This window comes from Ascaphus truei, unplaced genomic scaffold (genome assembly GCF_040206685.1).
Source record: "Ascaphus truei isolate aAscTru1 unplaced genomic scaffold, aAscTru1.hap1 HAP1_SCAFFOLD_741, whole genome shotgun sequence".
Taxonomy (NCBI): domain Eukaryota; kingdom Metazoa; phylum Chordata; class Amphibia; order Anura; family Ascaphidae; genus Ascaphus; species Ascaphus truei.
This window is the reverse complement of record NW_027457076.1, coordinates 2,344-146,522: the sequence shown is the minus strand read 5'-3', so window position 1 is coordinate 146,522 and position 144,179 is coordinate 2,344. Positions and strand designations below refer to the sequence as shown.

The following is a 144,179-nucleotide window of genomic DNA, read 5'->3' as shown; positions in this document are numbered from 1 at the left end:
TAAAGGAGATGTTGCGTTTTGTATATTTTATGAATAAAGAATTTTTTTTATAACATTTGACTGTAAACCATACTGACTGACTGTAAATGTTTTTACTTTCTGTACATAAATGTTTTCACTTGCAGTAAATCATACACCTATTGATGTTTTGAATTGCTGTGCACTTTAAATGTTTTTACATTGTACAGTATTTGTAAAAAAATGTTTTTGTACTTACTCCACCAATAAAAGAATATGTTGATTTGTTTTAAATTGTTCCATTGGCTCCTTTGATACTGTAACAAAATACAGTGTTTCTAGAATGTACACTACTGTCCAGGCATACTGAACTGTATACTCTAGGCATGCTCAGTACTGCACAACACAAGAATATTAAAAAAAAAAATAGAAGACAGTATGTACTGGTACTGTATAGAAGACACATTCTTTATGTACACTAATACATGTAGAATAAATGCATACTTTTTATTTTTTCGGGTTTATTACACAGTATACTGTATATAAAAATGTATTGTATACTGTACGGTCGGAAAACATCAGCATACTGTTTCAGGTATTGATTATCCCAATCAATAACAACGGCCACTAAACTCTATGTGTTTTTTTAAATCCGATTCAGCAATGTGCAGGCATTGTTACACAAAGCGATATTATCCATCGAAATCCCTCCATTAGCCGTTTTCTTTTCTGAGGAAAAACAAAAAAAAAAGTTTAACTGTAATGGTGAGTCCACTAAAGAAATTCCCAGTCAGTCCCACCAGTAATTTTCTCGGGGGGCGTCTCCTGGTCTCATGCGCATGCGCCTACCGTCGATGTGATAACACACATATGCGTTTCAAGAAGGTTCCAATGCGCATGCGCCTAGCATGCCACCAATTGTTCAGTATCTGCAGTACAGTACTGTAGAAGCCGCTCAGCCAATGATATTGCTTACAGGAGAATCGCTTGACTTTTGAATCGCACCGAAATTGATATTGTCAAAATAAAAATAAATAAATAATACGGCAACAATACTTACCATAGAATTTTCCCTTCAGCTGGCGCCGGCGCAGGGCCACTGCCAGTCCAGTATTCTTAATCATACACGTTGACAGTTGGCAGCGGGACTACTACACTTGTAGTCAGCTGATGAGGCTGGAAATCGCTTAGGTATTTAGCCGGGATCCCCTTGTTCACCTTGGTAATGGGGAAGGGAGGGGAGCGCATACTGCACCGACACACTTTATTCGAGCAAATACCCAGTATGTACCTGGCAGATACCTGGAATGCGCCGCTCCTCACCTCTGACAAGCCCCGTTGCATTTGCCTTCCCAGCCTGGGTTCATGCCTGGCTGATGGGCGGCTGATCTGTTAAATGATAATGATTAGGATTTAATAGGCTGCAATGCTTCGCGTGTCTACCAGATGGCATAAATTCATGAATTGTAATGCAGTATATATATATATATACTGTGCAGTATTGCAGCCAGCTGGAATAAAATGCTTCAATCCCTGCCTGGAAAATAACTCAATGCACTCGGGCAGAAAACAGTCACAAACCTCAATACACCCGGGTATACCTGAATTCGTGGGACTAGCCGAGCTCGAATAAAGTGTGTCGCCAGTGTAGTTAGAGTACTCCAGTAGGGAGGCTCCACGTCATGCAAGACGTCATGTTCTTATTGGCATCCGTAAGGTCTGACCTAGCCAGAGGTTGCGATTGCGCAGACTTGTTTCTCCAAAGCCCGCGAAGGAGGAGAGTTCTAATTTGAGGGAAGTAGCGAGATACTTGTCCCAGTAGCACCCGCGAGTCCCCGTGTTAGGATTGAGCCAATGGGTAGAGTTCTGGAGAAGAAAAAGGAGGTGGTTGCGCGCACGTTGTGTCAGAGCTGGGAGGAGAGGAGATGGAGCTTCTGTGCAGGGGAGGTTAACCGCCCCTGCGTAGGTCACATTGCCCCAGGCCCAGTTAGGCCCTGAGTCCCCGTAGAGACAAGCCGAGCTAGCGAGGTTCCAGATTCCCAGTTAGTATCATACGATCGGTGCTGGACTGTGCTAGTTGCCGGAAGGTCTGGGCTCAGTCCCGTCTATCTACCATGAGTGTCCGGGTGGGATCGCCCTGGACACCCACATGGCTGTGTGGACGACATCTACTTCGGACGGAGCCTTTGTGTCTGTCCGTCGTGCAGTAGCAGTGACCAGAGTACCCATGGCCCTACCCCTAGAGACTTTGCAAACGGCCTTACGACAACTCCCGGGTTTTGTCAAAGCCCGCCTAATAGATGTACGCATAGACCAAGACTCTAAATGGAACACCTTGCTTGTGGACTGTCGACGAGACCTGGTAGTACTTGAGCCCGCCGTTCCCCAATATTTACCGCTACCCGATGCACCGCCTGACGGCAGCCCCCTTATATACCCTGGTCGAGACACTCCCGTAAGAGAGCTAGATGAGGACGACCCTACTCTTCCCTTCGCTCACTACCCCGAGAGCGAGGCAGCTAGTTGGCAGTCAGAATCCAGTTCCCCCGGATCGAGCTCCTCTGCCGAAGCAGGGGTGCGCAGTGATATGCTGCAGAAACTCAATGACAAGATAGACCAGTTAACCACTCCCACCAGTTTACCGCCACTAGTGGAAGCCCTTACCTTAGCCACCCATGATAAAGCTACCGGAAGTTAAAGCTTTATCGGGGATACTCCCTGTGCCTACCGGGAAGGATGGGATAGAGACATGGAAGGAACACGGGGAGTAATGGTCGAGTGGTCGTGCACTGACGTGGTGAAACGGCAACGGCTCATGGAATGCCTGCGCCCCCCAACGTCTACCCTGATCAGTATTCATCGAGAACAATGCCCCAAATTAACCTCTCGCATGATGATCAAGTTCCTAGTGGAAGCTTATAGCGCCAAAGAGGATGATGGTGCCCTGTGGGCCAAATACTATACCATAAATCAAAAGGAGGGGGAAGATCTGTCTGCTTATATACACCGAGTACAAATCTCGCTCGGGCCGTTGCTGCATCATAAATATGTGACGCCTTCTCAGATGGATGAATATCTTCGTAGACAATACCTCAGGGGGTCCAGCCCTACTCACCCTATCGCTAGCATGATTCGTGATCACCTCACGCGGGGACCCCCTCCTTCGTTCATCCAACTCCTGCAGCAGGTCAAAGAGCACGAGACCCATCTGATGTTGCACTCCCCTCAGAAGGCAAAGACCAGCAGTAGCAATAAACCCAAAGGGAGCGCTGAAAAGAAGGAGGAGCCCCTGATAAAACCGCCACCGACAAAACAAAGTACGCGGGCCGGACCTCACCCCCGTACGACCGCCGTGCTACCACTAGGGATATCTCCTGCTACAAATGTGGAAAGAAGGGGCACATATCATATGACTGCCGGATGGGCGAATCTCGCCACAGAAGCCCCTCCCCCAAGAAGTTCTCTCCCCAGGCTATGGTTTGCGGGGTGTATGCGGCCAACACCAACACGCCCGGGACCCCTCCCAGTGGAGAATATCCGGCGAAGGATGGTAACCGTGTGGGACCGGTGGCGTTGATCCGGGTACTAGTGGACGCAATCTACTCCTCCGCTCTACTAGACACAGGGTCCCAAGTCACCATCATATATCGGGGGTTCTACGATCGTCATCTCCAAAAGCGGCCTCTGAGACAAGCCAAACATATCAAGGTACGCGAACTAAGTAATGACGACTACCCCATCGATGGCCTGGTGACCTTGGACCTAGAAATACAACGCTCGGGAAAATCTCACCCCATGAGGGTGGACGCCTTGGTGTGTCCGGAACCCAAAGACGCCCAAGTACCCAATCATCCTCGATACGCATGCTGATATTGTGCAGGCCGTCATCCGGGCCTACTTACATGAAGCTAATGAGCTCCCGATGTCCAGCCTGCAGTTACAGCTGGTACATGCCGATCCAGCTCCTCCCAAAACCCCCTCAGAAGAATACGGACTGTTATTATGCGGACGGGGCGGGTTGACCCAGCTTTTTCCAGGCAAAACTCAGAGGGACCTTGCTTGGTGTGCCTACGCGGATCGACTAGATGAGGAGCACCAGTTCTCTCTAGAGAGCACCCCCGAAGAGGATGTACGCAGGGGATATCACCTTGTACCCGAATTCTGAAGTTGGCTTATCGCCATTCCCCATCGGATTTTTGTGATGGTACAGAATCTGTCGCCCTTCCCCATGGCCATCGATGTGGGTCAACGTATTGGGAGGATATATCCTGTCAGCTCTGTGGAGAGAGCCGTACAAGTGAATACGACCAGAGTGGAAGATCCCGGTACCCCACTGGATTTTGAATTTGGCTCCTCCGAACTGTCGGGAGCCTGGAAGGAGCGATTACGAGTGCAACTGGAGAAAAGACGAGCTGTGTTCTCTACCAGTGGGATGGATTTGGGGTGTAGTCGCAATGCCCAACACACCATACGGATGCCGGATGAGAAACCTTTCCGGGAACGTTCCCGTCGGCTCGCTCCCAGAGACGTAGAGGATGTGAGGGCGGTAATCAAAGAGATGAAATCAGCCGGGATTGTCATGGAGTCACGAAGCCCTTACGCCTCCCCCAGAGTAGTCGTGAGGAAGAAGAATGGGACGTGAGACTATGTGTAGATTACCGGACGCTGAACAATCGGACGGTACCGGACCAGTATAACCTTCCCCGAATAGAAGAAATCCTAGATACTTTACACGGGAGTCAGTGGTTCAGTGTACTGGATCTTCGGTCCGGCTACTACCAAGTCCACAAGTCCCCATGAGCCCTAAGGATCAAGAGAAGACAGCCTTCGTCTGCCCCCTAGGGTTTTACCAATTCACCCGTATGCCCCAAGGCATATGTGGGGCATCTGCCACCTTCCAGCGGCTAATGGAGAAGACTCTAGGGGACTTAATCCCCCGAGAATGCCTGGTGTATTTAGATGACATCATCGTCTTCGGGAAAACCCTGGAAGAGCACAAGTCTCGGCTCTTGAAAGTGCTGGATAGACTACATCAGGAAGGCCTCAAACTCTCCCTAGATAAATGCAGGTTCTGCCAAACCTCCATAACGTACGTAGGACATATCATGTCCGGTGCGGGAATTGCCACTTACCCCGCCAAAATAGAAGCTGTCGCACCTGGCCCCGCCCTGAGAATGTGGGGGAGTTGCGCTCGTTTTTGGGGTTTTGCGGTTACTATCGCAGATTTGTGGAGGGGTACTCCAGTAGGGCTAAAGCCCTCAACAGCCTACTAAAAATGTATCCGCTGGACGTGGGCCAAAAGGCCAACCCTGCTAGACAGGCTTTCAGGGACAAATGGACGCCTGAGTGCGAACAAGCCTTTAAGGACTTAAAACAGAGCCTGACAGTGGCTCCAGTACTGGCCTACGTCAACCCCGAACAGCCCTACATCCTACATGTGGACGCTGGTCTGAGTGGCCTAGGGGCCGTGCTACATCAAAAATACCCCGAGGGGTTACGGCCCGTTGCATACATCAGCCGCAGTCTCACTGCCAGTGAGCAGAATTATCCGGTGCACAAACTCGAGTTCCTGGCCCTTAAGTGGGCCATTGTAGACAAACTTCGGGACTATCTGTACGGGGTGTCGTTCGAGGTACGGACCGACAATAATCCGATCACCTACATCATGACCTATGCCAAACTCGACGCGGCTGGGCATCGCTGGCTAGCTGCTCGCTATAATTACAACTTCACCTTGAAATACAAACCAGGCCCCTTGAACATTGGAGCAGACGCCCTGTCTAGGAGACCGGGTTTGGATACTACCCCTGACGAGGATCAGTGGGAAGAAATCCCAGGGCCAGGGATAAGAGCTCTCTGTTGCAAAGCCACCATCATAAATGACCAAGTAGCATTCTCGGAACTGAGAGTAGCCGACTCCCTAGGGTGCGCCTCCAACGCTATTCCCGAAGCCTATCGTGATCCTAGTGGAATGCATATTACTCCCGATAAGATAATCGCATGGAAGTATATGGTACGATATCAAGAACAAGACCCGGTCGCAGGGGCCATTCGTTATGCTATCCGACACAATCGTAGGGCTCTCCTTCGCCAGACTCCGGGAGATGCGGGAGGTATACTGATGCGGGAAGTGGATAAATTCAAGATACAAGAAAATCTATTATACCGAGTTGTGGAGTATAATAATCACCCGAATTGACGACAACTAGTGTTGCCAAAACGATTACAGTATCTGTTATTGAAAGCGCTCCATGACGAACATGGTCACTTGGGGGTAGATAAAACTTTTGGCCTTGTGAGAGATAGATTTTTATGGCCCAAAATGCGAGAAGCCGTGGAGCATCACTGTCGTAGGTGTGTGCGGTGCATTCAACGCAAGACGTTACCCACTAGAGTTGCCCCAATGGGTCACCTGAAAAGTACGGGCCCCATGGACTTAGTCTGTATGGACTTCTTGTGCATCGAACCCGATAATCATGGCATAGGAAACGTGCTGGTCATCACCGATCATTACACCCGCTACGCTCAGGCCTTCCCGACCAAAGACCAAAAAGCCATTACGGTGGCTAAGGTGCTCTGGGAGAAGTACTTCATGAACTATGGGCTCCCTCAACGCCTACACTCTGACCAAGGATGGGACTTCAAAAGCCGATTGATAAAAGAATTGCTGAACCTCCTCCACATCAAAATGTCCCGTACTACGCCTTACCACCCTGAAGGGGATGCATTGCCTGAACGGTTCAATCGCACTCTACTAGACATGTTCGGCACGTTGACTGGAGTGGAAAACACTAATTGGAGTCGTCATGTGGAAGCCCTAGTCCATGCCTATAATTGTACCCGACACTACTCTACTGGGTTCTCGCCATATTTCCTCATGTTCAGCCGTGAAGCCAGATTACCTGTGGACATCCAGTTGAGAGTCTCCACGGATGGGGTACCCAATACTACCCATTTCCGCTATGTACAAAGATTACAAGAAAACCTACAGCGGGCCTATGTACAAGCAGAGAAATCTGCTAAGAAATTGAATGCCAGAAATAAGAGGCGGTATGATCATAAGGTGAAACACAGAGACATTAAACCTGGCGATGCCGTACTTCTCCGTAACCTGGGAGTACCAGGAAAGCATAAATTGGCCGACAGATGGCTGGAGGGAGTGTATGAGGTGGCCTCCCAATTGTCCGGTCTTCTGGTCTACCGTATCAAATACTCAGAGGGCCGGGTGAAAACTTGGCATCAAAATCATCTGCTCCCTATTCCCCAAATAGAGGAAGGAGATTTAGAATGGCCTGCATCAACCCTAGATGGAGAAATGTCACCAGAAAAGGGATTCAAAGACGTTGATATTCTGGAAGATTCACAAGAGGAAACCTCTCAAAGTGGCCCTCCGCAGGGAGCATCTCCCGGTGGAGCTTCGGGTAAAGAGCTCCGGGAGCGATCACCCCAATGGGTGGTTCCGGAAAATTCAGAGTTAGATCCACGAAGTCCATGCTTCACCCCTAGCCAAGACCAGTCTGAAAACACAAGCCCCTCAAGAAGTTAGCGCATCCGACCCCGATAGTCCCTCTCCCATGGGAGTGACCGAACAGTTGTTAAGAATGAGTCAGAGAAATGGGCACCCTCCAATGAGGATGGCCTACGATCAGTTTGGGGCACCCCATTATGAGGCTCAGCAGTGGCCTCGCAATCGAGTTCAATCGGTTATTGTGATGTTCAGTGAGATATACAAGTTGACTTAGGAGAAACGTTTAGCTCTTTTTCATTATATAATGTTGTGTTTGGTTAACGTTGTCCAAGCGTTGGGGGGAGGATATAGCCAGGATCCCCTTGTTTGCCTTGGTAATGGGGAAGGGAGGGGAGCGCATAGAGTACTCCAGTAGAGAGGCTCCGCGTCATGCAAGATGTCATGTTCTGATTGGCATCAGTAAGGTCTGACCTAGCCAGAGGTTGCGATTGCGCAGACTTGTTTCTCCAAAGCCCCGGAGGAGGAGAGATCTAATTGGAGGGAAGTAGTGAGATACTTGTCCCAGTAGCACCCGCGAGACCCCGTGTTAGGATTGAGCCAATGGGCAGAGTTCTGGAGAAGAAAAGGGAGGTGGTTGCGCGCACGTTGTGTCAGAGCTGGGAGGAGAGGAGACGGAGCTTTTGTGCAGGGGAGGTTAACCGCCCCTGCGTAGGTCACATTGCCCCAGGCCCAGTTAGGCCCTAAGTCCCCGTAGAGACAAGCCAAGCTAGGGACGCCATAGCGAGGTTCTAGATTCCCAGTTAGTATCATACGATCGGTGCTGGACTGTGCTAGTTGCCAGAAGGTCTGGGCACAGACCCGTTTATCTACCACAAGTGTCCGGGTGGGATCGTCCTGGACACCCACGTGGCTGTGCAGACAACATCTACTTCGGACAGAGCCTTTGTGAAGATTGTAGCGGTACCGGGTACCGGAGTACCCGGCAGGTATTTCTACAAGTGCACCAACGATACTCTCCATTTCATTCGGGACACAGTGGCTGCGCAGTCACACTCTTATATACACGTACACCTGACTCCTTGTAGGGGGGGAGGACTTATCCCTTGGGGATGGGACATGGGGTGGGATCACCCGGTGGCAGGATACGGGAGGGTTGGCGTCCACCGTGACGCGAGTAGAGTGTCTCCGCTAGGGAGGGCCGCTGATCCGTGTATGTCTAGGAATATTCCTGCAAGTAAAGTCTATTGGTTAAGTTGTTCAGCCGTGTGTAGGCTATTTACTGTGTATGCATCCTGCGAAGACCCACTCCCCCTTTGGTTGGAGCTGTCGCAGGTGGAGGAGCTGCACCCTTTATAATTCTTTTGTGCGTACCCAAGGCTCTCCATGGCAGAGACTCAGGCCCTGCGAGCATATAGGTGACACAGCATATCATAGCGGCCTGCGTTCTACAGGAAGCAGGTATACAAGTACATGCAAGCTTGCTCGAAACTGCACGCGAAATCCGGCTCAGGCTGCAGGTATCCATGCGTGGACAGACAGCAAGGGTTGTCACTGATGGTCGGACCATTATTGGAAGCTGTCGCATTGCTTGCCAGCGACTGACGTTTCTTAGTTGGTTATAACACGACCTTTCGCCTTTTGCCGTATCTCCATGATCATAGATACGGGAAAACCCGGTGATACACACCAATTCCCTCCAATATAATCGGGATCAATATGAAAAAAACATGGATCGCTACATAACTTTTTCCTTATTGCACGCTTCCACACATGAGCATCTGGCGAAAATTTGTAAAAGTCATAGTTTTCGATAAAATACAGATAAATTTGAACAACTGTTGCCATCTTATCATCTGTTGCATTAATCGCGGCCCATATTAAATAAGCATACGTTCTGTCGGGTTTTTGTAACACGGACTGCATTTGTGCACTCATGGCGGGACTCTCAGGACAATAACAAGACAAGAAACTGTGCTTGTCTTTTTTTAATATGAAAAGCCTAAATTGATACATTATTGTAACTTCTTCCTTCAGTCCCAAGGCCAATTTACAATAGACCACTGTGGTATTTTTTTTAAACACCTGCAAGTCGACACATTACTGAAGCTCATGCGCATTACAATTCATGAATATCTGCCATCTGGCGGATACGTGAAGAATTTCAACCAATTACATTCGAACCGTTATCAATAAACACATCAACCGCGTATCAACCGGGGGTGTGAATGCAACATGAATGCGGTATAAATGCGGTCAGAATGCGGCATGAACTTGGTGAAGTGCGGTGAAGTGCGTGGCATTGGGAAAATATCCCGGAAAAATTCGGAGATGTTGGAGAATTAAAGGGGCCGCGGCTGTAGACCCCAAGTGTAAAAGAAATGACAGATACTGTATCTCCAACTCACACAAATTCTAGTAGCTGGATCTGAATCTGTGTCTATACCTGACAGTTGTTGTGAGTTTCTGTGTATATCCATAAATACTAGTGTAGTAGGGGTTCCCCACTAGAGCAGAGCTACCCAGATACAGGCCCAGGTAACCTGAACCTAGTGTAGAGGTTCAGGGGATGCTCTAGCTAAGTGATAAAGCTGAGCATGTTTGTAGTGTGTAAAAGTTATTTTTCTAATGTGTGCCAAGAATGAGGCTAGTGAGGGTAGGTGATTTATACTCTCACTCCATCCCTGAGACCAGAATAAGGACTTACATCTTTTTACACACAGAAGACAGGACACGATATATTTTATTAAATGATTATACTTTTAAGAGGTAAATATATTGATGACCTGTAAATGAACTGTGGGATTTACAAGTCATAGAATCCGGGAAGACCAGATGGCTACCCCAGCTTGGTGCCTCTGAATCTGTGCGGAGTCATGACTTGAAAGCCTCAGGGATTCCTAGGTGTTAGACCAGGAGGGGTACTGCAGTTCTGCCTGAGTTCCCACATCCTGGGCTATTGTTAGCTCTGATGCATCAATACATTTTAAATCATTTGATTCCACTACAATTTGTGTGCCTCTTCCTTTCTCCTATCTTGCTATTACTTTGGATCCAGCTTTGGGACACCAGGATCAACGGAAGGTGAGCACCAAATGTAAACTCCTTAAATTTTTTTCTTTAAAACAGTGGTGTGCCACCTATAATCTCCTTTGTAATCCTGGGCTAACACAAGGCTATCCGGGTTGGCGCATGCCCCTTTGCAGACTGAAAAAAGGTGCCCTCTCGGCTTTACAATTCCGGCAAATCGGTGATTGTCAGGCAGGGAAATTCCCACGCTCTGATAGGCTGTAGAGGTTGGTGAATGAGAGCCTGAAAGCCTTTAGAGGTTTTGCATTTATCAGGAGCGCATATTTCAAGGAACAAACAAACAGCAGCAAATTCAAAGATGCTCTGGACTAAAAAGACTTATGCCAGCTTCAAGGATTTTGAACTCAGAAGGATGCTGGATATTCAGGGAGCAGCCCCTTCACTGGCAGCTGAGGCTCCCCTGGTGACATCAGCGTGCCCTCTCGACGTGACGCGATGACGTCAGACGTCCGGGGGGGGCACATCACGTCGTGAGGGCACGCTGACGTCACCGGGGGAGCCTCGGCTGCCAGTGAAGGGGCTTCTCCCTGAATATCCAGCATCCTGCAGGACCGCCATCTTTTCCTGTTACAGACAGCAGGGAGGCTGTCTCTTCATGGAGGCCCGAGCTCCTCCCCTGGTGACGCATGACATCATCACGCCACGTCGCACTGGCGCTCTGACGTCACGTTGGGGGCGTTGACATCCAGGAGCAGGGCAACTGCTGAGCGTGGAGGGGTGAGTACCCATTTGTGTATAAATAGCTGTCTGTTTAGTATGTTCTGTAGCCCTCTCCTTGATAAAGGCAATTTATTTCCGAAACGTTGGACCTTTGGTGGCACAATAAATTGCACCTTTAGAAAGACTGTGTGCCTGCTTCCATTTCCTTACTGACTTTACTGACCTTCAAACACTCAGACAACTATTTGGTTTTTAAAAATCAATTCTACCTCCATGGGGTTGACATGTGCGCTATCGTATGCGAACCTCTTCCTGGGATGGTGGGAACATGAAGTTGTCTTTGATGAGAATAATTCTGCCGCTACAGCGTATGTTTTGTTGTGGTTGAGGTACATCGACAACATCCTCATACTGTGCAAGGGCAGTGCCATGGAATTTGAGGGTTTCGTCGATGGGTGACAATGACGAATAGATGGTCACCAAATCTTCGAGACAAACTCGTCTGAAGTCACTATACCCAACATGTCAATCCTCACTTCATGACTACTTTTGCAAAAAAAGGTTTCTATACGGCATGTGTAACAATTGCTTAACATGCCTGTCATGGGAGACCAGGTCTCATCAACACATTAATACCGGGATTCTGGATTGCGCACAACGATCCTTGGTTACTATGTTGTGAATCCCTCACATTCCGGAACCGCTGTCGCTGTAACTTGGATGTAGCTTGGTGAATCTTAGATTAATCTAACTGGGACTGGGCTGCAGGCATCTTTATAGGGTTAAGGGTCCTATTCCTAAAATCATCCAATCCCCCCCATGGGAACAACTTTTCCCACCTATCCCTGACATGCCAGGAGTTTCAAGAATGGGCAGAAGTTTCTTCCCGGTCTGCTAAAAGCACATGCTAGAATGACACCTAAGGTGCTTAGCATACCAATCCCAACCTCTTACCTGGCAACAGTAAGTCTGGGGTTTGGCTACCAAGTGTGAATGACCCTTACTTTGCACTGGTATCTGGTACTTTGCAATAATCCAGCCACCCTAACACCTAGGGTCTCTGAGGCTTTTCAACACTGGACTTCTCTAGAAACTGGGGCACCATCTTAGCAGGGTGCCCTTTGAAGTACGGAGATGAAAAATCCTTCAGCTCACCCACCCTTAACACATTGACATGCTAATGGTTTCATTGCCGGACTGGCAGGAAATGGTTCCTGCCTTTACATTTTAAAACATACCTGAAACACATTTTATTTTTATATGTACTTTCTATATGTGTGGGGGACATAAAAACAAGATGTATGTGCATGTTACATTTTCAACTAACAGTATTCCAAAAATTAGAGTGCTAGCTCCTTCCTAGCACAAGTTGGCCACTTCATTGAATGGGCTCTATGATGTGGGTTGCGGTTTGACCTATAACAATTTTGGGTTACAAGCCGGCATACAATGTATCTGTGCTGGCTTTGATCGGTAACTGCAGACGCACTTCACCAATTCATATTAATTGGATAAAAAGATGGCTGGATACATTGTGGCGCTCAGGCTCTTCAGCTAGACCAAAGACCACTTATCCTATTGACTTTGCAGTTCAGCTATCTGCGGTTTAGGAAGTGAAACCCATCTTCAATGCAGCTGCTTATTCGCAGGAATACTTATGCAATTAACGCTTGGCCCAACGCTAGAAGCTCCCCCTTGTTTCGCGAATACAGTTTGCTCATTTCCCATTGATTCATAAAACTGCAGCTAGGTTCTGAGCTGCATAACAGGGACAGTTGAGATAGTGTATAAGGTAAACATGGCATTGTGGTGGCCAGACAATTAACCCCTTCAATCCCAACAAGGTTTAGGGTTAACCAACTGGGCAAAATGCCTTTATTATTGTCCTGGTTAACTTTCAGTGCCACACCTCCCCACCTCAAAGTGCAGGCTCTGCCCCGACCACCTCGTCCGGTTGTTGGGCTGGCATTGCACCTCTTGAGGCTATCAGTTCACAAGGTTTGTCCTGGCGGGAAAGGCCATCTGCATTGCCATGTTCACTGCTTTTCTTGTGCTGGATGGTAAAGTCAAATTCCTGCAAAGCAAGACTCCAGCGCAGCAATGACATTTTCCCCGACACCCTTTGAAGCCAACTTAACGGGTTGTGGTCTTTGATCATAGTTAAAGGGCAACTGTAAAGATAAGGCTGCAGCTTTCGCAAAGCCCAGACAATCGCCAAACACTCTTTCTCAATTGTGGCATAAGCCACTTCTCTGGGTAGCAGTTTTCTACTCAGGTAAACCACTGGATGTTCACTGCCCTCCTCCCCCACTTGGCTGAGTACAACGCCGATGCCATAATCCGAGGCATCAGTCTGCACCAAAAACATTTTGGAGTAGTCTGGTGCAGCTAAGATAGGGGCACTGGCCAGTGCAGTCTTCAGTGCCTGGAATGAGACTTCACAGGTGGGAGACCAGACAACCATCACAGACAGTCGCTTTCAGGTCAAGTCAGTCAGGGGCTTAGCAACGGTGCTTTACTGAGGAACCAACTTTCTGTAGTAGGCTGCGGTGCCTAGGAAAGCCATAACCTGTTTCTTGGTCTTGGGAGTGTGCCACTGCTTCTACCTTAGCTGGTTCTGGCTTGAGGTGCCCTCCACCCACCCTATGCACAAGGTATAAGACTTCTGCCATCCCTACTAAGCAATTGGTAGGTTTCAAGGTGAGACCTGCCTCCCTAATCCTAGCTAGCACTGCAGCTACATGAAGTAAGTGTGATTCCCAAGAGTTGCTGAACACAGAAATGTCATCCAGATAAGCCCTTGCATATCCTTGCATACCCTCTAGCAAACGATTGACCAGGCATTGGAAGGAAGCCTTTGCATTCTTCATCCCAAATGGCATCACTAAAAACTCATAGAGGCCACTTGGGGTAATGAAAGCTGACTTCTCCCTAGCCTCCTGGGTCAACGGGATCTCCCAGTACACTTTACTGAGATCCATGGTGGTCAGCTACCTTGCCCCCGCGAGTTCATCCAGCAACTCATCGATGTGGGGCATGGGGTAGGCATCTGAAACCGTCCCTGCGTAGAGCTGCCGGTAGTCCACACAGAACCGGGTGGTCCCATCTTCTTAAGTACTAGGACTACCGGCAAGCCTAAGGGCTCTGAGACGGTACAATTACCCCTAGGACCAGTATCTCCTCTACCACCCTCTCTATGCTGCCCTTGGCTGAGACCCGGTAAGCATGCTTTTGTATGGGTCTCAAATCCCCTGTAAGCACTGGGTGATCATCAGTAAGGTGTGCCCTTCCTGGCTTGTCGGTGAACAGAGCCCTATTCTGTTCTAGCATAGCCCTGGCCTCTGCTCTCTGCCTGACACTCAGATGTGCCCCTATCTCTACCTACTCTACGGTACCCTCCTGCCTAGCTTCCCCTTGGACAGGGTTTCCCAAACTTTTTTTTTCCATGGCCCGGCTATTTTTATACTTCTCCTTCATGACCCACTAAAAAATATATTGCCTATACTGGCCTATAGGTAAAATAAAACAGGTATGAATGTCCATACAGAAAGACCAGGGGCGGGCAGAGAGAGACCAGGGATGGGGCAGAGAGAGACCAGGGATGGGCAGGGAGAGACCAGGGATGGGGCAGAGAGAGGCCAGGTAGGGAGCAGTGAGAGACCAGGGAGGGGGCAGAGAGAAACCAGGGATGGGCAGAGAAAGGCAAGGGAGGGGGCAGAGAGAGGCAAGGGAGGGGGCAGAGAGAGGCAAGGGAGGGGGCAGAGAAAGGCCACGGAGGGGGCAGAGATTGGCCAGGGAGGGGGCAGAGAGAGGCCAGGGGGGGCAGAGAGAAACCAGGGAGGGGGCAGAGAGAGGCGAGGGAGGGGGCAGAGAGAGACCAGGGAGGGGGCAGAGAGAGACCAGGAAGGGGGCAGAGAGAGACCAGGGAAGGGACAGAGAGAGGCAAGGGAGGGGGCAGAGAGACACCAGAGGGGGGGGCAGAGAGAGAAATGTGGGGGCAGAGAGAGAACAGGGAGGGCAGAGATAGAGAGAGACCAGGGGGACCCAGTTCCAGCAGTCCCAGTGCAATATAATGTCCAAAAGTGCTTGCAGTGCAAATGTTAGTTCTGAAAGTTAAGCTTTTTTCTGCCTGCCAGACCAAACCCAGCCCCTGCGTGAGAGATCGGGGCAGAAGATGGAGCCTGAAAATCTCCGACGTTCACTGGGGAATTTTTTCATGGAGGGGGGGGGGATGCTGCACTTACCTTGTAGTCGAAAACTTGTAGTCGAAAACTCAATGCAGCAGGCAGGTTCTCTCCTTCTTCAAGGCTTGCTGGAGAGAAGCCAGGATTCCACAGCTTGTGCATGGTCTGGGCTTCCATAGCCACCCCCCTGATCTGGCACTGTGAAGATGCAGGAAGTGTTGGAGGCAGAGCTACTGCTGATTGCTTCTCTGCATGGGGTCCAGCACAAGTGCACAGGTACCTGTAAGCAGCAGAAGATTTTTAGTTTTGTTCTTTCGCAGAGCCTAGCAGATGTGCGACCGCTCTGCCCTGTGTCCTGGCCACTACCCCCCGACAAGAGTTTTTTTTAGGTGACCCGGCATTTTTCTTTCGTGGCCCGGTGCCGGGTCGCGACCAACCATTTGGGAAACGCTGTTCTTAGGAATCCTGACTTTCCTCAGAGGAAGGATCCGGTATACCATTTGACTTTTCTTCTTGACTTGCCGGTGAAGGTTCAGCTTTCAGTTCCCCACTTGAGGAATGGGTAACAGGTGATTGTGATGCAAGACTTTCACCCTGTGAATTGGAAAGAATTGTGGGCGCTAATCTATATTTCCTACGATGTTATGGTGGTTAGACATGTCACAAGTTAATTTTGTAAATTTCTGCCACCTGGGTGAAAATTAGGGGATCTCAACTCCTTAAAACATATGCAAATGGTAGAAGGAAATTGTCAGGAATCGGCGTTCTCCTCGCTCCCCATACAGAGCACTCCCTCCCCGCAGTGAGCCCCTGGACACACAAAACAATCCTGCCTTACAGGCCTCCACGGCTCCTTGCCCCTGCCGCCGCCGCCGCAGGATCACTCCCCTCGGCGATTCCTCTGCTCGGCGCCGGGCGTGCCCACGCCATCCTGCACGCACACCTGCACCATCCACTGGCTCGGTTCACACGCGTACACGAGTTATGGAGCACGAGCACGCTCAGTCTGCACACTCTTATTCCGTCCCCCCGGACCTCAGGCTCCGTCCCCGCACTCTGCACGGGCATACTCAGGTTACTAACAAGACTCACCTGGCCTGTTATGCCTGCACCAATCTGCAGTGTCTCCCTGTAGCTCTTCCTGTCCCGCCTCCGTTCCTAATTGGACCTTCCTGCTTTATCTAGCTCCTCTCTGCTCTCAGTCTTTGCTCGACATAGTCTCTGTATGGAAGTACTTCTGGATTCTCTCAGTGTTTTCACAGGTTCTGACGCAGCTCGTACGACTACCCCCTCTGGCTCTCGATCTCGGCACTCCTTGGACAACGCTCACTATGGTAACCCCTTGAACACGGCTTGGACTACGACCTATCTCCACTTTCCACTCCCTGACTTCGGCAAGGCATCATTCACTCTAACTCTACAACCGGTACCGGCAAGTATTGTCTACCTTACTACACCTGGCCTGGAAATGCTTCATACCACACTCCGGACACACTCCCTTTGCTGCGGGTGCGTGTATTACCACTTCCCCCTTCAGCTCAGGGGATGGGTCTGGTCTGCGGGCAGCACCGGCGTAACATTATGTCGAGCCCACAAGACGCAGACCAGACCGAACTTCAGCAGTTTCTCTCCAATCTGCTTCAGCAAAACCAGGCCATGGTGGATCAAATTGTGGCACTTACACGCCAGGTCGCAGTACTCTCAGACAGGGTACTGATCGCGACCCCGCCAGATGTAAGCCCCCACTCCGCAAGCACAGTTAGCAGCTCAGATGTAAGGATTCCTCCCCCCAAGCCTTATGCAGGTGAACCGCAAGATTGTAGGGGTTTCCTAAACCAGTGTGAGGTGCAGTTTGAAATGGCCCCCCATCTCTACAATACTGATCGCAAGAAGGTAGCCTACATTTATAACCTCCTCACTGGCAGCGCCCTGGCTTGGGCTTCACCGGTTTGGGAGCGACGTACTGACCTTACCCAAGATTACCCGGCATTTAAAGCCGAGTTTCAACAAGTATTCGATTCTCCTGCTCGTCGGGAGATGGCATCTGTTTCTCTCCTCCAGATCACTCAGGGACGGCGAATGGTGACGCAGTATGCTGTGGAGTTCCGGACTCTAGCAGCCGAGAGTAACTGGGGACAAGAGGCTCTCGTCTCCGTGTTCTGGCAAGGCCTGGCAGATCCCATCAAGGATGAACTCTCTGGCCAATCCAGGCCGGATCAATTGGAGGTCCTCATTGATTTGGCTGTCCAAGTGGATCAACGTATCCAGGTACGCCGCTCAGAGCGTCAGCACAGTCGCGTTCATAACCTTCATGTTCCATTCTCCAGTACTCCCAGCAACACTCCTGCTCCCCCAAGTGCTACCTTTCCTCTTCGTCCTGCACTGGAGTTGCCAGAGCCAATGCAATTGGGATTACAACGCATCCGCACACCGATACGGCAGTTCCGCCACGCCGGGGAAATGTGTTTCTACTGCGGATCCATGGAACATCTGGTTCGGGAGTGTCCACTGCGTCCGGGAAACGGGAGCATCCAGTGAGTACAGAGGGGCTCTCTCTGGGTGTAATGTCTCCACGTCCCCTTTCTAAAGGTGAACTCCCTAAGAAACTTACATTTCCAGTCTCCCTTCAGGCGATAAGTTCAAGACTTCTACTGCCGCTTTCATTGACTCAGGAGCTGGAGGAAACTTCGTGGATCTTGAATTCGCCAGGTTAAACCGCATACCACTCGTGAGAAAGAAGGTTCCCATCGCACTCGTCGGTATTGATGGACGTCCTCTTACCCCGGCCCACATCTCCTTAGAGACGGCTCCCTGGCTTCTGTCCTCACATCTGCATAAGGAGATCGTAGTTCTCGATGCCATTCACGCTCCTGGGATACCCATCACCCTTGGTCTTCCTTGGCTACAGCTTAACAATCCTCTCATTGACTGGACTTCCTCTGCTCCCATTTCCTGGAGGCTGAGGTCAGGCGAGACTCATCAACTGCTGGCCAATACCTCTGTTCCCGAAGTTATTCTACCTTCCGTTTACCATCAATTCCGGGACGTTTTCAATAAGGTACAGTCAGACATATTGCCGCCACACAGGACTTACGATTGTCTGATCGATCTAGTTCCAGGTTACTCCCTACCCAAGTCCAAGACCTACCCCTTGTCGTTACCAGAATCTCACGCTATGGATGAATATATCCAGGAGAATCTCAAGAAAGGCTTTATTAGTCACTCCAATTCCCCAGCAGGTGCTGGGTTTTTCTTCGTCAAGAAAAAGGACGGGTCGTTGAGGCCTTGCATCGACTACAGGCATATTCCGGTTTAAGGACACTCACTTTAAGTACACTCTTAAGGACATATCGTCTAATAGGCAAACGGCAGCTCATGCATGCGCCTGTCGTCACGTCCTGAACAGCAATATTGGCTCCCTACCTGTACTGAAGCTGTGCGCAAGCGGGAAGACTATAGAGCCCGTTGTTACAAATGTGTTATTTACATCAGTTATGCACGTATATGATGATTGCCGTACAGTACATGCATCAATAAGTGGAAAAAAGGTTGTGCTTCACTTTAAGTACATTTTCGCTTTACATACATGCTCTGGTCCCATTGCGTACGTTAAAGCGGGGTATGCCTGTACAGGGGTTTAAACCACATCACGATTAAAAATCGTTACCCCCTTCCCCTTATTACCGAATTGTTCGTTAAATTACAGGGGTCCAAGATTTTTTCCAAGTTGGATCTACGAGGTGCCTATAATCTGGTGCGCATCAGGAAGGGGGATGAATGGAAGACGGCCTTCAACACACGTAGTGGACACTACGAATATCTGGTAATGCCTTTCGGCTTATGTTATGCTCCCGCTGTCTTCCAGGATTTCATCCATGACGTCTTTCGTAAGGTACTCAATATTTTTGTTATTGTATACTTGGATGATATCCTGATTTTTTCCAAAGATCTCCAGGACCATATACGCCACACCTCCAACGTCCTTTCCCATCTCCGTGAACACCATTTGTACGCCAAACTGGAGAAGTGCACCTTTCATATGACCTCTACTCTGTTCCTGGGATATATCTTTTCCGATGAGGGGTTTATGATGGACTCCGGTAAACTTCAAGCAGTCACTGAATGGCCAAGACCCAACTCTCTCAAGGCCATACAACGTTTTTTAGGGTTCGCTAATTACTATCGTAAGTTTATACAGAGTTTTTCCACCATTGTGGCACCCATCACTGTGCTCACCAAAAAAGGAGATGATTCTTCTGCTTGGTCATCCGAGGCCATCTCCGCCTTCGAAACACTGAAGGAAGCCTTTATATCCGCACCTATTCTCCGTCATCCCAACATTGAACTTCGCTTCGTCCTGGAGGTCGACGCTTCTGATTGTGGCGCTGGTGCCGTTCTTTCCCAGAGACCCACGCCCCAAGATAAGTTATATCCCTGTGCATATTTTTCCAAGAAATTCTCGTCTGCCGAGAGGAACTATGACCTGGGTAACAGGGAACATCTGGCCGTGAAGATGGCTCTTCAAGAGTGGAGACACCTGCTGGAGGGGTCAAAAGAGCCGTTTACTATTGTCACGGACCACAAGAACCTTCTTTACATAGAGAACGCTCGACTCCTTGGTCCACGACAGGCTCGTTGGGCTCTTTTTTTTTCTCGATTCAATTTTCACCTTTCCTATATTCCCGGGACCAAGAACGTAAAGGCAGACGCACTCTCCCGAATACATTCTTCTGAAGAGATGCCAGAGGAATCTTTGGAGACTATCCTTCCACAAGAGAGGATTCTCGTCACGTCTTCTTTCAAGAATCTTGACAAGATTTTGCACTCCCAGAGACGCATTCCCAAGGACTTGGTAGTTCCCGACAACAAACTCTTCGTACTTTCCAACTTTGTTCCAGAGGTCCTGTCTTGGGGTCACTCCTCTAAATCTGCAGATCATCCAGGTTTTAAGAAGACTACTGATCTCATTCGTCGGAATTTCTGGTGGCCAAGGATGTCTCAAGATATTTTGGAGTTCACCCGCGCCTGCACAACGTGCGCTCAAATCAAGACTCTCCGTCAAAAACCTCAGGGTTTTCTGTTACCCCTTCCAGTTCCCGACCGCCCCTGGTCCCACATTTCTATGGACTTCATCGTGGAGTTGCCCAGGTCCAGAGGAATGAACACTATCTTGGTGGTCGTGGACAGGTTCTCGAAGATGTCCCATTTCATTCCACTTAATGGATTACCCACCTCCCCCGCCCTTGCTGATATCTTTATGGAACAGATTTTACGGATTCATGGGATCCCTTCGTCCATTGTTTCTGACAGAGGTTCTCAGTTCATATAGAAATTTTGGAGAGCTGTCATGAAGAGATTGGGCATCTCTTCTTCTTTCTCTTCCGCCTATCATCCTCAGTCCAATGGACAAACGGAGAGAATCAATCAATCCCTGGAGAAGTACCTGAGATGTTTTATATCCGATTTCCAGGATGATTGGGCTCAACTCCTCTCTTGGGCAGGGTATGCCGTCAATTCTGCCAAAAACGAGTCCACCCGGGAGTCGCCCTTCTTTATAAATTATGGGTTCCATCCTCCCTGTCTTCCCATCCCCAACATTCCTTCTGGAGTACCAGCCGTAGATGAACGCATTTCTTCCCTCCAAACCGCATGGTCCAGGATTCAGTCTATAGGAAAAATAAGGGATGTCCCCATGGGACTGATGCTACAACTTTGTAGGTATAGTGTGGACACGTGGAGAGAGTCAGTAAGAAACCACCGCAGCAACAAGATAAACAATAAGTCCATAAACATATGATTGTAGACCTCTATCACTGATGGGGGGCGTATGAAGCACGGCTGGTAGAGATACCCCGGAGCCCTATCTGGACAGAACCCAGGAGTAAATCACAATTCCAGCTACTGCTAGCCTCACCTGCATCTTGTGATCGAGAGGTAAATCCTGCCGGTAAACATCATTCTATGAACTGAAGAACTGCCGGGTGCTGCTGTGAAGAGGCGTTGCTTGTTGCTGTGTGATGCGGTGGTGTGCTCCTGCTCGCAAGTGGTGTAGAAAGGTAAGCAAATGGTGAACAGACGGCGGTCACTGCTCCACTGAAAAAACTCTCCAACCAGGCGTGTAAAACAAAAAAACTTTAATGAATCAAAACGTACAACCTCATGTCAGTAACACTCTGACGCGTTTCGTTCTGGGAACAGAACTTTATCAAAGAGTGTCTTCTACTCCGTACTCCCCCCTGTATATAGACCGTAAATGATCCTCACTGGCTGAACAACGTCACGTGTAAACACTCCCACCAGTGAATTAAGTGCCACTTAGATTTAAGACACATCCGCAATCCTAGGGGGGGCGCAAGGATACTAACAATATACAAATAGTGCAACAATGTAAACTTATTGCTGATACAACATATTGAAAAATAGAAACATACTGATACATGACAAACGGAGTTAAAAACAAGAAGACATGTGGGTCTTAAAGGGCAGTTGACACAATGTATATCCTGCCTGGGCACCAATATCTTAATACTAAATATACAGCTATAACTACATATATAGAAAGCTATTAAAGCTACCAATATCATAATCATTAATTAGAGGAGTCAAAACTACTCTTGATTCTGTAAGTGCACAGGACTAACATATGCGTCCTGTCCATGGTTCAACCTGTTTTTAAAAACGTGATTTAGAGGTTCATTAGTCCATTATGTATTTGGGGTATATGTTACTTTGTATGTTAGTCCTGTGCACTTACAGAATCAAGAGTAGTTTTGACTCCTCTAATTAATGATTATGATATTGGTAGCTTTAATAGCTTTCTATATATGTAGTTATAGCTGTATATTTAGTATTAAGATATTGGTGCCCAGGCAGGATATACATTGTGTCAACTGCCCTTTAAGACCCACATGTCTTCTTGTTTTTAACTCCGTTTGTCATGTATCAGTATGTTTCTATTTTTCAATATGTTGTATCAGCAATAAGTTTACATTGTTGCACTATTTGTATATTGTTAGTATCCTTGCGCCCCCCCTAGGATTGCGGATGTGTCTTAAATCTAAGTGGCACTTAATTCACTGGTGGGAGTGTTTACACGTGACGTTGTTCAGCCAGTGAGGATCATTTACGGTCTATATACAGGGGGGAGTACGGAGTAGAAGACACTCTTTGATAAAGTTCTGTTCCCAGAACGAAACGCGTCAGAGTGTTACTGACATGAGGTTGTACGTTTTGATTCATTAAAGTTTTTTTGTTTTACACGCCTGGTTGGAGAGTTTTTTCAGTGGAGCAGTGACCGCCGTCTGTTCACCATTTGCTTACCAGGATTCAGTCTACCCTTCTCAACTCCTCCCGCAGATCGAAACTACAGGCTGATCGTCGTCGTCGTTCGGCGCCCAGTTACAAACCAGGGGATTTGTTATGGCTCTCCTCTAAGAATATCCACCTCAAGGTACCATCTCCTAAACTGACACCTAAGTTCCTGGGTCCCTTCCCTATTTGTGAACAAATCAATCCCGTGGCATTCCGGCTCCAACAACACCCAGTATGAAGATTCCCAATGTCTTTCATGTGTCCCTCTTAAAACCATTTATCCCCAGTCACTTCTTTCCGGATCAGACTCGTAAACCGGATCCCATTACAGTACAAAATAACGAGGAATACGTAGTTCACTCTCTTTTGGATTCTCGCCTATCCAGGGGTCAGCTCCAGTTCTTGGTGCAGTGGAAGGCTTTGGCTCCTTAAAACATATGCAAATGGTAGAAGGAAATTGTCAGGAATCGGCGTTCTCCTCGCTCCCCACACAGAGCACTCCCTCCCAACAGTGAGCCCCTGGACACACAAAACAATCCTGCCTTACCGGCCTCCACGGCTCCTCGCCCCTGCCACCGCCACGGGATCACTCCCTTCGGAGATTCCTCTGCTCGGCGCCGGGCGAGCCCACGCCCTCCTGCACGCACACCTGCACCATCCACTGGCTCAGTTCACACGCGTACACGAGTTACGGAGCACACTCAGTCTGCACACTCTTATTCCCATCCCCCGGACCTCATGCTCCGCCCCCGCACTCTGCACGGGCATACTCAGGTTAATAACAAGACTTACCTGGCCTGTTATGCCTGCACCAATCTGCAGTGTCTCCCTGTAGCTCTTCCTGTCCCGCCTCCGTTCCTAATTGGACCTTTCTGCTTTATCTAGCGCCTCTCTGCTCTCAGTCTTTGCTCGACATAGTCTCTGTATGGAAGTACTTCTGGATTCTCTCAGTGTTTTCACAGGTTCTGACGCAGCTCGTACGACTACCCCCTCTGGCTCTCGATCTCGGCACTACTTGGACAACGCTCACTCTGGTAACCCCTTGAACACGGCTTGGACTACGACCTATCTCCACTCTCCACTCCCTGACTTCGGCAAGGCATCATTCACTCTACCTCTACAACTGGTACCGGCAAGTATTGTCTACCTTACTACACCTGGCCTGGCAACGCTTCATACCACACTCCGGACATGCTCCCTTTGCTGCGGGTGCGTGTATTACCACTTCCCCCTTCAGCTCAGGGGACGGGTCTGGTCTGCGAGCAGCACCGGCATAACAGAAATCACCCTAGCGCAAAAAATCTAACAATTAATGAAACGTTAAGTTTCTATGATGCAAGTGGTACCAAAATTCCTAGATATATTGAAATATGCAGTTTAAAGCATAAAAAAAGTCATATATAAAAAAATTATAACAGTTACAGATAATAATGACAAATACCAAACTTTAAGTTCAGTATACCTAAAACCTTAGAACACACCAAGTGTTCCCCGCACTCCAAAAGAATACAAGAAAATTAATTATGCTTAAAATACTATTGTGTATTGATGAGCAAAAGAGAATACATAACAACAATGTGCTGTCATGATGTGGCGGGAGGGGGTTAACCAGGCCAATAATAAAGGTATTATGCCAGGCTGGTTAACCCTAATCCCTGTTGGGACTGAAGGGGTTAAACTATATGGTCCCTGTCACGGTAGCTAGTACAGGGTTATATAATACACACCAAAATATCTGGGTTGAATTGAATGCGACTATTATATGATAAATAGAGTTTATTCCTTAACGAAGGTGAACACACAAGATTGCACAAATAACAGACAAAATATAGCACTTACTTAGGGGTTGGACAATGAAACAATCAGGTACAGGATTGGCAATTCATTCAGGCATCAGGTGTCAAGTAGTTGTAGAAACGAAGACTGAAACGAAGACACTGGGCATAGAGCTAACCCTGGTTTAAATTGGATTCCAGCCCTATACCCTGGCATTGGGTGCTAACAATTGGGTGACAATTATCTGCACCCAATCCCCCTTTGCCTGCTAACGTGGGAAGCATTGTTGGATCATGCCCCCAGTTAGTTGGCACATGCGCACATCTGGCCCTTGGGGTCTCATTTCTCTAGCCCCACACTAAAGTCAGGGCACCTGAAAGTCTACCAGACGTGGATCTGGTCAGGAAATCCTTTGTCTGTAAGTGTGAACTATAGCACTTACAGACCACTCAAGCTCTGCGTTACTCCACCCTATTGTACACAATCGGAGTGATGAATCATTTGATCAGGGGGTCTGTTGTAGACAAAGGGTCACCCCCTGTGCATTAACATTTAGCAGAGCCAGTATTATTTGCGGGCTTCTATACCAGACCCAAAATACAATACATTCCTTAATATATAAATATATTAAAATACTCCGTTCGGCTGGGCCGAGCGGGCTGCAACTTGCCAGACCCTCATGCCGGAGGGGACTCTCCTTGGTGGCCAAGTTTCAACTCGCTGCGACCCACCGGACCGGAGTTAAAAAAACACAGTTTAAAAGCACATTACAAAAGTGGCTTTTTTCGGCCATGCAAGTCAATGGCAGAAACCCAAATTTTACACTTACCCTGACTCCATTCTGTTGCCCCGAGAGGGTCGGTATTTCCCATGCAAGCATGCCTGAACGATGACTACCTGGTATCCAAATCCCAGCCCTCTAGGTTGAACAGAACCAGAGTTATGGGTTTCAGATTTCTGCACATTCTGACAGCCGTTTTTACTCACGGCTTTTACCTCCGCCATTGAAGTCAATGGCACGAGCCTTGTTGCGAGCGCGACCCCTTACTGGGGTCATTGATTGCCGGACCCGGTCGGGGTCGAGTGAGGGTGTTCCTAGGGTCTAGGGGAAAAAAGAACTTTATTCCGGGTTGCCCTAGAACCTATGTTTCCCACGCCAATTACACCTGAACTTGACCGGGTAATGATCAAAGTTCTCTTTTAGACATTGTTTCCGCGTTTGCGGTCTGTGGCTTGGATGGCTGCCAACCCGTTCCTGAAGGTCTGAGTCGAGGAATCCCCATTGAAATGAATGGCTCCATTGACTTTCAATGGGGAACCGCCGCTCCTCCTCTCGGGCACCACCTGCAGGTCTTCTATGATAATGGGGCCAAATCGCGGAATCTCCATACGGTTACATGGGGCTGTAATGGCGACCTATGGAGAGACTGCAAAATGGAGCCTGCAAAGGCGGGAAAAGGGACAAAGGGCCATAAACACAAAATTAATATTAACCCTTTCCCTCACGTCTGGATCCCTGTGTATGTGGTTCCTGCATACACTGCAAAGGTACAAACTCCAATAATTGTACCAAGATACACATCTAGCAAATAAAACAGTTTGCCATGAGGCAGGGGAATAAAAATACATTAATTCCCTCTAAATGTGGGAATAGGATAAACAAGGGACATACCTTTTGGTTATGAAGCAGGGAACATATGTATTATACGTACATTTCTGGTTAACCCCTTACTTCCCAGTCGGTGGAAGGGGATGCCCAGTGGGGGTGACCCCTTTATTCCTCGCTTGGCACCCCTCCCCCGTCACAATCCCCATCATAACATGTTTTCCCCTAGACTATCGTTATTGTCCCTATTTTGCAGCTTAGCCGCTAGCTGCTGTAGCATGAATGAATGAAAATGTGCTTACAATGTTTGTGACACAAGTGGAAGCCTCTAGCGCTGAACCAAGCACCAAGTGAAGAACTGTGCCTAAGAATGGTTGGTCGCTTTGAAGTATACTGTAGATATCACTTCCTAAGCCTTAGACCTTTAAACCGCAAAGTCAATTGGATACGTTTTTTGCGGTATAGCTGAAGTGCTTTTCTGTCAGAATGTATCCACCGGTCTCGTTAGCCACTTAAGCTGAACGAATTGTCGTGGGAACCAGGTCAAACCACATACCACATTAAAAGCTGTTCAATTAAGTGGATATCTCTCGGGAGGAAAAAGCTAGCACTCTACTTTTTTGAGTGCAGCTAGGTAAAAAGAAACCATCAACATACATTTACGATTTATAATTCTTGCACAAGCAACAATCTATTGCATGGTGTTTTAAAATGTACAGGCAGGAAACCTTTCCTGTCCTGAATCCTATAACATATAAATATGTTAAGGTTGAATAAGCTGAGGGATTTTTCAACTCCTGGCTTCAGAGGCACCCTGCAGAGTTGGTGCCTCAGTGTCTATGAGAAGCCCGGAGTTAAAAAGCCTCAGAGATCCTAGGCGTTAGGATAGCCGGATATTGTAAGTACCAGATACCGGTGTGAAGTATGGGCGCTTCACACTTGGTAACCAAATCCCAGACTTACTGTCGCCAGGTAAGGGGTTGGACCCGGTATGCTAAGGAGCTCAGGTGTGAGGTTAGCACATGCTCCGTACAAACTGGGAAGACTTCTGCCCTATTTGCAAGGTACTGACAAGTCGGGGATTGGTGGGAGAAATGTTCCCATGGGCTGGGATTTGTTGTGCATGTTAGGTATAGGATCCTTAACCATATAAAAATGCCTGCTGGCCAGTCCCTTGCAGATTCATGTAAGATTTTACAAAGAAACGTCCAATGTTTAGCGTCAGCGGTTTCAGAGTGTGAAGGCTTAACCTACATCACAACGAAGATTTACATCCTCTTCTGGAATTCGCTAGAGCTAAGGGTTCCCGAACGAACCCTGTAAGGACTGAACAAACTTTGTCCTTTTGGCGGAGATTTAGAGGTGGCAACTTGTGCCCCTAGCCAGGAACTCTTTCCCGGATCAATTTGCGCACCCACTTGCATGCGTGCAGGGGTGCCCAGAGACTTTGTTTCGCTCCAAGGATATTTGATTTCGTTCCCTGTACCCAATAAGCGTTTTATTAAATGTAATTGTGGAAGATTTGTGTGTTTGTCTGAAAATAAATAAATAACAATTTATTTTACTCATCTTGTGTGCTTAGTCCAGAATCCCGGTATTAATTTGTTTATAACTCTTGGTCTCCCGTGATACTCAGAAGAACACATTAATACCGGGATTCTGGATTGAGCACAACAAGGAGAGAAAATCAAATTGTAATTTATTTCCTTTTCAGACAAACACAATTACACTGGATAAACACTTACTGGGTTGGGGAAACAAAATCAAATGTCCACGGAATGAATGACTTGAAAATGAAGTCTCTGGGCACCCCTGCATACATGCAAGTGGGTACGCGATTTGAGCCCCTCGGCTAGTGGCACAAGTTGCCACCCCTGTATCTCCGCCGGAGGAAAGATGTTCGTTCAGTCCTTTTAGGATTCTTTCGTGAGTCCTTAGATCAAACGAATTTGGAAGAGGAGTTCAAATCTTCATTACAATGTAGTTAACCCCTCACACTCCCGGTGTATCTTGGTAAAGCTGAGATGAATCTGACTAGGACTGGGCTGAAGACATTTATATAGGGTTAAGAGCCCTATCCCTAACATACACTGCCAATCCTCCCATGGGAACAACTTTTCCCACCTATCCAAGACTTGCCAGTAGCTTACAAAGAGGGCAGAAGTTGCTTCCCGGTTAGCATAGAGCATGTGCTAACTTGACACCTAAGCTGCTTAGCATACCGGGCCCAACCTCTTACCTGGCGACAGCAAGTCTGGGGTTTGGCTACCAAGTGTGAATTGCTATACTTAGCACCGTATCTGATACTTGGAAATATTCCGGCTACCCTAACACCTTGGGTCTGTGAAGCTTTTCAACTCCGGACTTCTCTCAGACACTGGGGCACCACTCAGCAGCGGGCCCTGTGAAGCACGGAGATGAAAAATCCCTCAGCTCATTCATCCATAACATATGGGCATGTTAATGGATTCATTGCTGGGCTGGCAGGAAAGGGTTCCTGCCTGTACATTTAAAACACCAGTGAAATACATATTATTTTCATATGTATGTTCTGTTTATGCAACAAATATAAAACTCATATGTATATTCATGGTACTTTATTAACTAGCTGCACTCCAAAAATTAGAGTGCTAGTCCTTTCCTAGCACAAGTTATCCACTTAATTGAAGGGGCTCTGTGATGTGGGTTGCGGTTTGACCTACAGTATAATCGGTCTGGGTTACAAGCCGGCATACATTGTATCCGTCCTGGCTTTGATCGGTAACCGCAGACGCGCGCCACCAATTCAGCTAAAGTGGATAACGAGACAGCCGGATATATTTGTAGCAAGATGGTACTTCAGCTAAACCGCAGACAACTTAGTCAATTGAGTTTGCGGTTTCGACGTCTGTGGTCTGAAAACTGATACCTATCTTTAATACAGCTATTTATTCATTCATTTAACTGCAGCTAGCGTCTGAGATGCAACACAAGGACAATAAATGCAGTGTAGGGGTAAACCTGGTATTATGGGGTCAATACATTTTAACCCCTTCTGTCCCAACACGGTTTAGGGTTAACCAGGGCATAATACCTTTATTATTGGCCTGGTTACCCCTTTCACCTCCACATGTGCAAAACACAATTTACAGATAATAATAGCAGGAAGGAGAGGGAGAGGGGTGGGGTGGGAAGAGGGGATATGATATCACTAGTAAAGTGGGGATAGAGTAAAGAGACCCCTAACAGGGAAGATGTTAGTGCGGGAAGAAGCAGGGGGCAACATTTCGGGGTTGTGTACACCTTCTACAGGCCCATTCCCATAGCCTCAACAAAGTGGGGCTGCGGTACTTCCCAACTCCCTCACAATGAATCCTCCCAGAGATGCAATCCTCCCAGAGACCCAGAGACAGAGAGACGCAATCTGGAAGTGCAGGATCACCGGCAATATCAAGATAGTCTCAGCGCGCAGGACTTGAAGCCGCTAATAGCACACTTCCTTGGCATTTTGAATGGTTGAAAGTGCAGTGTATTGTGACTCACTCACTACATTTTACATAATTGTAAGTTGCTACTTACTTATTTTACCAGTTTAAATATTCAATTTACTTACCTCTTGTGAGCTCTGTGTGCTTCTTTTTCCTGTTTTACATATTCTGTTTATATACAGTAATATATATTTTTCTTACTATTGTGATACCATCACTTGCCTCTAGGTGCTGGAATAGGGCAGCTATGGGACTTTTCCTGCTCACAGAGAGTTAATTCTTCCTGAATGGCTAATGCAGCTGCTGCCTAATGAATCAGGTTGGGATCCTCAGTGAATACGGAAGTGTTTAAGGCAGATACAGTGCTGCCATGCCAGAGAGATGCCTTGTGTGAGAGACACATGCTGAGAGATACAGAGTGAGAGATTTCTGTCCAAGAGAGATTTACAGAGAAGTGAAGAAAAGTTAGGTTAATTTCCCTAACAGGAATAGGTATTTTATTTTATGATTTTTTTTTACTTAAAGGGACGGTGGGCCTGTTAGTATGATTTAATCCCTGTACATAAACCCCATTTAAAAAATACAGTGTTTCCAGCCTTGAATTGGGACTAAAAGAGACTGCAACGTGGTGTGGGCATCACACTACATAGTGTAGTACTGTATAACATTATAATAATCCCTTATTTTATAATGTATTATTTTAATGTTCTGTATGTTAAATGGTATAACAGTTGTATACAGTAATTCCTTTTTTTTCAGGGTTCCTCAACAAATTGGGAGATAATCAGGCAGTTACAGTGTTTCCAGCCTTGAATTGGGACTAAAAGAGACTGCAACGTGGTGTGGGCATCACACTACATAGTGTAGTACTGTATACCATTATAATAATCCCTTATTTTATAATGTATTATTTTAATGTTCTGTATGTTAAATGGTATAACAGTTGTATACAGTAATTCCTTTTTTTTTCAGGGTTCCTCAACAAATTGGGAGATAATCAGGCAGTAAAGTGTTTATGTCAAATAGTTTAACAGTTTATGATCCCTTTTATTCTTTTTCCAAGTATCTTTAAAAAAGTTGAGACACTGAGGCTCAGGCTGTAAAGTGTTTTCATGAAATAGTCCTCTATATATATCACCTCATGGTTTTCATCGCTCGTAGAATACTCCCCATATAGTTGCTGCTAAAATAAAGGGATTATGTGTATCCTCTGATCTCCTATCTCAAGCAGACTAGGAGTCTTCTAACTTGTTTTATAAACATCAGTGGCGACAGGAATACCCTGCACCACTTGTATTTACAGCAATTAGAGCTCTCTCCATAGTTCTCTCAATAGGATCTTTGCTGCGTCCATGTTGTTAGTTAATTTATTTTTAATACCCATTATTTCATATTTCAATGTTATAATAAATAGTTTTAATTACTACACATATCACCCAGATCAGCGGTTGAGCACCCAAACTGGGTTCTTATTCTCTCTCTGTTAGTAGTCAAATAGTTTAACAGTTTTATAATTCCCACACATTCAGTCGATAGTGTGCTCAAATCCCCCTTAAATACTGTCATATTACAGAAAATACGAGTCACTTTGCAATAGTAATGTTTTGCAGTTACAATGTTTTTATTTCAGTGAAATACCCACACTCAGTAGTATAAAAGTATACAGTATACAGTATCTATACAGTATAATAATGTATACAGTATATCTCTATGTGCCCACTACAATTAAAATTAAAAAATAAATAAATAAATAAAAACAGCAGAAACCCCTGTATTACAAGGAGTCAAAGTAATGTATATGTCTCTTATAATGTACAAAGTATATCTCTGTGTCCACTACGATTACATAAAGTCTCTCATAGCCCCGCCGGGTAGACCAATAATCTTGGCGCGGTCATCACTATGCCATCCATTGTCTGTTGTTGTTTTTTTTTTTATTTTCACCTACAGCCTATGGTCCTACAGATGTCATCATATATTAAAGATACTACGGACTTCATAACTAAACTGTCAGCACTATCATTGGATTTAACAGATGTCTTGCTTGTGACACTTGACGTGTCAAGCTTGTACACTAACATCCCCCACCAGGAGGGGATGGAAGCTGTCAGGAGCTATCTACACTGTACCGGCCGAGGAGATGGTCCTCCATCAGAGTTCCTTATGACTCTGATAGATCTTATATTACATAAGAATTACTTTAGATTCGAACGGACGAACTATCTCCAACTCATGGGAACTGCTATGGGGTCTAATATGGCCCCATCTTATGCGAATATCTATATGGACACATATGAGCAGACACACCTTCTACATGATGCTCCACTTGCTGTCTATTTTATATTATGCTAGATTCATCGATGATGTGTTCCTCCTGTGGGGTGGGGGCAAACATGATCTATTGGAATTTATTCATTATGTGAATCTCATACCATCAAACATACGCTTCACGTACCAGTAGAGTGCCACTAATATAGTGTTCCTGGATACCATGGTATATAAGGAAAATAATGTATTGTGTACTAGAATACATACCAAGGACACAGATAAGAATATTCTCTTAGACACTCAGAGTCATCATCCTCCCCCTCTCAAGAGGGGACTCCCCTTTTCACAAATTCTCCGGGTACGGAGAATTACAAGCGATCCTACGCATGTTGAAGCAGCTTTACAGAAAATGGCAGAACGCTTCAGAGAGACGGGCTACGATCGGACAGAAATTGATCAAGCATTAGCCAAAGCACGTTTACCGGCAAGGGGTGATCTACTGGAACCTACGGTGACAACCAAGGAACATTATCGGTTTCACATAGTAACAACATATAGTACTGCCTCAAGCCAGATACAACGCAGTATAAAGCAAAACTGGCACATTTTGGCGAACGATAAACGTATCGGAAAACATTTTGAGTCCCCACCCCTCTTTTGCTATCGGCGGGGTCGGAATGTGGGGAATTACCTCATAAAGGCGGACCCAGTGGATAAATATGCAGCGAAAACGACCTGGCTCTCAAAGGCTCTGGGGGTGCACAAGTGCAGAGGTTGTGTAAATTGCCAGTATTTAATGCTGGGAACACTTTTATGCATCCGCATAAAGGTTATCCAATTAAAATTGTGGATTTTCTCAATTGTGACTCGAAATTTGTAGTCTACATTATAAAATGCCCTTGTGGGCTTGTTTAGTGGGCAAGACATCGTGTATGCTTAAGGAACGAATAGCAATGCATCGTTCCACAATACGCAAGGCCCTTGCTGACCCCACCAATTCTGATGATCTTAAATTGTTACCAGTGGCAAGGCACTATAAGCTTAAACAGCACAGCTTGGCCACCTTTCAATGTATGCCCGTTGTACAAGCCCATACTCCAGCCAGGGGAGGAAATAGACACAGGCTTTTGCTCCAGCTTGAGTCGAGAATGATTCACAGACTGGATTCTATGGCCCCCAAAGGCCTGAATGAGGACATGAACTTGGGTTGTTTCTTGTAATTTTTTGTAATTATTACTGTTCAACATCAACTTTATGTATACATGGATCAGCGTAGTTCAAAATGATTAGTTTAAAATGCATTTATTATACAGTATAATTTATTACAGCTTGCATATTCTTGTCGTTCAGCTTCTTCCATTGATTTTATTTCCCCCTCCCGGTTCTCTTCACTTTACCCTCGCTGTGCATTTTGTGTTCTTTATTCCACATTTTTGCAGGTCCATATACTGTATATTTATATAGTCCTACAAACAGCATGTTCCTTTATTTGACCGCACTTTGTGCCTTCAGCAGTACTGGTACACTAGGGGTTAACTAGCAACCTATGCATATCCATGCCGCATGTGACGCCGACAGGTGTATTATGGGTTACCCGACTGGGATTACAGCGGGTTCCATCTGCCATAGGTTTCTACAGATATACGCATGCCAGTACCTGTTATTCTTAGGTACTGTTTAGGACCAAATTCATCCCTGATACAGTACATACACATTTGCAGTGGTGTATCTGTACACGTTCAGTACACATGACAACCACTGGTGTCTGCTGCCTTTAAAAAGTTGAGCACACATGTGGTTGCATTGACAACCGGGCCTGCTGATGCAGCATCAGTTTGTTTACATGCAATCACACTGACAGCTTGGGTTTGATCATGTGACTTTGATTCCACAATAGGAGTACAGACATGGAGTTGGAGCATGATCTAATTAGATTGTATTATGCACAGCTATTTTGTCGCCTGATGATGATGCTTTTTGATGATGTGGAGATGTTTATGTCACTTGGGTGTTGGGGTATATAAGTCACTCACTGTCCTGTGTCTGTTGCACCACCCTGAGGAAGATCCCCCTGTGGGATCGAAACATTGCAGTTATGTGCTGTATTTAATACATTCATTTTCATTCACCTGAGTGCTGTCTCCTTTTTGCTGCTATGCGGTAATGTATACTTTTATTATTTATATGGGACATGCACCTATTCATTATTGAATTTCTATTGAAGTACCAGTGATTTTTTATCACATATATATATATATATATATATATATATATATATTTATATATATATATATATATATATATATATATACCCCGTGGCGACACACTTTATTCTAACACGGCTAGCTCCGCGAATTTCAGATTATCCCGGTTACCTGCGGTTTTGTGTATTGCGTTATTTTCGCGCCCGTGATTTAAGCATTTTATTCCCGCTGTCTGCAATTCTGCAATGCCGTGTATAAACTCATGGGGGTGTTTGCGAGCTGTTGTCTTTGAGTCTAATACCTTCGCGGTTCAACCTACGTCAGTACACAGTCTGTGCGTGCGCGCGCAGTAATAGTAAAATTGCATATTTATTTTATTTTAAAGTACAGTACTGTACATGCTCGGACCCTGTTGGGGTCAAGTGAGAGGGTTCCTAACATCTGGGGGCAAAATTAATTTTATTTCTAGGTGCCCTAGAACAGAAGTTCCCACGCCAATTGGCTGTGAACTTGACCGAGGCCCTAAGTAGATCCCACGCCAATTGCGCGAATAGAATTTAAAATAATCCGTTCTGTGGGTCTGAGTGGGTTGAAATTTGCCTGGTCCTCATGCGGAAGGACCCTTGCCATAGTGGCAAAATATCAGCCTTCCACGACCCCCGGAACCGGAGATAGCAAAAGACAGTTTAAAAGCACATGACCAAAGTGGCTTTTTTTTCTGCCATGCAAGTCAATGGCAGAAACCTAAACTTTAACATCATCCTGACTCCGTTCTGTTGCCACGAGAGGGTCGCAAATTGCCATGCAATCCTGCCGCAATTAGGACTACATGGTGACCAAATCTGAGCCCTCTAGCTTGAACAGAACCGGAGTTGTGGGTCCCGGTTTCTGCTCATTCTGACTTAGCCGTTTCAAAGCTTTCTCCGCCATTACGCTCAATGGTAGGACCCTCCTCACCGGCGTGAACCTTTCTCACCGCCATTACTGGTCGGACCCTGTTGGGATGAAGTGAGGGGGTTCCTAACATGTAGGTGCAAAAATAATTTTATCTCTAGGTGCCCTAGAACAGAAGTTCCCACGCCAATTGCCCTAGTTCCCACGCCAATTGCGCGAATATAATTTAAAATAATCCGTTCTGTGTGTCTGAGCGGGTTGAAATTTACCTGGTCCTCATGCGGAAGGACACTTGCCATAGAGGCAAAACATCAGCCTTCCACGACTCCCGGAACTGGAGATAGCAAAAGACAGTTTAAAAGCATATTACCAAAGTGACTTTTTTTTCTGCCATGCAAGTCAATGGCAGAAACCTAAATTTTAACATCATCCTGACTCCGTTGTGTTGCCACGAGGGGGTCGCAATTTGCCATGCAATCCTGCCGCAACTAGGACTACATGGTGACCGGATCTGAGCCCTCTACCTTGAAAAGAACCGGCGTTGTGGGTTCCAGGTTTCTGGCAGATTGAAATCGGAGAAACATTTACAAAACATTTGTAAAACATGGAGATACATGAAAAATGGATGTTTATACTGTATGAATATTAATTTATAATATATATACAGTATATACAGTGTATACAGTATATAGAAAATCTACTGTTTGTTTTTGGTGCATGGGGCACAAGGAGTAAAAGTGACTTGCTTTTTATGTACTGTATTTGGGGGTTTATTCATCACATTATTATGATGAACTGCCTTTTGAAATTACAGTGCTGTTAACTATTTCAGCCACACACCTCCAGAGTCATTCATTTTCTGCAGTTGCAGTACTTTTGTCATTGTGTTTTTAATCCCTCCCTAGCCAAGCGTCAATCGGCTGAGTCACCCTATCCTACCTACCCCCTCTCTCCACTGGGTCGTTAATCTTCTGCATATTGTCAGTGTGTTCTTAATCCGCCCATAGCCGAGCTACAAACACTCAGTACGCCTGCGTCTAATCACACCATCCCCTTACCCAAACCCTTAGAGGCCTGTTTTGTTAACGGTAATGCTTTGGAAAATCCCCTCTCGAATTTGTAATGTAAATCTGATGTGCACAGCACTGTGAGAATTGAGAGTAAACTGATATTTCATCAGGGTGTGAAAACATTTGTCAGTCAGTATGGTTTACAGTCACATGTTTTAAATACAATACAGTACATTCTTTAATATCTTTAAAATAAAAATATATAAATATATAAATATAAATTTAAATAATTCGTTCTGTGGGTCTGAGCGGTTTAAAAGCACATTACCAAAGTGGCTTTTTTTTCTGCCATGCAAGTCAATGGAAGAAACCTAAAATTTATGTACTGTATTTGGGGGTTGTATTTGGGGGTTTATTCATCAAATTATTATGATGAACTGCCTTTTGAAATTACAGTGCTGTTAACTATTTCAGCCACACACCTCCAGAGTCATTCATTTTCTGCAGTTGCAGCACTTTTGTCATTGTGTTTTTAATCCCTCTCTTTAGCCAAGCGTCAATCGGCTGAGTCACCCTATCCCACTCAGTACGCCTGCGTCTAATCACACCATCCCCCTCCCCCAACACTTAGAGTCCTGTTTTGTTAACGGTAACGCTTTGGAAAATTCCCTCTCGAATTTAAAATGTAAATCTGATGTGCACAGCACAGTGAGAATTGAGAGTAAACTGATATTTCATCACGGAAAAAAAATACAAAGATAAAAATAATCAGGAATAATACAGTACAGTACATACAGTACTGCAGCCTTTATTAAATTCTTCTGGCAGATTGAAATCGGAGAAACATTTACAAAACATTCTTATTCATTGTTGCACTGTAGGGGTCGTTGTCAATGATTATGATTCGCAGGAAAGTGAATAAATATTTATTTTTATTTTTCAGGAACCAAAAAATACAAATATAAAAATATTCAGGAATAATACATAATGCAGTCTTTATTAAGTTCTTTTGGCAGCTTGAAATTGGATAACCATTTGTATAACATTTGTAAAACATGGGGAAACATTAGTAATGCACATTTATAAGAATATTATTTAATACTATATACAGTACTGTAATGTACTGTATAATATATATACTATATACTGTATAGTAATATTATTTTTTCCGTCTTTATCTTTTCCTCATTCTGTCTGCAGTACAGTAGTTCATTGAGAGAGGAGAGGTTTTGTGTACATCATTACTGCTGTTTATATACTCTACATTTGACTGTACAAGCAGATTTGACAGGACACAACACCCCCACCTCTGCCCAGGCCACCCTTTTTCCTGAAACGACAAGAAAACCAAAAATTAGTGCAGTTACTGTACTGTACTGTATGTGTGTACTGTACTGTATTATGGCATTGTGTGATGTGTAGAACTACTGTAGGTGGCTGGTGCAGCTTTCTCTGGAAAGAAAATATTGAGCAGTTAGTAGGCAGTTACTGTAGTACTGTCAAACTAGTCTACTGTATACTGTAACTACTGTATACTCTGACTACTGTTAAATTCTATGTACTATCCGGATGAAGTCACAGGAAGTGACGAAACATGCGGCATGTCGGGTCTTTTAGCTGTTTCATGACTCATGCATAACTACGTCTGCTATCTCTACTAGCTCCTTCAGTGCGCAGATTTGTGTCAAAGCTAATTTTCATTGATACACCCATTTAAAGAGGTGTCAGTGCTGCCACAGGGCGGCACTTGCTACTCACTATCAAAACAGCTTGCTCGTTATAAATAGAACAGATACAATCATGCATACACGTCTATGTTATTTTATATAGACACAGCTGCCCTGACTATCTGGGTCTCGTATGTTATGCCCTATTTCCTCTTTGCAGCAGTGTACAAATAAGCAGCACTGCGGTCACTCGTTTTAAACATCACTCATCAGCCCAGTACTGCGCTTACTACTTTCACCACACCAGCAACTAAAGGTGTACAGCACCCTTGTACCGGCGCCCAAACTGAGACACATACTATACTAGAGGACATATTACTAGAGCAAGTACATCACAATGTGTGACGCATGAACGCACTAATGTACTACTAATACGCATCCCGTAATACACTGGGTTCAATTTAATAAAGTGTTCTATAGTGATCCATAGGCACAGCGCTTTGTGTGTCACTATGTTCAATCACTACTAAACATTTCTACCATACCCAGTGCTCCCTTTACCCGTTACTTACCTAAAACGGGCCATCCAAACAGTTAAATCTCACGCACCGTTCCGGCGCATGCGCAACACGTACATATAATAGACTCCAATTTTTTAACTTACATGACGCATGCGCAGTGTACATATCGCCTGAATGTGCTGCGTGAATACTTTGTAAGTCTCGGTAGAACCTATACGTACTAATATACCACAGGATTAATATCCTTACCTAGACTTCTGATACGAAGAGCATCTATCAAGTTTCATCTAAACAACAAGGGAGACATATTAATGGGAGCATAGTTTGAGACGCATGACGGAGTTTGATACAGACCAACAGTAGTCTATTACTACTCAGTGTATAGCACAGCACTATATACGGTTTTATATACACCATTATATGAATATTTATTAAAGTTGTTTTTTATTTTTATACACCACATCCCACCCCTGACCGTCTATATTTTCAGGTCTGCAGTGCGCCTATTTAAAGGGGATTCTTTGGTGTACCACTCTCGGTGCACATTCTTGTCTATGTGTGTATATATATATATGTGCTGGCAAAGATAGATCTGCTTCTGGAGACCATGTTAAATGTGGAGCAACGGATGCTACAAATGGAACAACGGATGGATCGACGGATGGAGAAGATAGAGGCTGACATAGCGGGCAAACATTATTTGCTCGGTGCTAATGCCCCTGTTTCCCCGACGCCGGAGCAGGGGGGTGACATGGATTTGATGAATGGGACCTTCGACCCCCTTCCATCACAAAGCGCACCCCCTCCACCAGAAGATGTAGTGTACATGTATGCCGTTGAGGAGGACATGACAACCCCGTCAAGACCACACCAGGAGACACACGGCGACCACGACCGGAGGAAAGCTTCCTCCCAGACAACCTACCATCGCCCGTCGCCTCAAGCACACCCGTTCCCAAAAGACCTACACTTGCTCGCATCGAAACGGTGCCCGACATCACCCTGTGCGATCTGCCACCGGCACTCAGGGAGAAGTATAGGGTGATGAGTGCTGGTGCACCCCACAAGTATGTCTTGATCATTTTTAAGCACCATGTTCCCTACTCTTTGCACTGCGAATGGGTGTTCAAAGTGAACTACGATGGGAATCGCGTAAAAAAGGCTCTTCCTGTCAATGTAAGGAAAAACATTGTGGAAGAAATGCGGCGCTTTTATCCAGTTAAAGATCCTGTAATGAAAGGCGTTAGAGACTGCATCAATGGCGTTTTGCGCCATGCAAGGAATCGGCCATGGATGGACAATGTGGAGCACTGAACTGTATTGTACTGTACTGTAAATGCCCTGAAAACCTGCCCTGTTTGCTGCCCTCTAGGACTGAACAGGTGCAGGTCTGACTGACAGTGTTGCGCACCATCCTACTGTACTGTATACAGTACTGTGTTTCTTTAATAAAGGAGATGTTACTTAAAATGCTTCAACATTGTATTTGTAAATAAATGTTTTTGAACTGACAGCACCAATAAAAGAACAGGTTGATTTGTCTACTGTACTGTACTGTGCATTGTTTTCATTTGCTCCTTTGATAGTACTGCATAACAAAAGACAGTGTTTCTAGAATGTCGAGGCTTTCTGCACTGTTTTTTAACTGCCTGATCGCGCAATTGGCGTGGGAACTAGGGCAATAGGCGTGGGAACTAGGGCAATTGGCGTGGGAACTTCTGTTCTAGGGCACCTAGAGATAAAATTATTTTTGCCCCTTTATGTTAGGAACCCCCTCACTTCACCCCAACAGGGTCCGACCAGTAATGGCGGCGAGAAAGGGTCACGCTGGCGAGGAGGGTCCTACCATTGAGCGTAATGGCGGAGAAAGCTTTGAAACGGCTGAGTCAGAATAAGCAGAAACCGGAACCCACAACTCCGTTTCTGTTCAAGCTAGAGGGCTCAGATTCGGTCACCATGTAGTCCTAGTTGCGGCAGGCTTGCATGACAAATTGCGACCCACTCGTGGCAACAGAACGTTGTCATGATGATTTTAAAGTTTAGGTTTCTGCCATTGACTTGCATGGCAGAAATAAAAAGCCACTTTGGTAATGTGCTTTTAAACTGTCTTTTGCTATTTCCGGTTCCGGGGGTCGTGGAAGGCTGATATTTTGCCACTATGGCAAGGGTCCTTCCGCATGAGGACCACGCAAATTTCAACCAGCTCAGACCCAAAGAACGGATTATTTTAAATAATATTCGCGCAATTGGCGTGGGAACTACTTAGGGCCTCGGTCAAGTTCACAGCCAATTGGCGTGGGAACTTATGTTCTAGGGCACTTAGAAATAAAATTCATTTTGCCCATAGATGTTAGGCACTGTATAACACTGTACAGTATACTGTAGAAGACACATAATGAAACGATACTGAAAATGTAGAATAAATGCATAGTTTTATTTTTTCTGGTTTATTACCCAGTATACTGTACGGCCGGAAAACATCAGCATACAGTAAAATATTATACATCGAAATCCCCCTATTAGCCGTTTTCTTTTCTGAGGAAAAACAAAAAGAAAAGTTTTAATGTACAGTAATGGTCAGCCCCCTAAAGAAGTTCCCAGCCAGCACCACCAAAATAATACGGCAACAATACAGTACTCACCATAGAATTTCTCATTCAGCTGGCGCCGGCGCCGGTCCACTGCCAGTCCAGCTTTCTTGATCATCCACGTCGATAGTTTGCAGCGGGACTAGTCCACCTGTAGTCAGCTGATGAGGCCGGAAATCGCTTAGGTACATGCAAGCTTCATCAAAACTGCACGCGAAATCCGACTCAGGCTCAGGGTTGTCACTGACGGTGGGATCTAAGTCAACGATTCTTAGACAGAGGTTATTCGGAGACTAGTATCGAAGATGCATTTGATATTGCCCTCAATACAGAGAGAACATCTTTATTGCCCATTCGGGATGTTGGACACTCTCCCCTTGATACACATGTACAAACTCATAAGAATAAATATAAGAACCAAGGACTCAATAAATCTGACTACAAATGTCCACTGTTTATTTCACCGTTCAATAAACAAAGTGGTAAGATCAAATCAATAATATCCCAGCATTGGAATGTCTTATCTATGGATCCAGTATTAAATAAGTATATTGGTTAAGGTCCTAAATTTGTGTATCGTAGGGCGAGAACAGTTGATTCATATATCTCCCCAAGTGACATAACTGTTCCTAGAGTTAGTAAATCTTCTTTTATCACCAGGAGTTCTTCCAAATGTGGTTCTTGTAGTGTTTGTAAACACATGAAACCTTCAAAAAAAATTCAGGACAGCTTACCGCATCCACATGATAATAGGATTGATAATCACATTAAAAAAATTCTATATCGTAAGCTAAGAGATTTCCTAGCCAGCTCGAATCTAGTGAGATTGACAGAAACAGACAGAGAAATGCTAAACGCCGATTTCTCTTTGGAGGAGCTGTCACAGGCCATTAAAGAACTCAAACCTTCAAAAGCCCCAGGGCCAGACGGCTTCTCGGGGCTATATTATAAGAAGTTTGTCAAGCTGCTTGCCCCAAGGTTGCTCCGAATGTTCAACGCAATTTTAGCGGGAGCCCCTAACCCCAGAGAGATGTTACTGGTGTCTATATCAATAATTCATAAACCTGGAAAGGACCCGCTACACTGCAAAAGCTACCGGCCTATATCACTAATCAACACTGATATCAAACTATATGCTAAATTACTGGCCAATAGATTATGTCTCATCCTACCCAAACTTATACACCCAGATCAGGTCGGTTTTATCAAAGGTCGGCAAGCCGCAGATAATACACGGAGTTTTATTGATCTGCTGGATCTGGCTAACATTACCACCACTCAAAGTATGTTATTAAGTCTGGATGCAGAAAAAGCCTTTGATAGGATAGACTGGCCCTATTTAAAAGAGACGCTTGCGGCATTTGGATTCGGGGATCGGGTGAGTGAAGCGATCCTCTCGCTGTACTCTAACCCTACCGCCAGGGTTGTACACCAAGGCTACCCCTCTCTGCCATTTCAAATATGGAGAGGCACGAGACAGGGTTATCCCCTCTCACCCCTCCTATTTGCCCTGTGTATTGAACCCCTGGCGGCACAAATCAGAGGAAACCCCGACATCTCAGGGTTAAACGCATACTCCCAAACACATAAAGCGGCCCTGTACGCAGATGATATCCTCTTGATTATCACAAAACCTCTCACTTCCCTACCAAACCTATTCGACCTGCTGGACCGGTTCTCTTGGATCTCCGGCTTTAAAATCAAACAGTCTAAATCAGAGGCCCTAAATGTCAATCTCCCTGGACACACAGAAAAATTATTAAAATAAAACTTCAAATTTCACTGGCAACAGAGATCTATCAAATACTTAGGTGTCCACATAACCAAAAATGTTAAAGACATATACAACGCGAATTACCCCAACCTAATCCGGACCCTAAAATCTGACTTGCAGAAGTGGACGTCCAAAAGGATCTCCTTGATTGGACGAATCCATAGTGTCAAAATGAATTTACTACCCCGTATCCTATACCTCTTCCAGACACTCTCAGTACCACTCAGGTTGAAAGATATACATTCACTTCAATCTGACATCTCCAAATTTATATGGGGAGGTAAGAAACCAAGAGTAAATAAAATTAATATGAAAAGACCTGTTCTGGCTGGGGGTTTAGCGGTGCCCTGCCTGTTCTCATATTATAAAGCGGCACAATTAAGCCAAATCGTGCAATGGCAATCCAACCCGAGACTTAAGAGATGGGTTGAATTAGAAAGTGCTGCGTGTGCACCTCTAGAACTCAGCAGCTTAATCTGGCTCCCCAAAATAGCGCAAAAAGGTGCTAAAATGCCGCTCTCCTCAATGACCAACTCGTTGTCAATCTGGGAGGCCACAAAAATCAGACATTCACACACAACACTACATACCATGATGACGCCCCTATGGAACAATCCTGAGTTCGTACCGGGTCTATCGGTCAGTAATATATAGATTTGGAGACAGAAGGGTTACAATCAGATTAAAGATCTGGAAGGTCACGACAGGAAAATTAAGACGTTCGATCATGTCAGATTAGAAAAAGAGATCCCCCACTCAGAATTTTTTAGATACCTCCAGATCAGGGCGTTCTATAACAAATTTGCCCCATACCCCCCACTGACATCCTTCGAAAAGCTCTGACTGGCAGAGACCGATACAAAGGGACTCACATCACAGTTATGCAGAGAGGTAATCGGGTCTGGTGAACAGGAACAAAAGATACCCTCATTTAGATCACAATGGGAAACAGACATAGGGGAAAGCCTAGAAGACGAGGAGTGGAGCGCTATCTTCTTAGCCACGGCAAAGAGTTCCATATGCACCACTCTCAAGGAGAATGCATATAAGGTCCTGATGCGATGGTACCTTACCCCACTGAAACTATCTAGGTTTGTTCCAAGATCCTCCCCTCTGTGCCCCCGTCAGTGTGGAGGATCGGCAGACTTGTTACATATGCTGTGGTCTTGCCCGTGGATCTCTCCACTTTGGTAGACAATTCGAAATTGGATACATAGATTATTTGATCTCTATTTGATCTCTCAATTCCCTCGGACCCGTGGCTTTTTCTATTGAACAGACTACTGGCGGGCCTCTCTAAAGCACACAATAAGCTAATTGCCCATTTTGCAATTGCTACACAGATCACAGCATTATGGAAACGCCTAGATATCCAAACCATCCCAAAAATTCGGAATCGTTTATTTGCCAGATGGAAAAGTTAACGAGTTTAGTTAACGTCCATCTGTCTGACTGTCTGTCCGTCTGCTGGTAAATTGGTCTGTGAATGAATACGTCTTATCCCCCCCGTAAGAAAGTTTGTGTCTAACCGCTATGTCAACGTCATCCTGTTGTTATTACTATCGCCAATTATAGCATATTGTTGCTAAGCCAAATGCACCATATATTGTATTGTATTTAATGTTAATATGAATCAATAAAAATTTAAGTTACAAAAAAAAAAAAAAATATATATATATTAACAGTTTTATTAATTGTAAAAGCCAATTTGTGGTATACCTCATAATGTGGTTGCGGTAAAAGGTACGTGGGGAGAACAATCAGAGCTCTTAAAATCAGGATATTAGAGCACTTAAGACTTATAAGATTGAAGGATACTAATCATCCCGTATTCAAACATTTCTCTGAATGTGGACAGGGAGGCATTGGGAATTTTTCATTCTTGGGCATAGAATTAATTCATAATAGACCTAGAGGAGGTGACCGTATCAATTTATTAAACCGTAGGGAAACGTATTGGATTTTTATTCTTAGAACTCGCTTCCCTATGGGTTTAAATATTGATTGGCAATTGGCCAATTTCTTGTAGGTTTAGATCATTGTTAAACCAAGGTACTTTCATTCATTAATATGTTTTTTATTCATATTTTTATATATTTTTTGGTTCTCTCTTTTCCTTGTTTTGTTTCCTCCCCCCCCCTTTTTTCTGCTTTTCATATTATATATAATTGTTCTATTCCACATATTATTATCTGAAATTCTAAATAGTTATTTTGTTGTTGATTTAATATTATTATGTTGTCATATTGGTTATCTTTATTTATTAGTTATCAATGTTTTTTGTTTTTAAATGGAATTATTTTTAACATTCTCTTGGGCTCCTATATGTTTTACAATGTTGTTTTTCTTTTTTCTTTCTTCATTTTGTCCTTAATTATCTTTATGAGATATAGAGGATTATCAGTTATTTGATTTGATTTGGTCTTAGCATTCTTTTTGTCCTATTGAGGCCATTGTATTTTAGTTGCCCTCACTTGTTTTAGCCTCTCCTCTTGCTTGCATTGACACTTTTGCACTTAGAATGTGCGGAGGCCCACTGCGCATGCGCAAGTGTTGCGCATTGCGTCATGACGTCATTGAGCTGCCGTTTGGCACAAATTGCCTGCAGGTAAGAGGGTATTTGTTGGGTGGCGTCACATTGTGTTTTTATCCTTGATAAAGAATGCTGCGATGTTCGAAACGCGTTGGATGGGTCTCATGACACATTAAAGTACCCTTTTACTTATTTTGATTCTGGGTCCTTTCCTGCTCCATTTGGTTTGTGCGCTCATCCCAATTTTTTTACTTCTACATTTCATCATTGGAAGCTGCACAGCCAGCCAGCCACACCAAGGAATATTAAGTACTTTTATCAATTTAGGGGAACCTGCCAATGAGACTGATAGTGGCTGAGGCTTGTACTACACACCACCTGTCTTCAGGAGGACAGTACCCATTATTGTCTATTTTATATTTGGGATTACGGATTCATTTGGATGGTGGTTCTGGCATTATAATATTATTATTGGCCTGGCATTGGAGAGCTTTTGCCATCTCTCTATCTTATGATTGTAAAGGAGGATCTTTTTATTTGTATTTTTATAAGGTTTAATATGAATGTATACATTTTTTAATATATGATGTGTTATTTTAAAGGTTACACGTAATTTCTATGCTGATGTGGGAATTAAGTCCATTTGCCCATTGGTTAGGGATACTCTTACCTATTAACCTATAGTAGGAGAGGTTAATGTTAGATTAGGGGGTATATAAGGATCCTCTAACAGGTCACTGCTACTCCTGACGAAGCCGTCACTTAGAACGGCGAAACGCGTAGAGCATGACCCTCAGCCTACGATTGAGAGGGAGAGAGATTGTTGAGAATCCCGTGACGTCACTACACAACCGGCCAAAACACCAGAAGTGACATATCTCCCCGGCAAAGACGCAGAACGGAGGCTTGAAGTGGCGGCGGGGGTGTGCTGTGACTTTGAGATCGCTACTCAGTCACCATCTTCACCTCACCTTCCATGCTGTATTTGCTTTTGGATCTTGTATGCTTCCAATTTTACTTTTTTGGATAAATCGTTTGTTACCATTTGCACCTTGGCTTTGTGAATCTCTCTCTTGAGATTGTGATACCTCCTACCTGCTCCAGCCTGTGACCATCCACTTTAGTTGGATAACTGCATATTTATTTCCAGTACATTGTGAGTGTTCACTTAGGAGCTTTCTACACATTGTGTTTGGTTTAGACAATATTGCACTATGTAGTTTTTATTCTTTTTAAGGTTCATCTTTGCTCCCCTGGTTCTTCTTTGCCTGTTTTGCTTTTCAAGTCTGTGCTGACAGAGGGAGCCCTTGCAGTGAGACGCAGAAGGTTTCCAGGGTAGGATTTTGCCGGAGCACTGTGCTTCAATGTGCTGAGAATCTTACCTGATTCCTGGGTACATCTCTGGGGTGTCCCATAACTCAGGAACCCCGCTACATATAAAAATCTGATTAAAGATTCTCTGCAAAACCCATCCTTAAACTTAAAGCCTCGCGAGCTCCACTGCCCAGCAGCCCTGGAAAGGCAAAACACAGAAAATATTGAAATATTGCATAGTTATTGCACAGACTGAGTGATACATATATGACAGCTGGGAAAAGGAGCTTACACTCCAGGACATTTACACACGGATCAGGGTTAACCAAGTGGGCTTAACTTTATTATTGAGCCTGGTTACCACCTCACCGTCACACCTCCCCCCTCATGAAGAAGGCTCTGTTACGACCGCCCATCCAGCGGTTGAACTGTCCTGACACCTCTTGAGGTTTGGGACTGTCAAGGGGTGATAGTTCATCCACATTGCCATGCTCGCTGCCTTTTTTGTGCTGTATTCTGATGTCAAATTCTTGCAGCGCAAGACTTCAGTGAAGCAGCTTGGCATTCTCCCCGGACAACCGTTTTAGCCAACTTAGAGGGTTTTGATCAGTGATCACCATAAATGTACGGCCATACAAATAGAGCTGAAGTTTCCATAGAGCCCACACAATAAGCCAAACAATCCTTTTCAATGGTGGCATAAGCCACTTCCCTGGGCAGCAGTTTCCTGCTCCGGTACACCACAGGATGCTCTCCTTCCTCCTCACCGCACTTGACTGAGTACAGAACCAATACCAAAGTCCGAGGCATCAGTCTGTACCAATTTTTTTTTCATAGTCTAGGGAAGCCAGGATAGGTGCGCTGGCTAGTATTGTCTTGAGTGCCTGAAATGCTGTTTCACAGCAGGCTACGAGAACTTGGTGTTGCTTCTGTGTCAAGTCTATCAAGGGTTTAGCCACGGCACTGTACTGTGGGACAAACTTCCCATAGTAGCCAGTGGTGCCTAAAAAAGCCATAACCTGCTTCTTGGTCTTGGGGACTGGCCACTGCAATATAGCCTCAAACTTAGCTGGTTCAGGCTTCAGATGCCTTCCACCCACCTGGTGCCCATGGTACAATACCTCTGCCATACCTGCTAAACACTTGGTGTGTTTCAATGTGAGCCCATCTTCCCTAATTCTACTCAGCACCGCTGCTACATGCACTAGGTGACTATCCCACGACTCGCTAAATGTAATGCAATGTCATCCAAGTATGCCCTTGCAAAGCTTTGCATCCCCTCCAGAAACCTATTGACCAGGCGCTGGAAGATAGACGGGGCATTCTTCATCCAAAATGGCATCACTAAATATTCATAGAGGTCACTTGTAGTAATGAATGCTGACTTCTCCCTAGTCTCCTTGGTGAGCGGGATCTGCCAATACCCTTTGCACAGATACTTTGCCCCCGCAAGCTCATCTAACAGCTTATGTGCATGTGGGGCATGGGATAAATTTCACTGTTTCTCCATCAAAATAAATTTCTTCGTTTTGCGCATGCAGAATTCGTTTCCAAGTCCTTAGTTCTAATGAACTTTTACAACGGGGTACAATCTTTGGTTGCAATGAAACATCTTGGAAACGAACGCTGTCCTTTCCGATGTCACACAGATGAATGATATCGAACACATACCCGATAGTCTGCACGGGCTTATAAAACCCTCCCAAGCCTATCGGGATAATACACAGCCAATCTTGGCGTGAGAAGCAAATTCCCACCCGATGGCAAGTTTGCCAGCAGTTCCTGCAACCAGGCAAAGGGCTTCACGGTATGCCAAGGGTCATGCGCTAACTTCATACTTAAACCACTTAGCATACCAGACCAAGCCCCCCTGCACGGCTGCAGAAAGTCTGCCTTTTTTGCAGGATGCCCGGACATCTGCTAGGCAAACTGTTTATTCACATTTCCTGTCATTTAGCACTTTACCCAGGTCGGTGTCTTTTGATGCCACAGACTTTTGAAGACACCCTAGAGCCTGCTCCACAGGGAGTCTCAGAAGCCCTGACTTACATTATACATGACTCATCCCTGATCATAAATGACAATGGTGAATGCTTAATGTATCCGTTGCCCTGCCTGACTGAAATGTAAATGTCCCGGTTCCTATAACTTTAAAGTACTAAACTCTAAGCTACTTCTTATTTATGCTTTTAAATAAATGTTACAGTTCTAATCACTATACTAGATTATATGTCTATCCCCTAGCACTCTGCATACCAAAAATTAGAACGCTAGGACGTTCCTGTCCAAAGTTAGCTGCTTAATTGTGTGAGGGCAATTATGTGGTTTGTGGTTAAACTTTTCCCCCATTTGAGGTTGGGATGCAATGTTGTAATCCCCGGCCTCAATCGATAACCGCACACGTACTTTGCCAATTGACCTTAATTGAATGGGGAAACCACATTATACACTGTTGTGATCTGGCGTCTTTTCCTGACCACAGACAACACTTAACCAATTTAAATTGCGGTTAAGGCTTCCCTTGCTTGTCTGTGGTTACACAGTGATACAGTGTTATAATGCCAGGCTCGACCACAAAACCACAAGCACACTTATCCAATTAACCTTTAAACAGCGCTAGATGCCCCTTATTCCTAGCAGGCGCATTTTAGACATATTAATACATATTATTGAGACTGTAGGCAGCTGTGGGCTGCAGAACTGAAACTCTACAGTCACTTTAACTGACTCAGGGGAACCTTGTCACATGACACATGAGTTATACTTGTGTGCCCCTTATACCTGACGGGATACACTTTTAACATAATTACAGGGTTGTCGGCATCAGGGAACTGCAGAGCTGACACTCTACCTTTACCCACTATGACTCCGAGGACCCTGTTTCATGGTTTATACAGTTGTTACAGGGTATTAATCTCATCCCCTTATTCCTGGGGAAGAGACACAGACATTTCACATACATTTACAGTATTATTACCCTGGTTGGGTTGCAGAGCTGACACTCTACAATTCCTCACCAGCTTTTAGGCAACCAGCCAGGCCAAATGCCTTTATTAATGGCCTGGGGACCTTCACTGTCACAGTCATGCATAAACTTGCAAAGGCATCATGCTGTGATGATTCCAGAATGTCTAGGAAAGTCCGGACTTAACAATGTACCGACACTTTAAAGTGTTAAGAGAAGGGAAGTAAATGTAAACAGGTTTCCCAGCCAGATGTCCAGATGTCCGGGACAGAGGTAGATATTCTGTCGATGAAAAGGGGGCTTGGTCAGGTGTGTTAAACGGCTCAGGTGTGATGTTAGCGCATTACCCGGGTCATACGATGAAGCCCCTTGCCCGGCTGCAGGAACTGTGGGCAACTCTGCCATAGGGTGGAGATTTTGTTCCCACGCTGAGATTGGCTGCACACAGTACAGTTTGGCTTAGAATGGGTTTAAAATTCTGACCAGTAAGTGGGGAAGTTAGATTAATCTAAGACACATCGTGCGGTACAAAGACTATTCCATCGTAACTAAGGATTGTACCCCACTTCAGGAGTTTGTTGGAACTAAGGATTTGTGAACGAATCCTGCAAGGACAGAACAAAAAGTTTACGGTGGAGAAACAGGGGTCGCATGCAGCGCCCCTAGCCAAGGACTGCCTCACTGCTCAATTGCGCACCAACCCTGCTTCCCGGGAATTGGTGCCTGGAGACTTTATTTTCGTTAAGTTCGTTCCATGTAGATTTTATTTCGTTTTGCCCCATCCCAGTAAGTGTTTATTCATGTTATTTTGTATATCAAGCTGTGTGTGTTTCTCGTGTAAATAAATCCCAATGTATTTTATCTCACGTTTTGCTCAATCAAAGAATCCGTGTATTTTTGTGTTAAAAGCATTGGTCTCCCGTGACAAGTGCACATGCCATAACAGGGTTGCAAAGCTGACACTTCAAACTCTCCAATATAGCTCAGGGGCACCCAGCCAGGCATAATACCTTTATTATTGGCCTGGGTACCCCTTCACCGTCACATGGACTACCTAACTCATGAGGAGAGGCTAGTTAAATTAGATTTATTTACATTGAAAAGAGGCCTATGAGAAGGCATATGATAACTATATACAAATATATTCAGAGACAGTACAAGGAGCTTTCAAAAGAACTATGTATCCCAAGGACGGTACAAAGGACTCGGGCCATCCCTTAAGGTTGGAGAAAAAGAGATTTAATCAGCAACAAAGGAAAGGGTTTTTTACAGTAAGGGCAGTTAATATGTGGAATGCATTACCAATAGAGACTGTGATGGCAGTTACAATAGATTTGTTAAAAATAAAAGGTTGGATATCTTTTTAGAAAGGAAAGATATACAGGGATATACCAAATAAGTCAACATGGGAAGGATGTTGATCCAGGGAGTCATCCAATTGTCAATTCTTGGAGTCAGGAAGGAATTTATTTTCCCCTTATGAGATATCATTGGATGACACGTCACTGGGGTTTTTTGTTTGCCTTCCTCTGGATCAATAAGTAAGTATAGATATAGGATGAAATATCTGTTGTCTAAATTAAGCATACTGTAGGTTGAACTTGATGGATGCATGTCTTTTTTCAACCTCATCTTCTATGTAACTATGTAACTATGTATAACGTTTGTAAGATTTCAATTATATTATTATTATATTGTTATGTTGTGCTCTTCCATCTTCTTCTGAATCTTCTTCAATCTCCATCTCCATCTTCATTTTCTTCTTCTTTATCTTCATCTTTAACACCCTCGTAATCCAATTGGAGGAGGCGATCCTTCCTCCTAAGCTTCTTGACATCAAATTAGGCTGTACAGGCTTTTAAAGGCCTTTGACATCATATTTCAGGGCAAATGGTTCACACGCCATCTGATTGGCTGTGAAAACCATGTGACATTATTTTTATTAAGTGACATCATGTACTGGGATTGAAGCCAGCCAATCAGAATGGCTGTGCTTCCTTCCCATTTAACATGATGTCACTAAATCCAAGAAGGCCGGCGACACATGGTTTTTCAGCCAATCAGATTGGGGATATAGTATAGAAGATAAAGATGGAAGAACATGCAGAAGAAGATAGAAGAGAACAAAATGAATTACAATTTTTACAATTTACAGATGAAGAAAAAGAAAGAAGAAAAGACTTAGGATTTTTTTTAACTTTGTTTTTTTTAACCTTACCTTTTAACCGTTGCTGTTTGGGATCGTGGGTTGGTTCGAGAGTATGCAGAGACCATGGGAATCAGAAGGTGAAGGCATCTAAAGGTAAGTTAAAAAATTAATGTACTGTATGTTATTTTTATTTTATAGGTTTTTTCACTGTATTTTTAATTGTTTATTTATATGTTCTTTTGGATGTTTGCATTTTAATAGTGGTTTATTTTTGGAGTTTTGAATTTGAAGGATTGTGTTTTTTTGGAGATTTATTTTATTTATTGATAGTTTTGGTTTGGTGTTGGAATAGTTAATTCTGGTGTTGATTTGGTATTTGATTAATTTATTGGTGGTAATTTTGTTGTGTTTACTTGATTTTTATGTTGATTTGGTAATTGCTTTTTTTAATTGGTCCACCATTGACTGGCATAGTGTTAAATCATATCCATATTATATGGGCATGATTTACCCACTGTGCCAATCATTTGGTTTATTGGCATTTTTTATGTGTTGATTTTTATATGTAATGTGTTGTATTTTGGGCCTGTTTAGTTTTAGCTTCACCATTTATTGCTATAGTGTTAAATCATGCCCATATTATATGTTCAAGATGTACCCACTGTATCAATGAATTGGTGGAGGGTGGGGGTAGTGGGTTTGGGGTGGGTTGCTAGGCTTTCCGGGTCGGTAGCAGGGCAGGGTGGGTTAACCCCTTAATTACTATAGTGGTTATTAACAGCTAAAATGATTAAGGGGTTAGGGGCCATTAGATTGTATTTTGCTATGTATTCTTTCTGGCAACAGAGGACATGGACCTGCAGGAGGCTGACGAGGACATCCTTCATATTGCCTGGGGTAAGTAGAATGGTTTTAATTTACTTTATTTATGCTTGCTGGCTAAATTTGTGTTTAATAATGGTCAAATAATATATTATCCATTTCTGAATAATTGTTATTTTGCCCATTTCTGTACTGTATGTGTTTGGTGGGGTGGGGGGAGGAGTATTTATTGAAATGTAGATCATGTTTTTATTTTTTTAATACAGGAATGGTACTGTAGGCCAGCGGGGACCCATGGACACCACCCGAGGACACCTGGATACCCACAGGGACCACCTGAGGACCCACAGACACCTGTGGGGAGAAACCGGAGAACCCTATGGGACCCCGCAGGCACCCAGACCCCATGGGAACCACCCTGAGTACACCATGGGGATAACCTGTGGCCCCCAGACAACCGCAGGGACCACCCATGGACCGCATGGAAAATACTGTCCTGCGCTTCGGCTGTCTTGTAAGGCACCTATGGTTTCAAGCCGTCAATTAGCTGATAGGGAGGGAGCTGTTTACGGCCACTGAGTAACCCGGAGTAGGGGGGAATAAATAAACCCTTACCTATTGATTCCTTCCGGTCTGGGACCTGCTCTCCTCCGCAGCATGTGCGTGCAGCCTTCAGAGGTAATCAGGAAGTGAAAGGCAGGAATCCTGCGCCACTGCACATGACAGACTGTAGAAACTCCCGGATGATCTTCAAAAAAACTTTATTGCACTGTACACATAGGGCTACACCACGATCTCCCCCTCTACGCGTTTCACCCTCTCAGATAGGGCTTCGTCTCGGAGTGAGGAGACGTGGTGTTAGCCTGGAATTTAAATATTAAAAAGCCTGCGAAAACGCGTAAAAAAATGAACCCCTTCATGTGAAAATTGCCTAAAAAAGGCACTAGCATCTCCCATAGGCATATAGGAGCCAACTAAATACATTAATAATTTCATTATTTAAATATTGGCTCATCTTCTTACTGGACAGTAACATGAAGGTATCCTAAAGGTATCTTAAAAATTGCTGACAACATCTCACAGTAATACTGTCCCCCTGAAATGATAATTAATTATCAAGTATATATTCAAATCCTGCAAAGATATACTCTAAACATATATAACCCCCATTAATGAAGGCTAAATTAGTAGTTAATATTAACCACTGCAAGTGGTACGCTCTTTCAGGGGAAACAGCATGAGAAGGTGAGGGAAGGGAAAGGGGAAGGAGGGGTGGCAAGGGATGGGGGAAGTGAGTGAATGCTGGATAGGGGAAGGGGAAAGGGAAGTGGAGCAGAGTGGTGGGGACAGGGGTGGGGACGGGGGGAAAGGGGGGAGGGTGGATGGGGAGGAGGGGGGGAGGGGGAGTGGGGGGAAGGGGACAGGAGGGGGGGGGGTACCTAGAGGAGGGAGGGGGGGAGGAAAGGGGAGGTTAAGAAGGGGGAAGTTGACAGAAAATGGAGGCAGAAAAGGAAAGAAAAACAGATCCGGAATTAAGTTACAAATCATCTGTAACCCAAAACACTAAGTGCTCATTATTGAAATCTAAATTATAAGAGGACAAAGCAGATTCTCGTGCTCTGAAAAGATCGTGCTCTGAAAAGAGCATATCATGACATCTTATAAAAAACTTATAAAAGCATCGCAGATCCCATTCGACATTCAGTCCATTGAGTTGTAGGGTGCTCAATGCAAAAATCCAATGAGCCTCTCGCTGATGCAAGATTTTTACCCTATCCCCACCACGGGGGGGGTAATGGAATGTGCTCAATGGCTATACATTGCAGAGCCTCTACTGAACCCATTGGACATGTGTTAAAATGTAAAGAAATCGTATGCAACATATCGTGGTTCCGTATGAGTCTTAGGTGCTCTAAGATGCGAATCTTGAGCACTCTGCTGGTTAAACCCGCGTATTGTTTGTTGCATCCGCATTTCAGTAGGTAAACCACAAAAAAATTGGTCTGACAAGATATAAAAGATTTAATTTTAAATCTGCGTGTTTCATCACGGTTGGTGAAGTGTGTTGCTTTACTCATGTTTGGGCATATTTTACAGTGACCACATTTAAATGAACCCAGTAGCCTAGGAAATAGAGATAATCTATTTTTGTTATGATTCTTTACTTGTACCATGCTAGGTGATAAAAAATTACCCAGTGTAGCCGCTTTACGAAAGACTACCCGAGGGCAAGTGCAGACCATTTTACCTAACAAGGGGTCTAAAGCTAGCGTAGCCCAGTGTTTACGAATAATCATTTTGATAGCATTGGCTTGTTCGCTGTAATTTGTGATAACAAAAGGCGCATCAGTGTTCTCGGATGGTATACTCTGGCCAGACTGACGATTATCCATATTAGTTAGCATCTCTCTCTCAGTATTGAGTGCTGCGTAATAGGCTAGATCAAGATCTTTTCTGGCATACACCCTTGACAGGAATCTGTCTCTCATTTCTCCCGCCCTGTGTTCAAAGGCCTCCAAAGAGGAACAGTTCCGACGTAAACGATGGAACTGTCCCTTAGGAATGCCCTTGATCAGAGGACGGGCATGGCAGCTTCTAGCATGAAGTAATGAGTTCCTGGCATTATCTTTGCGGAAGATATCAGATTGAATTTTATTCTCAATGTCAATATATAAATTGAGATCTAAAAACTGTATTTGATACATATCAAATACATGAGTAAATCTGAGATTTAGAACATTATTTGCCAGGTAGTCAAAAAACTTCTTAAGCTCCTCCTCTCCACCACTTCAGATCATGATAAGATCATCAATATAGCGCTTATAAAACGCTATATGATGTCTAAAAGCATTGGTATCTCCAAACACGTGGGACATCTCCCACCAACCCATGAAGAGGTTGGCGTAGGAGGGGGCAAACGAAGTCCCCATAGCAGTCCCACGTGTTTGGAGATAAAACTGTTTGTCAAAAAGAAAATAGTTGTGTGTGAGTGAAAATCTAATGCTGTCCAATAAAAAGGCAATATGTGCAGGAGAAAGAGCAGAATGATTGTGAAGAAAAAATTCAATAGCTGTGAGCCCGTGGTCGTGCTTAATGATATTGTATAAAGAAGCTACATCCAATCTTGCATCAGCGAGAGGCTCATTGGATTTTTGCATTGAGCACCCTACAATCCAATGGACTGAATGTCGAATGGGATCTGCGATGCTTTTTATAAGTTTTTTATAAGATGTCATGATATGCTCTTTTCAGAGCACGAGAATCTGCTTTGTCCTCTTATAATTTAGATTTCAATAATGAGCACTTACTGTTTTGGGTTACAGATGATTTTTAACTTAATTCCGGATCTGTTTTTCTTTCCTTTTCCACCTCCATTTTCTGTCAACTTCCCCCTTCTTAACCTCCCCTTTCCTCCCCCCCTCCCTCCTCTAGGTACCCCCCCCCTCCCGTCCCCTTCCCCCCACTCCCCCTCCCCCCTACCCCCCACCCTCCCCTCCCCCTTCCCCCTGTCCACCCCAGTCCCCACCACTCTGCTCCACTTCCCTTTCCCCTTCCCCTATCCAGAATTCACTCACGTCCCCCATCCCTTGCCACCCCCTCCTTCCCCTTTCCCTTCCCTCACCTTCTCATGCTGTTTCCCCTGAAAGAGTGTACCAATTGCAGTGGTTAATATTAACTACTAATTTAGCCTTCATTAATGGGGGTTATATATGTTTAGAGTATATCTTTGCAGGATTTGAATATATACTTAATAATTAATTATCATTTCAGGGGGAAAGTATTACTGTGAGATGTTGTCAGCAATTTTTAAGATACCTTTAGGATACTTTCATGTTACTGTCCAGTAAGAAGATGAGCCAATATTGAAATAATGAAATTATTAATGTATTTAGTTGGCTCCTATGATATCCCTATGTACTGTGCATTTATATGCCTATGGGAGATGTTGGTGCCTTTTTTAGGCAATTTTCACATGAAGGGGTTAATTTTTTCACCCGTTTTCGCGGGCTTTTTAATGTTTAAATTCCAGGCTAACACCACGTCTCCTCACTCCGAGACGAAGCCCTATCTGAGAGGGTGAAACGCGTAGAGGGGGAGATCGTGGTGTAGCCCTATGTGTACAGTGCAATAAAGTTTTTTTGAAGATCATCCGGGAGTTTCTACAGTCTGTCATGCAAAGTGGCGCCGGATTCCTGCCTTTCACCACCCATGGACCCCTTGGGCCCACAGACACCCACGTGGACAACTTGGAGGCCCACAGAGCCAAGCGAGGACCACCCGAGGGCCCACAGACACCCATGGAAACCTTGCACAATACAGTGTAAAACTCCGTTTTAGCAAAAACACTTGTACTGCTACGTGATTAAACTACACATCAGCTTACCACGCATCGCGTGCGCAGCTCCCATCAAAACAATACCAGTGTGGGACATATTTTTATTTGTGCACAGGGAAACGTCACATCAGACAACTAGAATTCACTCATAGGTGTTTGAGATCGTAGTATAACACAGCGCCTGTCTATTTACTTACCTTACACTACACGCAGAGTACACAAACAGTATCAGTATAAGCCCGTTCTGACGCATGCGCTGTCTGAGCTCATACAATAATCTGATGACTACAAACTGCCCTACTCATGACGCATGCGCGGTTCGTATTACACGAAGGGTATACTATAGTGACACTTAACGATACTGTTTGAACTTAACATTATCAGCAAGCGTGTACGCGGCTACCCACAAGACAATACTGGTATGGGACATATTTCTTTTTAAAGTGTGCACTGGAAATTTGCAAATTAAGCAACTATAATTCAATCTAAGGTGTTTCAGATCTTCATTATCAGAGCGCCTGTCTGTTTACTCACCTTACACTACACGAAGAGTACACCGAACTGTATTAGCATAACCTCGTTCTGACGCATGCGCGGTCTGAGTTCATACAAAAATCTTATGGCCACAAACTGTACTGCTTACGACGCATGCGCAGCTCTTGGTATACGAGGGGTGTACTATACATGAGGCATCTCTATGCCCTAATTCCTCTGCTGTTGTGTCAGTAACACAAATGCAGCATGACTTAGAAATGAGTGACAGTAAGTACCACTGAGCGACACTGTGTTGAATTTAACATTATCAGCAAGCTTACCGTATCAAGTGTACAGTGTACTTGCTATTTCAGCAACCACCACCCAGATCCGGAAAAAGTGTGATAACACACAGTCTTCTATGAACGTACGTGTTAAACATAGACCAATATCCCCATAACCTGTTCAACTCAGGAGGTGTTTTTACAAACAACCCCCTGCAAATCTTTCACCAACAGCCAACCACGGCACCTTGTCCAAGCTAAATATACAGCTATATACACTAAACAGGGATACAGGGAACGGACTCCTACAGTGGAGCATTGGTCGTATATGAAAATAATATAACCCTCCCAAACGAGGGATCAGGTGGAACTATCTAAATCAGAAAATGGATTAAATATACACAACAGGATCTTCATCTATCCATCAGTATATACCAAGGATACGAGAACCTCATCCAAGGGCACAGGGATTAGAAGCAAAAGAAGAAAAACTGAAAAAGTAAAGGAGACATCAATACTTATATCCTATAGAGTAGTACATAGGAGCTAAAGGAGACGCATGGTAGAGACCGAATAGACGTTAGTTGTCTATTTTTTATTTGAGTATATAGATCCACACTATATACTGTTTTAACTAAACGTTTGACATATTAGTATGAAATAAAGTTAACTTCACCTACTACATTCACCCCTGACCGTATATACTATAAAGGTCTGCGGTGCGCCTGCAAAAGGGATTCTTTGGTGTATTTCCTTTGATACACTTTTCAAGCTACTTCAACACATCCCTAGGCAGCACGCTCTTTCCAACAAGGGGTCTTAAGAGCGAGGTTTTCTCCACTACAGTACATAGATACATAGTTACATAGTAGATGAGGTTGAAAAAAGACGTAGGTCCATCAAGTTCAACCTATGCTAAATTTAGACAACAGATACTTTATCCTATATCTATACTTACTTATTGATCCAGAGGAAGGCAAACAAAAAACCCCATTGAGGGGAAAAATTAATTCCTTCCTGACTCCAAGAATTGGCAATCGGATTAATCCCTGGATCAACATCCTTCCCATGTATACTTATTTGGTATATCCCTGTATACCTTTCTCATCAAAAAAGATGTCCAACCTTTTTTTGAACAAATCTATTGTATCTGCCATCACAGTCTCCATGGGTAATGAATTCCACATTTTAACTGCCCTTACTGTAAAGAACCCTTTCCTTTGTTGCTGGTGAAATTTCCTTTCCTCCAACCTTAAGGGATGGCCCAGAGTCCTTTGTACTGCCCGTGGGATGAAAAGTTATTTTGAAAGCTCCTTGTATTGTCCCTGAATATATTTGTATATAGTTATCACATCCCCTCTTAGACGCCTCTTTTCTAATGTAAATAAATCTAATTTAGCTAGCCTCTCCTCATAAGTTAGATTGTCCATCCCCTTTATTATTTTGGTGGCTCTTCTCTGCACTCTCTGTAGTTCCATAATGTATTTTCTTTGGATTGGTGCCCAAAATTGTACTCCATATTCAAGGTGTGGTCTTACTAATGCTTTGTAAAGGGGCATAATTATGTTTACTTCCCTTCCATCCATTGCCCATTTGATGCAAGATAAGATCTTGTTTGCCTTTGCAGCTACTGCATGACATTGGGCACTATTGCTAAGCCTGCTGTCTACAAGCACTCCTAAATCCTTCTCCTTCAAGGATTCTCCCAATATATCTCCATTTCATTTGTAAGTCGCCTTTTTATTCTTGCATCCCAAATGCATAACCTTACATTTATCTGTATTAAGCCTCATCTGCCATTTACCTGCCCACATTTCCAGTCTCTCCAAGTCCTTCTGAAGAGAAATTACATCCTGCTCTGATTTTATTACCTTACACAATTTAGTATCATCAGCAAAGATGGAGACTTTGCTCTCGATCCCAACCTTAAGGTCATTAATAAACAAGTTAAAAAGCAGGGCTCCCAGTACCGATCCCTGAGGTTCTCCACTCATGACTTTAGCCCAACCTGAAAAAGCTCCATTTATGACAACCCTCTGTTGTCTGTCCTTTAACCAGTTTTCAATTCAGGTGCATATATTATTACTGAGTCCAAATTTCTTTATTTTGTACACCAACCTCTTGTGCGAAACCGTATCAAAAGCCTTTGCAAAATCTAAGTAGACCACATCAACTGCATTACCCTGTCTAAATTCCTACTTACCTCTTCAAAGAAACAAATAAGGTTCGTTTGACAAGATCTATCCTTCATAAATCCATGCTGACTATTACTAATAATTTTGTTTTCCATTAAGTATTCCTGAATATTATCCTGTATTAAACCTTCAAGTAGTTTCCCTACTATTGAAGTCAGGCTTACAGGTCTGTAATTTCCCAGTTGCGATCTAGCTCCCTTTTTAAATATAGACACCACATCTGCTTTACGCCAATCTTGTGGTATTGAGCCTGTGGAAATGGAGTCCTTGAATATTAAATATAATGGTTTTGCTATTTCTGAGCTTAACTCCTTGAGAACTCTTGGATGCATGCCATCGGGGCCAGGTGCCTTATTTACTTTAATTTTATCAAGTCGCTTATGAACTTCATCCTCAGTTAACCAGTGATAGAACAAAGTGTGCAATTAAAACATACTATAAAAATACACTGTAAAAATTATTATAAAAGTAAACCGGTGACCAATAATATAAATTAGATAGTAAAAAATACAAAGTGATCCCATTCAACCTTCAAATAAGGAAAAGTCTTCTTGTTCCTTGGTGATCAGTGGGCGAAAAGGATGAGGGAGCGGGATCACATATGTAAACAAAGAGAAAAAAGCAATTCCTGAGAAAGCTATTGAAGATAGCGAAACGCATAGAATCGAGGCAACAACGGAGCGACATTGAGGTGGACCGACGCCGAGTCTGAAGTGGTGTTTCCTGAGGCCGCATTTGGATATACCGCCTGCAAGGCGCTTCCGGGTTCCACCAATCACGGAGCGGTGAGGACATCTTCGCTCCATCTGATAACTCTTACATGCTGATTTTAACTTGTGAATTTGTAAGTGCGCACTTGTGAAGTGCTTCTTTATTAAAGTACCTTAAACTGTATACTGTCTATGCTATGGTGTTTCTCCGCCTTCTGTCCTAGTACACCCACATCCATCTCCTGCACCCAGAGGGTTCACTACGCGGAGTCTCAGTTTCTATACACCATTGAATGTGACACACTTGTTTGACTCACACGTATGTGAGAATAACATCTACAGACTTTTTATCTACACTTTACATAATTTTCACTACTGTGCTGTACTATTTACTTTTTTCTCTTTGTTTACATATGTGATCCCGCTCCCTCATTCCATTCACCCTTTTTTAAATCCAGGCATCATGTCTGTTTTACGCCAATCTTGTGGTACTGAGCCTGTGCAAATGGAGTCCTTGAATATTAAATGTAATTGTTTGGCTATTACTGAACATAACTCTTTAAGAACTCTTGGATGTACACCATTAGCGCCTGGTGCCTTATTTATTTTGATTGGTCCATACTGGTAATGGTATTGGGGCAGGTACCTAGGCAGAGACAGGAACTAAGGTTGGGGCAGGTACTTTAGTAGATGCAAGTAGTTGGGATATAGGTTTATCTTAGTTTCAGAGTTGATTGGTCTGTATTGGAAATGGTATTTGGGCAGGCACTCACATTGGAGCAGGTACTCGGCTGGAGGAAGATTGGGGGAACCGGTTTGGGAAGGTCTATCATTCAATTTCTTGGTCCAGACTATTCTCTTTCTCCTTCGAAAGCTGTCATGATAAAAATACCCATCCACAATGCGTGCAGTGCCGAGCAACCGCCCCTGTTGCCAGGATGCAGAGGTATTATAATAAAGCAATCATTCATGCTTAAGTGGTGTCTAATAGAATTCCTCAACCATTCTTGGTTTGGTTATTCTCTGTAGAATTTGTACTTATCAACGATATACTCATAGATCCCATCTAGAGTTGATCTCTTATTTGCCCTGACTACACTATACTCATAGATCTCATCTATATTTGCTCTCTTATCTGTCCTGACTTGAATTGCTCAATATATGATATAGGCATAACTGCAAGCTGGTATTGTGTAGCATGGAGGAAGAGCCATGTCCCATGCCATGCACAGTAACAAAAAAAGTTATGACACAGATTCCATAAATGCATAGTGTTTTTTTTAATTAAGTGTGAAACTGAAACAGTAGATATGTACAGCACTGTCCAAGGTCATTAAACATAGACACATCTGCACATTTATCTTCTCCTAAGACACCTGCACAGACTGCGTTGTACCACTCAGCGTATCATAGGTAAAGCTATTCAGTGTGCCACCTGCTGGACATATACTGAACTGCAGAAACACAAATGATAATTCTGTCTGAACACAAACAAGGTCCATGCGGCTCACTGCGGTGAGGAGCAAGGTGAGGCTGCACATGAGGTGCACACTATTCAGGGCAAATTATACATAAATCATGGTCCATCTGTGTTTACATGAATCTCTTCCACATACAGATGCAACGGCCGTTATTTTAAGGAATTTCGAAATGGAATTCCGAGATATGCCCGAGATCCCCTGCTGTGTTACTCCGGCGGGCCATTAGTCTGCAACTGACCATCTCGCGACGCAACACGGGTGTACCCAGATATTCCTTAAAATAACGTCCGCTGCATCTGTAACAATGTTAGATGTAAGAAACTTATTGCTATTCCACATAGCATGTTCCTACAAGCTCATAGAAACTTAACTGAAACACGTCACACGATCAGACTCATCTAAGAGTAGGAAGTGCAGAAAGGAACAGGAGAAAGTAACTTCTAGACTATTGTGAGTATTAGTTTGATGAGTTTGATAACTTAAACAGTTGGGAGTGTTGTCCTTGTAATCTTTATGCAGTTGTATACAAGTGTTACTTGCATTGCAGAACTATGTGCTGTTGCTGAGTGCTACTTATGCTGCCACTTCTTCTTGCACTCCATCCTGATCATCTCACTACACCTCTTTTCACCAACATATTTCTTTCCCAACCCTTCTTCTTTGCTGCAACCAGTGTTATTCAGCATCACTGCCCTCCCCATAGACATACTGTAAGTTAATCACATGCACATTGGTTAATAATAAATCTTTATTACAGTATATTATATCCCATATTTGCCCAGCTGCATTACTGGAAAGGAAAGGGTGCACATAATGTAATATTATTATGGACACAAAGTGCCTTATCTGATATGCTGTGTAGCTGCTTCTCTGTGTTAGTGCTCCATTCATTTAGAAAGGGCGGCACTGACACAGACAAACAGCCTCACAGCATATTTTGAGAGTAAGAAATATGTCAGTGTTTCCCAATGACATGTTCCCTGGTGTTCAGCTCAGGCCTGAGCAGGATAATGTAACACTTGGGAATGAATATACAGCCCAGAAGTCCTGCACTGGAAGCCAGGATAGCGAATATCTCCACAGCCACCGTGTTTCTGCCCTTGGTGCTCAGGTACGCTGGGAGGAAGGAGACCCAAACACTGCAGAACACCAGCATGCTGAAAGTGATCAGCTGGGCCTCATTGAAACTGGCAGGTAACTTCCTAACTAGGAAAGCAACAATGAAACTTAACACGGACAAGAATCCCATGTAACCAATCGCAATGTAGAATGCAGTGTCAGACCCTTCGTTGCATTGTAATATCATCTTCCCAGTGTCAGATTGTGTGTCATAGTCTGGGAATGGGGGAGAGTGAACCAGCCACACCATGCATATCACAACCTCCCCCATTGAGCAGAGAAGGACCAGGCAGATGGTTACTCTGCTCCCCACCCATTTCTTTATTTTGCTTCCAGGCTTTGTGGCATTGAAGGCGATGACAACAGTGACGGATTTTGCCAGAACAGAAGAGACTGACACTGTAAAAATAATCCCAAAGGCAGCTTGTCTGAGCAGGCAGGTCACCTTCACAGGACGTCCGATGAATAACAAGGAACAGAGGAAGGACAACATGAGGGAGAGGAGGAGGATGTAGCTGAGGTTTCGGTTATTGGCTTTAATTAGAGGTGTCTTATGATTTTTTATGAAGATTCCCAGCACTGAAGAAGTGATTATGCAGAATATAATGGAAAGAGAAGTTAAAGAACCTCCTAGGGGATCCTCATGTGAAAGAAACTCTATAGTTCTTGGGATACACATGTCTCTCTTCTCATTGGACCACTGATCTTCAGGGCACTTCACACAATTTTCAGCATCTGCAGAAAATCAACATTAACATTTTTATACAGTAAACTGTGTACACAATGCTTTGTAGTAAAATAATATACACAATACACTAAGGTCACCTTTACCTGTAATTTCACCCACATAATCCCCCATAATATTGTTCTAAAGAACGCTACTACAGACAGCAAATTTGGTTCATGTTCCTCTACGGCTTCCAATGTCTCTTGAGTAACTAGCTTCACTGCAGCTTCTGTCATTGATTTCCTTCTGATATTGCATCTAAATGGCTCAGTGCATTAGTTTACATACATAGGGGGCTATGCACTAAGCTTCGTTAAGCTGTTTTAAGAGCGCAAAGTGCTCTTAGAACGTGATGTTCCGCCGAACACGATGCACTAACCCACGCAAACAGGCACTTTGCGCTCTTAAACTGACTTTTTCCTGGAAATTTTTCAGAGTCCAACTTTGCTCGTACGATAACCTTTTTGCGTTGAATTCTGCCCTTCTCTGGGATTCACTAAGCTACGCAAAGTTATCGTATGCGAAAGTTGCGTTCAAAAAAGATCGCCAGCTCAAGGCAGGTGATAAAAAAGCTGGACTTTGAAAAATTTCTTTGTTTACATTTTTGAGTGCGCAACACCCATACAACAGGCAGGCGGATGTCCCCGGCTGACCTCGCGTGAATCTCCAAGGGAATAATACATTATTATGACAATATTTGGGGGGCATTTGTGGCTTGGTATTGCTGTTGTTTTTTTTAAATTTCAATTTCTTATGTGGATGTGATTGTTTGTTTTTTCCTGCTTAATGGTAATAAAATGTTTGCGATTGGTGTTCGTTTGTAATTAATGTTGTATTATGTTAGCTAATGCATTTTATGGTTATTTCAGATATTGTTTGAATTGATTTCTTTGTCTTTTAATGTTTACATTCATTAATTTTGTAGTAATTCATTGGTTTGATTGGTTAGTGTTACTATTCATTTTGAGTTGGTTTAGGAATTAATTGGTTTCATTGGTTAATGGTTTAATTAATTCATTGTTGATGTTGTTACTGCTTGTATTCATTGGATTAGCTGGCTACTGTTTTTATTTACTTTATTTAGGTATGCTAATGCAGTGTTTAATAATGGGAAAATAATCTATTATCCATATCTGGATAATAGTTATTTTGCACATTATTGTACTGAATGTGTTAGGGCGGAGGGGGTGGGGATGGGGTGGGTCGTGGTTTGATGTTTGTTAAATCTTTTTTTAATATACATGTTTTTCATAGTGTAGATTTGCAGGGGGTCTCCGGAGCTGAACCGCATTGGTTTCAGGTCCGAGGACCCCCTACTTAAGGAGATACAGGCCCCGTAATGGGGTGCCGGTATCCCCTGCACTTTCAAGCATTCGCGTCACATGACCGGGACATTGAAATTCTGCAGGGGATACCGGCACCCCATAATGGGGCCTGTATCTCCTGAAGTAGGGGGTCCTCGACCTGAAACTATATCCTGTAATAAAGTAAGGCGCATCGGTACTTTCAGTGGACTTAGTTTGCCTTGAATACCTCCTATCCATACTGATCAAGGAATCCCTGTCAGTGTTAAGGGCTGCTTCAAAGGCCTTGTCTAGATCCTCATTAGCGTTGCCCCTAGACAAAAATCTTCCCCTCATTTCATCTGTCTTCTGAACAAAGTCCTCCAGAGAGGAACAATTCCTGCGTAAACACAGGAACTGGCCCTATGGGATACCCTTGAACAGAGGGGGGGAATGGCAACTCTTTGCATGTAACAATTTGTTTCTGGCATTATCTTTCCTAAATATGTCAGATTGTACTTTTTTCTCATTATCCACATAAAGGTTTAGATCAAGAAACTGTATGCCATGCATATGGTAATTATGCGTAAATCTGAGGTTAAGTTTATTATCTGCCAGATAGTCAAAGAATTTGAAAAGCTCATTCTCCCCACCACTCCAGACCATAAGCAGGTCATCAATATATCGCTTGTAAAATGCTATATTGTGCCTGAATGGCTTTGTATCTCCAAACACGTGTTTGGAGATAAAACTGTTGATCGAAAAGAAAATAATTATGTGTGAGTGAAAAACGGATGCTATCAAGTAAAAATGCAATGTGTGCTGGAGAAAGTGAAGAATGAGCATCGAGAAAAAACTCAACTGCAGTGAGGCCGTGATCATGATTGATGTTGTCATAGAAGGAAGCTACATCCAGGGTGACCCAGATGTAGGATGTGTGCCAACTAAAATGTGCAAGCAGTGATAAAACATGTTTGGTGTCAATGATAAGTGAAGGTAAATTGTGTACTAAAGGTTGAAGGAAGTGATCAATATATTGTGAGAGGTGTTCACCCAGGGAACCAATGCTGGAAATAATGGGTCTACCTGGGGGTGCAAAGAGTGTTTTGTGAATTTTAGGATGGGGATGAAAAATGGGAGTGATAGGATCTGGAGTGATGAGGAAATCTCACTCAGAGGGTGTGAGAACTTGTAGAATCTCACCTTCCTCCATCAACCCTGCAAATTCCTTGCGGAAACAGGAAGTGGGATCAGCGTCTAGGGTGACATAGGCCTCTGGGTCTCCAAGTTGCCTTCGTGCCTCCAGGACATAATAGTCTCTATCTAAGACCACCGTTGCGCCCCCTTTGTCGACTTTTTTGATTAAGATAAGATCATTATCTGATAGTGACTTAATTGTTGCCCTCTGGTCAAGAGTCAAATTGTCTTTATGAGATCAATGAAAACTAGACTATCTCCTATGTCCCTGGCTAGGAGTGACAGATCTCTTTCTACCACTTTTTGAAAGGTGTCTATGAACTGCCCTTTCATATAAGTGGGATAAAAAATTGATTTCCTCTTGAAACCTGAGTTGATGCTCCCCAGGAATTCCATGGGGTCATCAGTCACAGTGTTGTTTTCATTGTAGAGATCTGTCAAATCCTGACGGTAACAAAGGTCTTGAAACCCTAAGGGAATAGAAGTATTAGAGATAACATCAAATACTGGTAGTAAAGCATCCCCAAAATTAGAAGGACCCCTATTCTCAACCTTGGTGGAAAAAAAACGTTTGAGTTAGTTTGCGTATACTGCTGCGGCAGCTTTTATTCTAACAAATCACCGTTTTTTACCTGGCTTGTTCCTGGAATGCGACACTCTTCACCTGGCGCATGCCGCGTTCATTTTGCGTTCCCAGCCACAGGTCATGCCCGGCTGACGCGCGGTTGATGGGTTTATTGATAATGGTTTAGATTTAATAGGCTGCAATGCTTCGCGTGTCCGCAAGATGGCAGATATTCATGAATTGTAATGCGCATGCGCTTCAGTAATGTGTCGGCTTGCAGGTGTTTCGTTTAAAAAAGATACTGTACCACAGTGTGCCATTGTACTGTAACTTGGCCTTGAGACTGAAGGAAGAGTTTGCAAAAATGTATCAGTTTAGGCTTTTCATATTAAAGAAAGACAAAGACCAGTTTCGGTTACAGTATTCTCCAGAGACCCGCCCGCCATGAATGTTCAAGTGCAGCCCGCTTTCCAAAAACCCGACAGAAGTTACGCGTATTTGATATGGGTCGCGATTAAGGCAACAGAAGATAAGATGGCAACAGTTGTTCAAATTTATCAGTATTTTATCGAAAACTATGACTTTTACAAATTTTCGCCAACTCCTCATACGTGGAAGCGTGCAGTAAGGAAAAGGTTATGTAGCAATCCCTGTTTTCATCTTATTGAGCCACAATTTGTTGGAGGGTATTGGTGTGTATCACCGGATTTTTCCGGTATCTATGATCATGAAGGCGGCAAAAGGCAAAGGGTCGTGTTAAAACCAACTAAGAAGCGACAGTCGCTGCCAAGCAATGCACCAGCACCGGCTTCCAATGATGGTCCCGCCATGAGTGACAACCCTGAGGCTGAGCCTGAGGCTGAGCCGTATTTTGCGTGCTGTTTTGATGAAGCTTGCATGTACCTAAGCGATTTCCAGCCTCACCAGCTGACTACAGGTGGACTAGTCCCGCAGCAAACTATCGACGTGGATGATCAAGAAAGCTGGACTGGCAGTGGACCGGCACCAGCTGAATGGGAAATACTATGGTGAATATTGTTGCCGTATTATTTTCTGTGTTTTTTTTTATTTTGACAATACTGTATAAATATCGGTGCGATTCCAAAGTCAAGCGATTCTCCTGTAAGCAATATCATTGGCTGAGCGGCTTCTACAGTACTGTACTGCAGATACTGAACAATTGGTGGAGTGCTAGGCGCATGCGAACAGGAGAAAATTATTGGTGGGGCTGGCTGGGTACTTCTATAGGGGGCTGACCATTACTGTACATTAAAACTTTTCTTTTTGTTTTTCCTCAGAAAAGAAAAGGCTAATGGGGGGATTTCGATGGATAATATCGCGTTGTGTGACAATGCCTGCACATTGCTGAATCGGATTTAAAACCCCACGTCTACAGTTTTTTCCCCTGGTTCCGGCCGTACATTATACTGTGTAAAAGACCCGAAAAAATAAAACTATGCATTTATTCTACATGTACAGAATAATTTACATTACATCTACAGTATACAGTGCCAGGTTCCTAACATCTATGGGCAAAATGAATGTTATTTCTAGGTGCGCTAGAACAGAAGTTCCCACGCCATTTGGCTGTGAACTTGACCGAGGCCCTAGTTCCCAAGCCAAATGCGCGATTACCCTGACTCCGTTCTGTTGTCATGAGAGGGTCGCTATTTGCCATGCAATCCTGCATGAACTAGGACTACATGGTGACCGAATCTGAGCCCTCTAGGTTGAACAGAACCGGAGTTATGGGTTCCAGGTTTCTGCTCATTCTGACTTAGCCGTTTCAAAGCAGCCTGGCTTTCTCCGCCATTACAGTCAATGATAGGACCCTCCTCGCCGGCGTGACCCTTTCTCGCCACCATTACTGGTCGGACCCTGTTGTGGTGAAGTGAGGGCGTTCCTAACATGTAGGGGCAAAAAGAATTTTATCTCTAGGTGCCCTAGAACAGAAGTTCCCACGCCAATTGCCCTAGTTCCCACGCCAATTGCCCTAGTTCCCACGCCAATTGCGCGATCAGGCAGTAAAAAAACAGTGCAGCAAGCCTCGACATTCTAGAAACACTGTCTTTTGTTATACAGTACTATCAAAGGAGCAAATGAAAACAATGCACAGTACAGTACAGTAAGACAAATCAACATGTTCTTTTATTGGTGCTGTCAGTTCAAAAACATTTATTTACAAATACAATGTTAAATTTTATTTCTAGGTGCCCTAGAACAGAAGTTCCCACGCCAATTGACCTAGTTCCCACTCCAATTGCGCGATCATTGCTCTTTTTTGACAATGTTGCCGATCTTGCGGCTTTGCGGTCTGGCAGTAAAAAAATAGTGCAGTAAGCCTCGACATTTGCTACACTGTCAAAGGAGCAAATGGAAACAATGTAAGACATATCAACATGTCCTTTTATTGGTGGAGTCAGTACAAAAACATTTATTTACAAATACTGTACAATGTTGAAACATTTTAAGTGCACAGCAATTCAAAAAATCGACAGTACAGTCCTAGAGGGCAGAAAACAGGGCAGGTTTTCAGGGCAACCTTGAAAACCGTGCCTGTTTTCGGCCCCCAGGGACTGGAGTCGTGCATGTCCTGTGTAAAAAAACACACAACAACATTTCCTTTGTTTAAGTACAGCAGGTACAGTAGGGCAAAACATGTACAGTACAATACAGTTCACCACAACAGTATGGTCTCACATAAAGTCCTCCACATTGTCCATCCATGGCCGATTCCATGCATGGCGCAAAACGCCATTAATGCAGTCCCGAACGCCTTTAATTACAGGATCTGTAATTGGATAAAAGTGCCGCATTTCATCCACAAAATTTTTCCTTAAATTGACAGGAAGCGCCTTTTTGACGCGATTCCCATTGTAGTTCACTTTGAAGGCCCACTCGCAGTACAACGAGTAGGGAACATGGTGCTTAAAAATGAACAAGGCATACTTGTGGGGTGCACCAGCACTCTTCACCCTATACGTCTCCCTGAGCTTCGGTGGCAGATCGCACAGGGTGATGTCAGGCACCGTATCGATGCGAGCGGGTGTAGGTCTTTTGGGAGCGGGTGTGCTTGAGGCGACGGGCGATGGTAGGTTGTCTGGGAGGAAGCTTTCCTCCGGTTGTGGTCGCCGTGTTGTCTCCTGGCGTGGTCTTGACGGGGTTATCATGTCCTCCTCAATGGCATACATGTACACTACATCTTCTGGTGGAGGGGTGCGCTTGGTGATGGAAGGGGGTCGAAGGTCCCATTCATCACATCCATGTCACCCCCCTGCTCCAGCATTGGGGAAACAGGGGCATTAGCACCGAACAAATAATGTATGCCCGCTATGTCAGCCTCTATCTTCTCCATCCATCGATCCATCTGTTGATCCATTTGTAGCATCCGTTGCTCCACATTTAACATGGTCTCCAGAAGCAGATCTATCTTTGCCAGCACAATAGAATTCCCGGGGAGATCCACACTTATCCCATTCAGCATCCGGTCTAATGAGCTGCTTCTTGTGCATGGCGTCTGGACATCTGGGGGGATGGGTGCAACGGAGGATGAGATGGGGGTTCCATGGACAGAAGCGGCATCGACATCAAGGAAGAGTGGAGGAGGTTACCTGTGGATATCCGGTAGAGGAGAAGCGGCAGCGTCGTCGAAGAGGGATGGAGAAAGTGACCTTTGGATTTCTGGGCGAGAAGCAGAGTCGTCCAAGAGCAAAGGAGACAGTGACCAGTGGATTTCAGAGGCGGCGGCATCGTCGGATGGAACTGGAGAAGATGGGGGTGGAGAAGACGGGCTGAAGATTTCCGGGACAGCTACAGCAGAGTCGTCGAAGCATATGTGAGGAAGTGGTCTGCGGGTTCGATGGGTTGGCTCCCATTCATTTTGCGTCGAGAGTACATAACCGTATATCTTCTTCACATAATGAGGCTTACGTCTAAGAAAACCCTTAGCCTTTGGGGTCAGCAGAAGGTTTTCTTTATTGGCCTTAGCCTGTCGCTTTGGCGTGGAAACGGCAACCGCCTTTCGCTTTTTCAGCTTGACAGGCACGGCAGAGGCGAGAGGGTTCCTGTGTCCATAGAGTCGGGGTTGCTCCATGGAAGCAGGTGGCACAATGCAGTATCTGGACAAGGGCAAGTTCAGACAAAGATCATTGAGTGGTGGGCTACAGTATGCAAAGTGTGTAACATTTTATGCATGGCGACCAGGTACAGGTGTTGAAAGTGGGCGTACTCTAATGTGAGTCATTACCGTATAAATACACCATCCATTTTGTGTATTAACTGCACATAGAATACACATCGACTAAACATCGAATATACATTCTTGTGTTTGTATTTCTTTCTACTCGCAGCAATGCCTGTTAAAAAGATTTCGAAGGATCTCAGCATGCGAATTAAGGAGATGTACACGAGCGGACAATGAATTGCTGCTATCCAACGCTGGTTAGATACTTCTATCATCATTGTGCCAGCAACCACCGTGTGCTATCATGCATACGGAAAAAACAGAGACCGCAAAAGGGCACCAAGGGTAACTAACGCGTAAGTATATTTATAAAACTTAACAAAAAAATATATAGAAAACTGTACGTACTGTACTGTACTGTTCATACAGTACAGTACATCCACAGTACAGTTCTGTATCTAATACTGTTTTTATTTCTGTTGATTTATATTATAACAGTACAGTTATATATATTTTGTATATTTATATTTATAGTACAACAGTATACATTTTTTGTATTTTTAGATTTATCGTACAACGGTATAAATAGGATGTATATTTATATTTATATTACAACAGTATATATATTTTGTATATTTATATTTATATTACAACAGTATATATATTTTGTATATTTATAGTACAACAGTATACATTTTTTGTATATTTATATTTATCGTACAACGGTATATATAGGATGTATATTTATATTTATATTACAACAGTATATATATTTTGTATATTTATATTTATATTACAACAGTATATATATTTTGTATATTTATATTTATATTACAACAGTATACATATTTTGTATATTTATATTTATATTACAACAGTATACATTTTTTGTATATTTATATTCATCGTACAACATTATATTTATATACATTTTATATTGCTGTATATTAATAAAACAATATATTTTCTTTACATTGTAGGGAGACAACTCTTCTGGTGGACAAAATAAGTGAGGAGAATGATGAGAGGAGTGCATTAAGGGTTAAAAACACTCTGCAGGAAAAGCACAATCTGACTGTATCCGAGAGCAGCATAAAGAAGATGAGACGCAGCATTGGATGGAAATATGGACGTGTGAGGTTAGTAGTGGACAGTACAGGAGCTAAAAGTGTTGTTTAGCAAACTGTACTGTACTGCACTGTGCCGCTAAATTTTTTTATTCCTTGTCATTACAGAGCATACCCCATGATAAGGGACGCAAACAAAATCAAAAGAGTGGTCAAGGCCCAGGCATGGATCGACAGTGGGGAGACTTTCCAGGATTGCATCTTCACTGATGAGTCTACTGTGTCGCTGGAGAGATTTGCAAGCTTTGCATTCCACAAAAAAGGCCGCATATCTTTGAAGCCGCGGCCAAAACACCCTGTGAAGCTGCATGTGTGGGGTGCCATCTCTAGGCGTGGACCGGGTTGCATTGTCATCTTTGAAGGTAAAATTTATCAAATATAATGTCGCCTAATGCACTGTACTTTACTAGTGTTGCCTTACTGTATGCACTGTACTGTACTATTGTGCAGTTTTTTGAGCACTTTTCTTTTCTTGCTATAGGAATCATGAATAAAGCTTTCTTCCAAGACAACATTGTGCCCAAGATAGTGCAATACATCACACGCGAGTTCCCCAATGGTCACCGCTTCTACCAAGACAACGATCCGAAGCACACCGCGTCAACGGCGCATATCCTTGAGCGCGGCATCAACTGGGTGAAGACACCAGCGGTGTAAGTGCAGTAAACCGTGTCCCATTTTTGTTCCCCACTGTTTTTAGCTCTTAAACCAATTGTCCTTTTTTCCAATGACAGATCGCCAGACTTCAATCCGATCGAAATTGTCTGGCATCAGCTGAAGGACCATATCCGGAAAGTGGCGAAACGCTCCAAAAAGGACGAGTTGTTGAAAGGCATAATGAGTTTTTGGAACGATGTACTCACCGTGGAACGCTGCAATAAATATATAGACCATATTGCCACTGTGTTGCCCATTGTCATCACGCGTAATGGGCAAGCATCAGGAAAGTAGTACTGTGCTGTAGTATTGTAAGTACAGTATGATACAGGGAAGTATGGCACAGATTTTTTCTTTCCAGATAGTCAGAGTAATGAAATTGAATGAGTGACCTCGCTCAAAACTCTTATACCAGTGAGTGGCGTAGGTCGCGTGCTGCCAGGGATAAGACCATAGACAGAAAGGGATATGTGTGTGAAGAACACACGACAAAAGATCCCCACTAAGGCGCACCGCAGGCCTGAGTTGAATTAAATCCTGGTCCTATGGTGCGCTAGACATACAACATAAATATTTTTCTTTTAATCCTAATAAAATGTTTAAAAACCCAGAAGCTCTTAGTTTCTCCAGTGTAACATGAAATCAAGTCCAATCAAATAAAGTCAAATACGGCAGAAAGAGTGTCTGTGACTCTTCTTATATTCCCCTCTTGCTAGTTGTATTGCCTCTTAGGAAATTCCTGGGTGAGGTATTAATATACCTTTATAGACACCTTATGTTGATAAGAGGCGATACATCAATGGCTAAGTTTGTATATAAATATACCTGCTATATCCCTCTGCTATAACATGAAAGTTCAGAGTGGATATATGTGGTATCTAGCATGGGGTGGGAACTGAGATAGTGTTAAATACGCTGCTATTGCTGTTGTGATAAGGTATGGTCATATCTAATGATGGAATAAGTGTAGACATATATACGCCCAGATATAATTAATTTATTCTTAATGGCATATGTATACGCGTTGCATAGTGAATAACGTAAGGCCAGTATGATGATACAGATGTATGGACCATAATGTTCAAAACCAAAAGAACAACTCAGAGTACCACTGCATCCCATACCATATATATGAGGGCTTTTTGTCTAATATCAGTTATGACTAAATATACATTTGAATGTAGCTTTATCCAGTGCATTCAGGATTGTCCCTATGTCTACTGCTAATTCCAAGTGTTTATCATGGTGATATAGTTGCTAGATGTACTAACTGATTTATGACCATGTGAGCAGCTGATGTCAAATAGTGGCCCAATGTATCCAAAGTGCCCATGTATTAATACACATATAGTTGTTACATCATTAAGGCAGTGTCTTTATTAGTACATATAATACTTAGACTAATCAAGCAAGTATGGTAGATTAGTAGAGTGGTTGTATGTTAAGGCGATATATCTTCTGCTGATGCGTGCGATATTGATCACATGATTGTAGTCGCCGCTGGTTCCAAAACCAGTACTTATGTAGAGTCCGCACTACACCTGAATAGTAGGGCTAGGGCGGACAGTACTAATGTAATTCGCCGGTCTGATAGTCACTTAAACTGGCGGTATGCCAACTGTATAGACGCGTGACCTTGGTCATGTGGTAGCAGCCGTCTGCAAGACCGCGCCGCTGGTATAGAGATCAGTGCTCGTACAGCATCAGCGTATCGTGCCTATTTGACAGTATTACATGATAGGAGACTAGGACAGCTTTGGGTGAAGCAACGTAACATTAAAAAACATTAAAAAATTTACGTTGCTTCACCCACGATACGATACGCTGATGCTGCACGTGAACTGATCTCTATACCAGCGGTTTGTGTCCAGTCTAATCTGTTTGTACAGTAAAATGTACAGTTTATAAACAGCAGTAATGATGTACACAAAACCTCTCCTCTCTCAATGAACTACTGTTCTGTAGACAGAATGAGGAAAAGATAAAGACGGAAAAAATAATATTACTATACAGTATATACAGTATACAGTATATATATTATACAGTACATTACAGTATATATTATTAAATAATATTCTTATAAATGTGCATTATTCATGTTTCCCCATGTTTTACAAATGTTTTCTAAATGGTTATCCAATTTCCATCTGGCAAAAGAACTTAATAAAGACTGCATTATGTATTATTCATGATTATTTTTATATTTGTATGTTTTGGGTCCTGACAAAATAAAATACATATTTATTCACTTTCCTGCTAATCATAATCATTGACAACAACCACCCCCCCCCCGACAGTATAAGAATGAATGACAAAACAACATGAATCAGTTAATGGTTTTTTTACTCTCAATTCTCACAATGCTGGGCACATCAGATTTACATTTCAAATTCGAGAGGGGATTTTCCAAAGCGTTACCGTAAACAAAGCCTCTAAGGGTTGGGGGGGGGGGCATGGTGTGATTACATGCAGGCGCACTGAGGCTTTGAAGCTCGGCTATGGACGGATTAAGAACACAATGGCAATATTCAGAAGATTAACGACTCTGTCGAGAGAGGGGGTTGGTAGGGTAGGGTGACTCATGCGCTGTAAGCAGCAAGCTCCCATCTCTAAAAGGATTAGAGTACACGCAGGCGCAGTCAGCCGATTGACGCTTGGCTAGGGACGGATTAAAAACACAATGACTACAGTAACTGCAGAAAATGAATGACTCTGGAGGTGTGTGGCTAAAATAGTTAACAGTACTGTAATTTCAAAAGGCAGTTCATCATAATAATTTGATGAAGAAACCCCCAAATACAACCCCCAAATACAGTACATAAAAAGCAAGTCACTTTAACTCCCTGTGCCTCAGGCACCAAAAACAAACAGTAGATTTTATATATATATATATATATATATTTAATTAATATTCATATAAATGTCCATTTTTCATGTATCTCCATGTTTTACAAATGTTTTGTAAATGATTCTCCGATTTCAATCTGCCAGAAGAATTTAATAAAGGCTGCAGTATGTATTATTCATGATTATTTTTATCTTTGTATTTTTTTTTCCCTGATGAAATATAATAAATATTTATTCACATTCCTGGTTATCGTAATCATTGACAACAACCACACCCCCCCCCGACAGTATAAGAATGAATGACAAAACAACATGAATCAGTTAATGTTTTTTTTACTCTCAATTCTCACAATGCTGTGCACATCAGATTTACATTTCAAATTCGAGAGGGGATTTTCCAAAGCGTTACCGTAAACAAAGCCTCTAAGGGTTGGGGGGGGGGATGGTGTGATTACACGCAGGCGCACTGAGGGCTTTGTAGCTTGGCTATGGACGGATTAAGAACACAATGGCAATATTCAGAAGATTAACGACTCTGTGGAGAGAGGGGATTGGTAGGGTAGGGTGACTCATGCGCTGTAAGCAGCAAGCTCCCATCTCTAAAAGGATTTCTCTAAAAGGATTAGAGTACACGCAGGCGCAGTCAGCCGATTGACACTTGGCTAGGGACGGATTAAAAACACAATGACTACAGTAACTGCAGAAAATGAGCAAAGCGTTGTTATGTGTTTTTTTACACAGGACATGCACGACTCCAGTCCCTGAGGGCCGCAAACAGGCACGGTTTTCAAGGTTGCCCTGAAAACCTGCCCTGTTTGCTGCCCTCTAGGACTGTACTGGTGCAATTTCAACCCGCTCAGACCCACAGAACGGATTATTTTAAATTATATTTATATATTTATATATTTATATTTTAAAGATATTAAAGAATGTACTGTATTGTATTTAAAACATGTGACTGTAAACCATACTGACTGACAAATGTTTTCACACATGTACTGTAGCAGTAAACCCTACACCTGTTGATGTTTTGAATTGCTGTGCACTTAAAATGTTTCAACATTGTACAGTATTTGTAAATAAATGTTTTTGTACTGACTCCACCAATAAAAGGACATGTTGATTTGTCTTCCATTGTTTCCATTTGCTCCTTTGACAGTGTAACAAATGTCGAGGCTTCCTGCACTGTTTTTTTACTGCCGGACCGCAAAGCCACAAGATCGTCAACATTGTCAAAAAAGAGCAATGATCGCGCAATTGGCGTGGGAACTAGGGCAATTGGCGTGGGAACTTCTGTTCTAGGGCACCTAGAAACAAAATTCATTTTGCCTATAGATGTTAGGAAACCCCTCACTTGACCCCAAAAGGGTCCGACCAGTAATGGCAACGAGAAAGGGTCACGCCGGTGAGGAGGGTCCTATCATTGACCGTAATGGCGGAGAAAGCCGCGCTGCTTTGAAACAGCTATGTCAGAATGAGCAGAAATCTGGAACCATAACTCCGGTTCTGTTCAACCTAGAGGGCTCAGATTCGGTCACCATGTAGTCCTAGTTCAGGCAGGATTGCATGGCAAATAGCGACCCTCTCGTGGCAACAGAACGGAGTCAGGGTAATCGCGCAATTGGCGTGGGAACTAGGGCCTCGGTCAAGTTCACGGCCAATTGGTGTGGGAACTTCTGTTCTAGGGCACCTAGAAATAAAATTCATTTTGCCCATAGATGTTAGGAACCCTCTCACTTGACCCCAACAGGGTCCGACCAGTAATGGCAACGAGAAAGGGTCACGCCGGCGAGGAGGGTCCTATCATTGACCGTAATGGCGGAGAAAGCCGTTTCAAACCAGCGCGGCTAAGTCAGAATGAGCTGAAGGTATTAGACTTCAAAGACAACAGCTCGCAAATGCCCCCATGAGTTTTTACACGGCATTGCAGTATTGCAGACAGCGAGAATAAAATGCTTAAATCACGGGCGCGAAAATAACGCAATTCCCTCCGGGCGAAAACGACACAAAACCGCACATAACCGGGATAATCTGAAATTCGCGGAGCTAGCCGAGTTAGAATAAAGGGTGTCGCCACTGTAAATCTATAAACGTCAACCATGGTAAAAAAGAGGTTAAAATGCCTATTGGGTGCAAATGATAGTCCAAGATGTAAGACGGACAACTCCGCCTTTGTGAATTCGTGTTTGGAAATGTTAATCACATTACTACTCCCAATGTCTACGTTTTCAATCTCTTTGATGCCATCCCGCTGTGGGTTCTTTCTCTTGCCTCTTCTTGTCTTTCCTCATTTTTTGAGGACTTGTGACTGTCCGTTCTACTGGAGTGAGTCATCACACTAGGTATGATGTTTTCTTCCCCAGATGATGTATAAAATTCACTCTCGGAAAAAGAGAAAGAAACTGCATGCGGTGTTTGATCACTATCTTTAGTTGTTTTGAGAATAGACTTATTACCCCCGGAATCTTTATTAGATTTCTTAGGTTTGCTAGGTTTTCCTCTGTTCTTGAATGTCAATTTTTGCCAGATGTAAATCTGTTGAGATTCATAATCGGCTTTATATCGCTCAAATTTAATCTGTTTAGTGATCATTATGATCTTCTCTTGCTTGTTGAGCTTGCTCGCTACTTTGGAATCTAATTCCTTAAAGTTTTTCATATGAGCAAAGACCTGTAATTTCTTTTGTAATTCTGTCACTTGTTTAGCTACACATTTGTTTTCTTGTGATTTACTGTATGATGAATGATAGGGTCCATTAATTTAAATGAACATTCATCAAGAATGAGGCACCATTGTCACTCAAAGTCCCCTTTATCAAACCCAAAGGAAGGTGTCTTGGTGAGGCGCAAGCCCCTTGGTATGCGTTTGACTCTGTTGTAGTTCTCCATAGTAATAATGTCCCACCATATTCTCTGACGGTGTAACAAACATTTCTCCAACCGAGCAAAATGCATCTTAAGATCTGCTGTATCTTCACATAATATCTCATTGGTATTGTTAAAAATTGCTTCATCCATACAGTATGTAACCAGGTGGAAGTGTTGCAGCAGCTAAAAATGGAGTCTGAAATGTGAGAAATCAGTGTGCTTATAGAAGCACAGTCTTGTGTTCAAATTCAATTGCCATCCGGTAGAAAGCACATGAAATGAACTGTGTCCACCAAGCTGCTGACAGGGTGAGTGCAATAGAAACAGAGATGCTGTCTTGCGCTCAAGTGAGCAGTTCCAGCACTCGTGAGTGTCAATATAGCCTGATCCCTTTAACAACACCTACTGTACTCTATCCAAGGAGCTTTGTTATAGAACGGCACAGGGATATAACCTGACTATTTAGGGGAGAGAGATGGAGAGAGCAAGACTCTTCTTTGCTAAATATGTTATATTTATCTCCTCTCCAGCAAACCTACAGTATATTGCATGGGCGCATTGTCACCTTTAGGTAAGAGATAAACGGTACTTAAAAAGAGTCATGTTTCTTTAAAGATGACGTGAGGCCATGCTAAATTCACATGACATTAAGCCTATGCTAATGAGATATAAATGGTTGTTATTTTTGCATATAATTAGCTTTTTGGTTATGCATTAACATCAGAGAATATAATGTCCTTTAATGATTACTATAACATCCCGTTATTTGCATTGAGTTAATGGAGGTTTGTGACTCAGGATCCAGGTTTTTTTTAGTACCTCTCACCTGTCTCACCTACAGATGTAGCCCGACCTAATCTTCCCGCTGACACTGAACTGACGCGGAACTGACCGCGGCATCCCCTGGCAGTGGGACATCTCTCCATGGGAGAAGTCAGTCTAAAGAACAGACCCCCACTGGCTGCCATGACCCATTGTTCGGGTCTTTATCAGCAAAGCCCTTGAACATTTTTGTATGGTTTATTTTTCTTACATTTCCTACTAATACTATGTAGATTAGTTCTGCATTGCTCTCAAAAGCTTATATTCAAAATATATTATAATGTCAATTAAAAAAGTGTCATCTTCTAGTAAGATACTGTACAGTGCTCACACATTTTTGTACAATTACTGTCGCTGTTGTAGTAAAATCACTAGCTATAAATGTACACAGGATATCGTTTCTGAATAATGTATTATTGTTGCAGTTTTCCATGATCCCAAAATGTAATAGTATACAGTATATTTGATGTAGGTTGTGATGCCTTTAAGTGGACCAGCATTATAGTTTTTAATAGAGGAAATCATAGTGTACAGAGTTGTAATTGTAGTGTAATTAAAGAAAGGAATCACAGCCTACATAAAATCTGTGTTTCTCCAGAAAAAATACAAATACTAGAACATTGAATGAAAGACGCAGCATGAAAAGAATCCTTCTCATACTGTATGTAATATATTTCTCAATGTATGAGGCTGTCACTTGCACTGACCTGTTGTGTTAGAGATCTCTCCTTCTGAACATCGCACACAGACATAGCAGCAGGCGGGCTGTCCCTGCTGAGAAGCTTTCCTGTATCCAGGAGAACAGCTCTCACTGCACGCTGACCGAGGAGTCTGGCCGAAACTTTCCTAAGAGAGGAACAAAATAACAGTTTTATATACAGGAATTCTTACATATATTTAATGCGGTGATGTCTACTTGTATTTACTTTTTATATTGGAGGATTTAATAAAATGAACGTACTGTATGCATGTTGTGACGGGGAAGGGGTAACCAGGCCATTAATAAAGGTATTTGGCCCGGCTGGGTGCCCTTAAGCCATATTGGGGAATTGTGAGTGCCAGCTCTTTGACCCAATCATGGCATGTAACTGCATGTATAATGAAGATATGGTGTATTTTTACTGTTCCAGGAGTGCTAACCAGCGGAGATGTGCAGGGCATGAGTTTCAGGGGGGATTTTATAGTAAAATTTTGTCAGGGTGTGATTGGGTAGAAGGGGGCAAGAGTTGCGGGTTACCCCGAAACATGTACTCAGGAATCCCCTCAGATTCCGGAGGACATGAGCAAAACAGACCACAGGATAAAATCCTCTCTAGAAAGCAGATTTCCGCTCACCGACAAATCCCCCTGCTTCAGCACAAACCAGGACAGTAAAACCAGGCAGGGAACTGAATTACATTAAAGGTTCTCGGCATATGCCCAAACCCCAGAACCCAATGGGGGTTCCATACATCTCTCACCAGGTATAAGGTGAAGAGAGTTATAGGGGTTTAAGTTAAAGTGTAGAATGTCAGCTCTGCTACTCAATGATGGCTGTAATACTGTAATTGTAGGGGACGGTCTGTGTGTCTCCCACCAGGGCTAAGGGGGTGAGAATCACATCATACTTCAATGGTATGGGTTATTGTATGTATGTATGTATGTATGTATGTATGTCTTTATTTATATAGCGCTATTAATGTACATAGCGCTTCACAGTAGTAATACATGTGGTAATCGAATAAATAACAGATAATATAAATAACAGATCATGGGAAAAAGTGCTTTAGACATAAACATAACATTAAGGAAGAGGAGTCCCTGCCCCAAGGAGCTTAATATCTAATTGGTAGGTAGGGAGAACGTACAGAGACAGTAGGAGGTAGTTCTGGTAAGTGCATCTGCAGGGGGCCAAGCTTTATGTATCATGTGTTCAGAATGTTCACAGTGCTATGCGTATGCTTCTTTAAGCAAGTGTGTCTTAAGGTGAGTCTTAAAGGTGGATAGAGAGGGTGCTAGTCGGGTACTGAGGGGAAGGGCATTCCAGAGGTGTGGGGCAGTCAGTGAAAAAGGTTTAAGGTGGGAGAGGGCTTTAGATAAAAAGGGGGTAGAAAGAAGACATCCTTGAGCAGAACGCAAGAGTCGGGATGGTGCATAGCGAGAAATTAGGGCTGAGATGTAAGGAGGGGCAGAAGAGTGTAAAGCTTTAAAAGTGAGGAGAAGAATGGAGTGTGAGATGCGGGATTTGATTGGAAGCCAGGAGAGGGATTTCAGGAGGGGAGATGCTGAGACAGATCTAGGAAAGAGTAGAGTGATTCTGGCAGCAGCATTTAGGATAGATTGTAGGGGAGACAGGTGAGAGGCAGGAAGGCCGGACAGCAGGAGGTTACAGTAATCAAGACGGGAGAGAATGAGGGCCTGAGTCAGAGTTTTAGCAGTCGAGCAACAGAGGAAAGGGCGTATCTTTGTTATATTGCGGAGGAAAAGCGACAATTTTTAGAAATGTTTTGAATGTGAGGGGCGAATGTGAGAGAGGAGTCGAGTGTGACCCCTAGGCAGCGTGCTTGGGCTACTGGGTGAATGATTGTAGTTCCAACAGTAATTTGGAAGGAGGTAGTAGGGCCAGGTTTGGGAGGACGTATGAGGAGCTCTGTTTTAGCCATGTTGAGTTTAAGGCGACGGAGGGCCATCCAGGATGATATAGCAGAGAGACATTCAGAAACTTTGGTCTGTATAGCAGGTGTAAGGTCATGTGTTGAATAGTATATCTGTGTGTCGTCAGCATAGAGGTGATATTTAAATCCAAAAGATGTTATTAGGTCACCTAGAGAGAGTGTGTACAGAGAAAAAGAGAAGAGGTCCCAGGACAGAGCCCTGGGGTACCCCCACAGAGAGCTCAATAGAGGAGGAGGAGGTGTTAGCAGAAGAGACACTGAAAGTACGATGGGAGAGGTAGGATGAGATCCAGGATAGAGCTTTGTTCCGAATACCAAGAGTATGGAGAATGTGAAGGAGAAGAGGGTGATCCACAGTATCAAATGCTGCAGAGAGGTCGAGTAATATGAGAAGAGTGTAGTTACCTCTGTCTTTGGCAGCATGGAGGTCGGCAGTTATTTTAGTGAGGGCTGTTTCTGTGGAGTGAGCAGCGCGGAAGCCAGATTGTAGAGGGTCTAGGAGAGAATAGGTGTTGAGAAAATGGAGCAAGCGAGAGAATACAAGACGTTCAAGGAGTTTAGAGGCAAAAGGCAGGAGGGAGACAGGTCGATAGTTAGAAAGACAGGTAGGGTCAAGCTTGCTGTTTTTGAGTAATGGTATGACTGTTGCATGTTTGAAGGAGGATGGAAAGGTTCCAGAGCAGAGGGAGGAGTTAAAAATGTGTGTGAGCGTAGGGATTATAGTAGGAGCAAGAGGTTTTAGGAGATGGGAGGGAATGGTGTCAAGAGGGAAAGTGGTAGAGGGAGAAGAGGCGATCAACAGCGACACATCCTCCTCTGAGACAGTGGAAAAAGAGTCAAGGAAGGCAGGAGAAGAGTTAGGAAGAGGTGTAGGATGGGAAGAAGAAACAGAGGGGATGTTCTGACGTATGGATTCCACCTTTTCCTTAAAATAGTCAGCAAAGTCCTGAGCGGAGATGGAGGAAGGAGAGGCAGCAGAGGGTGGTTTGAGTAGAGTATCAAAGACAGAGAACAGTCGGCGTGGGTTAGACTTGTGCATGTTGATTAGTGCAGAAAAGTAGGCTTGTTTAGCTTGCGAGAGGGGAAAGTTGAAACAGGATAGCATAAATTTGTAGTGAAGGAAGTCTGCGAGAGTGTGAGACTTCCTCCAGAGGCGTTCAGAGGAATGAGTGGAGGAACGCAGCATGCGTGTGTGGGAATTTATCCAGGGTCTAGGGTTAGAAGGGCGAGTGTGGCAGAGAGAAATTGGGCATGTAGATCAAGAGAGGAGGACAAGACAGAGTTGTAGTTCCTGACCAGGTTGTCGGGGTCTGTAGCAGAGCTGAGAGAGGAGAGGGAGGAGCGTAAAGTGGACTCAAAGTCAGGTAAGTGAATAGAGCGCAGGTTTCTGCAGAACCGTGGTGTAGATGGAGGTGGAGAAGGGGAGAAGCGAGATAGAGAGAATGAGATGAGATGATGGTCAGAGAGAGGAAAAGGAGAAATGGCGAAATCGGAGAGAGAAAAGTTCTTAGTGAAAACCAGGTCTAAGTAGTGGCCATCCTTGTGGGTGCTGGCTGCAGTCCACTGTTGAAGGCCAAAAGAAGAGGTTAGAGAAAGAAAGCGGGAAGCCCAAGGGAGAGAGGGGTCATCAATGTGGCAATTGAAGTCCCCAAGGAGAAGAACAGGGGAGTCTGAGGAGAGGAAGAAAGAGAGCCAGGATTCAAAGTGAGAGAGAAAGGCAGAAGGGGGGTGAGTAGAGGTAGGTGGGCGATAGATGACCGCCACATGAACAGGGAGAGGAGAGAAGATCTGGACAGTGTGAACCTCAAAGGAGGGAAAGGCAAGAGAGGGGGGAATTGGAAGAGTTCGGTAACGGAAGAGAGAGGAGAGCAGGAGCCCCACACCTCCACCCCTGCCATCAGGGCGCAGAGTGTGGGAGAAGGAAAGGCCACCGTAGGAGAGGGCAGCTTCCAGAGCAGAGTCAGACTGAGTGAGCCAGGTCTCAGTTATAGGAAAGAGAAGCAGGGAGTGAGAGAGAAAGAAGTCATGCACAGAGAGGAACTTGTTAGAGAGGGAGCGAGCATTCCAAAGGGCACAGGAGAAAGGGAGAGAGGAGGGAGGGTGGCAGGGGATGGGTATGAGGTTGGAGGGGTTAACACCAGGCGTAGAAGTTGCATGTGGAAGGCGAGGATGAGCGCAAGTTAAAATAAGACAGGGAACAGGATTGGGAGAGATATCCCCAGAAGCAAGGAGGAGAAGCAGGATAGAAAAAGCATGTGTTAGGATGATTTGTAGGGGTGTTTTTTAGTGCAGGGGATATAGCTGTGTGGTTTCAGAGGGCGCAGGTAAGAAAGGAGTTCATGTGAACTGAGAAGTGGTGAAGGAAGGAGAGATAGAGATATATGATTAGAGTTAGAGACATACTGAGGCTGGTAAAAAGAAGTGCATAATTTGAGAAGAAGTGAAGTCACAGCAAATATAAATGGTAAAGGCACCATCACAGCAGTAATGATGCAGTCTGGTATTGATGATATCCTCCTTTCCAGCGTAGTTCAAATGGGGGTGTCCACTTCTTCATCACTTCTTTTGAACTTCCTTTTAAATTCAGTTGTTCAGTAGTCATGCCACTTATAATGGGCCACTTGGATTTGGGCTGCAAGCAGACTAGCTGTTCTGACTGGGTTTATATAGGCCTAAAAAGTCACCTGACAGTGTGGTTCTGTCTGCTTAATTAGCACATCTGAGGCACATTGTAACAAGGTTTTCCTGTATAAGGGGAAAAGAAAATGTTATTTAACAATTTTATATTTTTATTCCAGTACTGTTCAGAGGAAGGTATTTAGTATCGATAAAAATCCATATGCATAGGAAGCAGGGGAAGCTACTCCGCCTCTGTGCATCAAAGAATCAGCTTCAAAGGCCATCCAGGATGCAGGTGTTAAACATTTTGTAGCAGGGAGGAGAAAATGTAGAGAAGTTCAATAAGCCTTCCTGGCAAATGGCTTCTCGGTCCCGATTCACCAGAGCTGAGCTGGCAGGGAGTCTCACATGACAAGTGGGGGAAGATGGCGGTTCGCACATGCTCAGTTGCTATACTGAAGCTCTCTGCCAGGTTCTGTAAGAGACTGGCAAAACCTGATGATAGGTGGGTTATTTCGTTCCCATGCATTAGTTGGCTGCAGACTGTACAGAATGGGACTTGGAGGGTTTAAAAATCTGTGCAGCCCCTCATGTAACACTTCCATCTGAGTTCCATCATGTAATAGATTCACCTAAGGATTCCTGCAAGAAACATCTAAGCTTCCAGATTTTAAAAGTGTCATCACGAACGAAGCAGCACCATTCAGGCTCTTTTTGCGAGTAACTCCCACAACTGAGAAATTGCTCCTACAGACTTTGTTTTGCAACATTTCGTTTTGGGAACCATTATTTCATTTGACCCCATTCCAGTAAGTGTATTTTCGTAGTATTTTTTTAAATTGAGCTGTGTATGTTCATTGTTTGAATAAATTACAATTTATTTTATCTTTATGCTTTTCTTAGCCAAAGGATCCAGGTATTTTTGTGTTAAAAGCATTGGTCTCCCGTCACACATGTATTTACATGTGTTGACAGATTTACTGTCCCTGGATCCCCAGCATGAGAAGCCAAACATTGCAGTTTTACTGACCGATAAAAAAGGGCACAAACAGGTTTTATTTACAGTATGTGGATTTATGAGCAACTCAGCCTATGACATGTTGGGGCCTTTTCTAGTAGCTTCGATGTTATTGCTGCCAACTCGAATGTTGTAGCATGGACCTACCTTACGTCTGACATTTGCGTTATCACAGTATTCAGAAAGAATTGCTGCCAGTCAGAAACCGTGAGTTAGGAAAATGCTAAACCGCTCAGGATAGCAGTGCCTTTATCTGTGTATGTTTCTACTTCTGCCCCTGTGATCTGCCTGCAGTCTATAAGAGCTGTATCTCCCTGCACAGCCCTTACAGGCGGTCTCTTTGAACAGAGGGAGCTGCATCACTCGTCACAGCCCTTACAGGTGATCACACTGTTTTTATTAACCAGTATTGAAGCAGGGTGTCTCCGGAGCTGAACCACATCCATTTCAGCCTCGGGGACCCCTTGCTTCCTGAGTTGCAGGCCCAGTTAAGGGCATGTCAATGTTATTTTTTTGTGTATTTCAAATACGGGCTATTAGCCATGTTTGGTTACTTGTGCCTTTGGTCATTTTTAATTGTGGTAATGGGTGTACGGTGGGAGGGGTTAGTTTCCCCGGGGTGGGTGGTTAAGCCTCCCGGGTGTGTATCGGGGGATGGGGGGTTAACTCCCTTAATTACTATAGTGGTTAGAAACCGTTAAGTTAATTAAGGGGTTACTGGCAAGTAGTTAGTATTTTTATTTTAATGTTGCTTTCCACGGAGGACGGTAAAGAGGGCAGCTATCATCCTGGCAGCCGTAAGTACAACTTTAATTTACTTTATTCTGGTGGGTAATTGTGACGATGACGCATTATCTTTGCCATCAATTAAAGGTATGTTTCCCAGCAAGATAACCCCTGAGTCATCAAATGTGCTTTTAAAGTGTCAGCTCTGCAGTCCCGGGCCGATTGCAATCTTTAAATAAATGTATTTGCATGTTTAAAGTGTCAGCTCTGCGGACTAGGCCTGACAGCAGTGTTATAAATGTATGTTACCCTTTGTTCAGATGTTCCTGGGGGAAATAAAGGCTGCTAACCTGTGTTTAAGGGGTTAATTAGAGAAGTACATCTGGGATTGTGAAGAATACAGAATTGTAACACTGCCTTAACCCCAGACTCAAGTGGATAGTGGATACTTGACTTGTGGTTAAATAAAGCCCAAATATCAAAAGTTTATCAAATTAAGGATATAATTTTAGTTAGGAAGGGACTAGCTTTCTGAAATTTTATTTGCAGAGGGTTAGAAGGAAATCATGTAGATTGAGATGGTTTTAAAAATTGTAGCATGTGTGTTTAGCATTCCAGGGGAAGGCATGCATATATGAATGGCCAGGCTTCTGAGATAGCGTGTGGAGATATCTCAAGGATGTATACAAAAGTCCAGAGCTCCAAAGGGACATTTGCCCCAGAGGTGCGATTGGTGGGGTTAGCAGGAAAGACCAAATAATTAGTTAACCCTTCCATTCTAATTGAAGCCCCGATATCCTTAGATCAAAAGGGTCCCTTTGGCCTAGCTAGACTGAGCGGCATTCAGTAAGAAAGCATGATGGCATATGCTAAGTGGCAAGTGGCCAGTATGGGGAAGATGACATTTTAGTTGCACATGCTCTCTCACTATACTGAAGCCGGGTAGCCAGGAGTTATGAAACTGGCAAACTGTGTGAGTGGTCAGGGATAAAATTACCACGCAGTAATTCGCTGCAGACTGATAGGATAGACTTTTGGGAGTTTTTAAAAGGTCATTCAGTCCGTCGGAAAATCAGTTCCATCTAAGACTCATCTAAGTTCCATCTTGTGTGATTCACGAGATTCATCTGATTAATCTCAGCTTTACCAAGATACGTCCATGCTACAGCATCAGCGGTTCCGGAGTGTGAGGGGTTAACTACAGCATAACGAAGATTTTCACCCCTTTTCCAGAACTCGTTTGAGCCAGGGAGTCCCAAACGAATCCTGTAAGGACTGAATGAACATCTTTCCTCCGGTGGAGATACAGGGCTGGCAACTTGTGCCCCTAGCTGAGGACTGTAGAACGGCTCAAATCACGCACCCACTTGCATGCGTGCTGGGGTGCCAAGAGATTTTGTTTTCAAGTCATTTGTTCCGTGGACATTTGATTTAGTTCCCCCAACCAGTAAGTGTTTATCCAGTGTAATTGTGAAGATTTGTGTGTTTGTCTTAAGAGGAAATAAATTACAATTTGTTTTGCCCTCCTTGTTGTGCTCAATCCAGAATCCCGGTATTAATGTGTTGGTAAGACCTGGTCTACCCTGACAGTAATGTTTTATTTTCAACCGAAAAATTAGCTAGGATCCAGATGTGGATAATAGGGATTTTGCCCATAACTGTACTGTATGTGTTGGGGATAGGGTGGGTGGTTGGGGATAGAGGAGGTAGTTAGTGTGGTGTCTATTCATTACAGACACGCAGACTGGGGCTTGCCCAATAGAGACCTGTACAAGAGATCAAATGTGGCGCTCAAACGTGAATGTGATAAGTGATAAAAATGTGAGTCCTAGTACAGGATTAATGTGCAAAAAATACGGATTTGTCAATAAGTGAAAACAACCAAGCAAGTGACACTATGGAGCTATGCACTTAGCAGCAAAAATCTCCCTGCCCTTTGCTATTCAGTAAGCAGCGAAAAATCGCAGATAACAGACTTTTTCGGCAAATTAGTAGGCAAAATATATTTTTTACGGCAAATGTCCGACGATAAGCCACTTTTTGGCACTTTTTCAACCTCGCTCAATTTTAATAGCCCCGATCAGCCTATTGAGGCTGTTCGCCGCTCTAGAATTGAGAATTCCTCTCCAAACCACCTCGCCAGCAAAGTTGGCAAGAAGGTGGGGAGAGGCTGCGGAGAAACGGCAAGAAATCACTTAGAAAAAAAAATTAATTTTTCTAGCATTGGATTGATGCCGGGGTATCCGAAGCTGATATACATTAATATCACTATCGGAGACCCCGGCATGAATCAGATGCATGAAAAATGCATTTACAGGCATTTTCATTACCTTAGCAGCAAACCTCTAAGGAAATTAAGGCGTTAACCATCAGTGTCATGCTTATTGTGGGTAGCGGGGGTAGGTGAAGGTGGTATTATATCCTTGGTGGGTGTTTAGGCCTTATGGTGGGTAGCGAGTGGACTTAACCCCTTCATTACCTTTGCGGTCAATACCGCTAAGGTAATGAAGGGGTTAATCCCTTCCACTACCCACCCGGTAGGCCTAAACACCCATCCTGAGAACGAATACCCCCTTCACCCACCACCGCTACCCACAATAAAACAAAATACTCACAACAGGCCCACTACCGACCTCCTAGGCACCCAATAAACATTACAATAGCTAGTAATAAACCAAGACACAACACACCCACCACCTGTGCCCACACATTAAACCAATATTTATTATTTTACACACAGAATTAATACCACATGCCAGCGGGGTCCCTGGGTGTTCCCCACAGGTGTCCACAGGCCCCACAGTGCACCCTGTGAGGTACCCACGGGTGTCTAGGGGCCCTCTGGTGGTCCCCGTTAGGCTCTGTGGGCCTCCATGGGTTCCCCACAGCCCCAATTTGGGCCACGAAAAAGGGGGGACCCTGGTACTGAGGTGGGAAATTATAGAACTGCACACCCACAGCAGATGAGGCACGCCTGGAGATTGGATAGTCAAGAACGCCGGGTCTGGATTGAAGAGAATGGGTTAGCCTTGATACTTTTATGAGGTCGTAGGAAGGTGCCAGGAGAGTAGTCTGAGTCCAGAGTGCCTTGGTCAGGGGTTGTTGTCAGTAGGAAGGTAGTAGTCCGATAGCTGTGGTCAGGGATGGAGAAGTGCGGATGGTCTGAGGCAAGCCAGGGTCAATAATCCAGAGAAAGGTCCTAAAGTGAAGTTGGGTTGGTGCACAGGAAAGCAAGCAACAAGGTTAGTAGTACACAGGAAAAAGGCAAGGCAGGGACGTCGGAACACAAGGCAACCAAGTACTACGCCATAGAATGAGAGTGCTAGCTGAGCATATATAGGAGCAGTGGACAAATAGGAAGGAGGGGAGAAGCCAAGGTGTGGCCTCCACGGAACAGAAGCAGCAATTAGCTGCAAGGTGCAGGAGACAGGGGCGAGAAAAATTAGAGTTGCTACGCAGCTGGGGAGAGGTGCATGCGCATCATGTGTGCGCACCGCGCAGGGCGGCCACACATTGCGAGCGGAGGGGTGGAGCCAAGCTCCGAGGAATCCTTGAAAGCCCCATGTGGGTGGGAGACTGTAAGAGCAGGAGGCAAGGAGGAAGCATAACACTGGGGACGCACTCTCTGATCAATTGCAGCGGAATGGTGTGCAGCCGGAGGTACGGAGGGAACACGCCAAAGGGGACATGCTCCCCGATTCCATACATCTCCCTCCCCCAGATATGGATAATAGATTAGTTGCCCATTATTAAACACAACATTAACTATGCAGCATAAATAAAGTAAATAAAAACTGTTCTACTGTTGCGGCAAAGTTTAATCTAAAGCTTAAACGCAATTGTTCGTGGCTTATTTTTTTAGCCGCCGAACTTGGCTGCACGCCAGCCGCATGTTGCGGCCGCGCGCCGGCCATTTCTCCATTCAGCGTTAATGGCGCTGAACAATGGAAGCGCCTGCGGCGCTAAAAAAAAAAAAAAGCTGCGTCTGCACGGAGTTTAAAAATTCCTGTGGTTGCGGCCGCTTTAGACTCAGGGTGGCCGCCACTGTACTTATCCCTGCCCATATGAAGTGTGTCTTCTTCAGCTTACTGCAGGTCCATGTCCTCCGTTGCCAGAAAGAATAGATAGTAGAATCCAAAAATACAATCTAATGGCCCCTAAACCCTTAATCACCTTAGCGGGTAATAACCGCTATAGTAATTAAGGGGTTAATCCACCCTGCCCCTCTACCCATGCAGGAGGCCTAACCACCCACCCTGGACACACTATACTCACCCTGTACTAATTGAATGGCATAGTGGTACCTCATTACCCATATAATATCTGCAGGATAAGCCACTATAGCACTCAATGGGCACCTAATAAAAATACATAAAGGCCAAAAATAAACAGTAATCAAACATATACACAAGCAGCTAATCAATCCCATTCAATAAATCAAAACCCTAGCCAACAAATGAAATAAATACAAGCATTAGCCAACCAATTACATAAAAACACTAACAAAAAAACAATTTATTAATTATAACCAGTAACCAACAAAGCAATTATTTAGTAAAACCATTATCCAACAAATCAAGTCAAACCAAGAGCCAAGCAAACAAATAAATATTTTAAAATGCTAATCAATGCAAACCATAACAAAAGTCAGCCACACAACACAAAATATAAGCCAAACAATCATGCCAAATCAGAAAAATAAAACTCTATAGAAAATAAGCAATTTACCAAAAAAGCATTGGCTATCACTGTATTACACTGTACCCAAACCGAGAACAAATTAATACAATGGCAGGCAACGGGCTATCAAAAACATAAAAAAAAAAAATACAATCGAAAAATCTGTAAAAAATACATTCAATATTTAACTTACCTTTAGAAGCATTGGCCATCTGACTCCCGGGGAATCAGGAAGCTCACATTCTGCAAAGGCCTCAAACTCCATAAGATGCCATCCGTCATGAAGATCTGGATCAGGTACCCAAAATTGTCTTTATTTTATCTTACATAGTTAAATAGTGTAAATGGTTCAACAGCCATCTGATTGTCTGTTAAATCCATGTGCCCATTTTTTTCTGTGACTTCATGTAAAGGGACAAAAGCAAGCCAATCAGAATGGCTGTGCTTCCTTTCCCTTTAACATCACGTCACAAAATTCAAAAAAGGTTGCCATCACATGGTACTTGAGCCAATCAGATTGTGGGAACTAAATCACCAATCTGATTGGTTGTTGAAGACCATGTGACTCCCTTTGGATGACTGTGGTGATGGAGGGGTTAATCAGGTCATTAATAAAGGCATTATACACGGCTGATTAACCCAAAATCGCTTTGGGAGTGAAGGGGTTAAATGTATGTGCATCACCCTGATATATTTGCCCGTGCCCCAGCTTTCTTGTCCCCATTTTGCAACCTGTTCCTTGACTGTTGTAATAGGAATGAATACAAACTGTGCCATTAGCTTTTCATGCACAAGATGGCGTTGTTTGCGCTGAGCCAAGCGCTGATTGAAGACGCGTGGCTGTGTATGGGAGGGCTGCTTTGAAGTATAGGTATCCATTTCTAAGCACTAGAACTCGTAACCGCATGGTCAATTGAATAAGTGGTTTGCGGTTAGACTGAAGTGGGTTTCTGTCAAAATGTATCCCTTGCCTTGTTAGCGTCTTAACTTGAAAGGGGGAAGTATATTGCCGTGAGAACTAGGTTAACTATGGACCTCACATCATAGCCCTTTCAATTAAGTAGGCTAACTTGAGAACAGAGTGAACTAGCACTCTAGTTTTAGGAGTGCAGCTCATGATAAAGAAACCATACACCCACATATAAAGTTTATTCCAGTGGCACAAGCAGAACATACTTTATTAATAAAATGTATTTTTCTGTTGGTTTTAAATGTACAGGCAGGAAAAGCTTTTTCTGCAAGCCCGGAAAAAATCCTTTAGCATGCAAATATGCTAAGGGTGAATGAGCTGAGGGTATTTTCCTCTCCGTACTGGGAGACTTGGAGTCTAGTGAAGTCCGGAGTTGAAAATCCTCATAGATTCAAATTGTGAAAGTGGCCGGGATGTTGCTGAGTGCAAGATCCCGGTACTCAGCATGAGCCATTCACACAAACCCCAGACTAAGATTCGCCAGGTACGGGGTGAACCCCCCCGTATGGTAAACCACCAAGGTGTCAGGCAGACACATACGCTTTGCAAACCGGAAAGCCCTTTTTACCCGTTTTACAAACTCCGGGCAAATCAGGGATTGGTGGGTTAAATTTTCCCACAGAGGGGTTTGGGCACACATGTTAGGGATAGGACTGTAAACCCTATAAACCTGCCTGCCGAGCTATCCCATGTGTGATTCATGATTTCTTCAAGCGTTGTTCAAGTTCCCGTACAAGTACAGCGGCAGCGGTTCCGGAACGCAAGGGGTTAAAACATCGTAACCAAGAATTTACCACTACTTCAGGAATTCATTAGTGCTGGGGAACTTGAAAAGAACCCAAATGAACCAGAACAAACTTTTTACAATTGGACGAATTATCGGGCAGGAAAGTTGCGCCCTGCCAAAAGGATTGTAACCCAGAGACTTTGTTTCTTCAGCTTACGTTCAAAGGACAATTTATTTTGTTTCCTCCATCCCAGTAAGTGATTATTAAGTGTATTCTGAGGTTGTCGTGTGTTTGTCTATCAAGGAAATAAATGACCATTTATTTTGCCCGCCTTGTGTGTTCAATAGAGAATCCCAAAAATAAAAATTGTTGATAAGTACTAGTCTACCGTGACAATGACTGTAATTGAGGGTATTCAGCCCATTAATAAAGGCAGTATGCTCGGCTGGTTACTCCTATTTTGCATTGGGGATGAAGGGGTTAATTTTATATGCACCATACATGTATTACAGTGGCGGCGCAGCTGAGTCTAAAGCGGCTGGAGCCGCAAGCCAGGTGGAGTGCCGTTTTTCTCATTTTTTTCCCTCGGCGTGCAGCACGTCATCGATGCGCGGTCATGCTTCATCGGGAGCGTGCGCGCATGGCGCGCGTGCCCAGAGCTCCCCAAGGGAGCCCTGGGTTGCTCTATTGTGACGGATGGCGGTGGGGGGCTTCGGGGGACCCGAGGGACCCGGTGGACCCGGAGAGGGGTGGGGGATGCCTCGATCGGAGGACCGATCCTCCGAGGCTCCAGCGCGCGCGGGACAACTCGGCGCGCGCCCGATATCTGCCGCGGCCGAGACCGGGTGAGTGTTAGACTCAGCTCGGCCGCGACAGTATTTTTCCCTCTGTCCCTTGTTGTCCCCATTTTGCAGGATTGTATATGCTTGCAGTAATGTATTACATCGTATACCGGCATTACTGGTTTTGGACACAAGATGCCGCTGCAAGCGCCAAACCGCAAGTCAATTGGATAAGCGTGGAGCGTTCTCTTTGTTCAATTGAGAGGTATAGGTATCCATTACTGAGGCTGGAAATCGTAACTGCAGAGTCAATTGAAACAAAGGGTTGCGGTTTTCAATCTCAAGTGGTTCTCGGATACACTGTATCTCCGTCCCGGTTAGTAGCGTAACTTGAAAGGCAACCGGCAATTGGCGTGGGAACTCGGTTAACAGCATGTCAATTGACGTGAGAAGCCCATAGCCCAGCACTGCCAGTTCAAGAAGACGCCTAACTTGGGAACGGAAAGGGTTAGCAACCTGAAATTTGGTGTGCAGGCAGGATACTTTTTTTCTGATTGTCTTTGATATGTAACCAGTGACCAAATGCGTTCACATACATTGGCTGGGGGCACTTCCTTCTCAAACTTCATAGATCCCCCGTTGAGGCGGCGCCTATGGGTCTAGCGAAGGTTTGCAGCTGAAACCCTCAAGAGCCGCAAAGTGTGAAATAGCCGGGATGGTTGCTGAATGCGATATCCTGGGCTAGTTGAAACCTTGCGAGCAACCCCTAGCCTGGGAGACGCTAGGTAAAAAGGGGAGTACACATATGTTAAGCAGCCAGTGTTCGTTTTAGTAACCCGGAAGTTATCAGCTTTTTTTGACACTCCTTTACATGCAGTTCACAGCCATCTCTTCCTGTGTGGGAGAACTCTTCTCCACGTTGGGTACCTGCCTGGTACCCAGGTGCTGCTTGGCTTGGTGGGTTGGAGCTTGTCTCACGAAGGGGGAGATCTAACACAAATCCCCTCTCTCCTAAAGGGTCCTGATCCTCCTCGTAGTGTGAGTTCCAGCCAGAGGGTCTCTGTGACGGTGAGGGGGTAACCAAGCTCAATAATAAATGTTAAGCCCACTTGGTTACCCCAGATCTGTGTTTTGAGGTCCTAGATTGTCAGCTCTTGGACCTGGCTTTCATAGATGCATTACTGTGACTGTTTGTAAATTATGCAACAATACAATATTTTTGTGTTTTTGCCTTTCCAGGATATTGCGAGGCTGGGAGTCTCAGGGTGGGATTTGTGGAGAAAGTCTTGTCAGATTATGGCTATGTAGCAGGGTAACCGAGTTACGGGATACCCCAAAGATGTACCCGAGAATCAGATAAGATTCTCGGATACATTAAGCACAGTGATCTGGTCAAAATACTACCCTGGAAACGTTCTTGCAACTCACAGCCAAGATTCCCTGCTTTAGCACAGACCAGAAAGGTAAAAAGGGTATAGGGGAGCAGGGTAACCCTAGAATGGTACAGGGGTCCCTATTATAAGGGGGAGGCCCAGTTCATGCCCAAGTCACCCTGACCTGGGCATAGGAGTTCAAGGGGTGCCCCAGCTATGTGATAAAACTGTGAGGTTTTTATTTTGTGTGTCAAATGTAAAGTCAGGTTTCTACAGTGTGGCACTGATAATGCTAGTAAGAGTTGAGAGTATATATTCTTATTCTATCCCTAACACCATAAAGGGGGTCTTAGATATTTTATCACAAGATACAGCGGAAAAGTGTATGTTATTAAAGGGTTATGTTTTCATAGGTATTTATGCTTGTAACCTGTGTATGAACTGTTGAATTTCCAAGTCCCTGGGTTCCGAGAGAACAGATGGCCACCAGACTTAGTGCCACTGAGTCTCCTGTGGTATCGGACTTGAAAGCCTCAGGGATGGCAAGGTGTTAGGGCAGGCGGAGTACAGGAGTTACACTCGAGTACCCCCATCGTGATAGCACAAAGGGGCTATCTGACCACCATTTGCCCCACCCCAGACTTTGCGGAGCCTGGAACTGCGGGGGGCTCAATATACTAAGAGTCAGAGGTGCCAGGTTGGCGCCTGCCCCTTAGCAGGTACCCGCCTGGTTTCATTTTTCCAGCAAATCGGTGATAGGCTATCAGTTACATGCCGAATTGAGTTCCAGGACTTTTGTGAGAACCTCCCGGTCATTGGAAAGGACTCATACAGACTTAATTTTGTAACATTTAGATCTAGGAAAGTTTACCTCGTTAGCCCAGACCCCAGTAAGTGTGTTTTTCATTGCAAATTTTGATCCATTGTGTGTATGGATCACAATTGGCCGCAGTGCGCTAAGTGGCCGTCTGGTCATTGTCGCAGCAATAACACTACAGGCCAGAATCCCTTTCTGGGGCCTTCCCTGCAACAATTCTCTGTATGTGTCTTAGGGCCTAAATGGAGCCTAGAGGCAGAGTTATGACCTAGTCCAGGGGCTTACTGACACCCTGGACATTTCCGTCCTCTCTGCCGGCTCCTGTTAGACTGGATATCCCTCAGGGTCCCGCAGAGGATATCCTTGATCTAATATGGCCGCTCACATCTCGCATGTCCTTTGTCACGGGAGAACAGGTTTATTAACACCTTTTTATACCAGGATCATTTTATTGAGCAAAGCAAGGAGGTAAAATATATTGTAATTTATTTCAGGAAAAGACATACACACAATGTAACACATTTTACAGGGTTAACACACATACTGGAAACGGGGCTACAATTAAACTTGTCCTAAAAAATGAAATTCATGAAAATGAAAATGACCTCTGTACGAGCCCTTTCCAATGACCGGGAGGTACTCACAAAACTCCGGGAACTGATTTCGGCATGTAATGCCAGACTCGACCGCTACGTTCTCAAAAAGCGGGACTTAGAAAAGTTTTGGACTCAAAATCTCTGAATCCTGCCATGACTTCTTGGGCACTCAAGCATGACTGCAGTATCCCTCCTGGTCAAACACCTTAGCATCCCTGAGGCTTTCAAGTCCGGACTCTGCACAGACCCAGAGGCGCCAAGTTTGGCAGTGAATGGGCACCTCAGAATCCAGGACCTGGAAGTCCCACAGTTCACTCACAGGTTATCTGTGCATAAACCTATTCAACATAACTCTTTAATAAAATATACTGTGTCCTGTATCTTGTGTGATAAAAATGTTTAAGTCCCTATTCTGGTGTCAGGGATGAAGTAAGGGGATATACATGTGACAGTGAAGGGGTAACCAGACCAATAATAAAGATATTATGCCTGGCTGGATGCTCCTAAGCCTTACTGGGGGTGAAGGGGTTAACTGTATGGTCACTGTAATGCCATGTATTCCCTGTATATCACCTGTGATGTCCCCTGAGTCATATCGTAGAAATGGAGTGTCAGTTCTGCAGCTCAGAATCTAGCTGTGGTCCTGTTAATATGTACTGTATTGTGTAGAATGTGCCCATTAAGCAGAGGGTGCTTATATCGCTTTAGAAAGAGTTAATTGAATAAGCGTGCCTGCGGTGAGCGGCTGCATTGTAGCCCTGAATCACTTCCTAAACCGCAAAACGCTCAGGGAAATCCTTAACCACAAACTCAAGTGGATAAGTGGCTTGTCCAGTTGAAGTGGTGGATTGCAACAATGTATCCTGCGGTCTCGTTAGCCAATTAAGGTCAATTGGTAACGTGCTTCTGCAGTTATTGATTCAGACAAGCAATGCAACATTGTATGCCGGCTTCTCACCGCAAACCATTTACACAACAAATCACAGACCACATTTATTTATTTATAAAATATTTTACCAGGAAGTAATACATTGAGAGTTACCTCTCGTTTTCAAGTATGTCCTGGGCACAGAGTTAAGACAAATAATACATGTTTACAAATACAGTTACATAATGAGCAGGGTATACATTATATACAAGACATAACGAGCACATTCAATTAAGGGGCTAACTTACTTTAGGAGTGAGCTAGCACTTTAATTTTTGAAATGCAGAGGGCTAAGAGATAATCATACACATACATCATGTTATAATGACAAGCAACTCAGATAGAAGCCACATATGATAATAAGCCTTGTTTTAGGTATTTTAAAATACGAAGATAGGAACACTTTCCTGTCAGCCTGGCAGTGAATCCATTAACATGCGCATATGTTTGGGATAAATGAGCTGAGAGATTTCCAACTCCGTACTTCAAAGGGAACCCTGCTGGGCTGCCGCTCCAATGTCTAGAGGAGTCTGAAGTTGAAAGCCTCAGAGACCCTAAAGTGTTAAGGAGGGCGGGATACAGTAAAATACCCTGTACCGGTGTAAAATCCTGGCTAGCAACAAATGGTAGCCGATGCCCAAACTTACTGTCGCTAGGTAAGGGGTTGGGTCCCGTATGCTAAGCAGCATAGGTGCTAAGTTAGCACATGCCCTTAGCAGACCGGGAAGCCACCTCTGCCAGGTTTATGAGCTACTGGCAAGTCTGGGATAGGTGGGAAAAGTTATTCCAACGGGGGGATTGGCTGTACAGGTTAAAGATAGGAGTCATAAGCCTATAAGAATGCCTGCAGACTGTTTATGAGAGAGATTCAACTAAGATTCAGCTAAGAAACATCTTAAGATTCAACCAAGGTCCGTTCCAGCTTCAGCGAATTTCCGGAGTGTGAGGGGTTAAAACATCGTAACCAAGGATTGCACCCCTCTTCTAGATTTCGCTTGAACTAATGATTCCTGAACTAATCCTATAAGGATTCCGCGCCCCTAGCCAAGGACTTTCGCACAGCTCTATTCGCGCACCACCCCGCTCCTGCGCAGTGGTGTCTAGAGACTTTGTTTGCCTGTTATTTATTCTGTGGACATTATATTTTGGTTCCACATCCCAGTAAGTGTAAATTGATTGTAATTGTGAAGGATTGTGTGTTTGTCTTAAAAGGAAATAAATTACAATTTATTTTACCCTCCTTTTGTGCAATCCAGAATCCCGGTATTAAGGTGTTAATAAGACCTTGTATCCCATGACAATACTGCCTACACTCACTAGTCTCATCCTTGACACATTCTAGAAATGACTTTTACATTTTTTACACACAAAAAACACTCACACCTTTATCATATAGCTGGAGCATCCCCTGAACCCCTATAATAGGTTCAGTGTATCTGGGTATAACCCCTTACACTAGGGACCCCCCTGTATATTGCAGATATGCATTAAACCCTTCCTGCCCCATTTACTTTGTCTGGATTATGCTGCAGCAGAAATCCTGGCGGTGAGTCGCAAAAACGTTTTCAGGGTCGGAGTTTGCCCAGAGCAATGTGCGTTGATGTTTATTTATTTATTTATTTATAACATATTTTACCAGGAAGTAATACATTGAGAGTTACCTCTCGTTTTCAAGTATGTCCTGGGCACAGAGTAAGACAAATAATACATGGTTACAAATACAGTTACATAAATGAACAGGGTATACATTATATACAAGACATTGCGTGCACAGTTAAAGAAAATATATATTATGGGCGTATGAAACAGTTACAGACCAGATTAAAATGTGAGACAGCCTTAGATTTGAAAGAACTTAAACTGGTGGTGGATGTGAGAGTCTCTGGTAGGTTGTTCCAGTTTTGGGGTGCACGGTAGGAGAAGGAGGAACGTCCGGATACTTTGTTGAGCCTTGGGACCATGAATAGTCTTTTGGAGTCTGATCTCAGGTGATAAGTGCTGCAAGTGATAGGGGTGAGGAGCTTGCTCAGATAGCTGGGTAGCTTGCCCATAAAGAATTTAAAGGCAAGACAGGAAAGGTGAACTTTGCGCCTAGACTCTAGTGATGACCAATCTAGTTCTTTGAGCATTTCGCAGTGATGTGTGTTGTAGTTGCATTGGAGAACCAAACGACAAATTGAATTGTAGAGGGTGTCAAGTTTGCGTTTGAGATGCCGAGCCATATACTTTGTCTCCATAGTCAATAATTGGCATTAGCATCTGCTGTGCGATACACTTTCTGACCAGGAGACTTAGGGAGGATTTGTTCCTGTAAAGTACCCCTAGTTTGGCATAAATCTTGGTTGTCAGGGTATCAATGTGCATTCCGAATGTTAAGTGGGAGTCAAACCATAAGCCCAGATATTTAAAACTAGTGACAGGGGTAAGGGTGGTGTTAGCGTTGATTCTAATCAGGAGCTCAGTCGCTGGAAGCTTTAAAAATTTAGTCTTGGTCCCAAATACCATTGTTACAGTCTTTTCAGTGTTTAAAAACAGTTTGTTTTGGGAAATCCAGTTTTCGAGTCTCAAAAAGTCAGACTGAAGTATGTGTTGAAGGTCAGAGAGGCTATGGCTGTGTGCATATAGGATTGTGTCGTCTGCATACATGTGTATTGAGGCTTCCTTACAAGCTGTGGGAAGATCATTAATGAACACTGAGAAGAGTTGGGGCCCCAGAACAGAGCCTTGCGGGACACCACAGGTGATGTCCAGGGGGTTCGAGTTAGAGCCTGAGATGGACACATGTTGGGATCTTCCTGATAGGTAGGACTGAGACCAGTTTAAAGCATGCTTCCCTATTCTAGAGCTCTGGAGTTTGTTAAGCAGGATAGCATGATCAACTGTGTCAAAAGCCTTTGCAAAATCTAGGAATACTGCACCAGTGAGTTGTCCCCGTTCCATTCCACACTGGATTTAGGAATACTGCACCATGTATGTATCAGAGATTCTTACTTGATTCCCAGATACATCTTTTGGGGTATCCTGTAACTTGGGAACCCCGATAAATAGACACATTCTGTAAAGACTTTCCCTGGAAAACCCATCCTGAAGCTTACAGCTTAGGAATCTCCTGGTCCAAGCACCCCAAGTGTAACGCGTAGCTCATCACAAACGAAGCGCGACCGCGGTGCTGAGGTAGGGAATTGAGAAACGCCAACCCACCGCCACGCGGGCTGGCCTAGGATGTAGTGTAGTGGTTTAAGCCAGGTCAGAATTGGAGATGGGAGAGTAGTTGGGTACTTGCCAAGTTCAGGAGAGGAGAGTTGCGGATCGTCGGGGTGCGTAGCCAGGTTCAAGATTGGAGATAGTCGGATCGTCAGAGTACTTAGCAAAGGTCAGGACTGGAGACTGGAGAATGGTCATGCACGCCGGATCAGGAGTGGAGAGAAGCGGAGTCCAAGAACTAGCAGGTTTCAGACAACAAGAGGTTAAACAGGCAGACAAGGCAAGGCAGGGTCTCAGGAACAGGATGCAGCAAGGCACGGTGCCACACTAGACTATGCTCAGCAAAGGTAAGATGCAAGTGAAGGGTATATATAGGAGGACCCACCAATGGCAAGCCATGGCAGAACCAGGAAGTGAAATCCCATAGGCTGCTGGTGCACACAGGTGTGCCGTAGGATGCAGCCTGATCAGGGTGAGATTGATTGCGACCCGCGCATGTCACAGAGGTTAGATGGCAGGTCTTAGAATGCGCGATACTCCCAATCCGGTTCCGCTTGATGTCAGAGCGGGGGCGGAGCTTGGAGCTCGCATTACTGCCAAGTTGGTTCTGTTGATCAATAGAGCGAGGGCGGGGCTTAAACCGCACAACAGTGGGAAGGCTGGATGAGCGCCCGCGTCATGCATCAGAGCGAGGGGTGGTGCCAGGGTCCGCAAATACCGGATCAGACCGCGCAAGGTCCGCACGCGTGTGCGTCACAGGACCAGACGAATGTGCATTTTGAGTGTTTGTTGCCGAAGGACCAGTGAGGTGAGGAGACGGTCCATGACCGCCAGGATGGCGATTCCTCACAACGAGAAAGGCAAAACACACAAACATCTTTAATGTTGCATAATTTGCACACAGTCTCTGCAATGCATTTCCGACATCTGGGTCTAAGAGCTGACACTCTACGACCTTAACATGGTTCAGGGGTAACCAAGTGGGCTTAACATTTATTAGTGAGCCTGGTTAACACCTTCACCATTGCATCCTTCTGGGACTTGTAGTCCTGCAAAGCCCTTCAAGGCAATTTAAGATGGCTGCTGCGCTGATTGCCACTGCACAAGTGCCGAGCTCCGGAATGACCACCGTGTTCCCTCAGATTGTGCGGGGTCCCAAAGAGCAACTGGCAAGTTCCCTGCACCAGAGCAAGGTAGGGGACTCGACTATATATATATATATATATATATGTAAACATTTTTATTATAATATATATTATATAATATATATTATAATATGGGGGGGAGGAAAAGGGTGATGGGTGGAGAAAGTGAGGAGGTAAGTTTGAGAAGGGGGGGAGTGTTAGAGAAAACAGGGGGGGGGGGTTTCTTGCAAGTGCACCGACATGTGGGTGGGGGCCCTGGTGGAAATTTTAGTCCTTGGCCCTGGGAAAGCTGTCTGTGGCCCTGGGGAGGATGGGTGGTAGTTAATAGTAACAATGTCATGAGCCAGGTCAAGAAGAATGAGTAATGTCCTTAGGATTCAGCAAGGGGGATACTATTTGCTACTTTGGTGAGTGCTATTTCAGTTGAGTGAGCAGTGTGCAAATCTGATTGTAGAAGTTTTAGGAAAGTATAGAAGCTAAGGAAAGAACATACAGTATATAGGAAGACATTTATGAATTTTAGAGGCAAAAGGCAGGAGAGAGACAGGGTGATAGTTAGATGGCTGGTATTTTCCTGCCTACATGTCAACAAGAGAAATAAAAACATATTTAGGATGATGGTATCTCCAATTTTGGTTTGTATACATATTTCTAATTGTAAAGTATTACTTAAGCTCCCACTACAATGTTGTAGATTGATGTGTATGTGACCTTCAGTAATAACATATTGATGGTTAAAACAAGAAAAACAATAGGTGTTGCTGGGAATTCTTACCCTAAATGTGTGTTCTTATCTCAATCCTTTTTTTTACTGTAGTAGTTAATGAAGCATTGATGGGGATAAATTGTATTCATTTGGAATTTGCAACAATGGTTGACATTTTATTTGATTTAACAGGTAACCTTCAGTGTACAGTGTTTACAATGTGGAGTTCGGAGACTGGACATCCGGCTCCAATATAAGGAACAGAATAGGTTACAGGAAACAAAAGATAACATAATGTTCCTTATTCTTCTGGTCTCATAAAGACAAAGAATATCTCTCTATATGTAACACCTTCTACTTCAATTCCTACATATAAAGGTTTTCATTCTCTCTTTCAAGTCTCTTCCTTTTTTAGTGTAAGTGGCATACACAATGTGATAACTTAACATGCTGAGTATCTTCTTTCCTCTGAGAATGTCACCTTTGCCTCCCTTCTTACCAGAGTAACATTTGGGTTCCATTGAATGTCATTATCGGTGATAGTGAGTTGCTGACCGACAGGTGCTGAGGAGTTGAAGCTTCCAACTTTGATACCAGTCACAGTAGGGTCAGAGGTAGTGATCCAGTTTATAATGTCATAAAGTCCAGGAACATCCCCGTCCTTAGTAAAGACAATCTCCTCTCCAGAAGAAGGTGTAAAATGAACATGTTTCAGGTTACTGTTCAGCTAATGAAAAGGCACATTAGAGTTACTGCATATAACTTCAGTTTTATCCTTAAATTATATTTTGCATTACATTTCAGTATCTGTAAACTCAAATCAGATAACTATATTACATTTACTATAAAGTAGACAGTAATACTTTCTCTTTAATGTACAGTACACAAACACACACACACACACACACACACACACACACACACACACACACACACACACACACACACACACACACACACACACACACACACACACACACACACACACACACACACACACACACACACACACACACACACACACACACACGTAGTATATATAGATACAAACCTTGCAAATCGCTTCACAAAATGTAATGATAATAAAGATTGTTCATAGTAGTTTCATATCAGCTAAGACCATACTGTAAGCTTAAGGAAAACATAGAGGCAAATTCACTCAAGGTTGAAAAATGTAAAACATGCTACTATCAGATTTTATTTATCGGTCTAATCACTAATACTATATCGCCAGCGCTTAGGCAGTGAGAACGTACTTTTTATTGAGACAATGTGTCAGAAATATGCATAATGCAATGTACACTGGCGACACACTTTATTCGAGCTCGGCTAGTCCCACGAATACGGGTATACCCGGGTGTATTGAGGTTTGTGACTGTTTTCTGCCCGAGTGCATTGAGTTATTTTCCGGCAGGGATTGAAGCATTTTATTCCCGTTGGCTGCAATACTGCACAGTATATATATATATACTGCATTACAATTCATGAATTTATGCCATCTGGTAGACACGCGAAGCATTGCAGCCTATTAAATCCTAATCATTATCATTTAACAGATCAGCCGCCCATCAGCCAGGCATGAACCCAGGCTGGGAAGGCAAATGCAACGTGGCTTGTCAGAGGTGAGGAGCGGCGCATTCCAGGTATCTGCCAGGTACATACCGGGTATTTGCTCGAATAAAGTGTGTCGGTGCAGTATGCAAAAGAACATGCAGAACAGTAATTATTCACTGCTTCTGTATTCACTATGCAGCACATCTCCAAGTGGCACATTATAAGTGGCAGGACTACTGAACAACTGAAGTTTAATAGGAAGTTCAAAAGTAGTGAAGAAGTGGACACCCCCAACTGGCCCTGATTCCTGCATTTGAACAACGCTGGAAAGGAGGATATCATCTATACCAGACTGCATCATTACTGCTGTGATGCTGCCTTTACCATTTATATTTGCTGTGACTTCACTTCTTCTCAAATTATCCACTTCTTTTTACCAGCCTCATTATGTCTCTAACTCTATTCATATATCTCCATCTCTCCTTTCTTCACCACTTCTCTGTTCACATGAACTCCTTTCTTACCTGCGCCCTCTGACACCACACAGCTATATCCCCTGCACTAAAAAACACCCTTACAAATCATCCTCATACATTCTCTTTCTATCCATGCTTCTCCTCCTTGCTTCTGGGGATATCTCTCCCAATCCTGGTTCCTGCCCTATTCCTACATGCGCTCTTCCTCGCCTGCCAATTGCAAAATCTACTCCCTCTGGTGTCAACTCCTCCAACCTCATAGCCATCCCCTGCCACCCTCCCTCCTCTCTCCCTTTCTCCTGTGCCCTTTGGCATGCTCGCTCCCTTTCTAACAAGTTCCTCTCTGTACATGACTTTTTTCTCTCTCTGCTCTTATTTGCTACTAGCTGAGAGACCCGGCGTTGCCAGGGAGTACAATTTCCCACTCCCCCCTCTCTCTCCACTCCCCCTGTCTGTTCCTCCGCTCCCCCTTCTCTGTTTGTGTTCCCCCTCCCGTGCAGCTCCATTCCCCCCCTACAGTGTTCTACACACACACACACACAGGGTCCCCCACACATACTGTCCCCCCACACACTGTCGTCGTCCCCCACACACACACACTGCCCCCCCCCACACACACACTGTCGTCGTCCCCCCCACACACACACACTGTCGTCCTTCCCACCACACACACACACACACACACACACTGTGTGTGTGTGTGTGTGTGTGTGCTCATGGTGTGCGGTGTTGGTCAGAGGCACACGCGGTCATGGTGTAAGGAGAGTGTGCATGTGTGTCTCTTCTCCCTGACTGGCCCGCAGGCCAATGAGCTGTCCAGCACACATACACACACAAACATTATTTGAGACATATATATAGATAACTGAGACCTGGCTCACTCAGTCTGACTCTGCTCTGGAAGCTGCCCTCTCCTATGTTGCCTTTCCTTCTCCCACACTCTGCGCACTGATGGCAGGGGTGGAGGCATGGGGCTCCTGCTCTCCTCACTCTGCCATTACCAAACCCTTCCTATTCCTCCATCTCTTGCTTTTCCCTCCTTTGAGGCTCACACTGTCCAGATTTTCTCTCCTCTCCCTGTCCATGTGGCGGTCATCTATCGCCCACCTACCTCTATTCATCCCCCTTCTGCCTTCCTCTCTCACTTTGAATCCTGGCTCTCTTTTTTCCTCTTCTCATACTCCCCTGTTCTTCTCATTGGGGACTTCAATTGCCACATTGATGACCCCTCTCTCCCTTGAGCTTCCCGCTTTCTTTCTCTAACCTCTTCTTTCGGCCTTCAACAGTGGACTGCAGCCAGCACCCACAAGGATGGCCACTACTTAGACCTGGTTTTCACTAAAAACTTCTCTCTCTGATTTCTCCATTTCCCCTTTTCCTCTCTCTGACCATCACCTCATCTCATTCTCTCTATCTCGCTTCTCCATTCTCCACCTCCATATACCCCCCCGTTCTGGAGAAACCTGCGCTCTATTCACTTACCTGACTTTGAGTCCACTTTACGCTCCTCTCTCTCCTCTCTCAGCTCTGCTACAGACCCTGACAACCTGGTTAGGAACTACAACTCTGCCTTGTCCTCCTCCCTTGATCTACATGCCCCGCTTTCTCTCTGCCGCACTCGCCCTTCTAACCCTAGACCCTGGATAAATTCCCACACGCGCATGCTGCATTCCTCCACTCATTCCTCTGAATGCCTCTGGAGGAAATCTCATACTCTCGCAGACTTCCTTCACTACAAATTTATGCTATCCTGTTTCAACTCTGCCCTATCGCAAGGTAAACAAGCCTACTTTTCTTCACTAATGAACATGCACAAGTCTAACCCACGCCAACTGTTCTCTGTCTTTGATACTCTACTCAAACCACCCTGAGCTGCCTCTCCTTCCTCCATCTCCGCTCAGGACTTTGCTGACTATTTTAAGGAAAAGGTGGAATCCATACGTCAGAACATCCCCTCTGTTTCTTCCTCCCATCCTACACCTCTTCCTAACTCCCCTCCTGCATTCCTTGACTCTTTTTCCACTGTCTCAGAGGAGGCTGTATCGCTGTTGATCGCCTCTTCTCCCTCTACCACTTGCCCTCTTGAACCCATTCCCTCCCATCTCCTAAAACCTCTTGCTCCTACTATAATCCCTACGCTCACACACATTTTTAACTCCTCCCTCTGCTCTGGAACCTTTCCATCCTCCTTCAAACATGCAACAGTCATATCATTACTCAAAAACAGCGAGCTTGACCCTACCTGTCTTTCTAACTATCGACCTGTCTCCCTCCTGCCTTTTGCCTCTTAACTCCTTGAACGTCTTGTATTCTCTCGCTTGCTCCATTTTCTCAACACCTATTCTCTCCTAGACCCTCTACAATCTGGCTTCCGCTCTGCTCACTCCATGGAAACAGCCCTCACTAAAATAACTGCCGACCTCCATGCTGCCAAATACAGAGGTCATTACACTCTGCTCATATTACTCGACCTCTCTGCAGCATTTGACACCGTGGACCATCATCTTCTCCTTCACATACTCCATACTCTTGGTATTCGGAACAAATCTCTTTCCTGGATCTCATCCTACCTCTCCCATCGTACTTTGTGTCTCTTCTGCTAACACCTCCTCCTCCTCTATTGATCTGTAGGGGTCCCCCAGGGCTCTGTCCTGGGACCTCTTCTCTTTTCTCTGTACACACTCTCTCTAGGTGACCTAATAATATCTTTTGGGTTTAATTATCACCTCTATGCTGATGACACACAAACATATTTTTCAACACCTGACCTTACACCTGCTGTACAAACCAAAGTTTCTGAATGTCTCTTCTCTATCATCCTGGATGGCCCTCCGTCGCCTTAAACTCAACATGGCTAAAACAGAGCTCCTCATACTTCCTCCCAAACCTGGCCCTACAACCACCTACCACATTACTGTTGGAACTACGATCATTCACCCAGTAGCCCAAGCACGCTGCCTAGGGGTCACACTCGACTCCTCTCTCACATTCGCCCCTCACATTCAAAACATTTATAAAACCTGTCGCTTTTTCCTCCGCAATATAACAAAGATAGGTCCTCTCTTCTGTTGCTCGACTGCTAAAACTCTCACTCAGGCCCTCATTCTCTCCTGTCTTGATTACTGTAACCTCCTGCTGTCCGGCCTTCCTGTCTCTCACCTTTCTCCCCTACACTCTATCCTAAACGCTGCTGCCAGAATCACTCTAATCTTTCCTAGATCTGTCTCAGCATCTCCCCTCATGAAATCCCTCTCCTGGCTTCCAATCAAATCCCGCATCTCACACTCCATTCTTCTACTCACTTTTAAAGCGTTACACGCTTCTGCCCCTCCTTACATCTCAGCCCTAATTTCTCATTATGCACCATCCCGACTCTTGCGTTCTTCTCAAGGATGTCTTCTTTCTACCCCCTTTGTATCTAAAGCCCTCTCCCGCCTTAAACCTTTTTCACTGACTGACCCACACCTCTGGAATGCCCTTCCCCTCAGTACCTGACTAGCACCCTCTCTATCCACCTTTAAGACCCACCTTAAGACACACTTGCTTAAAGAAGCATATGAATAGCACTGTGAATATTCTGAACACATGATACATAAAGCTTGGCCCCCTGCAGACGCACTTACCAGAACTCCCTCCTACAGTCTCTGTACGTTCTCCCTACCTAACAATTAGACTGTAAGCTCCTCGGGGCAGGGACTCCTCTTCTTTAATGTTACTTTTTTGTCTGAAGCACTTATTCCCATGATCTGTTATTTATATGATCTGTTAATTATTTGATTACCACATGTATTACTACTGTGAAGCGCTATGTACATTAATGGCGCTATATAAATAAAGACATACAATAAAATACAATACAATACATTAAACTGCAATACCGGACAATATTAATCGGCCACTATAAGATTTCTCGATCTGTATCACTTACCGCAGGCTGGTGTAAGGTCTTTCTTGTCTATGTATGTAATTGCCACTACAAAAGGAGCAGATAACCTAAACTAACCAGGAATAACAAATCCACAGAGCTCTGTTAACTCAAAACTTATAATAGCACATTACCAAAATCAGTAATAGATTAATGTGTATCCACATACCTAATTATATGCAAAAACACCTGATATTGTAACTCTCATTAGCATAGGCTTAACGCTACAGTATGCTGAGTGAGACCTTGCATTAGCTTTAAATAACATAGCGTTAAAGCCTGTATTCCCTATATGTGGCGTTACCCCCATCCAGGGCCCAGAAAGGGCACGATATATAAAAGGGCTGAAATCGATTAGAAAACGCTAGGTAAGTGCTTGTGCCTCTAGCAGAGTGGCCTCACTGCAGGGTTACAAATCTCCGAAACCCCTAAAGTTAACCCCCTACCCTAATTGTTAAATCCTTTACTTTAGCTTAGAAGCGTGCGGCGGCTGGGTGTCCAGCGGCTGAGGTGCAGGGTCCGTCCTTCAGAGACTTGGTCAGGTCGACACAGCCGCGGCCTACTGTCCCATTCTGGTACATAGTTCCAACAAGAAACATTCAACCCAAGAGAGGGGGGGGGTTTCAACCCAAGAGAGGGGGGGGGATTCAACCCAAAAGAGGGGGGGGGAGTCAACCCAAGAGAGGAGGGGGGGATTCAACATTTTTGACAATAGTGAAATAAGTCGACAATCATTTGTTGTACCTTCCATGGCTGTATGTCCAGCTTGCTGTTGTCCTTAAATCTATTCAGAGGAAGGGACAATCTGTGCTGAAACATGTCATGCAGAGCATGAGCCAGCATGTATACGGCTGTGTAAATACTGTAGGTATATCTGAAGTTGTGCACATCATATATAAAGGGAGGAAGGGACTGTAATGTTTTATTCTCAGTGCAGGGACGTAGTATAAATATTCCTTTAGAGCCAGGTATGTACGGCAAACATCCAAAATAATTCATCCATAACTCTTTAATAGCAGGGTCGCCCGGATATTTATACATATTTGCACTGTGGAGAAAATCTTTAAGTCCAGAAATGTCGCCGTTACGAACTGAAAGGGATAAAGTACCATTTAGCATAAAGAGAAATGCATCTAATGCAAAATTATTCAAATATGTCACGGTCGCTGCGACAATCCAAATTTTATTTTGCTGTCGCTGACGAGAATATTCATATATAAAGTCATCAAAAATATTATTGGAACTGTAGATTATCACCACTTTTGCAGATGACATTCCCACAGTCTGCACACTTTCTTGTTTTAAATGATCTAGCTCTGTATTATATATCTGTAAAAATTCCACACAGATTCCGCTGCTGATAATCAGGTCCTTTAGTTCTTGGCTTCCCCTTTGGCTGCTGTCGTCATCTGATGTCAAGATCCCAACCCAAGTCCAACCAAAGTGTTGCAGTAATTGGACAATAGCTTGCTGCTGATAATGCTCATTGGGGACTGTACGATAGAGGTTTGGAAACTGCAGACGGTCATTAAAGCTTGAATCCATTGAACCATAGCTGATCTGTGGAGGAAATATGTTTAAATATGTTGTCACTTCATATTAAAGGGTTTATTCTATACAGGTGCGCCGACGAGTATTCTAAAACTTGCCTTGGAAAATCTGAGGCTATCACCAGGTACATGCTGGGTACATGCTGGGTGCATGCTGGATACATGCTGGGTACAAGCTGGGTACATGCTGCAAACATTTCAGTGGCATTTCTGCAGAGAGTAATGGCCCACAGGATCGACTCAGTTGAATGGGACTGCCAGGGACCCTGCTGTTAATATGATGTCTGATGATCTGATGAGTCTGTCTGCAGAAATGTAACAGAAATGTTGCAGCATGTACCCAGCTTGTACCCAGCATGTACCCAGCATGTACCTGGGTCTTGTTGGGGATTGCCCCAGGTTTGCTTTAAAATACTCATCGGCACTACAGTATATAGCCTAGCCCCCGGCCGCTACCTATATCCCTGCGCCCTACCAGTGTACAGGTGCGCCAACGAGTATTCTAAAACTTGCCTTGGAAAATCTGGGGCAATTACCAACAAGACCCAGGTACATGCTGGGTACATGCTGGGTTCATGCTGCAACATTTTAGTGACATTTCGGCAGACAGACTACTGGCCCATTGGATTAACACAGTGGGGGTCCCTGGCAGTCCCATTCAAACTAGGACTAGCAGTGATGTTTTGTATCTGTGCTGAGTAAATAGAATTTTATTTTTATACCACCTGACTCCCTGGCAGTGCACTGCTTTCTTTTTTTTTTCTACAAATGCTAGGCAAACACACAACAGCTTCAGAATACACTTAATACAACACTTTCTGGGATGGGGAAACAAAATAAATTATCCTTTGCAAGAAAGCGCGAGAAATGCAGTATCTGTTTAAAGTCTAGTTGGCTAGATCGCAAGTTGCCGTTCTAATAACTCCGCCAAATAAAAGAATTTCATAGAAGTACTTAGGACTTCTTCGAGAGTTACCAGGACTAACGAATTCCGGAGTTTGGCGTAAATCTTTGGTTGCGATGTTATTAACCCCTTGTGTCCTGAAACCACTAACGCTGTACTTGAACGAAATACTGTGTAGAGCGTAGTCACATCATGCATCACATCTGAATAACACTGGGGATAGTCCGGTGGACACAGTTATAGGGGTCATTAGCCTATCCTTAAAATGTATACCCAATCCCCTCCGTGGGAACATTTAACCCACCAATCCCTGATTTGCCCGTAGTTTGTAAAAGTGTCAAAAAAGGCTTTCCGGGCTGCAAAGTTCATGTGCTCACTTGACACCCATGCGATTTAGCATACCTGGAATACACCCCTTTCCTGGTGACCCTGGGTCTGGGGTTTGGCTCCAAGGTGTGAATGGCTCATCTAGCACTCCGAACCATCCCGGCCATTTTCACACCTTGGATCTCTCAGGCTTTTCATCCCTGCATATTCCCTAGACTTAGAGGCTCCCACTTAGTGGGACCTCTTTGAAATGCAGGAAGAAAATTACCCTCAGCTCATGCACCCTTAGCATATTTACATGCTAAAGTATCTCTTCCTGGGCTTACAGAAAACCTTTCCTGCCTGTACATTGTAAATTTACAGAATTACACACTTTATTAGAACATCATGTTCTGGGTGTACCACAACTGTAATTTTTATACAGTATGTATGTGAGTGTTTATTTATTTACACTTGCACACCAAAAATCAGGTGTGTCTGGGTGCCTCCGTTCGCGAGTTAGCCCGCTTCATTGAAATGTTTTCTTGCGGGAACTCAAGTTCACCCAGTTCCCACATCAAATGACCTACTTCTCACGGGCATTGACTTACTGCCTTTCAAGTTCTGCGAGCTAACAAGGTACGGATACATTGTATCAGTAAAGCACCTCAAGTCTAACTGCAAGTTACTTATACAACTTGACTTGCGGTTACGGAGTCGAGAGCTTGAAATGGATACCCGTACTATACAGAAGAACTCCCATACTCAGCGCTGGCTTTGCCGCTCACCACGCCATCCTTTGCCTGAAAATCAGATAGCACAGTTTACATGTATTTCTATTACAGCAGCAGGGAATAGCCTGCAAACTGGGGTTAAGAATGCTTGGACAGGGCAAATACATCTGTGCAAATACTTTAAACCACTTCCTTCCAAATGCGAGTTGGGGTTAATCAGCCGGGTATAATACCTTTATTTAGGCCTGATTAACCCTCCCATCGCCACATAGATTTCCTCCAATGAGGTTACATCAAGGTGATATCCAGCATTATTGATTGTTTCCTTCAGGAGAAGTTATTGTGCATTTTTACTGGTCACTCACAGATCACACATCACTATATTCCCACTCTGTACTATAGTCTGTTGTAGAAGCCCTACATTTTAATGATGGAGGTTATCGCGTGAAAATGTCACCATCTTTGGAGCACCCACTTTCTATACATATTGAACAATAATAAAGGTATTATGCCCATCTGGGTGCCCCTGAGCCATATTGGGGAATTCTGAATTGTCAGCTCTGCAACCCAATCATGGCAGAAACACTGTTTTTGTGAAAAAAACTGCATGTGTGTTTCTTACTATTCCAGGATATGGGTTGCCCAAGGTCACAAGGAGCCGACACCGGGAATTGAACCAAGCTCCCCTGCTTCAAACTCTCAGTGCCAGTCAGTGTCTTTTACTCACTGAGCCACATCCTATAAAAACCTGTGCAGCCGGCCGGGATCAGATTCATCCAAGGTAACAAGATTCAACTAAGATTTCATCTAATCTTCAAGATTTTAAAGTTTCATCACAAACTTCGTAAGAGCTGAGATTCCAAGAACCAATACTATGGAGACAGAACAAAAGAAGCAGATCCGGTGGAGTAAACAGCAGTGGCAAATTTCGCTGCTGACCGAGGACTGTTTCAGGCTTTTTTTGTGAGCAACTCCAGCTCCTGGGAAATTTCTCCTACAGACTTTGTTTTACAACTTTCCGTTTTGGGAACATTTTATTTTGTTTGACTTCATTCCAGTAAGTGCATTTTCAAGTTTAATTGTGTAACATAGTGTGAATGTCACTTGCGCGGAAATCCAGAGTGTGGAAGATCAAGTGCTAGACAATATGACCAGTTGAAAAATGTATTGATAAAAAAGCATCACGGTAGAGTCCTGACGGATCCTCTAACGCGTTTCACGCCAAAGCTCTTTGCAAAGAGTGATCCGTCAGGAGCAACACAGAACTGATATAGGGTGTCGGATAATCAGCACAGGTGTGATATAATCACTGACTTGATTGTAAGCGCCTTCAAAAATGCCAGAACTGGGAGTCACTTCTGAGTCAGATCTGTCAAGGGTTTAGCCACGGGGCTGTACGGTGGGACAAACTTCCTATAGTACCCAGCGGTGCATGGAAAAGGCATAACCTGTTTCTTAGTCCTGGGGACTGGCCACTGCACTATAGCCTCATCCTTATCTGGTTCACGCTTGAGATGCCCTACGCCCAGGTAACGGAAATGGGGGTAATCAGCTCATTAATAAAGTCAGTATGCTTTGGGGATGAAGGCGTTAATTTTATATACACTACACATGTACTATTTCCCCCTCTGTACCTTAATGTCCCCATTTTGCAGGATTGCATAGGCACAATGTATTGCATTGTATACCTGCATTACTGGTTTTGGGACACAAGATGCAGCTGCGCGAGCAAAACCGCAAGTTAATTGGAGAAGCGTGGCGCGGTCTCTCTGTTCCGTTGAGGAATATAGCTATTCCTTACTGAAGCTGGAAATTGCAACCGCAAGGTCAATTGAATCAAAGGGTTGCGGTTTTCAGTCTCAAGTGGTTCTCGGATCCAATGTATCCCGTCCCGGTTAGTAGCGTAACTTGAAAGGCGGCCGGAAATTGCCGTGGGAACTTGGTCAATTGACGTGGGAACTCGGTTAACCGCATATCAATTGATGTGAGAAGCCCATAACCCAGGCGGGAAGAAGACCCCCCCCGGAAGAAGATAGAAGAAAGAAGAATACAGATGAAGATGGATTACAAATAGAAGACCCGTGGATTGATTTGGATTTTTAGTTTAATGTTTATTTTTTTATGGTTTATTATTTTATGGGTTCCTGTGCCTGGTTGATTGGTTCATGAGTAAGCTGCGCAACGGGAGTCGGTGGGGCCAAGTAATGGTAAGTGAACTAAAGAAATGTATTTTATTTAACTTGTTAATTTTTTTAAAAGCTTTCTTAACATGTGTATTTTTTTTTTGTGGTATATCATTTCTTGCCACTGTATGTATGTATGTATATATGTCTAGAGAGATATATACATACAGGGTAAGAAATGATGTTGTTTTAAAAGCTTAATTTGATGTGTTTTAAATTAATTTGTCTATGCTGCTGTGCTTTATTGTGTGTTTAAAGTATTTTAAAATTAGATAGATGTAATTGTTGATATAGTATGGTGTTCAGGGTTAGCCTTGGTTTTAAAGTTTGTATTCTGGTTGGTACTTATATTTTCTCACATGCTAAATTGTTCTGCTCCAGGCGTGAATTAGTTAATTGTTTCATTGTTCGGGATGGACTGCCAATTGTTTAGGGATGTAAATAATGATTGCTAATTGATTTTTGTTTACTTGATTGGTTAAAATAGTTTACTTGTTTGGAGGTATTTGTATTTTGCTTGCAATGATATTGTTAACATTCATTTGCAGAATGTATATGGTGCATAGATTTTATGCATCATTTATACAATGTAAATGCAATGTATTGATTGGAATGTGAGGTGTTTCATTGCCATTTGATGATTTAGATTGTAAGATCAGTTAGGATTATTAAAGGAAATTCATTGTAATGTAGTGTGTCTGTATGGAGAAGTGTTATTTGTAGTACAGTATGGTTTTGATAACCCTTCTACATTTATTTGTATATTGGTTCATCATGTGTGTGTTTAAGGGGTTAATTGATATCTGAATGTAATTGCAATGTATTGGCTTTGTATTTGCTATGTATTTTGCGGGCAAGACAATGATGTTGCTGGCGACGGAGACTTCTTATTGATGAGGTCAGTAGTACTTTATTTATTTGAATATGCTAGTTAATGTTTTTAATAATGGGCAATGAATCTATTATCCATATCTGGATAATAGTTATTTTGCACATTATTGTACTGTAGGTGTTGGGGGGGGGTGTATGTATTGAATGTATAGGCCAGGTTTATTTTTTTTACATTCAGGGTTTGTTCCGTGGTTCTGCGTGGGACCTCTGGAGACCACCTGTTGATCGCCTCGGGTATCCCACGGGTATCAGGCTGGTGGTTCCACGGGTGACACATGCGGGGATGAAGCGGTGGCCTCACATCTGTGGGGGCACCGCCGACCCGTAGTCTGTGGGGATGAAGCTGTGTGGTCCCACTTCTGTGGGGGCACCGCCGACCCATAGGTGCGGGGATGATGATGTGTGGTCCCACTTCTGTTGGGGCACCGCAGACCCATAGTGAGCCCTCGTGAGTTCCCCAGACCCCCGTGGGAACCACCCAAGGCCCCGCAGACACCTGTGGGTCTGACCTGGGGCTCCCAGACATCCGCAGGCCTACCGTGGGGACACAATTGTGGCCCACGGTGACCCAAGGAGACCACCTGAGGGCCATGGTGCTGGCTGAACCCACCAGCAGGCCTCCAGAACCTGTTTAAAAAGGGCTGCTGGTACCCTGTAGGTCTGTCCAGGTGCCCCGCCAGCCCACCGGGGACTCACGTGGGGCTGCGTTATGAACCCTGTTTGTAAAAGGATAAATCTTGTATTTATGGGGGGCACAGGGGGTGGGTAATGTGCACAGGGGGTGGGTAATGTATTTAATAAATATAATGATGTTTATTGTGGGCCTGTGTATTGTTTTTATTGTGGGTACTGGGGGGGGGTTCCCCAACGGTGTGTGGGTAGGCCTCCCTTGTGGGTAGTGGGTGAGGGTGGTTAGGCCTTACGGGGTGAGGGGTTAGTGTGGGAGGGTATGTAGGCGTCCCGGGTGGTGGGTGAGGGTGGGTTAACCCCTTAATGACTGTAGCATTTAATAACCGCTATGGTGATTAAGGGGTTAGGGGACATGACTTTGGATGTTTTCATTTTTGTCTCTGTTTTGCAGCAGCGGAGTAGCAATGGGCAGGTGGGTTGTGGGTAGTGAGTGGGTGTGGGTGTGGTTAGGCCTCACGGGGTGGGCCATTGGCAGTGAGGCGCTGCATTATATTTACACTGCATCCCCCTCCCCCTCCCCACATTTACATACACTGCATTCACAGAAACACAGGCCAGGGAGATTAAACAGACACAATAGGGGGAGGGGGTCTTACACATATTAGTCAAGGCAGGGAAGTTTAACAGACAATATAGGGGGAGTGGTTTTTACATAGATTACAGTCAAGGCAGGGAGGTTTAACACACACAATAGGAGGAGGGTTTTTTACATAGATTACAGTCAAGGCAGGGAGGTTTAACACACACATTAAAAATATGTATGTAATGTATTTATTGTTTATGTATTTTAAATACACAGGGGGTGTACTGTATGTTGTTTATTGCAATGTTTATTGGGGGCAAATGTCCCCAATAAACATGCTATTCTGCCTTAACCCTTCATTGCCTTAGCGGCTATCAGCTATGGTAATGAAGCAGCATTTCTGTATTTTTAATAATATTGTGCAGGAGCAGGGGGTCCCCTGAGTTTTGATTTCTGGCTCAGGGAACACCCTGCTCACTGTACAATATTATTAAAAATACAGAAATGCTGCTTCGTTACCATAGCACATAGCCGCAAAGGTAAGGAACGATTCTTTATTGATGTGTGTGTTTTATTTATACTGTAGATGTGCAGAGGGTCTCCGGAGCTGAACCACTGTGGTTTTAGGTCCAGGGACCCCCTGCTCCCCGAGATACAGGCCCCTTTAGGGGGTGCCGGTATCCCTCTGCTTGGTTTACAGGTCGCGGTCACGTGATCGGGACCTTTTAATGCAGAGGGATACCGGCACCTCATAAAGGGGGCTGTATCTCGGGAAGCAGGGGATCCCCCGACCAGAAACCAACGCGGTTCAGCTCTGGAGACCCCCTGCACATCTACACTATGAATAAAAATGTATTTTAAATGTATTTATTTATATTTATGTATTTATTTAGATTTATTTATTTTTTGGGCGGCTGCTGTGTGTGAGTTTTTTTATTGTGGGTAGCGGGAGTGGTTGAAGGGGGTATTAGTCCCAATGGTGGTTGTTTAGGGCTTGCGGGGGGGTAGCGGGAGGGGTTAACCCCTCCATGACCATAGAATATTAACTGCTACGGTCGTGAAGGGGTTAAGTGCACCCGCAACCCCCCCGCAAGTCCTAAACTCACACCAAGGGCCAAATACCCCCTTCACCAACCCCCGCTACCCACAATAAAGCGGGCACGGTGGGTTAACCCCTTCATTGACTTAGCGGCTATCAGCTATGGTAATGAAGCAGCATTTCTGTATTTTTAAAGATATTGTGAAGGAGCAGGGGGTCCCCTGAGTTTTGATTTCTGGCTCAGGGAACCCCCTGCTCACTGTACAATATTATTAAAAATACAGAAATGCTGCTTCGTTACCTTAGCACATAGCCGCAAAGGTAAGGAACGAGTGTTTATTTATATATGTGTTTTATTCATACTGTAGATGTGCAGAGGGTCTGCGGAGCTGAACCGCGTTGGTTTTAGGTCCGGGGACCCCCTGCCCCCCGAGATACAGGCCCCTCTAGGGGGTGCCGGTATCCCTCTGCTTGGTTTACAGGCCACGGTCATGTGATCGGGACCTTTAAATGCAGAGGGTTACCGGCACCTCATAAAGGGGTCTGTATCTCGGGAAGCAGGGGGTCGCCCGACCTGAAACCAATGCGGTTCAGCTCTGGAGACACCCGGCACATGTACACTATGAATAAAAATAAATTTTAATAATTTTTAATGTGCCGATGTTTGCGCAGAGAGAGCAGTGGATCTCTCTCTGCTGTAAACACATCTCGCCCCCGCCGGCCCATAGTATCATTGATGTGCATATACAGTACTGTATGTATACAGTACTGTATGTTAGGTGTTATAGGGGTTGTTGTTATACAGTATATATATATATATTTATACTGCATTACAATTCATGAATTTATGCCATCTGGCGGACACGCGAAGCATTGCAGCCTATTAAATCCTGAACCATTATCAATTAACACATCAACCGCGCGTCAGCCGGGCATGACCCGTGGCTGGGAACGCAAAAGGAATGCGGCATGCTCTAGGTGAACAGCGTCGCATTCCTGGAACCAGCCAGGGACAAACCGGTGATTTGTTAGAATAAAGTCTGCCGCAGCAGTATATTGCATTTTAATGAATTATCTCTCTGATGGACTACCATTCCAATTTTAATTCGTGAGACTCTCCACTCAATTAGGAGTCATCTAGTCAATTATTAACATGAATTAAGGAAAGGGTGTATATATATGAGTATGGACACATGCTGTAACTATCCCTGAGGAAGAAACCCACTAATAGGAGATTTGAAACATGTAGGAGGTCTTTTGGCATTACTGAGACACCGTAGCTGTGGAGAACAAGCGGTGACGTCACAGGAGGAGTTGATCGTCTGAACTCTGGGAGAAAGCAGCAAGCAGTGTGCAGCAAGCAGACACCCGAGCAGAGAAGGAGATCCTCTTCCGTGGATTGACGCAATTTCACCTCGCAGCAAGCGGTCCCATATGCTGATATGACCATTTCAATAACGCTTATGTCCTAGTCACTTTTGGTGAGTAGGTTTCCAATTTTACACCAAACGGAGCAAGTTTCAAGACATCTGGTTCCTATGCCAAGGCACAGATAGTTCTTTTTAGTATAATTCTTTTTAGTATAAATATTTGTATTTTTAGTGTAATCAATTGATTTTTATTTTATATGTTATACTGTATTTTATTGTTGAATTAAAATTGCTCTCTTTATACATCCTAGTTGTCCCTGGGTAATGCACTATTGCAGTGTGTTTGCTTGTTTTCTCTTTTTCTCTTGAGGAATCCATCAAGAAAAAAACTTTGTCTACAATCACAATTAAACCTTTCCTCAACACCACAGGAGGGGTCTTTCCCCTACATTACCAAATCTGGGTAGGAGATTCCAGATTCACTTCTTTGGGAAGCTCCAGGACTACCTTGGACTCTATATCACAGGTTTTTTGTAATTCATTGTAATTCATTGTTTGCATGAGCGCTATTGTTCACCTTTATTTTCACTAATTTCTAGTTGTGTAGATATATTCTGGAGCAATGCCTTGACAATTTCCTCCATAGTGAGTTTGAAGTGACAAATGTTACAAAGTACCCTTTTTGTCCAAGGGTTCTTGTCTCGGAACCTTAAAACTCACTATCTTTTAGGGTAAAGCACAGTCACAGGACCATCCAGCTCTGGTTTAAAGGCTTTATTTTCCTTGTCACTCCAGCAGACAAAATAAAGGCAAACAAAAAGAATCAAAATAAATCCTAGCTCTATCAGAGCATTAACTAGACAGCAATTCCCTAGCTATCTTTGGGTGGCTTTCCCACTTATGGTTTGACTCCCACTTAACATTCGGGATGCACATTGATACCCTGACAACCAAGACCTATGCCAAACTAGGGGTACTTTAGAGGAACAAATCCTCCCTAAGTCTCCTGGTCAGAAAGCGTAACACACAGCAGATGCTAATGCCAATTATTGACTATGGAGACATAGTATATGGCCCGGCACCTCAAACCCACCTTAGCAAACTTGACACCCTCTACAATTCAATTTGTCATTTTGTTCTCCAATGCAACTACAACACACATCACTGCTAAATGCTCAAACTAGATTGGTCATCACTAGAGTCTAGGCGCAAAGTTCACCTTTCCTGTCTTGCCTTTAAATTCTTCATGGGCAAGCTACCCAGCTACCTGAACAAACTCCTCACCCCTACCACTTGCAGCACTTATCACCTGAGATCAGACTCCAAAAGACTGTTCATGGTCCCAAGGCTCAACAAAGTATCCGGACGTTCCTCCTTCTCCTACCGTGCACCCCAAAACTGGAACAACCTACCAGAGACTCTCACATCCACCACCAGTTTAAGTTCTTTCAAATCTAAGGCTGTCTCACATTTTAATCTGGTCTGTAACTGTTTCATACGCCCATAATATATATTTTCTTTAACTGTGCACGCAATGTCTTGTATATAATGTATACCCTATTCATTTATGTAACTGTACTTGTAACCATGTATTATTTGTTTTACTCTGTGCCCAGGACATACTTGAAAACGAGAGGTAACTCTCAATGTATTACTTCCTGGTAAAATATTTTATAAATATTAAATAAAATAAATAATTCTCCACCTAATGTGACACAGTACCCTTTTTGTCCAAGGGTTCTTGTCTCGGAACCTTAAAACTCACTATCTTTTAGGGTAAAGCACTGTCCCAGGACCATCCAGCTCTGGTTTAAAGGCTTTATTTTCCTTGTCACTCCAGCAGACAAAATAAAGGCAAACAAAAAAGAATCAAAATAAATACTAGCTCTATCAGAGCATTAACTAGACAGCAATTCCCTAGCTATCTTTGGGTGGCTTTCCCACTTGCCAAATAATAAAACAAATATCATAAATCAAACCTGTTGCAGGCCAGTCCTGTCTGTAGCATCCTGCTCTCTTAGCTGGAATGAGGAGAGAGGGGAGAAATCATCCAGCTTGCCCTTTCTTACACTCTGTTAATTAAGGCCAGGTGATCTGCACCTGCTTTCTTTTCAGAACCTGCCCTTGCCTTTAACCCTTAGTGGGGATAGGTATAATTTGCAAATGCAGGTTTTATGTACCTCCCATCTACAACTTCACCACTGTTCCTTTCATAGTATATATATATAACATTTTTAATATAGATATATTTTGCACATACACTGAGTGTCCCATTCCACTCCCCCCCTTATTGTCTAAGCTGATATTGCATTTCAATAGAGAGAAGCCTTTAATGTCCCCACTGTTACTTTTCACACTATGCTTCTGCTTCTGCCTTATCTTATTATCCCACTTCCTCTTAACATTCATTGCAAACAGATATCCCTCTTACAGCTCTGTATATAATATTTCTGTTTCTGTATTTCTGCCGTACCCGATGAAGAACCCTGAGAGGTTCAAAGCTTGTATCATATCAACTACTTGTTGGTCCAATAAAAGGTATCATACCCCCTACACCCTCTCGCTCCTTTATTATGTTACTACATGAGGGCCAAACACGGCTTCCCACCCTTCTTTGCCTTCTTTAACACATAATATCAGCATTGGGTAATATGGTATGGAAATGATCAACATGGGTCCAACATCTCTCTCCTGACTGAAGTGAAACACGTTGAGGATGTAGGGGGGAGAGCTAAACTGACCAGTCAGGATGTGAAGGCTCGCCAGTGATGGGGATCATAGACTAAAGCAGAACTGATTTTATCTTACTGCTATGTAAGTGAGGATACTGTATGTATGTGATAAATGGAATAAATAATGCATTTTTCAATTTTCCTCCTCTTTGTTTTTGTTCCAAGGAAAGAGAATATTTAAAATTTCTATTGAAGAAATGGCATATTGGACAAGTTGTACTTGTCTTGATGGAGCAGAAGCCTGAGCGTTAAGCAATGAATCTCAAAGCTCGTTACTGTATCTAACCAGTGTCATTAATTACATGACAAATCAAAGATGATTGAAAGTTAATTTATTATCTCTTTTCTTTAAGTAGGATATTATTATTATTATTATTATTATTATTATTATTATTAGTGGTGGTATTTGTGTTATTAATATAATCGCTGTGGTTTATTACAAGTCTATCAGCAGACATTACAGTACAGTACCTGGGGGTAGTGATACAGTTTTGTAATTAGGGACATTGTATAGGTTGTGGCAGAATTCAGGTCCCCAATATACGCAGCCAGGACACCTCTCCTGTGACAGACATAATTTGGAATCATGTCCCCTCCTCCTGATAATAATAAAATAGTTTTCTGTAAGGCTTCACGTTCATTGTTCTCTGAGTCATACACGACATAACCCAGAGTAATGTTGGGTAAAAGATCCTTCCTTTGGTTGATCTCATTTATTGCAAAAAGAAAGCCCAAATAGTGACGATACAGACGTGGATAATAGCTGTGGGGAATAGAGACAGGTTGTATTATTATTAACATAAGGAAGAAGTGCCTCTCCCCAAAGACAAGGAGAGCATAACATATCTAATAACTCTCAGATCTAACTAGTACAAGTGACATGCCAGTATTATGACTCAGAAATACACATGAGACACTATCATGGACAGTGTAGTAGAGAATCATATGAATAACCCCTAGGGTGATGTGTAGTGTAAGTGAAATGATTAAATTCATTTTAAGTCTAACAAAAATCTAAAAATAATTGGAGCAAGAAAATGTTAAAGCCGTGTAAAAAAATGTTCTTGATTTTTCTATACTCTCCTTGTCTGTGGGAGAGGCGCCTCTTCTTTATAGTACTCATATTACTCTAGTGCACCCAGACTACCTTCTACGGCGACAGAACGGGTGTCTCTTCTGTTTATACCCCTGTATTGTTATTAAAGTATTATTATTTTAGTTCTGTGTATTCTTTAATATAACATTTGAAATAGTGTTTGTGATTAACAACATATGTAAGTTTGTACATTTAAACTTTTTGGAGTAAAATAGTTTACTTTAGACTCATTACAAACAAATATACATTTAACATGACATTAAACACTGGAGAGAAAGTGTGATCAAAAAGATTCCCCGATATAACTATGCTGCTAGAATAAAAAGCTTTACCTAAATAACTATGCTGCTGGAATAAAAGGCTGCCCCTATATAACTATGCAGCTGGAATAAAAGGCTGTCCCTATATAACTATGCTGCTGGAATAAAAAGCTATCCTTAATAACTATGCTGCTGGAATAAAAGGCTGTCCCTATATAACTATGCTGCTGGAATAAAAGGCTGTCCTATATAACTATGCTGCTGGAATAAAAGACTGTCCCTATATAACTATGCTGCTGGAATAAAAGGCTGTTCTATATAACTATGCTGCTGGAATAAAAGGCTGTCCTATATAACTATGCTGCTGGAATAAAAGGCTGTTCTATATAACTATTATGTTGGAATAAAAGGCTGTCCCTATATAACTATGCTGCTGGAATAAAAGGCTGTTCTATATAACTATGCTGCTGGAATATAAGGCAGCCCCTATATAACTATGCTGCTGGAATAAAAGGCTGTTCTATATAACTATGCTGCTGGAATATAAGGCTGTCCTATATAACTATGCTGCTGGAATAAAAGGCTGTTCTATATAACTATGCTGCTGGAATATAAGGCTGTCCTATATAACTATGCTGCTGGAATAAAAGGCTGTTCTATATAACTATGCTGCTGGAATATAAGGCTGTCCTATATAACTATGCTGCTGGAATAAAAGGCTGTTCTATATAACTATGCTGCTGGAATAAAAGGCTGTCCTATATAACTATGATGTTGGAATAAAAATCTGTCCCTATATAACTATGCTGCTGGAATAAAAGGCTGCCCCTATATAACTATGCTGCTGGAATAAAAGGCTGTCCCTATATAACTATGCTGCTGGAATAAAAGGCTGTCCTATATAACTATGCTGCTGGAATAAAAGGCTGCCCCTATATAACTATGCTGCTGGAATAAAAGGCTGTCCCTATATAACTATGCTGCTGGAATAAAAGGCTGTCCAATATAACTATTATGTTGGAATAAAAATCTGTCCCTATATAACTATGCTGCTGTAAAAATATTTTGTCACTATAAAAATAGGCTGCTAGAAAAAAAACTGTAACTAGATAACTACTGCTGCGGCACAGTTTATTCGAGCATTTGCCCGTTCTGTGCCGCAGCAGTAGCCTGGCGCGCGCCCGAGTGTGACGGGCGCGCGCCGAAGCAGCGGAAGAGCGCCCTCCGATCGGGGCGCTCTCCCTACCGCTGCCGGGTCCGCCGGGTCCCCCGGAACCCCCTGCCGCTGTCCCGCGATCGCGGGACACCAGGGCTCCCTCGGGGAGCCCCTGGACACGCGTGCAGGGGGCGCACGCTCCCGATGACGTGTGACCGCGCGTCTATGACGCGCGGCACGCCGAGGGGCGGCCACTAGCAAGCCGGGAGATTTCCCGGCTTGCGGTACCGACCACACTTCAATAAAGTGTGTCGGTAGTGTATGCTGCTGGAATAAAAAGCTGTCCATACATACTGCTGCGCCAGCCTTTGTTTTAAAACTTCTCGGGGGCGTAGCGGGTGCATCTTCTGAATTCCACGCACAATAAATTGGGCATCCCCGCATTCATGACGCATTCACGCCGCCCAGCACCCGCGGCTCATCCGCGGTTGATTTGTTTAATTATAATGGTTCGGATTTAATTGGGGGAAATTATTTGCGCATCCTCCAGGTGGTAGATATTCATGAATTGTAATGAATCCTAATGTGCTACAGTAATGTATCGACTTGCAGGTGTTTAGAAAAAACCACAGTGGTCCATTGTGAATTGACCTTGGTACTGAAGAAGTTACTGTATCAATTTAGGCGTTTCATAATAAAAACTCAAGGCGCTGTGTCTTTTATACATTTCTGTAATGTATGTCTCCTGCAATGAGTACAATGAGTACACCGCAGTACGTTTGGAAAAAAGCCTGACATAACGTACGCTTATTTAATATGGTCCGCAATTAATGCTGCAGATTATAAGATTGCCACAGTTGGTCAAATGTATCAATATTTTGTCTAAAATTATGACTTTTACAAATTTTCACCAGATGCTCATGTGTGGAAGCGTGCAATAAGGAAAAAGTTAGGCAGCGATCCGTGTTTTTTTCGTATTGCTCCTGCAAACGAAGTACGAGGAGGGTATTGGTGTCTGGTGCCAGATTTTTCCAATATCTTTGATCATGGAGACTTCAAAAGGCAAAAGTCATGATAAAACCAACTAAGATTCGTCAGTCCAAGGCCAGCAATGGAACATCGCCTGTGCCGGCGCCAGCACTGGCTTACAATAACGGTCCGACCGTCAGTGGAAACCTGGTGGCAGGCAACCCTTGCTATCTATCCCCGCCAGGATACCTGCGGCCTGAGCAAGATTTCACGTACAGATACCAGCAAGCTTGCATGAACCAAAAAAATTTCCAGCTTCATCAGCTCTCAACTACAAGTGTAGCAGGCCCGCTGTCACCTGTCAACTACGTGTATAATCAAGAATAAAGCACTGGCAGTGGCTCGGCGCCAACCGTTGGCAAAGTCTATAATGAAGGTAAAAACCTGCAGTTCAAGCTGCCATATTTTATTCCTTTTTTTAAATATCAATACATTATGCACACAGATAAGCGATTAGTTACTGCAGATGGGTCGGTTCTCCTGTAATCAATCGCTTTGCTTATGGTTATTTAGTTCTATTATTTTATTCACAATTCTAGAAAATGTAGTCCAGCACTATGATTGGCTGAGCAGCTTCTACAGTAGATACTGAACAATTGGTGGACAGCTAGGTGCATGCGTGTACTGAATGCCTCATTGGAACCTTGTTGAAACGCATATCCGTGTCATCACATTTAGTCGCATGCGTGTATGTGAACAAGAGACGACCCCCCCCCCCTCCCGAGAAAATTATTGTGGGCTTCTTGAGGGCACTGATTAATTTTAACCAACCAGTATGTGAAATATTATACAATACTTACTGTATGTTTTTGAGACACTGAAATTTGTATAAAAGGTTGCATAATGCAACAATGAAACAATTTTAAAAATATTCAACTTTTTTTATTTTTTTGGAGTTAAAAACATTATGTTATAAATTTTGAACAACAGAACAGCAATAACGGAAACATATACTGTAATATACAGTACCAGTAATATTTTATTTTTCCTCAGAAAATAAACTTTGTCATCAAGCGGAGAACGGCAAATGGAGGGATTTCGATGGATAATATCGCTTTTTTGAAACGTTGCTTGCGCATTGATGAATTTGATGTAAAAACCCAAGTACTGGAGGCAACAATTTAGTGACAGTGCAATTTTTATTGATTAGGATAGTATAACTGTGAGCTTTATAGAAAACCTTAAATACTGTTTTCATATTCAATACTTTTTTACATACTGTACTGTATAAGAAACCCCAAAATAAAAAATTATAAACTTTTATTCTATACAGTATGTATTTATTCTACAGTATATGTATCTATTGAGTCTCTCACGATACTCATTAAATGATCGGTAATTTTGAAATACCTCCACAATTATTCTCCTTAAATTTTCTGGCAGAGCCTTTTTTATTCGATTCCCTTTGTAGTTCACGTTGTGGGTCCACCCGCAGTACTCCTCATAACTGACGTGGTGTTTGAAGATGGACAGGGCATATCTATGGGCTATACCAGCACTTGCAACCTTGTACTTCTCCCTGACTGGCTGGGGCAGGACGCGCAAGCTGATGTCGGGCACCGTTTCAATGCACACGTGTGTGGGCGTGACTCTGGGAGCGGATGTGCTTATTTGAACGGGTGTGCTTCTGGGAGCGGGTGTGCTTATGGGAGCGGGTGTGATCCTGGTAGCGGGCGAGGGTAGGTGGTCTGGGAGGATGCTTTCCTCCTGTCGAAGTCGCCTTATCGGTGTTGACATCTTCTGTCGTGGTCTTAACGGGGTTGTCATGTCATCCTCATCATACATGTACATATATTCTTCAGACGGAGGGGGTGTGCTTGGTGATGGAATCATGCCACACTCCTGCTCCTGCGTCCGACATACAGGGGCAGGAACTCCAAGCTAAGAATGTATCCCCGCTATGTCAATATCCATCTTCTCCATACACCCATCCATCTTCTCCATACGCCCATCCATCTTCTCCATCCGCCTATCCATATTTAACATGGTCTCTAAAGGAAGATCTATCTTTTGCACCATAGAATTGTCAGGGATCTCAATACAACTTAACCCATTCAACATGCGGGCGAACAAGCTGGATCTTGTGCATGGGGTGCTGTGGACATCTGAGTGAATGGGTGCTGGTGCGGATGAGATAGGGGAAACCAGCAGCAGAGCATCATAGGGGATGGGTGCTGGAGCAGATGAGATATGAGGTCCCTGGAGAGCAGCGTCGTTGATGGGTGCCAGAGCAGGTGGCCTGGGGGTTCCCAGGAGAGCAGCGTTGTGGATGGGTGCAGGAGCAGGTGGCCTTGGGGTTCCTGGGAGAGCAGCATCGTGGATGGGTGCAGAAGCAGGTGGCCTTGGAGTTCCTGGGAGACCAGTATCGTGGATGGGTGCAGGAGCAGATGACCTAGGGGTTCCTGGGAGAGCAGCGTTGTGGATGGGTGCAGGAGCAGGTGACCTAGGGGTTCCTGGGAGAGCAGCGTTGTGGATGGGTGCAGGAGCAGGTGACCTAGGGGTTCCTGGGAGAGCAGCGTTGTGGATGGGTGCAGGAGCAGGTGACCAAGGGGGTCCTGCGAGAGCAGCGTTGTGGATGGGTGCAGGAGCAGGTGACCTGGGGGTTCCCGGGAGAGCGGTGTCGTGGATGGGTGCAGGAGCAGGTGACCTGGGGGTGCCTGGGAGAGCAGCGTTGTGGATGGGTGCAGGAGCAGGTGACCTGGGGGTTCCCAGGAGAGCAGCATTGTGGATGGGTGCAGGAACAGGTGACCCGGGGGTTCCCAGGAGAGCGGTGTCGTGGATGGGTGCAGCAGCAGGTGACCTGGGGGTTCCCGGGAGAGCAGCGTTGTGGATGGGTGCAGGAGCAGGTGACCTGGGGGTTCCTGGGAGAGCAGCGTTGTGGATGGGTGCAGGAGCAGGTGAACTCGGGGTTCCCAGGAGAGCAGCGTTGTGGATGGGTGCAGGAGCAGGTGACCTGGGGGTTCCCAGGAGAGCGGTGTCGTGGATGGGTGCAGGAGCAGGTGACCTGGGGGTTCCCAGGAGAGCGGCATCGTGGATGGATGGCTCCCATTTGTTTTGCATTCTTTGTACACCAGCGAACTTCTATTTTCCATAATAAGGCCCAGGCTTCTTAGCCTTTGGGGTCGTCTGAAGGTTTTCTTTATTTCTCTTGGCCTTTTGCTTTGGCTTTGGGTTGGAAAAGACTTCCGCCTTTCTCTTTTTCATGGTGGTCGGCACGGCAGAAGCAAGCGGGTTCTTGCGTCCGTAGAATCCGGGATGATCCATGGATGCAGATGGAATAAAGCACAATGCCGTATCTGGACAAGAGCAAGTTCAGATGCAGATCAGCGTGTGGTAGGCTATTCAATTTGAGTGACCTTTTATACACAGTGTCCTTATTTTAATTGAGGGGAAGGTGTTAAAAGTGGGCGTACTGTGTATTAAACCTGTTGAGTGAGGTTGAGACAAATTAAAGTATAAATACACCATCCATTTTGTTGATTCACTGAACATTGAATATTTATTTATTTATTTTATTTATAAAATATTTTACCAGGAAGTAATACATTGAGAGTTACCTCTCGTTTTCAAGTATGTCCTGGGCACAGAGTAAAACAAATAATACATGGTTACAAATACAGTTACATAATGAACAAGGTATACATTATATACAAGACATTGCGTGCACAGTTATAGAAAATAAATATTATGAGCGTATGAAACAGTTACAGACCAGGTTAAAGTGTGAGACAGCCTTAGATTTGAAAGAACTTAAGCTGGTGGTGGATAAGCTTGTGCTTGTATTTCTTTTTAAACGCAGCGATGCCAGTTAAAAAGATGTCTAGGGATCTCAGAATGAGAATACAGAATATGTACACGAGAGGACAACGAATTTCACAGATTCAACGCTGGTTAAGTATTTCGGGCCTCGTTGTACCAGCAGCCACCGTGAGCTATCATGCCCACAGTAATGCCAGAAATGTCAAGCGGACACCAACAGTCACTACCGCGTAAGTAAAGTATTTTTAATATGTTTTCTTTACTGTACAGTTCTGTAATAGCACGCTTACTTGTTAAATGGCTTATTGTTTTTAACAGTACCTTTTTCCTAGCAATTATTTGAGATAAAAAAAATTGTATGTCACCTCCCCCCAATGCAGTATACTGTATCCCCGTATCTTTACCGTACAGTACAGATTAAATGCATGTTTTTACATTCTTATATTCTTATAATCAATACATTTATAGACACCCATTGTATTTCCAAGTGAGTTGCACCTCTTTCCTTAATTATCACTCACTTCATTATGACTCATTATGACACTCACTCACAACCCCCAATGCAGTATACAGTACAGTATACTGTTTACTGTATAAAGTATGACACACACATAAAGTACACATAACATATTATAATTTAATATTATATTTATATAGCTGTATATTTATATAACAATATTATATATACGGTATATTATAATTTATATAACTGTATATTTATATAACTATTTTATATATATTGTTTTTAACAGTAACTTTTTCCTAGCATTTATTTGTGATGAAAAAATCAAGACAGAGAATTAATGAATCTATAATGTTACAGTATATTTATTTAGCGGCTGGTAGAGTACAGTATATATATATATATATATATACAGTCATGTGAAAAAGAAAGTACACCCTCTTTGAATTCCATGGTTTTACATATCAGGACATAATAACAATCATCTGTTCCTTAGCAGGTCTAAAAATTAGGTAACTACAACCTTAGATGAACAGCAACACATGCCATATTACACTGTGTCATGATTTATTTAACAAAAATAAAGACAAAATGGAGTTGCCATGTGTGAAAAACTAAGTACATCTTTACTGCTTCCATAGGAATTAAGATGCTAAGTAGCATACATGTGCTGCTTATCAAATGCCCTTGATTAATTGATCAAGTGTGACTACCTCTATAAATGCCAAAGTTTTAGCAGTTTGCTGGTCTGGAGTATTCAGGTGTTTGTTAACACATTCCCAAGGAGGAAAGACATCAGCAATGATCTTAGAGAAGCAATTGTTGCTGCCCATCAATCTGGGAAATGTTATAAGGCCATTTCCAAACAATTTAAGTCCATCATTCTACAGTGAGAAAGATTATTCAAAAGTGGAAAACATTCAAGACAGTTGCCAATCTTCACAGGAGTGGATGTCCCAGCAAATTCACCCCAAGGTCAGACCGTACAATATTCAGAAAAAATTGCAAAAAAAACAAGAGTTACATCTCAGACTCAACATACCTCAGTTAGCATGTTAAATATTAAAATTCATGACAGTACAATTAGAAAAAGACTGAACAAGTCTGGCTTGTTTGAAAGGGTTGCCAGGAGAAAGCCTCTTCACACAAAAAAAGAACATGGCAGCACGGCTTATGTTTGCAAAATTACATCTGAACAAACCACAAGACTTCTGCAACAATGTCCTTTGGACAGATGAGACCAAAGTGGAGATGTTTGACCATAATGCACAGCGCCACGTTTGGAGAAAACCAAACACAGCATATCAGCACAAACACCTCATACCAACTGTCAAGCACGGTGGTGGAGGGGGTGAGGATTTGTGATGGTTTTTCAGCCACAGGACCTTGGAACCTTGCAGTCATTGAGTCGACCATGAACTCCTCTGTATACCAAGGTATTGTAAAGTCAAAGGTGAGGCCATCTGTCCGACAGCTAAAGCTTGGCCGAAATTGGGTTATGAAAGAGGACAATGATCCGAAGCACACCAGCAAATCTACAACAGAATGGCTGAAAAAGAAAAGAAACAAGGTGTTGCAATGGCCCAGTCAAAGTCCAGACCTCAACCGGATTGAAATGCTGGGGAGGGACCTTAAGAGAGCTGTGTATAAACAAATGTCCACAAACCTCAATGAACTGAAGCAATGTTGTAAAGAAGAGAGGGACAAAATTCCTTCACAACGATGTAAGAGACTGATAAAGTCATACAGAAAACGATTACTTCAAGTTATATCTGCTAAAGGTGGTTCAACAAGCTTTTGAATCTTAAGGTGTTCTTAGTTTTTCACACATGGCTTCTCCATTTTGCTTTATTTTTGTTAAATAAATCATGACACACTGTAATATGTCATGTGTTGTTTTTCATCTGAGGTTGGATTTACCTAATTATAAGACCTGCTAAGGAACAGATGATTGCTATTACAGTATGTCCTAATATGTAAAACCATGGAATTCAAAGAGGGTGTACTTTCTTTTCCACACCCTGTGTGTGTGCGTATATATATATATTTTTATAAATAAATAATAAATAATATAGAGAGAGAGAGACAACAGAAAAAGCAACCTTATAAAAAGCACACGGACATAGATATAAAGTGTAAACAGAGAATTTATTAAAGTGAGTTAAAACAGGGGATGAAATTTAAAAGGAGAGGGGGGCTCAACTGTACCATACAATGTGAACCTGGAGGCAAGGGTCTAAACATAGAACCAATACTGACATGCACAGGACACAGGGGGCTCTGTAAAAGCACACCTGTAAATTGAAACCCACACTGAAAAAATATATCCACATTAATAGAATCACCATACAAACATCTTGGGTAATTGCGTGGAGTGGATACAATAAAAATGCAAGTAGCAATGTGAGGTATACATCACCACTCAGTGTAGGAGTGTCACGGGCAGAAGAGTAAGTCAAAGCTCCATATCAGGTAAATGAGGGTAGGGGCCCCCCTCAGCAGACTCCCACTCCAACGCGTTTCGACCAGAAACTGTCTTCTTCGGGGAGTGGTGAGGGGAGAAATGAGCTAGCATATATAGGGGAAATATAGCAGCAAAATTGGCGCCAAACAGATTGAAAATTGTAAACAGCTGTGAGAATTTAGATGGATCTACAAGCAAAACGGCGTCATGGGGTCTATTGTGCAAAAATGAACAACCTCATTGGTTTGGTACAGTCATGTGGTATCACCAGCGTCATCACGTATGTAAATTGTGAAATGACGCTCGTGACGTCATCACGTTGACCGCGTCATAGCGCGCGGTTGGCATGGCGACCGTACACATAAATATAGGGCGGACGCAAATCATGGAAGGAGAGGACCGAAGTTCACAGTATACTGCTTGTACTGTCCTATGGCCAGATCTAGGGGAAATGCGTGTGACGTCATCCCGTAAAATACGTCATGACGTGCGGTTTTCATAGCTACCACACACAAAAAATACTAGGGGGCATACACGAGCCAGGAAGTGGTACATAAAGGCAAACTATACCCCATAACGCTTAATTAAAAGCTATTTGTCACAATGTCAGATCCTAATGCAAATCCATAAGTACTTAAAAGAAAAGAGGATGATGTATAACAGCAAAATATAAGTATTTGTTACAGCAAACATAAAGAAATACTAATACATTGCTAAGCAGGTAAAGTACAAACCTAACAGGAACCACTTACTATTAAATTGTATTAACCCTCATTGCAAGTATAAATAAACAAGGATTATAAACATACATTAACTGCAACTATTGATATAAGTAATATATATATATATATATATGAAGAACACACAGAATGGGTGCAGCTGTCAAATTAACTCAAGATAGATAATGTAATACACAAAACCAGAAATAAGAGTAAATAATAACCTCTGGCGGTGCTACCGACCTAAGAATTAAATAATAAAAAAAAGAGAAAAGAAGGTCAAAAATGGAGCACTCAAAACGTATGTGATGAATAATAGAAAAATGGATTTAATTAGCAACGAAAAATAAAAACAAATGAGACACACCTCAACACATACCACATATGAATAATTACTGTATACATGATCTAATAAGCAAAAAAAAAAAAAAAAAAAAGTCCTAATGACACACAAACAAATCTAGGGGAAAGATAATTCCCCTAGAAGTGTAAACTTATCGGCCGATCACAGATATAAATGGACTCAAAGTTACAGGGAAAAACAAAATAAATCAAAACCTACATGTGAAGCAAATAGAAATGATTAACTAAATGCTACCTAATAAACACATGAAAAGATCAAATAAGGATAAATACTGGCATGGGGAAAAAGATGGAACTTTAGCCTTTTCAGGTTTTTTGCTGCTTACATGTTACTCCCCTCTTTTTCCCCATGCCAGTATTTATATATATATATATATATATCTATCAGAAAATTTTTGTTTATTAATTTATTTATATACACTGGCGACACACTTTATTCGAGCTCGGCTAGTCCCACGAATACGGGTATACCCGGGTGTATTGAGGTTTGTGACTGTTTTCTGCCCGAGTGCATTGAGTTATTTTCCGGCAGGGATTGAAGCATTTTATTCCCGTTGGCTGCAATACTGCACAGTATATATATATATACTGCATTACAATTCATGAATTTATGCCATCTGGTAGACACGCGAAGCATTGCAGCCTATTAAATCCTAATCATTATCATTTAACAGATCAGCCGCCCATCAGCCAGGCATGAACCCAGGCTGGGAAGGCAAATGCAACGGGGCTTGTCAGAGGTGAGGAGCGGCGCATTCCAGGTATCTGCCAGGTACATACCGGGTATTTGCTCGAATAACGTGTGTCGGTGCAGTATATATATATATATATATATATATATATATATATATATATATATATATATACACACACACATGTATATATATATATATATATACATATACCGTATTTCCTCGATTGTAAGACGCAGGTTTTTTCCCTTTTTCACGTTGCTGAAATAGGCCTGCGTGTTACAATCGATGTACTGTGAAAAAAAAAAAAAAAAAACAGCCAGGGGGCGCTGCAGAAAAAGCCACAGCAGCTTTCCGCGTTCTACCATCCCCTGGTGCTTGCATCACGTGCGCCCCCCCCCCCCACGTGCGCGCTAGCGACCCTTTATGAAGTGCCAGCCCCCCCACATAAGGAGATGCTAGCTGCCTCTCCTATTACCACCCTCACGACTGTCAGCTGTCCGGCTGCCTCTCCCATTGTACCCCCTCCCTCGCAACTATCAGCTGTCTGGCGGTAGAAGTGCCTTTCTACCGCCAGCTGCATCCCCCATTCCCCCCCCCCCTCTCTATCTCCCTCTGCGCGGCCCGCGATCAGCTGGGCTGTGCTGCTGCCGGTCACCTCTCCCATCTCCCCCCCCCCCCCCCTGTGTGCAGGAGACATCTTCCCTCGGCGTGGGGCTGTGCTGCTGCCGGTCACCTCTCCCATCCCCCCCCCCCCCCTGTGTGCAGGAGACATCTCTCCCTCGGCGTGGGGCTGTGCTGCTGCCGGTCACCTCTCCCATACCCCCCCCCCCCACCCCCCCCCCCTGTGTGCAGGAGACATCTCTCCCTCGGCGTGGGGCTGTGCTGCTGCCGGTCACCTCTCCCATCCCCCCCCCCCCCCCCCCTGTGTGCAGGAGACATCTCTCCCTCGGCGTGGGGCTGTGCTGCTGCCGGTCACCTCTCCCATCCCCCCCCCCCCCCCCTGTGTGCAGGAGACATCTCTCCCTCGGCGTGGGGCTGTGCTGCTGCCGGTCACCTCTCCCATCCCCCCACCCCCTGTGTGCAGGAGACATCTCTCCCTCGGCGTGGGGCTGTGCTGCTGCCGGTCACCTCTCCCATCCCCCCACCCCCTGTGTGCAGGAGACATCTCTCCCTCGGCGTGGGGCTGTGCTGCTGCCGGTCACCTCTCCCATCTCCCCCCCCCCCCCCCTGTGTGCAGGAGACATCTCTCCCTCGGCGTGGGGCTGTGCTGCTGCCGGTCACCTCTCCCATCTCCCCCCCCCCCCCCCATGTGTGCAGGAGACATCTCTCCCTCGGCGTGGGGCTGTGCTGCTGCCGGTCACCTCTCCCATCCCCCCACCCCCTGTGTGCAGGAGACATCTTCCCTCGGCGTGGGGCTGTGCTGCTGCCGGTCACCTCTCCCATACCCCCCCCCCCCCCCCCTGTGTGCAGGAGACATCTCTCCCTCGGCGCGTCCCACGATCAGCTGGGCTGTGCTGCTGTAGAGGTGCAGGCTGCCTCTCCCATTCCTCCTCTCACCCTCCTCCGCGCATAAGGCTGCTGTCAATGCTTCTACCCCTCCCCCTGGCCGGAACGTGTGAATGCAGCCAGAGGGGAAGATGAGCTGAGGAGCACCTGTCACTCAACATACAGTAAGTACAGCATCCCCAGCGCAGCTCCCATAATGCTTAGCAGTATCCTGTTTGTAGTGCTGAGGAGAAAAGTTGTACTGTAGTATAGTGTAGTGTACTATTGTGCAGTGTTACGCAGTGTACTATTGTGCAGTGTGCAGTGACACAGTTTACTGTTGGGCAGTGTGCAGTGTGACACAGTGTACCGTAGCGCAGTGTGCAGTGTGACGCAGTGTGCTATTGCGCAGTGTTACGCAGTGTGCTGTTGCGCAGTGTGCAGTGTTGCGCAGTTTACTGTTGCGCAGTGTGCAGTGTTGCGCAGTTTACTGTTGCGCAGTGTTGCGCAGTTTACTGTTGCGCAGTGGGCAGTGTGACGCAGTGTGCTGTTGCGCAGTGTGCCGTGTTGCGCAGTTTACTGTTGCGCAGTGTGCAGTGTGACGCAGTGTACTGTTGCGCAGTGGGCAGTGTGACGCAGTGTGCTGTTGCGCAGTGGGCAGTGTGACGCAGTGTGCTGTTGCGCAGTGTGACGCAGTGTGCTGTTGCGCAGTGTGCAGTGTGACGCAGTGTGCTGTTGCGCAGTGTGCAGTGTGACGCAGTGTGCTGTTGCGCAGTGTGCAGTGTGACGCAGTGTGCTGTTGCGCAGTGTGCAGTGTGACGCAGTGTGCTGTTGCGCAGTGTGCATTGTTGCGCAGTTTACTGGTGTGCAGTGTTGTGCAGTGTTGCGCAGTTTACTGTTGCGCAGTGGGCAGTGTGACGCAGTGTGCTGTTGCGCAGTGTGCTGTGTTGCGCAGTTTATTGTTGCGCAGTGTGCAGTGTGACGCAGTGTACTGTTGCGCAGTGGGCAGTGTGACGCAGTGTGCTGTTGCGCAGTGGGCAGTGTGACGCAGTGTGCTGTTACGCAGTGTGACGCAGTGTGCTGTTGCGCAGTGTGCAGTGTGACGCAGTGTGCTGTTGCGCAGTGTGCAGTGTGACGCAGTGTGCTGTTGCGCAGTGTGCAGTGTGACGCAGTGTGCTGTTGCGCAGTGTGCAGTGTGACGCAGTGTGCTGTTGCGCAGTGTGCAGTGTTGCGCAGTTTACTGGTGTGCAGTGTTGTGCAGTGTTGCGCAGTGTGCTGTTGCGCAGTGGGCAGTGTGACGCAGTGTGCTGTTGCGCAGTGTGCAGTGTTGCGCAGTGTACTGTTGCGCAGTGTAGTGTTGCGCAGTGTGTACTGTTGCGCAGTGTGCAGTGTTGCGCAGTTTACTGTTGCGCAGTGTGCAGAGTTGCGCAGTGTACTGTATAGTGAAGTGCAGTGTAGTGCACTGTGACTTACCGTAAAATGTCATCAAAAAGACTTCACTATGATGCAGCATTGAAACGCAAAGTTATTGCGTACGCAGAAGAGCACGGAAATAGAGCTGCGGAACGTAAATTTACTATAAATGAAGCAAATATTCGTCGCTGGAGGAAGGACCGCACTACTATATTTGCTTGCAAAACAACAACCAAGTGCTTTACAGGACCTAAGAAGGGAAGATACCCACAAGTAGATGAAGCTATGCTTCGTTTTGTCATTGAGACACGTGCAAGAGGATTGGCTGTCACACGTCAGGCAATGCAAGTAAAGGCAATAGAAATTGCCAAATCTCTCGGAATAGATTACACAATTTTCAAAGCAAGGAGAGGTTGGTGTGACCGATTCATGCGTCGTGAAGGACTATCACTCAGGCGCAGAACATCTATCTGTCAAAAGATTCCAGCTGACTTTCAAGAGAAGCTGCTTAACTTCCAGCGATATGTCATTGACTTAAGAAAGAAAAAAAACTATGATTTTAACCAAATTGGAAATGCAGACGAAACCCCGGTATACTTCGATATGCCCAGAAATTACACTGTCAATCCTAAAGGGGCTAAAGAGGTCAAGATCATGACCACGGGTTATGAAAAGCAGCGTGTCACTGTGATGCTATGCATTACTGCCGATGGCCGAAAGTTGCCACTTTATATCATTTTAAACCGCAAAACCATACCCAAGAATGAGATCTTTCCCACAGATGTAATTGTGTGCGCACAAAAAAATGGATGGATGACAGCTGAGCTGATGGAAGACTGGGTAAAAATCGTCTGGAGTAGACGTCCAGGCGCCCTACGTAACACACCCAGTATGTTGGTTCTTGATGCATTTCGTGGACATTTATCTGAACAGATAAAGAATAAGCTCGCCAGAATGCGCTGTGACTTGGTGGTTGTTCCTGGAGGCATGACTAGCCAACTTCAACCCCTCGATGTTTCTGTGAACAAACCGTTTAAAGATCATCTAAGGAAAGAGTATGAGGGATGGTTGCTATCTCAAAACCTTCCTTTGACACCTTCTGGTAAAATTAAGAGGGCATCTGCATCAAAACTTGCAGAATGGGTGTCCGCTGCTTGGAAGAAAATACCAGAAACAATAGTAGAGCACTCATTTAAGAAATGCTGCATCACAAATTCACTTGATGGTACAGAGGACGACCTTCTGTGGGAAAACGCTGACCTCAACAACTCCCAAAGTGATTCAGAAGAATCTTTAGACTTAAACTCTAACTTTGAATGTGATACTGAAGAAGAAAATGATATGTAATTGTATGGATAAATTATTATTGTCTGCTAGTAAAAATATTTATTCTGCACATTTAATTTAGTGGGGTTTTTTTTTCCCAATTTTTTTTATTAAATCAAGGGTGCGTCTTAGAATCGATGGCGTCTTAGAATCGAGGAAATAGGGTATATACACGGAATGTTGGTGCCCTACTGTAACAAATTGTTGTTTTTCCTGTACACGGTAGGGCGACAACTCTTCTGGTTGACCAATTAAGTGAAGAGAATGATGAGAGGTGTGCCACAATGGTCAAGAACGCTCTTGAGCAACAACACAATATCATCACATCTCATAGCAGCATCAAAGTGATGAGAAACCGATTGGGATGGAAATATGGACGTGTAAGGTTAGTATTGGACAGTACAGTACTGTAGGTTAAAAGGGTTGTTTTATTGTACAGTACCTCTAAAATTATTCCTTGTCATTAAAGAGCATATCCTATGATAAGGGATGCCAACAAGATCAAAAGAGTGGTCCAGGCACGAGCATGGATCGAAAGTGACGAATCTTTTCAGGATTGCATCTTTACTGACGAGTCTACTGTATCGCTTGAAAGATTTGCCACCTTTGCATTCCACAAAAAAGGTCGCATATCTATGAAGCCGCGTCCAAAACACCCAGTGACGATGCATGTGTGGGGTGCCATCTCTAGGAGTGGACCAGGATGCATCATCATCTTTGACGGTAAAATAATGCACAAAGTCACATGCTGTAGCCTTATGCACTGTACTGTACTAGTAGTGTGCACTTTTCTTTTCTTGTTACAGGAATCATGAATAAAGAATTTTTTCAAGAGAAAATAGTGCCCGAGATTGTGGAATACATCACACGTGAATTCCCAGATGGTCACCGGCTATTCCAGGACAATGATCCCAAACACACTGTGTCTAGTGCGCATATTTTTGCCTGCGGTATCAACTGGGTGAAGACGCCAGCGGAGTAAGTATGGTTACCGTTTCACATTTTTTTAGACTGTTTACTGTGTGTCTCTTTAACTCCTTCTCCTTCTTTCCCCCTCCAATGACAGATCGCCAGATTTCAATCCTATCGAAATTGTATGGCATCAGCTGATGGATCATATCTGAAAAGTAGTGAAACACTCAAAAAAGGATGAATTGGCGGATGGCATACTGAGTTTTTGGAATAACGTACTCACCGTAGAAAGATCTAATAAATATATAGATCATATTGCGACCGTGTTGCCCATTGTGATAGAGCGCAATGGGCAGGCATCAGGAAAGTAGTAAGTTACAGTGCAGTACTGTAGTATGGTAAGTACAGGTGCAGCAAGTATGATACAGGTAAGTATGGCACAGATTGTCTTTAATATGCCCTTTACTGCACTGATTTTATTCTTTTCTTTTCAGATCCTGCTGCACTACAAATCTTGTTATAAAGTAGTTATACAGTAGTTATAATGTAGTATAGAGTTCCAGTATACAGTATACTGTAGTTAGACAGTTACTGTGTACTGTACAGTATACAGTATAGTTTGACAGTAGTAACTGCATAGTTCAATATGCTGTAGTTATAGTGTAAGCAATGCCAATTAATGCACTTTACTGCACTGATTTTTTTTCTTTTCTTTTCAGTGCCTGCTGCACTACAAATCTTGTTATTGTGTACTGTACAGTATACATTATAGTTTGACTGTAGTAACTGCCAATAAATGCACTTTACTGCCCTCATTTTTTCTTTTCTTTTCAGAGCCTGCTGAACTACAAAAGGAAGGGTGGGTGGAGGGGGGCATGTGTAAATTGTGTGAAATGTGTGTATAGTTTATCTACAGTAGTCATAATTTACACAAACCCCCCTCTCTCAATGAACTACAGAATGCAAATCGGCCATGACGAAGAAGATAAAGACTGAAACATTTTATTACTGTTTTTATTATTATAAATTTGTTTTATTCATGATTATTTGTATTTTTTATTCTTCCATGATTATCCATTTTCATGATGTCAATGTCAAGTGATGCTGAAGTGATGAAAGGTGCTACCGTTACCACCGGCCCTTAATTTATAACTGACAGAAGAACTACAGTATAAAGAAGATAAGGCAATAAGAGATACCGGCGCCTAATAAGTCCTATTAGGTGGAATCCTGGATGTCCAGTAGAAGTAATTCTAGTCCCAAAGTAAGCAGCTGTCTCTTAATCTTGAGGTGACCTGATGTGACTTCGTTCATGGGATTGGAACATGAAATGAAAAAAGAGATATTTCGTGCAACATTGCTAAGAATAATCACACAGACATGAACTCACAGACTTACTAACAATACTAACAAGACAGACAAACACAGAAGCAAAGCTAGTAATAAGAGATTAGTTTAATATAACTAGATTGAATAAAATGCTGGACAATAACAGGAACGCCAATCCGGTTGGGTAAAACCTGAGTGACACTCACAGGACGGCGAATGGTTACTGGCATGAGATGGTGAAGTATTAGCTCCATGTGTAGAGATTCCTCAGAGCGCCGAGTATGCCGTGTGCTCCTCCGTGTATCCTGTTTCATAAAACCGGAAGTGACGTCTCCGATGCGTGGCAGGACGGGGAGTGACGTCACCGGACGTGGCGTCAAGGCCTGGCAGAGCCTTCCAACGGAGCCGAAAGAAGCGGCGATCCTCACTCCTCTGTCCCTCCACACCAAGCTGCAATACTCAGCGCTGCACCTGCTTGTCCCTGCTTGTCCCTTAATGTCCAGCAAAGTTTTTTTCGGGGTTGGGGGGTGGATGGAGGATTCATTCTCACCACACCTGTGCGAATATGTGTGTGAGACCGCCGGCCTCAAGAAGACTCAGTACTTGGATTTTTAAATCAGATTCATCAATGCGCAAGCAACGTTTCAAAAAGCGATATTACGGTACACTGTAGGTGTATCTACAGTAAATCCCTCCTTTTGCCTTTCTCCACTTGATGACAAAAAAAAAATAATGTTTTTTATTGTTTCATTGTGTCACCTTTTATTAAACATAAGTATAACATTTCACATAATGGTTGCTTAAAACCAATCAGTCACACACAAAGGGGAGGGGGGTGTTGATAAGCGGTTGCATGACCATAGTCTTGTTAGTAAGAGTTTGCGTGCATGCGTACGTGCGTGGCGGGTTGAGGCTGGGGAACGCTCTTGTCCACATACAGTATACGCATGCGCAGAAATGTGAGAACACGCCCGGGAAGATTAAAGCCACAAAGCCACCCATTACAAATGAATGGTTTCGGAGAGGTGTCGATAAGAAGTAGAAATACTTTAGCCTTTGTGTGTGCGGGAGGGGGGGTGTGTAGAGGAGGGGGAGAGCGATGTATGCTGGATTATTAGTTCAATGAAATATTTTCAACAGTTCATCATAATGTATTGATCCCCACCCCCCAAATAAAAATCACAGTATGCCAACCACCTCATAAAGTACTTACATAACTAGTGTAGAATTAAATAGATTCAGTAGTGATTGATTCTCAGAATATCAAGAATTGTTATGCAGGCCAATGTTGAGAAACGAAAAAAAAAATTCAGACTTGAAATTCAAATTGAATGAGAAGTCATACATACACGCATGTGCCTAAATGTGATGATACGCATATGCGTTTAAACAAGGTTCCAATGAGACATACACGCATGCACATAACAAAAAAACAGAATGAAAAGAAGAGCAAGCCTAGCAAAAGTATTGATTAATAAATAATACATACAGAAATGTGATGACACGCATACAATATGCGTTTCGACAAGGTTCCAATCCGCATGAGCGGGAAAAATATTTTATATTCGGAAGAAGACCCAACGTTATATTAATGTAATACTGTATTTCTTTTCCCTTTAGTATCCTGTATACAGTACAGTATGTGTCCTATTTTTTTATGAATAAAATGTATGCTATCTAAGATAAAATTGGCTTGTTCATGAGTCATATTAGGGTCTTGTGAAAGTATTTTATCTTTTGCTTTGAACCCCTGCTCCTGCTGATGGCTGATGGATGTATACAAGGATGTAACATCACCTGTAAGTAAATAAAAATCATCCTCCCATCTTTGTCCTTTAAGAGTTCTTAAAATATCTGTCGTGTCTTTGATGTATGATTATTGAATCTTTACATATTTTTGGAGATAAATATCTACATAGGTCAATAAATTCGAGGTAAGGGAATTTATACCTGTTATGATAGGTCTTCCATGGGGGTTGATGGGTCATTTATGTAATTTAGGCAGGTAATAGAAGATAGGCAATTTAGGATTTACCTTATTCAAGAAATCAAATTCCTTATCATCAAGTATTCCTTCAAGAAATCAAGGGGCTTATGCAGAGAGGATAGAGAAGGGAAATAGCACCATATTTTGGAGAAAATACTTCCCAGAGAAGCTTCTCCTGCAGAGAACATGGAGAGATTCATAAAATTCTCCACAGCAGGTTTCTTTACTTTAAAAATTGCCAAACACGTGGAGAGATTGGTAAATTTGCCATGTTAAAATAGGGTGGTATGCAGGTAGCATAGATGCACTGCAACTCGCCATTCTGCCCTATATTATAGTGAGTTCAATCTAGCCAGAAAAACTTGGCAATTTTGAATCTCATCAGGAAAATTAGGTAACGCAGCTTTCTGCATACGCCCATAACTTACTCCAATTCTGTGGCTATTTTCTTGCCGTTTTCACATTAAATAACGTTCCTCTCTGCATAAGGCCCCAAATTCCTTATCATCAAGTATTCCATCTCTCCTTCCTCTATTGTAATTCTTTTGAAATTGAGCTGTAGGATCTCTAGGGAGTTTGCAATATGTAATTGTATCTCCCAAGATTCTCTCAGACTCTTTAATGTAGTCTTCTCTATTTAATATAAAGCCCCCCCTCCTCCCCCTATCAGCTTGTTTTAAAACTATTTCCTTATCTTCGGTTAATACTTTTAAAGCTTCCCATTCTGGTTTTGTGAGATTATTAGTGCATTTGGAATCATTAGATATCAACTTTTCAAAATCTTTTGTAACAAGCTCAGAAAAAACTTCCAAATTTCTTCCTTTACAATAACCAGGATAAAATTTTGATGGCATCTTCAAGCCACAGAAGTACACTTGCCTAGACAAGTTGAAGAACCCCTTTGAACAAGCACTCATATGATGATGAATACAAATATTTAAAAAGTACCTTTATTAGAGTATATTGGTATAGTTAGTGGAATACGTAACACTCAACACACTTAAAACACGTATTAAACTGAATGCCTCTTAGTCTGGCTTATAGACTAATAGAGGTAGTGCTTGAAGGAACTAAGTTTGACTGGCACCAAGGAAAAAAGGTCAAAAAATAAAAATAAGATGTAAAACATACATGGTGCCTCAGTGTGGTATATATATTTTGGTTGAAAGAGTCTGGTGTTTGTCACTGATGTGTTATGACAATCACACCACTTTCATGCCACATCTGATAGATATGTAATTCTCTGACAGTATACATGGAGTGACTCAAGTTTGTTGCTGGTACACGTTAGGCCAGACCCACGTACTGAGTGCAGCCTAATTGGACTCTATTGTCAGGAAAGGCAAGGGGTTTAAAATTGTCCTTCAATACAATGCTGGATACAATAAAAAAATATCAGGAAGGGAGGCTACTGTGTAGCTGGGGAAATCAGGCTATTCAGTGGGAACTCTGGGTATATTGTTTAGTTATTTCCCACTAGGTGAACTGACAGTGGTGAGTGCACACTTCAGAATGCCTTTAGCCTAGAATGAGCACAGCATAGCACTAAGCAGTAGATGAATAATAAATTGCTGCTCATATCCCCTATGAGGATAGCATGTGTGATTGTAAACAGGCTAGCTGGTATGTCAATGCTAATAAAGCCGTTAGAGATTTGTGCTTATCATTAGTGTACAGCTGCCTTTGAAAAAGTCACTCTATATCTGCGAACCTGGATAGATAATGTGGGTATATTGATGGTAATAGATAGCCGCCCAAATGTGTCACTCCATACAGTAGTTGTAAATGAGCTGACTATATTAGCGTGGAGAAATCAATCTCTGTTGCCACATATCATCTAGGGCTGGTAAGCCCTGTTCGCTGAGTATTAGCGGTAGTAATATATGGTGCCCTGCAGCCGCTCGTTGGTATACCCACACTAATGAAGGGGTACCTGAGTGGCTGCTATCTCGGAGCGTTCGGTCACAGCTCCCAAGTAACGGCGTCTGTGAAAGCTCTACCCGGCATGGTGTATTGATGAACACCGCCAAATATTAAACTGCCGGGTGGAATTCTAAATAGAACAGCGGCTATTCTCCGCTCTATTACAAGACAGCAGACGTCGCTGCACCAACACGCGTGCTGACGTCACAGAGGAGCGCCCACTCATATGAGTGCTTGTTCAAAGGGGTTCTTCAACTTGTCTAGGCAAGTGTAATTCTGTGTTCCATGATTCCTTCACCCCTGGCACCATCTCGTTGACAGTAGCTAGATCTCACCATCCCCTCCCCTCTCACTCCCCATTATTTCATCTTCAAGCCAGAATGAATCACCTGTTTATTCATCTCTGGAATAGGAATACACATATTAGTATCATTTTTTACATTTTCATTGGTCCTAATTTCCACCTCTTTAGATTTAAAAATCCGCTTTAGTGTCAACTTTCGCAGAAATTTTTGAGCATCTACAAACAGGCCAAAACTCTTTGGACCTTTATTGGGTGCAAATTGTAATCCTTTAGATATTCTATCCTTCTCTGACGATGTTAAAATCCTTGAGCTTAAATTAAAAATATTATGTGCTTCCCCTATTTTCCAGGGATTTTCTTTTTTTCTTTTTCTTCTCTTTCCTCGTTTTCCTCATTTCTTTCTCTCTTTTTGGTGTATTTTTTGCCTGATGGGGGTTCCTTCTCCCGCAGTGGATAAAACCGATTGGAGGACCCCCTTACCCTAAAAAAATTATCATTCTTTTTAGTTGAATATTTGAAGAAAATTTGTTCTCTCTTTTCCTCTCTTGTTGTGACACTATGTGTATTAGTTCT

At 43.9% G+C, this 144,179-nt stretch overlaps 1 protein-coding gene across 1 annotated transcript; it reads right to left on the bottom strand.

Annotated features, from left to right (window-relative positions):
* Positions 1-62,661: 62,661 nt before the first annotated feature.
* Positions 62,662-126,297, bottom strand: LOC142486106 (vomeronasal type-2 receptor 26-like). The gene is made up of 6 exons (XM_075584779.1): positions 125,786-126,297; positions 121,395-121,686; positions 108,746-109,561; positions 102,555-102,773; positions 79,808-79,946; positions 62,662-63,560 (listed from the first exon to the last, which is right to left on the bottom strand). Exons 1-6 carry the CDS (start codon positions 126,295-126,297, stop codon positions 62,662-62,664), a joined length of 2,877 nt encoding a protein of 958 aa, XP_075440894.1.
* Between the last annotated feature and the right edge of the window lie 17,882 nt (positions 126,298-144,179).

Bases quoted from the DNA above. Each gene is read 5' to 3' on its own strand.
- LOC142486106 (XM_075584779.1), bottom strand. From the start codon at position 126,297: ATGATTCCATCACCAAGCACACCCCCTCCGTCTGAAGAATATATGTAC. The intron at 109,562-121,394 runs GTACTGTACTGT...TTTCCTCCACAG, and splicing joins AACTGTATCACTACCCCCAG to ATCAGCTATGGTTCAATGGA. The intron at 79,947-102,554 runs GTTACTCTGGTA...TTCCTCTCTTAG, and splicing joins ACATTCAATGGAACCCAAAT to GAAAGTTTCGGCCAGACTCC.